The sequence below is a fragment of the Manacus candei genome, unplaced genomic scaffold (assembly GCF_025592945.1).
Source record: "Manacus candei isolate 608988 ecotype Guabito, Panama unplaced genomic scaffold, ASM2559294v1 h1tg000045l, whole genome shotgun sequence".
NCBI lineage: Eukaryota > Metazoa > Chordata > Aves > Passeriformes > Pipridae > Manacus > Manacus candei.
In genome coordinates, this window is record NW_026138093.1 from 4,995 (window position 1) to 143,580 (window position 138,586).

A 138,586-nucleotide genomic window follows, 5' to 3' on the forward strand; every position below is an offset into this window, starting at 1 on the left:
ACTGGGAGCACTGGGAGGGGTTACTGGGCTGTACTGGGAGCACTGGGAGGGGTTACTGGGCTGTACTGGGAAGGACTGGGCTGTACTGGGAGCATTGGGAGGGGTTACTGGGCTGTACTGGGAGCACTGGGAGGGGTTACTGGTTCAAACTGGGAGCCTGGGAGGGGTTACTGGGCTGTACTGGGAAGGACTGGGCCATACTGGGAGCACTGGGAGGGGTTACTGGGCTGTACTGGGAGCACTGGGAGGGGTTACTGGGCTGTACTGGGAAGGACTGGGCTGTACTGGGAGCACTGGGAGGGGTTACTGGGCTGTACTGGGAGCACTGGGAGGGGTTACTGGTTCAAACTGGGAGCCTGGGAGGGGTTACTGGGCTGTACTGGGAAGGACTGGGCCATACTGGGAGTGCTGGGAGGGGTTACTGGGCTGTACTGGGAGCACTGGGAGGGGTTACTGGTTCAAACTGGGAGCCTGGGAGGGGTTACTGGGCTGTACTGGGAAGGACTGGGCCATACTGGGAGTGCTGGGAGGGCTTACTGGGCTGTACTGGGAAGGACTGGGAGGGGTTACTGGGCTGTACTGGGAGCACTAGGAGGGGTTACTGGGCTGTACTGGGAGCACTGGGAGGGGTTACTGGTTCAAACTGGGAATGAATGGGGGGTGACTGGCCCATACTGGGAGCACTGGGAGGGGTTACTGGGCTGTACTGGGAGCACTGGGAGGGGTTACTGGGCTGTACTGGGAGCATTGGGAGGGGTTACTGGGCTGTACTGGGCCATACTGGGAGCACTGGGAGGGGTTACTGGGCTGTACTGGGAATGAATGGGGGGCAACTGGTCCATACTGGGAGCACTGGGAGGGGTTACTGGGCCAAACTGGGAGCACTGGGAGGGGTTACTGGGCTGTACTGGGAGCACTGGGAGGGGTTACTCGGCTGTACTGGGAGCATTGGGAGGGGTTACTGGGCTGTACTGGGAGCCTGGGAGGGGTTACTGGGCTGTACTGGGAAGGACTGGGCCATACTGGGAGCACTGGGAGGGGGTTACTGGTTCAAACTGGGAGCACTGGGAGGGGTTACTGGGCTGTACTGGTCCATACTGGGAGCACTGGGAGGGGTTACTGGGCTGTACTGGGAAGGACTGGGCTGTACTGGGAGCACCGGGAGGGGTTACTGGTTCAAACTGGGAGCCTGGGAGGGGTTACTGGGCTGTACTGGGAGGGACTGGGCCATACTGGGAGCACTGGGAGGGGCTACTGGTCCAAACTGGGAATGAATGGGGGGACTGGTCCATACTGGGAGCACTGGGAGGGGTTACTGGGCTGTACTGGGAAGGACTGGGCCATACTGGGAGGGGTTACTGGTCCCTACTGGTCCATACTGGTCCATACTGGTCCCTAACACCCCCTCTCTCCCCGCAGCCCCCATACTGGTCCATACTGGTCCATACTGGTCCATACTGGTCCCTACTGGTCCATACTGGTCCATATTGGTGTCTAACACCCCCTCTCTCCCCACAGCCCCCATACTGGTCCGTACTGGTCCATACTGGTCCATACTGGTCCATCCTGGTCTCTAACACCCCCTCTCTCTCCGCAGACCCCATACTGGTCCATACTGGTCCATACTGGTCCATACTGGTCCCTACTGGTCCCTACTGGTCTATACTGGTCCCTACTGGTCCCTACTGGTCCATACTGGTCCATACTGGTCTCTAACACCCCCTCTCTCTCCACAGCCCCCATACTGGTCTGTACTGGTCCATACTGGTCCCTACTGGTCCATACTGGTCCCTACTGGTCCCTGCTGGTCCCTACTGGTCCCTACTGGTCCATACTGGTCCATACTGGTCCATTATGGTCCCTACTGGTGCCTAACGCTCTCTTCCTCCCCACAGCCCCCATACTGGTCCCTACTGGTCCCTACTGGTCCATACTGGTCCCCAATACCCCCTCTCTCTCCGCAGCCCCCATACTGGTCCATACTGGTCCCTACTGGTTCATACTGGTCCATACTGGTCCATACTGGTCCGTACTGGTCCCTACTGGTTCATACTGGTCCCTACTGGTCCCTACCAGTCCCTACTGGTCCCTCCTGGTCCCTACAGGTCCATACTGGTCCCTACTGGTCCATACTGGTCTCTTACACCCCCTCTCTCCCCACAGCCCCCATACTGGTCCATACTGGTCCGTATTGTTCCCTACTGGTCCCTACTGGTCCCTACTGGTCTGTACTGTTCCCTACTGGTCCCTACTGGTCCCTACTGGTCCATACTGGTCCATACTGGTGTCTAACATGCTCACTTCCTCCCCACAGGCCCCATACTGGTCCCTACTTGTCCATACTGGTCCATACTGGTCCATACTGGTCCATACTGGTCCATACTGGTCTCTAACACCCCCTCTCTCCCCACAGCCCCCGTACTGGTCCCTACTGGTCCCTACTGGTCCCTACTGGTCCCTACTGGTTCCTACTGGTCCCTACTGGTCCATACTGGTCCATACTGGTCTCTAACACCCCCTCTCTCCCCACAGCCCCCATACTGGTCCATACTGGTCTCTAACACGCCCTCTTTCCCCACAGCCCCCATACTGGTCCCTACTGGTCCCTACTGGTCCATACTGGTCCATACTGGTGCCTAACGCTCTCTTCCTCCCCACAGGCCCCATACTGGTCCATACTGGTCCCTACTGGTTCCTACTGGTCCCTACTGGTCCATACTGGTCCATATTGGTGTCTAACACCCCCTCTCTCCCCACAGCCCTCATACTGGTCCATACTGGTCCATACTGGTCCATACTGGTCCCTACTGGTCCATACTGGTCCCTACTGGGCGATGCCGGACCCTCGCTCCGACCCGGGGCGCTTCGCCAGCGTCCGCCTGCAGGGGGCGCCCGGCTCCGCTTCCGGGGCCGCCCCCCCCGCTTCCGGCCACGCCCCCCGGCGGGGGGCGGGGCTTTGGCGCCGCCTGGTGGGCGGGGGGTGCGGCTGCTGCTGCCGCAGGAGGCGGAGCCCCGGCTGGGACCCGCCCCCCGGGGAGATCCCCGGCAGGAGACCCCCCCAGGCCCCCCGGCCAGGTGCGACTGGGGGGGATTTGGGGGGGATTTGGGGGGATTTGGGGGGGGTTGGGGGGGTCTGGGGGGCGTTTGGGGGGTTTGGGGGAGATTTGAGGGGGATTTGGGGGGATTTGGGGGGATTTTGGGGGGTTTGGGGGGATTTGGGGGGATTTTGGGGGGTTTGGGGGGATTTTGGGGGGTTTGGGGGGATTTTGGGGGGGTTTGAGTGGGATTTTGGGGGGGGTTGGGGGGATTTGGGGGGATTTTGGGGGGAATTTTGGGGGGATTTGGGGGGGTTTGGGGGGGATTTGGGGGAGGTTTGGGGGGGATTTGGGGATTTTGGGGGGGATTTTGGGGGGATTTTGGGGGGATTTGGGGGGATTTTGGGGGGGGTTGGGGGGTTTGGGGAGATTTTGGGGGGATTTGGGACCCGCCCCCCGGGGAGATCCCCGGCAGAAGACCCCCCCAGGACCCCCGGCCAGGTGGGATTGGGGGGGATTTGGGGGGGATTGGGGGGGTTTGGGGGGATTTTGGGGGGATTTGGGGGGGATTTGGGGGGGGGTTGGGGGGATTTTGGGGGGGATTTTGGGGGGATTTGGGGGGGTTTGGGGGGTTTGGGGGGATTTTTGGGGAATTTTTGGGGGGGATTTGAGGGGGATTTGGGGAAGGTTTGGGGGGATTGGGGAGTTTGGGGGGGGATTTGGGGGGATTTTGGGGGGATTTGGGGGATTTGGTGGGGACTTTGGGGGGATTTTGGGGGGATTTGGGGGGATTTTGGGGGGATTTGGGGGGATTTTTGGGGGGGATTTGTGGGATTTTGGGGGGATTTGGGAAGAATTTGGGGGGATTTGGGGTAGGATTTGGGGGGATTTTGGGGGATTTTGGGAGGGATTTGGGGGGAGTTTGGGGGGATTTGGGGGGATTTGGGGGGATTTGGGGGGAGTTTGGGGGGATTTTGGGGGGATTTGGGGGGAATTTGGGAAGAGTTTGGGGGGGTTGGGGGCGATTTGGGGGGATTTTGGGAGGATTTGGGGGGATTTGGGGAGGATTTGGGGGGGTTTGGGGGGATTTGGGGGGAATTTTGGGGGGATTTGGGGGGATTTTGGGGGGTTTGGGGGGGTTTGGGGGGATTTTGAGGGGGATTTGGGGGGATTTGGGGGATTTGGGGGGATTTTGGGGGATTTTGGGAGGGATTTTGGGGGGGATTGGGGGGATTTGGGGGGATTTTGGGGGGGTTTGGGGGGACTTGGGGGGGTTGGGGGGGAGTTTGGGGGGGTTTGGGGGGATTTTTGGGGGGGTTGGGGGGATTTTGGGGGGATTTGGGAAGAATTTGGGGGGATTTGGGGGGATTTAGGGGGATTTTGGGGAAGTTTGGGGGGATTTTGGGGGGATTTGGAAGAGTTTGGGGGGGTTTGGGGGGATTTGGGGGGATTTGGGGGGATTTTTGGGGGGATTTTGGGAGGTTTGGGGGATTTGGGAGGTTTTGGGGGGATTTGGGGGGGATTTGGGGGGAATTTTGGGGGGATTTGGGGGGATCTGGGGGGAATTTGGGAGGATTTGGGGGGATTTGGGGAGGATTTGGGGGGGTTTGGGGGGGCTTTGGGGGGAGTTGGGGGGATTGAGGGGGGATTTTGGGGGGAGTTTGGGGGAGATTTGGGGGGGTTTGGGGGGACTTGGGGGGATTTTGGGGGGGTTGGGGGGATTGGGGGGATTTTGGGGGGATTTTGGGGGGATTTGGGGGGGTTTGGGGGGATTTGGGACCCGCCCCCCGGGGAGATCCCCGGCAGAAGACCCCCCCAGGACCCCCGGCCAGGTGGGATTGGGGGGGATTTGGGGGGATTTGGGGGGGTTTGGGGGGAGTTTGGGGGGATTTTGGGGATTTGGGGGGAATTTGGGGGGGATTTGGGAAGAGTTTGGAGGGATTTGGGGGGGTTGGGGGGATTTTTGGGGGGCTTTGGAGAGATTTTGGGGGGTTTGGGGGGATTTTTGGGGATTTGGGGGGGATTTGGGGGGAACTTGGGGAGGTTTAGGGGGATTTGGGAAGAGTTTGGAGAGATTTGGGGAGAATTTGGGGATTTTGAGGGGATTTTGGGGGAATTTTTGGGGAGGATTTGGGCAGATTTTGGGGAGGTTTTGGGGGGAAATTGGGGGATTTTTGGGGGGTTTTGGGGGGATTTTGAGGAGAACTGGGGGATTTTTGGGGGAGAATTGGGGGGATTTTTGGTGGGATTTGGGGGGGTTGGGGGGATTTGGGAGGATTTTGGTGGGATTTGGGGAAGATTTGGGGGGATTTTTTGGGACTGGGAGGGATTTGGGGGCATTTGGGAAGAGTTTGGGCGGTTTTGGGGCGGATTTTGGGAGGATTTTGGGATTTTGGGGGGATTTTGGGGGGGATTTGGGCAGGATTTGCCGGGAATTTGGGGGGATTTTTGGGGAATTTTTTGGGAGGATTTGGGGAGATTTGGGAGGAATTTGGGGGGATTTGGGGTCAAAACCTGGATATTTTGGGGGTCAAAAAGTGGCATTTTGGGGTCCAAAAAGTGGCATTTTGGGGTCCAAAAAAAGTGACATTTTTCAGTCCTGACCTGGAACTTTTTGGGGGTCAAAAAGTGGCATTTTGGGTCCAAAAAAAGTGGGTTTTGGGCTCAAAAACCTCCTTTCTGAGACCAAAAAAAGTGAGATTTTTGGGGTCCAAAAAGTGTCATTTTTGGGCCAAAAAAAAGTTGCAATTTTGGGTCAAAACCTGGATATTTTGGGGGTCAAAAAGTGGCATTTTGGGGGTCCAAAAAGTGGCATTTTGGGGTCCAAAAAAAGTGACATTTTTCAGTCCCAACCCGGAACTTTTGGGGGGTCAAAAAGTGGCATTTTGGGCTCAAAAACTTCCTTTCTGGAACCAAAAAAAGTGAGATTTTTGGGGTCCAAAAAGTGTCATTTTTGGGCCAAAAAGAAGTGGCAATTTTGGGTCAAAACCTGGATATTTTGGGGGTCAAAAAGTGGCATTTTGGGTCCAAAAAGTGGCATTTTGGGTCCAAAAAGTGGCATTTTTGGGGTCCAAAATGTGGCATTTTGGGTAAAAAAAAATGACATTTTTGAGTCCCAACCCGGAACTTTTGGGGGGTCAAAAAGTGGCATTTTGGGGTCCAAAAAAAGGGGCATTTTTGGGGTCCAAAAAGTGGCATTTTGGGTCCAAAAAGTGGCATTTTGGGGGTCCAAAAGCGGAATTTTGGGGCCAAACGCCGGGATTTTGGGGTTGCGGGCCCAAGATGGCCACCCAAGATGGCCGCTCAAAATGACCACCTAAGATGGCTGCCCAAGATGGATGCTCAAAATGGCCGATCAAAATGGCCGCCTAAGCTGACTGCCTAAGATGGCCGCCCAAGATGGCCACCCAAGATGGCCACCTAAGATGGCCGCCCAAGATGGCCGCTCAAAATGACCACTCAAAATGGCTGCCCAAGATGGCCACCCAAGATGGCCACCCAAGATGGCTGCTCAAAATGGCCGCTCAAAATGGCTGCCCAAGATGGCTGCCCAAGATGGCCACCTAAGATGGCCGCTCAAGGTGGCCACCCAAGATGGCCGCTCAAAATGGCCGCCTAAACTGGCTCTCTAAGATGGCTGCCCAAGATGGCCGCTCAAAATGGCCGCCCAAGATGGCTGCCCAAGATGGCCGCCCAAGATGGCCGCCCAAGATGGCCGCCCAAGATGGCCGCCCAAGATGGCCGCCCAAGCCCCGCCCCCTCTGCTCTCCCCCAGGCCTGCTGGTTCCCGCGGCCCTATTGGTGGGCACGGCGGCCAATCGGGTGGCTCACCACACCCAGGAGTTCGCGCAGCGCCCCCTGGTGGTGCGGCGGGGGCAGCTCTTCCACGTGGGCGTGGTCCTGCCCCGCCCCTTCGACCCCGACGGCGACGCCCTCTGCCTCGAGCTCACCCTCGGTAATTAGCGGGGCCTTAATTAACGGGGGGGGGAGGGGCTTCATTGGGGCTTTGATTGGGACTTGGCGTTAATTTAATTAATTAAATGAATTCATTTCGTCCGTTTAATATAATTAATTTGATTTAATGGGTTTAATTTAATTAATCAGTCCAATTTAATTCATTATTTGTATCTTATTTATTAATGGGCTAATAATTTCTTTATTTAATTAATGGATTAATAGCTTATTTAATTAATTAAGGAGTTAATAACTTATTTAGTTAATTAATGAATTATTAATTTATTTCTTAATCAATGCATTGATAAGTTAATGAATCGATGATTAATAGCTTATTTAGTTTGTAATTGAGTTATTAACTTATTTAGTTAATTAATGGATAAATAACTTATTTAATTAGTTAATGGATTAATGACTTATTTAATTGATTCATGGATTAATAACTAAACTATTAATAGATAAGTTATTAACTTATTTAACTAATTAATGGGTTAATAATGTGTTGGGTTAATTCATGGATTAATAATTTATTTAGCTAATTAATGAATTATTAAGTAATGGGTTAATAGCTTATTTAATTAACTGGTTGATTAATAGCTTAATAATTTAATTAATTAATTAATTATTGATTCATTTGTAGGTCAATAACTTGATTGGTTAATAATTGATTTAATTGCTTTATGGATTAATAACTTAATTATTTAATTCATGAATTAATAACTTATTTGATTAATTAACGGATTAATCACCATTTTAGGACACAAATGGCCGTTTTGGGGCCAAAAATCCCCATTTTAGGACCTCAAAATGGTCATTTTGGGGCAAAAAATTACTATTTTAAGGCAAAAAAAATCACCCTTTTAGGTCGAAAAAGGTCATTTTGAGGTGAAAAAAAAATCACAACTTTGGGTCAAAAATGGTCATTTTGGGTCTAAAAAAAAGATCACGATTTTAAGTCAAAAATTACCATTTTAGGGTCAAAAATGTTCATTTTGAGGTGAAAAAAAAATCACAATTTTCGGTCAAAAATGGTCATTTTACAGCTAAAAAATCACCATTTTGGGCCTAAAAATGGCCATTTTGGGCCTAAAAACGACCATTTTGGGGTTAAAAAATACTACTTTAAGGTCAAAAGTCCGTATTTTAGGTCAAAAATCGTCATTTTGGGGCTAAAAACTTCTATTTTCAGGTCAAAAATCCCCATTTTAGGTCAAAAATGATCATTTTGGGGCTAAAAAAATCCGCATTTTAGGTCAAAAAGGGTCATTTTGGGGCCAAAAGTGGCCATTTTGGGGGGGAAAATTGGAATTTAAGGTTAAAAATCACCATTTTAGATAAAAAATGGCCCTATTGGGGCGAAAAATCCCCATTTTGGGCCTAAAAATGACCATTTTGGGTCTAAAAATCCCCATTTTGGGCCTAAAAATCCCCATTTTGGGGCTAAAAATCCCCATTTTAGGTCAAAAATGGCCATTTTGGGGTGAAAAATTGAAATTTAGGGTTAAAAATCACCATTTTGGGCCTAAAAATGACCATATTGGGGCTAAAAATCCCTATTTTGGGCGCAAAAATGGCCATTTTGGGCCTAAAAATCCTCATTTTGGGGCTAAAAATCCCCATTTTGGGGCTAAAAATCCCCAATTTGTTGTTAAAAATGCCCATTTTGTAGCTAAAAATCCCCATTTTAGGTCAAAAATGGCCATTTTGGGGTGAAAAATTGAAATTTAGGATTAAAAATCCCCATTTTGGGCCTAAAAATTACCATTTTGGGCCTAAAAATCCCCATTTTGGGTCTAAAAATCCCCATTTTGGGTCTAAAAATCCCCATTTTGTGGCCTAAAAATCCCCATTTTGGGCCTAAAAATCCCCATTTTGGGGCTAAAAATCCCCATTTTGGGCCTAAAAATCCCCATTTTGGGCCTAAAATCGGCCATTTTGAGGCTAAAAATCCCCATTTTGGGTGTAAAACTGGCCATTTTGGACCTAAAAATCACCACTTTAGGTCCAAAATGGCCATTTTGTGGCTGAAAATCCCCATTTTGGGCCTAAAATCGGCCATTTTGGGGCTAAAAATCCCCATTTTAGGTCAAAAATGGCCATTTTGGGGTGAAAAATTGAAATTTAGGGTTAAAAATCCCCATTTTGGGCCTAAAAATGACCATATTGGGGCTAAAAATCACCATTTGAGGTTAAAAATGGTGGTTTTGGGTCTAAAAATCACCATATTGGGGCTAAAAATCCCTATTTTGGGCGCAAAAATGGCCATTTTGGGCCTAAAAATCCCCATTTTGGGGCTAAAAATCCCCATTTTGGGCCTAAAAATCCCCATTTTGGGTCTAAAAATCCCCATTTTGGGGCTAAAAAGCCCCATTTTGGGCCTAAAAATGACCATTTTGGGTCTAAAAATCCCCATTTTGGGGCTAAAAATCCCCATTTTGGGCCTAAAAATGACCATTTTGGGGCTAAAAATGGCCATTTTGGGGCTAAAAGTGACCGTTTTGGGCCTAAAAATCCCCATTTGAGGTTAAAAATGGTGGTTTGGGGTCTAAAAATCCCCATTTTGGGCCTAAAAATGACCGTTTTGGGTCTAAAAATGACTGTTTTGGGGCTAAAAATGCCCATTTTGGGGCTAAAAGTGGCCGTTTTGGGGCTAAAAATCCCCATTTTGGGGCTCAAAATCCCCATTTTGGGCCTAAAAATGACCATTTTGGGTCTAAAAATCCCCATTTTGGGTCTAAAAATCCCCATTTTGTGGCTAAAAATCCCCATTTTAAGTCAAACATGGCCATTTTGGGGTGAAAAATCTAAATATAAGGTTCGTAATCACCATTTTGGGCCTAAAAATGACCATATTGGGGCTAAAAATCCCCATTTTGGGCCTAAAAATCCACATTTTGTGGCTAAAAAGCCCCATTTTGGGCCTAAAAATGGCCATTTTGGGTCTAAAAATCCCCATTTTGGGCTAAAAATCCCCATTTTGGGGCTAAAAATCCCCATTTTGGGTGTAAAACTGGCCATTTTGGACCTAAAAATCCCCACTTTAGGTCCAAAATGGCCATTTTGTGGCTAAAAATCCCCATTTTGGGCCTAAAAATCCCTATTTTGTGGCTAAAAATCCCCATTTTGGGGCTAAAAATCCCCATTTTGGGCCTAAAAATGACCATTTTGGGGCTAAAAATCCCCATTTTAGGTCAAAAATGGCCATTTTGGGGTGAAAAATCTAAATATAAGGTTCGTAATCACCATTTTGGGCCTAAAAATGACCATATTGGGGCTAAAAATCCCCATTTGAGGTTAAAAATGACCATATTGGGCTAAAAATCACCATTTTAGGTTAAAAATGGTGGGTTTGGGTCTAAAAATCCCCATTTTGGGCCTAAAAAGGGCCATTTTGGGGTAAAAAAAGTCGCTTTTTTTTCTGATTTTTTTCTCCTTTTTTTTCCCAATTTTCGTTTTTGGGTCTAAAACCGTGAAATTTGGGTGTTTTTTAGGCCCCACCCCCCAGGTGGCCAAGGGCACCCACGTCCTGGTGCCCCTGGGCGAGGCCTCGCCCACCGGTTGGACGGCGGAGGCGGAGGAGGAGGGGCCGGGGGCGGGGCCGGCGGGCGGCCACGCCCTGTGGGTGGGGCTAAAGGCCCCGCCCGACGCTCCCATTGGCCGGTACCGGCTGAGCGTGAAGACGAGGACGGCCCACGGCGAGTGGGCGGCGCCCTTTGATGACGTCAACGACGTCGTGGTGCTCTTTAATCCCTGGTGTCCCGGTGGGGTTTTGGGGGGAAAAAGGGGGATTTTGGGAAATTTGGGGGAAGGGGAAAAAGGGGAAATTTGGGGGGAAAAATGGGGGGGGAAAAAGGGAAATTTGGGGGGAAAAATGGGGAAATTTTGGGGGGGAAATTGGGGAAATTTTGGGGGAAAATGGGGGAAATTTGGGGGAAAATTTGGGGGAAAAAAGGGGAAATTTGGGGGGAAAAAAAGGGAAATTTGGGGGGAAAATGGGGAAATTTGGGGGAAAAAATAAGGAAATTTGGGGGAAATTTGGGGGAAAATTGGGGAAATTTGGGGGAAAAAAGGGGAAATTTGGGGGGAAAAATGGGGGAAATTTGGGGGGTAAATTTGGGGGGAAAAATGGGGGAGAAATGGGGAAATTTGGGGGAAAAATGGGGGGAAAATAGGCAATTTGGGGGGAAAAAATGGGGAAATTTTTGGGAAAAAAAGGGGGGGAAATGGGAAATTTTGGGGAAATTTGGGGGGAAAAAAGGGGAAATTTGGGGGGAATTTTGGGGGAAAAAGGGGAAATTTGGGGGGAAAAATGGGGGGAAAAAATAGGAAATTTGGGGGAAAAAATGGGGAAATTTTGGGGGAAAAAAGGGGAAATTTGGGGGGAATTTGAGAAAATTTGGGGGGAAATTTTTTGGGAAATTGGGGAAATTTGGGGAAAAAATTGGGGAAATTTGGGGGCAATTTTGGGGAAATTTGGGGGAAATTTGGGGGAATTTTGGGCAAAAAAAAAGGGAAATTTGGGGAAAAATTGGGGAAATTTTGGGGGGAAAAAAGGGGAAATTTTGGGGGAAAATGGGGAAAAAAAGGGGAAATTTGGGGGGAATGTGGGGGAAAAAATGGGAAATTTGGGAGGGAATTTTGGGGAAAAAAATGGGAAATTTGGGAGGGAAAATGGGGGGGGGAAGGGAAAATTTGGGGGAAATTTGGGGAAAAAATTGAGGAAATTTGGGGGAAAAATGGGGAAATTTGGGAGGAAAATGGGGAAATTTGGGGGAAATTTTGGGGGAAAAATGGGAAATTTGGGGGAAAAAATGGGGAAATTTTGGGTGAAAAAAGGGGAAATTTGGGGGAAAAATTTGGGACATTTTGGGGAAATTTGGGGGGAAAATTGGGGGAATTTTGGGGAAAAAAGGGGAAATTTTGGGGAAAAATGGGGGGGAAATGGGAAGATTTGGGGGGAAATTGGGGAATTTGGGGGAAAAAATGGGGAGAAAAGGGGGTGTTTTGGGGGAAAAAAATGGGGAAATTTGGGGAAAATTTGGGGGAAATTTGGGGGGAAAATGGGGAAATTTGGGGGAAATTTGGGGGAATTTGGGGCAAAAAAAGGGGAAATTTGGGGAAAAATTGGGGAAATTTGGGGGGGAAATTGGGGAAATTTGGGGGGGAAATTTGGGAAATTTGGGGGAAATTTGAGGGAAGTTTTGGGGAAATTTGGGGGGAAAATTGAGGAAATTTGGGGGAAAATGGGGAAATTTGGGGGAAATTTTGGGGGAAGTTTTGGGGGAAGTTTTGGGGAAAATTTGGGGGAAAATTGGGGAAATTTGGGGGGAATGTGGGGGAAAAATTGGAGAAATTTGGGGAGAGAATGGGGAAATTTGGGGGAAATTTTGTGGAAATTTGGGGGGAAAAATGGGGGAAGAATGGGTTTTTGGGGGGAAATTTGGGGGAATATTTGCAATTTTGGGGGCAAAATTTTTGCAATTTTGGGGGTAAAATTTTGCAGGTTTGGGGGTAAAATTTTTTGCGATGTTTGGGGTAAAATTTTGCAAGTTTAGGGGTTAAATTTTGGGATTTTGGGGGTAAAATTTTGGGATTTTGGGGTGAATTTTGTCAGTTTGGGGTTAAAATTTTGCAGGTTTTGGGGTAAAATTTTGCGACTTTTGTGAGTAAAATTTTACAATTTTAGGGTAAATATTTGCAATTTTGGGGTAAAATTTTGCAATTTTTGGGGTAAATGTTTGCGATTTTTGTGGTAAAATTTTGCAATTTTTGGGGTATAATTTCTGTGATTTTGGGGGTAAAATGTTGCAATTTGGGGGGTAAAATTTTGCGATTTTTGGGGTAAAATTTCGGGATTTTTGGGGTAAAATTTCTGTAATTTTTGGGGTAAAATTTCGGGATTTTTGGGGTAAAATTTCTGTGATTTTTGGGGTAAAATTTTTGTGATTTTGGGGGTAAAATTTCTGTGATTTTGGGGGCAAAATTTCTGTGATTTTGGGGGTAAAATTTCTGTAATTTTTTGCAGTAAAATTTTGCGATTTTGGCGTAAATTTTTGGGATTTTTGGGGTAAAATTTTCGTAATTTTTGGGGTAAAATTTCTGAATTTTTGGGGGTAAAATTTCTGTGATTTTTGTGGTAAAATTTCTGCGATTTTTGGGGCAAATTCTTGCAATTTGGGGGGGTAAAATTTTGAAATTTTTGTAGGTAAAATTTTGCGATTTTGGGGGTAAAATTTTTCAATTTTGGGGTAAAATTTTGCAATTTTTGGGGTAAAATTTTTCAGGTTTTCAGGCAAATTTTTGCAATTTGTGGGTAAAATTTTTGCAATTTTCGGAGGTAAAATTTTGCGATTTTTGGGGTAAATGTTTCCAATTTTGGGGGTAAAATTTTGCGATTTTTTGGGGTAAAATTTCTGTGATTTTTGGCAGTAAAATTTTTGCAATTTTGGGGGTAAATTTTTGCAACTTGGGGGGTAAAACATTGTGATTTTTTGGGGTAAAATTTCATGATTTTGGGGGTAAAATTTTGCGATTTTTGGGGTAAAATTTTGGGATTTTTGGGGTAAAATTTCTGTAATTTTTGGGGTAAAATTTTGCAGTTTTTGGGGTAAAATTTTGGGAATTTTGGGGTAAACTTTTCGTAATTTCTGAGGTAAAATTTCTGTGATTTTTGAGGTAAAATTTCTGTGACTTTTGGGGTAAAATTTTGGGATTTTTGGGGTAAAATTTTACGATTTTGGGGTAAAATTTTGCAATTTTTGGGCTAAAATTTTTGCAATTTTGGGGGGAAAATGTTGCAATTTGGGGGGTAAAATTTTGCGATTTTTGGGCTAAAATTTCTGCAATTTTGGGGGCAAATTCTTGCAATTTGGGGGGTAAAATTTTACAATTTTCGTAGGTAAAATTTTGCGATTTTGGGGGTAAAATTTTGCAGTTTTTGGGGTAAAATGTTGTGATTTTGGGGGGAATCCCGGGCTCTTTTCCCAGAGGACTCCGTGTACATGGAGAAGACGAGCGACCTCGCCGAGTACGTCCTCAACGAGACCGGGCGCATCTTCTACGGCACCGAGGACCAGATCGCCGAGCGCTCCTGGAACTACGGGCAGGTACAGCCCCCAAAAAAAATCAAATTCCGGGAAAAAATCCCCTGGGGAAAAAAAAAAATCCCCTCTGGAAAAAAAAACGCGGCGAAAAAACGACTTAAAACGGGATTTTTGGCCCCAAAACGGGGCTGGACCAACAGGGGGCGCCAAAGGGCGGGAACGCCCCAAAAATTCGCCCCGAATTTGCCCCAATTTTGCCCCAAATTCGGGTCAAAATCGCCCCAAATTCAGCTCAAAAGTTCCTAAAATTGGACTGAAAATTTGACAAAAAATGGCCCAATTTTTACCCCAATTTTGCCCCAAATTCCACTCGAAATTGGCCAAAATTTGGCTCAAAATCACCCCAAATTTGACTCAAAATCACCCAATTTTGGCCCCAATTTCAACCCAAATTCAGCTCAAAATTGCCCAAAATTTGGCTCAAAATTGCCCATTTTTTGCCCCAATTTTACCCCAAATTTGACTCAAAATTGCCCATTTTTTGCCCCAATTTTGCCTCAAATTTGACTTGAAATTACCCAAAACTTGACTCAAAATTGTTTAATTTTGGCCCCATTTTTGCCCCAAATTCAGCTCAAAACGGGCCAAAATTTCACTCAAAAATTGCCCCAAATTTGACTCAAAATTTGTCATTTTTGCCCCAATTTTGCCCCAAATTCAGCTCAAAATTGCCCCAAATTTGGCTCAAAAATCACTCATTTTTGCCCCAAATTTGGCTCGAAAATAGCTCCAAATTTGACTCAAAATTACTCATTTTTACCCCAATTTTCCCCAAAATTTGACTCAAAATTGGTCCAAAATTTGACTTAAAATCGCCCAATTTTGGCCCCACTTTCAACCCAAATTCAGCTCAAAATGGGCCAAAATTTCACTCAAAATCTCTCATTTTTACCCCAATTTTGCCCCAAATTTGACTCAAAAATCACCCAAATTTGACTCAAAAATCGCCCCAAATTTGACTCAAAATCGCCCATTTTTGCCCCAATTTTGCCCCCAATTTTCCTGAAAATTGGCCCAAAATTTGACTCAAAATTGCCCAATTTTTGCCCCAAATTTGACCCGAAATTGCCCAAAATTGGGCTCAAAAATTGCCCCAAATTTGACTCAAAATTTGTCCGTTTTGGGCAAAAATTTGCAATTTTGGGGGCAAATTTGTCACTTTGGGGTAAAATTTTGGGGATTTTCTGCAAAATTTTGTGATTTTGGGTAAAATTTGTCGGTTTTGGGTGAAATTTGTGATTTTTGGGGGAAAATTTTGAGTTTTGAGGGGAAAATTTTGCGATTTTGGAGTCAAATTTTTCAGTTTTTGGGAAATTCCCCCCCCCAAAATTCCACCTCCTAAAAAATCAAGGAATTCGGGGGGAATTTGGGGGTTTTTGGGACCTCTGGAAAAAATTTGGGAGCCCAAAATCGAGGGGAAAAAACCCCAAAATTCAGAAAAACGCCCCAAAAATTCCCCCAAAGTAACACAAAATTGCCCCAAAACTCCCAAAAAAACCTAAAAATGGGGGATTTTTTTGGAATTTGGGAATTTCAACGATCCCAAAAAATTTTCAGGGTTCCCAAAATTTTCAGGAGCCCAAATTTAGAGTAAAACCCTCAAAAAAGGGGCCTTAAAACCACCTTTTTTGGGGGCATTTTATGTGATTTTTGTCGAATTTTTACCATTTTTTGTCGGATTTTCTTTGGGATTTTTTTGGGATTTCGGGAATTTCGACGATCCCAAAAAATTTTTAGGTCTCCCAAAAATTTCGGGACCCCAAATTTAGAGTAAAATCCCCCAAAAAAGGGGCCTTAAACCCACCTTTTTTTGGTTTTTTTTTGATTTTTGTCAAATTTTTGCCATTTTTTGTCGGATTTTCTTTGGGATTTTTTTGGGAATTCGGGAATTCTGACGATCCCAAAAAATTTTTAGGTCTCCCAAAAATTTCGGGACCCCAAATTTAGAGTAAATTTCCCCAAAACGGGGCCGAGAGGAGCCGTTTTGGGGGCATTTTTTTGGATTTTACTCAAATTTTCATCATTTTTTGTCGGATTTTCTTTGGGATTTTTTTGGGAATTCGGGAATTCCGACGATCCCAAAAAATTTTTAGGTCTCCCAAAAATTTCGGGACCCCAAATTTAGAGTAAAATCCCCCAAAAAAGGGACCTTAAAACCACTTTTTTGGGGTGTTTTTTTTGATTTTTGTCGAATTTTCATAATTTTTTGTCGGATTTTCTTTGGGTTTTTTTTGGGAATTCGGGAATTCCGACACTCCCAAAAAATTTTTAGGTCTCCCAAAAATTCCAGGACCCCAAATTTAGGGTGAATTTCCCCAAAACGGGGCCGAGAGGAGCCGTTTTGGGGGCATTTTTTTGGATTTTACTCAAATTTTCATCATTTTTTGTCGGATTTTCTTTGGGATTTTTTTGGGAATTCGGGAATTCCGACGATCCCAAAAAATTTTTAGGTCTCCCAAAAATTTCGGGACCCCAAATTTAGAGTAAAATCCCCCAAAAAAGGGACCTTAAAACCACTTTTTTGGGGTGTTCTTTTTGATTTTTGTCGAATTTTCATAATTTTTTGTCGGATTTTCTTTGGGATTTTTTTGGGAATTCGGGAATTCTGACGATCCCAAAAAATTTTTTGGACCCCAAAAAATTCCAGGAGCCCAAATTTAGGGTAAATTTCCCCAAAACGTGGCCGAGAGGAGCCGTTTTTGGGCCGTTTTTGTCGGATTTTGGCCGTTTTTGGGCCGTTTCTCGCGGGGTTTTTTGGGGGGTTTTTGGGGAATTTCGGGAATTCCGACGATCCCAAATTTTTTTGGGGTGTTGCCAGTTCGAGGCGGGGGTGCTGGAGGCCTGCCTGTACATCCTGGACCGGCGGGGGATGCCCCACAGCGCCCGAGGGGACCCCGTCATGGTCTCCAGAGTCGTCTCCGCCATGGTGGGAGATTTTTGGGGGGAAAAAAGGGGATTTTGGGGGTTCGGGGGGGGTTGGGGGGGTTTGGGGGGATTTTTGGGGGGATTTGGGGGATTTTTGGGGGGATTTGGGAGAATTTTTGGGGAGAATTGAGGGATTTTGGGGGGGATTTTGAGGATTTTTGAGGGATTTTTTGGGGATTTTTTAGGGGATTTTTTAGGGAATTTTTGGGGATTGGGGGAAAATTTGGAGGGATTTGGGGGGATTTTGGGGGTTCTGGGGGGATTTGGGGGATTTTGGGGTGATTTTGGGGGGATTTTTGGGGGGATTTTTGGGGGATTTGGGGAGAGATTTGGGGGAGTTTGGGAGGATTTTGGGGGGATTTTGGGAGGAATTCGGCGGATTTTTGGGGAGATTTTGGGGGATTTTGGGGGGGATTTTGGGGGATTTGGGGGAGATTTGGGGGATTTTTGGGGGGATTTTGGGGGATTTTTGGGGATTTTTTAGGGATTTTGGGGAGATTTGGGGGGATTTTGGGGAGAACTGGGGAATTTTTGGGGGAGAATTGGGGAATTTTGGGGGAATTTTGGGGATTTTGGGGGATTTGGGGGAATTTTGGGAGGGATTTGGGGGGTTTTGGGGGCATTTGGGGGGATTTGGGGGGTTTTCGGGGGATTTTTGGGGAGATTATGGGGGGATTTTTGGGGGGATTTTGGGGAGATTTGGGGGATTTGAGGAATATTTTGGAGGGATTTTGGGGGGAGATTTGGGGGATTTTTGGGGGGATTTTGGGGAGATTTGGGGGATTTGAGGAATTTTTTGGAGGGATTTTGGGGGATTTGGGGGATTTTGGGGGGATTTTGGGGGATTTGGGGGATTTTTGGAGGATTTTGGGGGGAGAATTTGGGGGATTTTGGAGAATTTTTGGGGACTTGTGGGGGGAATTTGGGAGAATTTGGGAGGTTTTGGGGTGGATTTTTTGGGATTTGGGGGTTTTTGGGGGGGATTTGGGGGGATTTTTTGGGGGATTTTGGGGGGATTTTTGAGGGGATTTGAGGGATTTTGGGGGATTTTGGGGGAGATTTGGGGGATTTGGGGGATTTGGGGGAGATTTGGGGGATTTTTGGGGGATTTGCGGGGAGATTTGGGGGAGTTTGGGGGGATTTGGGGGATTTTTTAGGGAATTTTTGGGGATACGGGGAAAATTTGGAGGGATTTTGAGGGATTTTGGGGGATTTGAAGGATTTTTGGGGGAAATTTGGGGGAGATTTGAGGATTTTTGAGGGATTTTTTTGGGGATTTTTTAGGGGATTTTTTAGGGAATTTTTGGGGATTGGGGGAAAATTTGGAGGGATTTGGGGGGATTTTGGGGGATTTGGGGGATTTTTGGGGGGAAATTTGGGGGGATTTGGGGGATTTTTGGGGGATTTTGGGGAATTTTGGGGGGATTTGGGAGAATTTTTGGGGAGATTTGGGGGACTTTGGAGAATTTTTGGGGACTTGTGGGGGGAATTTGGGAGAATTTGGGAGGTTTTGGGGTGGATTTTTTGGGATTTGGGGGTTTTTGGGGGGGATTTGGGGGGATTTTTTGGGGGATTTTGGGGGGATTTTTGAGGGGATTTGAGGGATTTTGGGGGATTTTGGGGGAGATTTGGGGGATTTGGGGGATTTGGGGGGGATTTGGGGGGATTTTGGGGGGATTTTGGGGAGATTTGGGGGATTTTTTAGGGAATTTTTGGGGATTGGGGGAAAATTTGGAGGGATTTGGGGGAATTTTGGGGGATTTTGGGGGATTTGAGGGATTTTTGGGGAGATTTGGGGGGTTTTGGGGGATTTGGGGGGATTTTGGGGAGAACTGGGGAATTTTTGGGGCATTTTGGGGGGATTTTTGGGGGGATTTTGGGGAGAACTGGGGAATTTTTGGGGCATTTTGGGGGGATTTTTGGGGGGATTTTGGGGGGATTTGGGGGATTTTTGGGGGATTTTTGGGGGGATTTTGGGGAGATTTGGGGGATTTTGGAGGACTTTTGGGGAGTTGTGGGGGGAATTTGGGAGAATTTGGGAGGTTTTAGGGTGGATTTTTTGGGATTTGGGGGGTTTTGGGGGATTTTTAGGGAGAATTCGGGGGGATTTGAGGATTTTTGAGGGATTTTTGGGGGGATTTTGGGGGATTTGGGGGATTTTTGGGGAGAATTGGGGGATTTTGGGGGAGTTTGGGGAGGGATTTGAGGGATTTTTGGGGGGGGTTTTGGGGAGATTTGGGGAAGATTTTGGGGGGATTGGGGGATTTTTGGGGGGCTTTGGGGGGGAACTGGAGGGAATTTGGGAGGTTTTGGGGTGGATTTTTTGGGATTGGGGGGATTTTTGAGTGATTTTGGGGAGATTTGGGGAAGATTTTGGGGGATTTTGGGGGGATTTGGGGGTGTTTTGGAGGGATTTGGGGAGAATTTGGGGGATTTTTTAGGGAATTTTGGGGGATTTGGAGAAAATTTGGGGGGGATTTTGGAGGAATTTTTGGGTAATTTTTGAGGGATTTTGGGGGGAATTTGGGGTGGATTTTTTGGGATTCACAGGAATTGGGGGAGAATTTGGGTGGGAATTTGGGGGAAGATTTGAGGGATTTTTGGGGGGATTTGGAGGGATTTTTGGTGGATTTTTGCTGGATTTTGGTGGAGTTTTGGGGGATTTTTGGATGGAGTGTGGGGGGATTCTGGGGTGGATTTTTGGGGGGATTGGGAGGGAATTTGGGGAGAATTTTTAGGGAGATTTGAGGGATTTTTGGAGGGGGATTTTTGGGAGATTTGGGGAGAATTTTTGGGGTGGATTTTTGGGGGATTTTGAGGAATTTTGTGGGATTTTGGGGGGATTTGGGGGATTTTTGGTGGATTTTTTGGGGAATTTTGGCGGAATTTTTGGGTGGATTTTTGGGAATTTTTGGGGTGGATTTTTTAGGGATTTTGGGGGAATTTTTGGTGGATTTGGGGGTGGATTTTTTTGGGATCAGGAGGGAATTTGAAGGGAATTTTGGGGGAGATTTGAAGGATTTTTGGGGGGATTTTTGAAGGATTTTTGAGGGGAATTTTGAGGATTTTTGCGGTGGATTTTTGAGGGATTTTTGCAGGATTTTTGGGGGAATTTGGGGAATGTTTGGGGTGGATTGTTGAGGAATTTTTGCGGGATTTTTGGGTGGATTTTTGAGGAATTTTTGAGATATTTTTGCGGGATTTTTGAGGGAATTTGGGGGAATTTTTGGGGTGGATTTTTGAGGAATTTTTGAGGGATTTTTGAGGGAATTTTGGGAATTTTTGGGGTGGATTTTTGTGGAATTTTGGTGGAATTTTGGGGAGATTTTTGGATGGATTTTGGTGTGGATTTTTTTGGGCTTGGGGGGATTTTTGAAGGATTTTTGGGGGGATTTTGGAGGCATTTTTGAGGGATTTTTGGGGGGATTTTTGGGGAATTTTTGGTGTGGATTTTTGGGGGATTTTTTGGGGATTTTTGGGGGAATTTTTGGGGTATTTTGGGGTATTTTTGGATGGATTTTGGGTGGATTTTTAGGGGATTTTTGTGGGATATTTGGGGAATTTTTGAGGGATTTTTGTGGGATTTTTGGGGGAATTTTGGGTGGATTTTTGAGGAATTTTTGGGGGATTTTTGGGGGATTTTTGGGGGAATTTTGGGAATGCTTGGGGTGGATTTTGGGGCTCATTCCCACTTTCCCAGGTGAACTCCCTGGACGACAACGGGGTGCTGGTGGGGAACTGGACGGGGGATTATTCCCAAGGGGAATTTGGGGGATTTTGGGGTGGATTTTTGGGACGATTTCGGGGGATTTTTGGGGAATTTGGGGGAATTTTTGGTGTGGATTTTTGGGGGATTTTGTGGGGATTTTTGGGTGGATTTGGGGGAATTTTTGGTGTGGATTTTTGGGGGATTTGGGGGGAATTTTGGAGGATTTTGGGGGTATTTTTGAGGGATTTTTGGGGGGATTTGGGGGGAATTTATGGGCGGATTTGGGGGAATTTTTGGTGTGGATTTTTGGGGGATTTTGGGGGAATTTTGGAGGATTTTTGGGGATATTTTTGAGGGATTTTTGGGAGGATTTGGTGAAATTTTTGGGTGGATTTGGGGGAATTTTTGGTGTGGATTTTTGGTGGATTTTGAAGAATTTTTGGTGTGGATTTCGGGGGATTTTGGGGGAGATTTTGAGGGATTTTGGGTGAGGATTTTTGGGGGGATTTGGGGGGAATTTTGGGGGATTTTTTGATGGATTTTGGGGGAATTTTTGGGTGGATTTGGGGGATTTTGGGGGAATTTTTGATGTGGATTTTTGAGGAATTTTTGTGGGATTTTTAGGATTTTTGCTGTGGATTTTTGAGGAATTTTTGCGGGATTTTTGGGGGGATTTTGGGGATGTTCGGGGTGGATTTTTTTGGGATCATTCCCGGTTTTCCAGCCCCTCATTCCCAGTTTTTCCCCCCCCCCCCCAGGTGAACTCCCTGGACGACAACGGGGTGCTGGTGGGGAACTGGACGGGGGATTATTCCCAGGGCACCAACCCCTCGGCCTGGGCCGGCTCCGTGGAGATCCTGAGGGGCTTCCGCGCCTCCGGGGCCCCCGTCAGATACGGCCAGTGCTGGGTCTTCGCCGGGGTCATGACCACGGGTCTGTACTGGTTTATACTGGGTTATACTGGGTTATACTGGTTTGGACTGGGTTGGAGTGGTTTGGAGTGGTTTGGACTGGTTTGTACTGGGAGGGACTGGGTTGGGGTCACTCCGGGGCCCCCGTCAGATACGGCCAGTGCTGGGGCTTGGCGGGGTCATGACCACGGGTATGGACTGGGTTATACTGGTTTATACTGGGAGGGACTGGGAGGGACTGGTTTGGGGTCTGGGGGTCACTGGGAGGGACTGGGAGGGACTGGGAGGGACTGGGAGGGACTGGGAGGGGATTGGGAGGGGATTGGGAGGGGACTGGGTTATACTGGGAGGGGACTGGGAGGGACTGGGAGGGACTGGGAGGGGATTGGGAGGGGATTGGGGGAGAGTGGGAGGGGATTGGGAGGGACTGGGAGGGGACTGGGAGGGACTGGGAGGGACTGGGAGGGGATTGGGAGGGACTGGGAGGGACTGGGAGGGGATTTGAGGGTCACTGATTTATACTGGGAGGGGACTGGGAGTTACTGGGAGTTACTGGGAGGGACTTGGAGGGGTCACTGGGGTTACTGGGAATTACTGGGAGTTACTGGTTTTGGGCCTGGGGATCACTGGGAGTTACTGGGAGGGACTGGGAGGGGTCACTGGGGTTACTGGGAGGGACTGGGAGGGACTGGGAGGGGATTTGGGGGTCACTGGTTTATACTGGGAGGGACTGGGTTGGAGTCTGGGGATCACTGGGAGTTACTGGGAGTTACTGGGAGTTACTGGGAGGGACTGGGAGGGGTCACTGTGGTCACTGGGGGTTACTGGGAGTTACTGGTTTGGGGTCTGGTTCATACTGGTCTATACTGGTCTATACTGGTCTATACTGGTGGGGCCTTAGGCAGGGACTGGGCTGAACTGGGAGAGGTCTGGGGCAACCCTCTACTGGCCCATACCAGTCCCTACTGGTTTATACTGGTCCATACTGGTCCTTACTGGTCCATACCGGTCCATACTGCTCTGTACTGGTTTATACTGGTCCGTACTGGTCCTTACTGGTTTATACTGGTCTGTACTGGTCCTTACTGGTTTATACTGGTCCGTACTGGTCCTTACTGGTCCATACCGGTCCCTACTGCTCTATACTGGTTTATACTGGTCCGTACTGGTCCTTACTGGTTTATACTGATTTATACTGGTCCGTACTGGTCCTTACTGGTTTATACTGGTCCTTACTGGTTTATACTGGTCCGTACTGGTTTATACTGGTCCGTACTGGTCCGTACTGGTTTATACTGGTCCGTACTGGTTTATACTGGTCCTTACTGGTCCATACTGGTCCGTACTGGTCTATACTGGTCCGTACTGGTTTATACTTGTCTGTACTGGTCCTTACTGGTTTATACTGGTCCTTACTGGTCTGTACTGCTCTATACTGGTCTATACTGGTCCTTACTGGTCCTTACTGGTCCATACCAGTCCTTACTGGTCCATACCAGTCCATACTGCTCTGTACTGGTTTATACTGGTCCGTACTGGTCCTTACTGGTCCATACCGGTCCATACTGCTCTATACTGGTTTATACTGGTTTATACTGGTCCATACTGGTCCATACCAGTCCATACTGCTCTGTACTGGTTTATTCTGGTCCGTACTGGTCCTTACTGGTTTATACTGGTCCTTACTGGTTTATACTGGTCCGTACTGGTTTATACTGCTCTATACTGGTTTATACTGGTTTATACTGGTCCGTACTGGTTTATACTGGTCCTTACTGGTCCATACTGGTCCGTACTGGTCTATACTGGTCCGTACTGGTTTATACTGGTCCGTACTGGTTTATACTGGTCCGTACTGGTCCGTACTGGTTTATACTGGTCCTTACTGGTTTATACTGGTCCGTACTGGTTTATACTGGTCCGTACTGGTCCGTACTGGTTTATACTGGTCCGTACTGGTTTATACTGGTCCGTACTGGTCCGTACTGGTTTATACTGGTCCGTACTGGTTTATACTGGTCCTTACTGGTCCATACTGGTCCGTACTGGTCTATACTGGTCCGTACTGGTTTATACTGGTCCTTACTGGTCCTTACTGGTTTATACTGGTTTATACTGGTCCGTACTGGTCCGTACTGGTCCTTACTGGTCCATACTGGTCCGTACTGGTCAGTGCTGCGCTGCCTGGGCCTCCCCACCCGCACGGTGACCAACTACAACTCCGCCCACGACACCGACGTGTCCCTCACCACCGACATCTACTTCGACGAGAACATGAAGCCCCTGGAGCGCCTCAACACCGACTCCGTCTGGTGCGCACTGGTTTATACTGGTTTATACTGGTTTGGACTGGTTTGGACTGGTTTGGGGCTGGGAGGGGGCGGGGAGGGGGGGAATGGGGGCTGGGAGGGACTGGGAGGGACTGGGAGGGACTGGGAGGGACTGGGAGGCTCCAGAACAGAGAAGGAACCCATGCTTTTCTTGCTACTGGTTTATACTGGTTTATACTGGTTTGGGACTGGGAGGGGGTGGGGAGGGATAAATCGGGACTGGGAGGCACTGGGAGGGACTGGGAGGCACTGGGAGGGACTGGGAGGGACTGGGAGGGACTGGGAGGCTCCAGAACAGAGAAGGAACCCATCCTTTTCTTGCTACTGGTTTATACTGGTTTGTACTGGTTTGGGACTGGGAGGGGACAGAGGGGGATAAATTGGGACTGGGAGTTACTGGGAGGGACTGGGAGGCTCCAGAGTGGAGGAGGAACCCATTCTTTTCTTGCTACTGGTTTATACTGGTTTATACTGGTTTGGGACTGGGAGGGGGCGGGGAGGGACAAATCGGGACTGGGAGTTACTGGGAGGGACTGGGAGGCACTGGGAGGGACTGGGAGGGACTGGGAGGCTCCAGAGTGGGGGAGGAACCCATCCTTTTCTTGCTCCTGGTTTATACTGGTTTATACTGGTTTATACTGGTTTGGGACTGGGAGGGGGCAGAGGGGGATAAATCGGGACTGGGAGTTATTGGGAAGGACTGGGAGGGACTGGGAGGCTCCAGAGTGGGGGAGGAACTCATCCTTTTCTTGCTACTGGTTTATACTGGTTTATACTGGTTTATACTGGTTTATACTGGTTTGGGACTGGGAGGGGGCAGAGGGGGATAAATTGGGACTGGGAGGGACTGGGAGGGACTGGGAGGCTCCAGAACAGAGAAGGAACCCATCCTTTTCTTGCTACTGGTTTATACTGGTTTATACTGGTTTATACTGGTTTATACTGGTCTGTACTGGTTTCCCGCAGGAACTTCCACGTGTGGAACGACTGCTGGATGAAGCGGCCGGACCTGCCCGACGGCTACGACGGGTGGCAGGTGGTGGACGCCACCCCCCAGGAGACCAGCAGCGGTACTGGTTTATACTGGTTTAGACTGGTTTTGACTGGTTTAGGCTGGTTTGGACTGGTTTATGCTGGTTTAGACTGGTTTATGCTGGGACGGGCTGGTTCTGACCGGTTTAGGGGGTTTTAGGGCGGGTTTATACTGGTTTGTACTGGGGGGAGCCTCCACGGGGGTGTGGTGGCCCCATACTGGTTTGTACTGGTTTAGACTGGTTTAGACTGGTTTAGACTGGTCCATACTGGTTTATACTGGTTTATACTGGGAGGAGGCTATGGGGAGCAACCAGTGGGCAGTGATGGCCTCATACTGGTCCTTACTGGTCCGTACTGGTCCATACTGGTTTATACTGGTCTATACTGGTTTATACTGGTCCATACTAGTGTCTACTGGTTTATACTGGTCTATACTGGTTTATACTGGTGTAGAGTGGTTTATACTGGTCCATAGTAGTCCGTATTGGTTTATACTGGTCCATACTGGTCCATACTGGTTTATACTGGTCCATACTGGTCCATACTGGTTTATACTGGTCCCAACTGGTCCATACTGGTCCATACTGGTTTATACTGGTCTATACTGGTTTAGACTGGTTTAGACTGGTGTATACTGGCCCATACTGGTCCATACTGGTCCATACTGGTCCATACTGGTCCATACTGGTTTATACTGGTCCATACTGGTCCATACTGGTCCCTACTGGTCCACACTGGTCCATACTGGTCCATACTGGTCTATACTGGCCCATACTGGTCCATACTGGTTTATACTGGCCCATACTCGTCCCTACTGGTTTATACTAGTCCATACTGGTCCATACTGGTCCCTACTGGTCCATACTGTTCCATAGTGGTCCATACTGGTGCATACTGGCCCATACTGGTCCATACTGGTCCCTACTGGTCCCTACTGGTCCATACTGTTCCATACTGGTCCCTACTGGTCCATACTGGTTTATACTGGCCCATAGTGGTCCCTACTGTTCCATACTGGTCCATACTGTTCCATACTGGTCCACACTGGCCCATACTGGTCCCTACTGTTCCATACTGGTCCATACTGTTCCATACTGGTCCATACTGGCCCATACTGGTCCACACTGGTCCATACTGTTCCATACTGGTTTATACTGGCCGCTACTGGTCTATAATGGTTTATACTGGTCTATACTGGTCCGTACTGGCCCGCACTGGTCCCTCCCGCTCCCCCCAGGCCTGTTCTGCTGCGGGCCGTGCTCGGTGACGGCGGTGAAGAACGGCGAGGTCTTCCTCAAGTACGACACGCCCTTCGTCTTCGCCGAGGTGGGCGGGGCTCCCCGGCGGGCGGTGGGCGTGGCCCGTCCCATGCAAATGCATGCTAATGAGGGGGCGTGGCGGCAGGTGAACAGCGACAAGGTGTACTGGCAGCGGCAGCCGGGCGGCGCCTTCGCCGTGGTGCACGTGGAGGAGGGGGCCATCGGGCGCCGCATCAGCACCTTGGGCGCCGGCTCCGGCCAGCGCCTCGACGTCACCCACCAGTACAAGCACCCCGAGGGTGAGCGCGGGGCCCGCCCCTGACCCCTTGACCCCTTGAGATGACCCCTGACCCCTTGACCCAACTGTTGATCTCTTGACCCAACCCTTGACCCAACTCTTGACGTCTTGACCCAACCGTTGACTCAACTCTTGACTCAACTCTTGACCCAACCATTGACTTCTTGCCCAGATGTTGACTCAACCCTTGACCCCTTGACCCCTTGACCCAACCCTTGACCCCTTGACCCCTTGACCCCTTGACCCCTTGACCCCTTGACCCCTTGACCCCTTGACCCCTTGATCCCTTGACCCCTTGACCCAACCATTGACCCCTTGACCCATTCATTGACTTCTTGACCCAACCCTTGACCCCTTGACCCAACCCTTGACCCCTTGACCCAACCCTTGACCCCTTGACCCAACCCTTGATCCCTTGACCCAACCCTTGATCTCTTGACCCCTTGACCCCTTGACCCAACCCTTGACTCCTTCACCCAACCCTTGATCCCTTGACCCAACCCTTGACCCCTTGACCCAACCATTGATTCCTTGACTCAACCCTTGATCTCTTGACCCAACCCTTGACCCCTTGACCCAACCATTGTTCCTTTCACCCAACCCTTGACCTCTTGACCCAACCCTTGACCTCTTGATCCCTTGACCCAACCGTTGACTCAACTCTTGACCCAACCCTTGACCCCTTGACCCAACCCTTGACCCCTTCACCCAACCCTTGACCTCTTCACCCAACCCTTGACCTCTTGACCCAACCCTTGACCTCTTGACCCAACCCTTGATCCCTTGACCCAACCCTTGACCCCTTGAGCCAACCCTTGACCCCTTGACCCAACCATTGATTTCTTGACCCAACCCTTGACCCCTTGACCCCTTGACCCAACCCTTGACCCCTTGACCCAACCCTTGACCCCTTGACCCAACCCTTGATCTCTTGACCCCTTGACCCAACCCTTGACCCCTTGACCCAACCCTTGACTCCTTGACCCAACCCTTGACTCCTTGACCCAACCCTTGACTCCTTGACCCAACCCTTGACCCCTTGACCCAACCCTTGATCTCTTGACCCCTTGACCCAACCATTGATCTCTTGATCCCTTGACCCCTTCACCCAACCCTTGATCCCTTGACCCAACCCTTGACCCCTTGACCACCCCCTTGACCCCTTGACCCCCCGGGCAGGCTCGGAGGAGGAGCGCAAGGCCGTCTCCACGGCGACGTCCCACGGCTCCCGCCCCCGCAACCGCGGCGTCCCCTCCTCGGGGGAGGTGACCCTGACGGTGGGGGCGGGGCCGGCGGTGGCGGGGGCGGAGCTTGAGCTCCGGGCGGTGCTGCGGAACCAGGGGGTGGAGCCTCGGACGATCAAGCTCCGCCTCTCGCTCTGCGCCGTCCGTTACACCGGAGTGGCGGGATCGCCCTTCCGGCAGGAGCAGCACCGGAGAACCCTCCCCCCGGGAGAGGGTCAGACTGGGAGCAACTGGGAGGGACTGGGAGGGACTGGGAGGGGGTTGGGAGGGACTGGGAGGGACTGGGAGGGACTGGGAGGGACTGGGATGGACTGGGAAGGGCTGGGATAGACTGGGAGCAATGGGAGTCACTGGGAGTCACTGGGAGTCACTGGGACGAACTGGGAGGCACTGGGAGGCACTGGGAGTCATTGGGATGCACTGGGAACTCTGGGAGCCACTGGGAGTCACTGGGAGGGACTGGGAGGGACTTGGAGGGACTGGTAGAGACTGGGAGGGACTGGGAGGGACTGGGAAGGACTGGGATGAACTGGGAGGGACTGGAGGGATTCTCAGAGTGCCGTGACCCCCCCAGAGGAGACGGTGACGATGACGGTGACGTTCGACGTGTACCGGCCCCATGTGGGCAACTGGGAGGGACTGGGAGGGACTGGGATGAACTGGGAGGGACTGGGGTGAACTGGGAGGGACTGGGATGGACTGGGAGGGACTGGGAGAGACTGGGAGGGACTGGGATGAACTGGGAGGGACTGGGAGGGTTCTCAGAGTGCCATGACCCCCCTGAGAGGAGACGGTGACGTTCAACGAGTACCGACCCCACGTGGGCAACTGGGAGGGACTGGGAGGGACTGGGAGTCACTGGGAGGGACTGGGATGAACTGGGAAGGTCCCCAGTGTCCCGGTGTGTCCCCCCAGAGGAGACGGTGACGATGACGGTGACGTTCGACGAGTACCGGCCCCATGTGGGCGACTGGGAGGGACTGGGAGGGACTGGGAGGGACTGGGAGGGACTGGGAGGGACTGGGAAGGACTGGGATGAACTGGGGGGGACTGGAGGGATTCTCAGAGTGCCGTGACCCCCCCAGAGGAGACGGTGACGATGACGGTGACGTTCGACGAGTACCGGCCCCACGTGGGCGACCAGGACGCCCTGAAGCTGACGGCGGCCGGGGCCGTGCAGGAGACGGGGCAGGTGGTGGCCAAGGAGCTGCGGGTCCGGCTGCACACCCCGGAGCTCACGCTGACGGTGGGGGAAACGCCACACCCGCCCCCAGAATCCCGGGAGAGCCCCAAATCCCGGGAGAGCCCCCCCCTAAAAATCCTGGGATAGCCCCCCCAAAAACCGGGATGAGCCCATTGGGTTTAACGGGTAGACCTGATGTCCTATTTGCCCCATTGACTTTAATGGGTAGACCTGATGTCCCATTTGCCACTGACTATAACGGGTAGACCTGATGTCTCATTTTTCCCCATTGACTTTAATGGGTAGACCTGATGTCTCATTTTTCCCCATTGACTTTAACGGGTAGACCTGATGTCTCATTTATCCCCATTGACTTTAACGGGTAGACCTGATGTCCTATTTGCCCCTATGACTTTAATGGGTAGACCTGATGTCTCATTTTTCCCCATTGACTTTAATGGGTAGACCTGATGTCCTATTTGCCCCTATGATTTTAATGGGTAGACCTGATGTCTCATTTATCCCCATTGACTCCAATGGGTAGACCTGATGTCCTATTTACCCCTATGACTTTAATGGGTAGACCTGATGTCCCATTTCTCATTGACTTTAATGGATAGACCTGATGTCCAGTTTGCTCCATTGACTCCAATGGGTAGACCTGATGTCCCATTTGCCCCATTGACTTTAATGGGTAGACCTGGTGTCTCATTTCCCTGATTGACTTTAACGGGTAGACCTGATGTCTACTTGCCCCATTGACTTTAACGGGTAGACCTGATGTCCCATTTCCCTCATTGACTTTAATGGGTAGACCTGATGTCCCATTTACCCCATTGACTTTGATGGGTAGACCTGATGTCCCGTTTGCCTCGTTGACTTTAATGGGTAGACCTGATGTCCCATCTGACCCCATTGACTTTAACGGGTAGACCTGATGCCCCGAATATTTTGGGGCTAAAAACCTTCGTTTTGGGGCTAAAAATTATCATTTTTATACCTAAAACACCCATTCTATGCCTAAAGAAGCCCACCCGTGGGCTAAAAGTTACCATTTTTGAGGTAAAAAATGATCGTTTCGGAGACAAGGCCAACAGTTTTTGGGCCAAGCCCCGTAATTTAGTGATTGAAAAAATCACCGTTTTGAGCCTAAAAATTGTCATTTTGGGGCAAAAATGACCATTTTGGGGCTAAAAACGACCAGTTTTAGGCTGAAAAGTATTATTTTAGTGCTAAAAATGGCCATTTAGGGGGCTAAACCCGCCCTTTTTGGGGGTTAAAAATGACCCTTTTGGGCCTAAAAAGTGATGGTTTTGGGGGTAAAAATGACAAGTTTTGAGGGTAAAAATGACAATTTTGGGGCTAAACTGGAGGGGTTTGGGTCCGCAGCTCCTGGCTCCGGCCGTGGTGGGCCAGGAGACCCCGATCCAGGTGGTTTTCCAGAACCCCCTTCCCGAGGCTCTGACCGGGACCACCCTGAGGATGGAGGGGGCGGGGATCGCCTGCCCCAAACCGGTGTCGCTGGGGTGAGCCACTGGGAGGGACTGGGAGGGACTGGGAAGGGATTGGGAGGGACTGGGAGGGGATTGGGAGAGACCGGGAGGGACTGGGAGGGGATTGGGGGGGACTGGGAGGGGATTGGGAGGGGATTGGGATGAACTGGGAGGGACTGGGAGGGACTGGGAGGGGACTGGGAGGGGATTGGGGGGGACTGGGAGAGACTGGGAGGGACTGGGGGGGACTGGGAGGGACTGGGAGGGACTGGGAGGGGATTGGGAGGGGATTGGGAGGGACTGGGAGAGACTGGGAGGGACTGGGGGGGACTGGGAGGGACTGGGAGGGACTGGGAGGGGATTGGGAGGGGATTGGGAGGGTGTTTGAGGGTTACTGGGTTATACTGGGAGGGACTGGGAGGGACTGGGAGGGGATTGGGAGGGGCTGGGAGGGACTGGGAGCACTGGGAGTCACTGGGATGGACTGGAAGGCACTAGAATAGACTGGGAGCACTGGGAGTGACTGGGATGAACTGGGATGGACTGGGAGTCACTGGGATGGACTGGAATGGACTGGGAGTCACTGGGATGAACTGGGAGTCACTGGGATGGACTGGGAGTCACTGGGATGGACTGGGATGGACTGGGAGTCACTGGGACAGACTGGGAGCACTGGGAGGGACTGGGATGGACTGGGAGTCACTGGGAGTCACTGGGAGTCACTGGGATGAACTGGGAGTCACTGGGAGTCACTGGGACGAACCCGAACGCACTGGGCGGGGTCAGTGGGCGTGGCCTGATTTTCTCTCCCCCCCCCTTTGGCTCCGCCCCCCTCAGGTCGGTGGGGGCGGGGCAGACGGTGCGGCTCAGCCAATCAGTGACGCCGCTGCGGGCCGGACGGCGCCGCCTGGTGGCGGCTCTGGAGAGCTCCGGGCTCGGGCCCCTCCACGGGAGCCTCCAGTTCGACGCCGCCCCCGCCCCGACTGGGAGCACTGGGAGCGCTGGGAGCGCTGGGAGCGGCCCCGCCCAGCCCCGCCGGGGCAGGAGGAGGGCGGGCAGGAGGAGCGGCAGCACCGGGGGGTGACTGGGAGGGGACTGGGAGGGGACTGGGGGGGAGTGGGAGGGGACTGGGAGGGGATTGGGGGGGACTGGGAGGGACTGGGAGGGACTGGGGGGGACTGGGAGGGACTGGGAGGGGACTGGGGGGGAGTGGGAGGGCACTGGGAGGGGATTGGGAGGGACTGGGAGGGACTGGGAGGGGATTGGGAGGGGATTGGGAGGGACTGGGAGGGCACTGGGAGGGACTGGAATGGACTGGGAGGGCAGTGGGATGAACTGGAAGGGACTGGGCAGGCACTGGGAGGGACTGGGAAGGCAGTGGAATGGACTGGGAGGGACTGGGAGGGCACTGGGACGAACTGGGAGGGGTTACTGGGAGCACTGGTCAGGCACTGGGATGGATTGGGAAGGACTGGGAGGGACTGGGACGGCACTGGGACACACTGGGAGGGGTTACTGGGAGCACTGGTCAGGCACTGGGATGAAATGGGAGGGATTGGGATGGACTGGGAGGGACTGGGAGGGCACTGGGACGAACTGGGAAGGGTTACTCGTAGCACTGGTCAGGCACTGGGATGGACTGGGAGGGCACTGGGATGAACTGGGAGGGCAGTTGGATGAACTGGGAGGCCACTGGGATGAACTGGGAGGGGTTACTGGGAGCACTGGTCAGGCACTGGGATGAAATGGGAGGGACTGGGATGGACTGGGAGGGCAGTGGGATGAACTGGGAAGGACTGGGAGGGCACTGGGACGGACTGGGAGGGACTGGGAGGGATCACTGGGAACAGTTCCCGCCATACTTGGAGCACTGGGACCAGTTTGTCCCGCACTGGGAGCACTGGGAGGGGGCACTGGGAGCACTGGGAGCGGCCCCGCCCCTCCCGGCCCCGCCCCAGTGACGTCATCGCGTCACATTTCCCTCCACCAATAAAATGATGATTGGAAGCGCCACCGTGTGACGTCACTGAGGGGGCGGGGCCTCGGGTCTGGCTCGAACTGGGAGGGACTGGGAGGGACTGGGAGGGGACTGGGAGGGACTGGGAGGGCAATGGGGCCATACTGGTTTGTACTGGGAGGGAACTGGGAAGACACTGGGGGGTAACTGGTTTGTACTGGGAGGCACTGGGAGGCTCTGGGGGGTAACTGGTTTGTACTGGGATGGAACTGGGAGGGCACTGGGAGGCTCTGAGGGGTAACTGGTTTGTACTGGAAGGGAACTGGGAGGCTCTGGGGGGTAACTGGTTTGTACTGGGAGGGAACTGGGAGGTCACTGGACCATACTGGTTTGTACTGGGATGGAACTGGGAGGCTCTGGGGGGTAACTGGTTTGTACTGGGAGGGAACTGAGAGGCTCTGGGGGGTAACTGGTTTGTACTGGGAGGGCTCTGGGACATACTGGTTTGTACTGGGAGGCACTGGGAGGCTCTGGGCCATACTGGTTTGTACTGGGAAAGACTGGGAAGACACTGGGGGGTAACTGGTTTGTACTGGGAGGGAACTGGGAGGCTCTGAGGGGTAACTGGTTTGTACTGGGAGGGAACTGGGAAGACACTGGGGCCATACTGGTTTGTACTGGGAGGGAACTGGGAGGCTCTGGGCCATACTGGTTTGTACTGGGAGGGACTGGGAGGTTCTGGGACATACTGGTTTGTACTGGGAAAGACTGGGAAGACACTGGGGGGTAACTGGTTTGTACTGGGAGGCACTGGGAGGCTCTGGGGGGTAACTGGTTTGTACTGGGAGGGAACTGGGAGGCACTGGGAGGGTAATGGGGCCATACTGGTTTGTACTGGGAAAGACTGGGAAGACACTGGGGGGTAACTGGTTTGTACTGGGATGGAACTGGGAGGTCACTGGGAGGCTCTGGGCCATACTGGTTTGTACTGGGAGGGAACTGGGAGGCTCTGGGGGGTAACTGGTTTGTACTGGGAGGCACTGGGAGGGCAATGGGGCCATACTGGTTTGTACTGGGAGGGAACTGGGAGGCACTGGGAGGCTCTGGGGTCATACTGGTTTGTACTGGGAGGGAACTGGGAGGCACTGGGCCATACTGGTTTGTACTGGGAGGGAACTGGGAGGCACTGGGCCATACGGGTTTGTACTGGGAGGCACTGGGAGGTAACTGGATCATACTGGTTTGTACTGGGAAAGACTGAGAAGACACTGGGGGGTAACTGGTTTGTACTGGGAGGGAACTGGGAAGACACTGGGGGGTAACTGGTTTGTACTGGGATGGAACTGGGAGGCTCTGGGGGGTAACTGGTTTGTACTGGGAGGCACTGGGAGGCTCTGGGACATACTGGTTTGTACTGGGAGGGAACTGGGAGGTAACTGGATCATACTGGTTTGTACTGGGAAAGACTGAGAAGACACTGGGGCCATACTGGTTTGTACTGGGAGGGAACTGGGAGGTCACTGGGAGGCTCTGGGGTCATACTGGTTTGTACTGGGAGGTCACTGGGAGGCTCTGGGCCATACTGGTTTGGACTGGGAGGGAACTGGGAGGCACTGGGGCCATACTGGTTCGTACTGGGAGGTCACTGGGAGGCTCTGGGGGGTAACTGGTTTGTACTGGGAGGGAATTGGGAGGCTCTGGGGGTAACTGGTTTGTACTGGGAGGGAATTGGGAGGCTCTGGGCGTAACTGGTTTGGACTGGGATGGAACTGGGAGGCTCTGGGGCCATACTGGTTTGTACTGGGAGGCTCTGGGGGGTAACTGGTTTGTACTGGGAGGCACTGGGAGGCTCTGGGGGGTAACTGGTTTGTACTGGGAGGGAACTGGGAGGCTCTGGGGGGTAACTGGTTTATACTGGGATGGAACTGGGAGAGCCCCCCCCAAGCACTGACCCCGCCCACTGTGACATCACTTTATTAGACACGCCCCTCGAGGGGCAGGGCCAAGCCAGGAAAGGGGCGTGGCCCGCGGCAACATGCGGGTGGGCGTGGCCTCCGCCCAGCGGCCAATCAGGTCCAGGCGACGTCGACGAGGGGGAGGAGCTGGGCCAGCTGGGCGGGGCCGTCGGGGGCGGAGCTCAGGGGGGTCTCGGCCAATCCCAGGCGAGCCAGGCGGGGGCAGGCGGCCAATGGGGCGAGGGCGGGGGCGTGGCTGATGGCTGGGAAGGGGCGGGGTTTGAGGACACGCCCCCTCTCAGGAGGACACGCCCCCTCAGCCCCGCAGTGTTCAATCCTGGCCAAGCCACGCCCACAGACCCCCAAGCCACACCCACAACCCCAAGCCACACCCACAACACCCAAACCACACCCACAGAGCCCAAACCACGCCCACAGTCCCCAAACCACACCCACAGAGCCCAAACCACGCCCACAGTCCCCAAACCACGCCCACAGACCCCAAACCACGCCCACAGTCCCCAAACCACACCCACAGACCCCAAACCACGCCCACAGACCCCAAACCACACCCACAGACCCCAAACCACACCCACAGAGCCCAAGCCACACCCACAGAGCCCAAACCACGCCCACAACCCTCAAACCACACCCACACCCCCAAGCCCCGCCCACAACCCCCAAGCCCCGCCCTCCCCACCCCCACCCTCCCAAGCCCCGCCCCCTTTCCCTCACGGTTCCCATCCAGCCGCAGCCGCTCCAGGCGGGGGAGGGGCGGGAACGGCCCCAAATCCGACATCCGGTTCCGGGACAGGTCCAGCTCCTGTTGGGGGGGGGTGAGATCCCAGTATAAACCAGTACAAACCAGTATAAACCAGTACAAACCAGTATAAACCAGTATAAATCGGTTTAAACCAGTATAAACCAGTATAGACCAGTCAATGGCTCACTATTTGGCAGGAAGTGGATTTTGGGCTCACTATTTGGCAGGAAGTGGACTCTGGGGTCACTATTTGGCAGGAAGTGGATTTGGGGGTCACTATTTGGCAGGAAGTGGATTTTGGGTCCAGGGGTGGATTTTGGGGGTGTCACTGGCTCACTATTTGGCAGGAAGTGGACTCTGTCCTCACTATTTGGCAGGAAGTGGACTTTGGGCTCACTATTTGGCAGGGGGTGGACTTTGGGCTCACTATTTGGCAGGAAGTGGGTTTCGGGGCTCACTATTTGGCAGGGGTGGATTTTGGGCTCACTATTTGGCAGGAAGTGGGCTTTTGGGTCACTATTTGGCAGGAAGTGGCCTCTGGGCTCACTATTTGGCAGGAAGTGGATTTTTGGGCTCACTATTTGGCAGGAAGTGGACTCTGGGCTCACTATTTGGCAGGAAGTGGATTTTGGGGTCACTATTTGGCAGGAAGTGGGTTTTTGGCTCACTATTTGGCATGAAGTGGCTTTTTGGGCTCACTATTTGGCAGGAAGTGGGTTTTTGGCTCACTATTTGGCAGGAAGTGGACTCTGGGCTCACTATTTGGCAGGAAGTGGACTTTGGGCTCACTATTTGGCAGGAAGTGGGTTTTTGGGTCACTATTTGGCAGGAAGTGGATTTGGGGCTCACTATTTGGCAGGAAGTGGGTTTTCGGGGTCACTATTTGGCAGGAAGTGGATTTTGGGGTCCAGGGGTGGATTTTGGGGTGTCAGTGGCTCACTATTTGGCAGGAAGTGGATTTTGGGGTCACTATTTGGCAGGAAGTGGATTTTTTGGCTCACTATTTGGCAGGAAGTGGGTTTTTGGATCACTATTTGGCAGGAAGTGGATTTGGGGCTCACTATTTGGCAGGAAGTGGATTTGGGGCTCACTATTTGGCAGGAAGTCGATTTTAAACTCACTATTTGGCAGGAAGTCGATTTTAAACTCACTATTTGGCAGGAAGTGGATTTTGGGGTCCAGGGGTGGATTTTGGGGTGTCCCTGGCTCACTATTTGGCAGGAAGTGGGTTTTTGAGTCACTATTTGGCAGGAAGTGGATGTTGGGGTCACTATTTGGCAGGAAGTGGATTTTAGGCTCACTATTTGGCAGGAAGTGGATTTTGGGCTCACTATTTGGCAGGAAGTGGATTTTGGGGTCCAGGGGTGGATTTTGGGTTGTCAGTGGCTCACTATTTGGCAGGGGTGGATTTTGGGGCTCACTATTTGGCAGGAAGTGGATTTTGGGCTCACTATTTGGCAGGAAGTGGATTTTGGGCTCACTATTTGGCAGGAAGTGGGTTTTTGGCTCACTATTTGGCAGGAAGTGGATTTGGGGCTCACTATTTGGCAGGAAGTGGGTTTTTGGCTCACTATTTGGCAGGAAGTGGTTTTTTGGCTCACTATTTGGCAGGAAGTGGGTTTTTGGGGGGTTCCCTCACCCGGAGGCGCCGAAGGGCCCCCAAATTCCGGGGGAGGCTCCGCAGGAGGTTCCCGGCCAGGTCCAGGTGGGTCACCAGGGCCATTCGCTCCGCCAGAGGAAGTGACGTCAGAGCCTGGGGGCGGGGCCAGCGGGAAACCGGTGTGGGCCAGTATGGACCAGTATAAACCAGTATGGACCAGTAAAAACCAATATGAACCAGTATAAACCAGTAGGAACCAGTAGGAACCAGTAGAAACCAGCATAAACTAGCATAAACCAGTATGAACCAGTATAGACCAGTATAAACCAGTAGAAACCAGTAAAAACCAGTATGAACTAATATAAACGAGCATAAACCAGTATAAACCAGTATGGACCAGTATGCACCAATACAAACCACTATAAACCAGTATAAACCAGAATAAACCAGTATAAACCAGTATGAACCAGTATGGACCAGTATAAACCAGTATAAACCAGAATAAACCAGTATAAACCAGAATAAACCAGTATAAACCAGTAGGAACCAGAAGGAACCAGTATAAACCAGTATGAAACAGTAGAAACCAGTAAAAACCAGTATGAACCAGTAGGAACCAGTATAAACCAGTATAAACCAGCATAAATCAGTAGAAACCAGTATGAACCAGTATGGACCGGTATGAACCAGTAGAAACCAGTATAAACCAGTAAGCCCAAAATCACTCCCAGTGGGTCCTGCGGCCCCTCCCAGTATAAACCAGTAGAAACCAGTATAAACCAGTAAGCCCCAAAATCACTCCCAGTGACTCCTGCACCCCTCCCAGTAAAAACCAGTATAAACCAGTAACCCCAAAATCACTCCCAGTCGGTCCTGCAACCCCTCCCAGTATAAACCAGTATAAACCAGTATAAACCAGTAAGCCCCAAAATCACTCCCAGTGGGTCCTGCAACCCTCCCAGTATAAACCAGTAGAAACCAGTAAGCCTAAAAATCACTCCCAGTGAGTTCTGCAACCCCTCCCAGTATAAACCAGTATAAACCAGTAACCCCAAAATCACTCCCAGTCGGTCCTGCAACCCCTCCCAGTACAAACCAGTATAAACCAGTAAGCCCCAAAATCACTCCCAGTGAGTCCTGCGTCGCCTCCCAATACAAACCAGTAGAAACCAGTATAAACCAGTATAAACCAGTAACCCCAAAATCACTCCCAGCGTGTCCCGCACCCCTCCCAGTATAAACCAGTATAAACCAGTAACCCCAAAATCACTCCCAGTGGGTCCCGCACTCCCTCCCAGTCCAAACCAGTATAAACCAGTAGAAACCAGTAAGCCCAAAATCACTCCCAGTGGGTCGTGCAGCCCCTCCCAGTATAAACCAGTATAAACCAGTAACCCTAAAAATCACTCCCAGTGGGTCCCGCACTCCCTCCCAGTATAAACCAGTACAAACCAGTATAAACCAGTAAGCCCAAAATCACTCCCAGTGGGTCCTGCACCCCTCCCAGTATAAACCAGTAGAAACCAGTAAGCCTAAAAATCACTCCCAGTGAGTTCTGCAACCCCTCCCAGTATAAACCAGTATAAACCAGTAACCCCAAAATCACTCCCAGTCGGTCCTGCAACCCCTCCCAGTACAAACCAGTATAAACCAGTAAGCCCCAAAATCACTCCCAGTGAGTCCTGCGTCGCCTCCCAATACAAACCAGTATAAACCAGTATAAACCAGTAACCCCAAAATCACTCCCAGTGGGTCCTGCACCCCTCCCAGTCCAAACCAGTCCAAACCAGTATAAACCAGTATAAACCAGTAACCCCAAAATCACTCCCAGTGGGTCCCGCACCCCTCCCAGTCCAACCCAGTCCAACCCAGTCCAACCCATCCCTCCCCCAAGCCCCTCCCACTCCCCTCGGGAGGCCCCGCCCCCCCCCAAGCCCTTACCTTCCCGGGTAGGCGGAGCCACAGCGGCCCAGGCCCCGCCCCCAATCCCAGCAGCCCCAGCGCCGCCTCCAATCGCGAGGCCGCGTCGGCCACGAAGCCCAATCGCAGCGGGTCGGCCTCCTGGGGGGGCGTGGCCAGGTCAGGGAGGGGGTGTGGCCTCACCCAGACCACGCCCACCCGAAGCCACGCCCACCTTCAGGTGCTCCAGGTGCCGTCGAGCCTCGTGGGCGTGGCCAAGGGGGTCCAGCGCCGAGAGTAGCAGCGATAGGGTGAGCAGGCAGCCTGGCCACGCCCACGGGGGGGTCAGGCCACGCCCACCCGGCAGGTGGCGCGGCTGGGGTTATACTGGGAGGGACTGGGAGGGGACTGGGAGGGACTGGAGGGGACTGGGAGGGACTGGGTTATACTGGGAGGGGATTGGGAGGGGACTGGGAGGGACTGGGAGGGACTGGGAGGGACTGGGAGGGGATTGGGAGGGGACTGGGAGGGACTGGTTTATACTGGGAGGGACTGGGAGGGGACTGGGAGGGGATTGGGAGGGACTGGGAGGGACTGGGAGGGGACTGGGAGGGGACTGGGAGGGACTGGGAGGGGACTGGGAGGGGACTGGGAGGGACTGGGAGGGGACTGGGAGGAACTGGGTTATACTGGGAGGGACTGGGAGGGGATTGGGAGGGACTGGGACGGACTGGGAGGGATTGGGGGGGACTGGGAGGGACTGGGAGGGGACTGGGAGGGACTGGGAGGGGATTGGGGGGCACTGGGAGGGACTGGGAGGGACTGGGAGGGACTGGGAGGGGATTGGGGGGCACTGGGAGGGATTGGGAGGGACTGGGAGGAACTGGGAGGGGATTGGGAGGGACTGGGTTATACTGGGTTATACTGGAAGGGGACTGGGAGAGACTGGGAGGTACTGGGGGGGGCACTGGTGTGGACTGGGAGTGGATTGAACGGCACTGGAATGGACTGGGAGTGGACTGGTCTGTACTGGTGGTCACAGGGAGAGGAACTGGGAGTGGCCTTGGACAGGACTGGGAGGGACTGGGAGGGACTGGGAGTCACTGGGAGACTGGGAGGGACTGGGATGGACTGGGAGTCACTGGGAGCACTGGGATGAACTGGGAGCACTGGGATGGACTGGGAGGCACCGGGATGGACTGGGACAGACTGGGAGTCACTGGGAGGCACTGGGAGACACTGGGAGGCACTGGGATGAACTGGGATGGACTGGGACAGACTAGGATGGACTGGGAGGCACTGGGAGGCACTGGGATGGACTGGGAGGCACTGGGAGGGACTGGGAGTCACTGGGAGGCACTGGGAGGAACTGGGAGTTACTGGGATGGACTGGGAGCACTGGGATGGACTGGGATGGACTGGGACAGACTAGGATGGACTGGGAGTCACTGGGAGGCACTGGGAGTTACTGGGATGGACTGGGACAGACTGGGATGGACTGGGAGGAACTGGGAGTCACTGGGAGGGACTGGGATGAACTGGGAGGGACTGGGACGAACTGGTGTGAACTGGTGCCTGTGGCTCCGCCCCCGTGGGGCGGGGCTGGGGGGAGTGGGCGTGGCCTCACCTCGGCTCCGGGGCTCCAGTTCCAGCAGCTCCCGGCAGGTCTCCACCTGTTCCCGCAGCACCTGCGGGTCGGCCACGCCCACCTCGGGCCTGAGGGGGCGGGGTTTGGTCAGAAATGGGCGGGGTTTGGTCGGGAAGGGGCGTGGTTTGGTCGGGACAGGGCGTGGTTTAGCTAAAAGGGGCGTGGCTTGAGCCCCGTGTCGGGATAGAAGGAAAGGGGGGGATAAAGGAGGGTTGAGGTGGGCGGGGCTTAATCAAAGGGGCGTGGTTTAGCCGTGGGGGCATGGCTTAGCAGCGAAAGGGGCGTGGTTTAGTCAGAGAGGGGCGTGGCTTAGCAGCAAAGGGGCGTGGTTTAGTCAGAAAGGGGCGTGCCTTGCCCCTGCCAAGGGAGGGCTGAGGGAAGGTCTAGGTGGGCGGGGCTTCACCGAGGGGGCGTGGCTTTCTCTAAAAGGGGGTGTGGCTTGCTCCCAAGGGGGCGTGGCTTACCAAAACAGCTCCCGGGCCACGATTGGCTCCTGCCACCAGGCCTCGTCCTGGTCTAGGAGAGAAAGGGGCGTGGCCAGGATGAAAGGGGCGTGGCTCGGAGGGAGTGGGCGTGGTCTGGGCGTGGCTCTCACCTGGGAGCAGCGTCACCTGGCGGTGGGCGGAGTCAGGCGCCCAGGTGACGCCCAGCTGGAGGCGTGGCCTCTGCTCGGTGGGCGGGGCCTCGGCAGGGCGGGGCAGGTCCAGGAGCTTCGCTGCCTGTTAAGGGTGTGTGGGAGAGCCACGCCCACGCCCACGCCCAAGCCCCGCCCACCCCGGCCCCGCCCTCCTGCTTAGGGGAAGGATACCCAGGTGTGGCTGGGGCGTGGCCGCCCCTCCCCCGAGCGCCACGCCCCTTCCAGGGCGGAGCCATCCAGGGTCGCCATCAGGTCCGGGCAATCTGGGGTCACCTGGGATAGAAAAATGGTTGTTTTTTAACCCAAAATTGGGGCTCTCTGACCCCCAAAATCACTGTTTTTAGCCCCAAAATATCCAGGGCATCAGGTCTACCCATTAAAGTCAATGGGGCAAAAATGACATCAGGTCTACCCATTAAAGTCAATGGGGTAAAAAGGGTATCAGGTCTATCCATTGAAGTCAATGGGGCAAAAAAGGTATCAGGTCTACCCATTAAAGTCAATGAGGCAAATGGGACATCAGGTCTACCCGTTAAAGTCAATGGTGCAAATCGGACATCAGGTCTACCCGTTAAAGTCAATGGTGCGAATCGGACATCAGGTCTACCCAGTAAAGTAAACGGGGAGAAAATACGCTATCAGGTCTACCCATTACTTTCGATAGGGATCAATAAGTCATCAGGTCTACCCATTAAAGTCAATGGGACAAAGAGGGCATCAAGTCTACCCATTAGAGTCAATGGGGCAAACTGGGCATCAGGTCTACCCATTAAAGTCAATGGGACAAACGGGACATCAGGTCTACCCGTTAAAGTCAATGGTGCAAATCGGACATCAGGTCTACCCATTAAAGTCAATGGGACAAACGGGACATCAGGTCTACCTATTAAAGTTAATGGGGTCAGATGGGCCATCAGGTCTACCCGTTAAACTCAATAGGGATCAACAGGATATCATGTGTACCCATTAAAATCAATGGAACAAACTGGAGATTGGATCTACCCATTAAAGTCAAGAAAGATCAATAGGTCATCAGGTCTACCCATTAAAGTCAATGGGGACAAACTGGACATCAGGTTTACCCATTAAAAGCAATGAGGGCAAACTGGACATCAGGTCTACCCGTTAGAGTCAATGAGGCAAATGGGACATCAGGTCTACCCATTAAAGTCAATGGGGCAAATGGGACATCAGGTCTACCCGTTAAAGTCAATGGGGCAAAAGGGACATCAGGTCTATCCATTAGAGTCAATGGGGCAAATGGGATATCAGGTCTACCCATTAAAGTCAATGGGGCAAAGGAGCCAACAGGTCTACCCCTTGGAGTCAATGGGTCAAACTGGACACCAGGTCTACCCATTAAAGTCAATAGGGATGAACGGGCTATCAGGTCTACCCATAAAGTTAATGGGGTCCAGTGGTCTCACTGTTTTAAGGGTTAACCAGGGGTTTTTTTTTGGGGGGAGAGGGGGATCCAGGTGTCCAAGGGGTTCCCAGATGTACAGAGGGGAGGACCCACCCAGAAGCTTTCTGGTGGGGGGGGGTGAATCCCAAATGTCCTGACTCACCACGACGGGGCGGGAGAAGACGACGGCCAACGTGGCGTCCTCCCGGTTGACGTACACGCAGATGATCCTCGGCGGGGGCGTGGCTTTTGGGGGACACCCCGACAGTCAGGGGGGGTCCTCAGGTACCCAGGTGAAGCACCCAGGTGTGAAGGGACCCCCCCCCCCCTCCCCAAATTACCTCGGGAGAGGAGGCAGCGCAGGTAGACCCAGGCACTCTGGTCGGTGGGGTCGGTGAAGACGGCGTTCTGCACCAGCTCCAGCTCTGGGAGGGGCAAAGAGGGGACCCCAATATCTCAGGGGGGCACCCAGGGGGTCCTGGGGGGACACCTCAATATCTGAGGGGGGCCACCCAGGCATCTTGGAGAGGGTGTGTGGGAGCTCAGGTCTACCCAGTCAAGTCTATGGGGTTGGGGGGGACCCAAGGGTTTTGTGGGGGGACCCCAGGGGCATTTGAGGGGGCTCTGGTGAACCCCCACAATGTTTTGGGGGAGTGATGGGGGGAACCCCAAGATCAGAGTCATCAGGTCTACCCTTTAAAGCAAATGGGGACAAATAAGACATCAGGTCTACCCATGGAAGTCAATGGGGCAAATGGGATATCAGGTCTACCCATTGAAGTCAATGGGGACAAATAAGACATCAGGTCTACCCATTGAAGTCAATGGGGCAAACGAGCATCAGGTCTACCCATTAAAGTCAATGGAGTAAATAGGACATCAGGTCTACCCATTGGAGTCAACGGAGCAAACTGGATATCAGGTCTACCCATTAAAGTCAATGGGGATAAATGAGACATCAGGTCTACCCATTAAAGTCAATGGGGATAAATGAGACATCAGGTCTACCCATTGAAGTCAATGGGGCAAATACAACATCAGGTCTACCCGTTAAAGTCAATGGGGATAAATGAGATATCAGGTCTACCCATTAAAGTCAATGAAGCAAATGAGACATCAGGTCTACCCATTAAACTCAATGGGGCAAACAGAACATCAGGTCTACCCATTGAAGTCAATGGGGATAAATGAGACATCAGGTCTACCCATTAAAGTCAATGGGGACAAATGAGACACCAGGTCTACCCATTAGAGTCTATGGAGATGAGACATCAGGTCTACCCATTAAAGTCAATGGGTCAAACTGGACATCAGGTCTACCCATTAAACTCAACGGGGAACACCCGACAACAGGTCTACCCATTAAAAAAAAACCCGAACCGCGACAAGGAGTGAAAAAATTCCCAAATCCGGGAAAAATTTCGGGATCCATCCCCCCCTTGGGAACATTTTTCCCCCGGGAATCCACTCACCCGCCCTCAGCCTGTCGGGGGGCAGGTTCCCGGCGGGCAGCAGCAGCCGCAGCCGGTGGTGCCAGGCCGAGAAGTTGGAGAAGTCGCGGCTCAGGAGGTCGCCGGCGAAGGCCAGCTCGGAATCGGGGTCTTCCCGGGAAACCAGGGCCCGCCGGTGCTCCCAGGCGTGGACTGGGAGGGCACCAGTACAGACCAGTTCGGAACTGGGAGCCCCTGAGGCCCGCTCCCAGTATAAACCAGTATAAACCAGTATAAACCAGTATAAACCAGTATAACCCAGTACAGCCCAGTATATCCCAGTATAACCCAGTACAGCCCAGTACATCCCAGTATAACCCAGTATAACCCAGTACATCCCAGTACATCCCAGTATAACCCAGTACAGCCCAGTATCACCCAGTACATCCCAGTATCACCCAGTACAACCCAGTCTAACCCACCATCAACCAGTACATCCCAGTAACACCCAGTATAACCCAGTATATCCCAGTACAACCCAGTACAGCCCAGTATCACCCAGTATAACCCAGTAGAACCCAGTATATCCCAGTACATCCCAGTCTATCCCAGTATATCCCAGTATAACCCAGTATCAACCAGTACAACCCAGTACATCCCCAGTATAACCCAGTATATCCCAGTACATCCCAGTATAACCCAGTACATCCCAGTATACCCCAGTATACCCCAGTATAATCCAGTAAACCCAGTATATCCCAGTCTCTCCCAGTCCATCCCAGTATATCCCAGTCTCTCCCAGTCCCTCCCAATCCCCTCCCAGTCTCTCCCAGTCCCTCCCAGTCCCTCCCAATCCCCTCCCAGTCCCTCCCAGTCCCCTCCCAGTCCCTCCCAGTCTCCCCCAATCCCCTCCCAGTCTCTCCCAGTCCCTCCCAGTCCCTCCCAATCCCCTCCCAGTCCCTCCCAGTCCCCTCCCAGTCCCTCCCAGTCTCCCCCAATCCCCTCCCAGTCTCTCCCAGTCCCTCCCAGTCCCTCGCAATCCCCTCCCAGTCCCTCCCAGTCCCCTCCCAGTCCCTCCCAATCCCCTCCCAGTCCCTCCCAATCCCCTCCCAGTCCCTCCCAGTATATCCCACTCCCTCCCAGTCCCTCCCAGTCCCTCCCAGTGCCCCCCAGTCCCCCCCAGTGGCACTCACAGTTCCGGGGGTCAGAGGTCAGCAGCCGCTCGCACAGCGCTCGGTCCTCCCGGCCAGCGGGGGGCGCGCGGGCGTGGCCGAGCAGCCACGCCCGGTGGTGCCACGCCCCGTAGGACTTGGGGTTCACGCCCAGGCACGAGGCCACGAAGGCCAGCTCGCCCGGCACCCTGCACCAGTACGGACCAGTATGAACCAGTATGAACTGGTACGGACCGGTATAAACCAGTATGGACCAGTATGGACCAGTATGAACCAGTATGGACCAGTATAGACCAGTAAGGACTTGGGTGAACCCCCAGACACACCCTCACGAATGCCAGCTTGCCCAGCACTCTGCACCAGTATAAACCAGTATGAACCAGTATGAACTGGTACACACCAGTATAAACCAGTATGAACCAGTATGGACCAGTATGGACCAGTATAGACCAGTAAGGACTCAGGTGAACCCCCAGACATGTCCCCATGAATGCCAGCTTGCCCGGCACCCTGCACCAGTATAAACCAGTATAAACCAGTATGAACTGGTACAGACCGGTATAAACCAGTATAGACCGGTATGGACCAGTATGGACCAGTATGAAGCAGTATGGACCAGTATGAACCAGTTCATAGCAATCTCTCCCAGTCCCTTCCAGTTCAAACCACTCACCTCCCAGTCATTCCCAGTTCATCCCAGTGCCCTCCCAGTTCATCCCAGTGCCTTCCCAGTTCAAACCAGTCACTTTCCAGTTCAAACCAGTTCAAACCAGTCACCTTCCAGTTCAAACCAGTGTATCCCAGTGCCGTCCCAGTATAAACCAGTGCCCTCCCAGTTCATCCCATTCACCTCCCAGTTCATCCCAGTCCCTCCCAGTGCATCCCAGTGCCCTCCCAGTGCATCCCAGTGCCCTCCCAGTTCATCCCAGTGACCTCCCAGCTCATCCCACTCACTTCCCAGTTCAAACCAGTTCAAACCAGTGACCACCCAGTGCATCCCAGTGACCTCCCAGTGGCCTCCCAGTTCAAACCAGTCACCTCCCAATCCCCTCCCAGTCCGTCCCAGTCCCCTCCCAATCCCCTCCCAGTCCCTCCCAGTTCACACCCAGTCCCTCCCAATCCCCTCCCAGTCCCTCCCAGTCCCTCCCAGTCCCCTCCCAGTCCCTCCCAGTGCCCCCCAGTGCCCACCAGTCCCCCCCCAGTGCATCCAGGGCCCGTCTCCGCAGGTTCCAGCACGTTCCCACGTCAGGATTCGCCGCCAGGACGGAGCCGGTCAGGGACAGCACCTGGGCGGGGGGCGCCCCCTGCTGGGCAGGTGCGGGGACACGCCCAGTCACTCCCAGTCCATCCCAGTATGTCCCAGTCCATCCCAGTAACCCCCACTCCCCTCCCAGTCCATCCCAGTCCATCCCAGTATGGCCCAGTAACCCCCAATCCCCTCCCCGTCCACTCCAGTGCCCATGACCGCCCCTCCCAGTCCATCCCAGTATGGCCCAGTGTCTTCCCAGTCCATCCCAGTAACCCCCAATCCCCTCCCAGTTCCCTCCCAGTGCCCAGAACCCCCCTCCCAGTCCATCCCAGTCCATCCCAGTAACCCCCAGTCCCCCTCCCAGTCCATCCCAGTATGTCCAAGTCCATCCCAGTGCCCTCCCAGTCCATCCCAGTCCATCCCAGTTTCCTCCCAGTCCCAGGGCAGGGACAGCACCTGGGCGGGGAGCGCCCCCTGCTGGGCAGGTGAGGGGCCACGCCCAGTCACTCCCAGTACAGCCCAGTAACCCCCAGTGCCCTCCGAGTCCATCCCAGTATGGCCCAGTAACCCCCAATCCCCTCCCCGTCCATTCCAGTGCCCATGACCGCCCCTCCCAGTCCATCCCAGTATGGCCCAGTTTCCTCCCAGTCCATCCCAGTAACCCCCAGTCTATCTCAGTGCCCTCCCAGTATGGCCCAGTGTCCTCCCAGTCCATCCCAGTAACCCCCAATCCCCTCCCAGTTCCCTCCCAGTGCCCAGAACCCCCCTCCCAGTCCATCCCAGTCCATCCCAGTTTCCTCCCAGTCCCGGTCAGGGACAGCACCTGGGTGGGGGGCGCCCCCTGCTGGGCAGGTGAGGGGCCACGCCCAGTCACTCCCAGTATGGACCAGTAACCCCCAGTTTCCTCCCAGTAACCCCCAGTCCATCCCAGTGCCCTCCCAGTCCATTCCAGTAACCCCCAATCCCCTCCCAGTTTCCCCCCAGTCCATCCCAGTAACCCCCAGTTCATCCCACAACTCCCCTCCCAGTCCATCCCAGTATGGCCCAGCGTCCTCCCAGTCCATCCCAGTTCCCCCCAATCCCCTCCCAGTCCCTCCCAATCCCCTCGCAGTCCCTCCCAGTAACCCCCAGTCCATCCCAGTATGACCCACTGCCCTCCCAGTCCCTTCCAGTTCCCCTCCCAATCCCCTCCCAGTCCCTCCCAATCCCCTCCCAGTCCCTCCCAGTCCCTCCCAATCCCCCCCCAGTCCCCTCCCAGTCCCCCCCAATCCCTCCCAGTCTGACCAGTACCCCCAGTAAGGTGTCCATGGCCTCCCGGTACAGCCGCAGTTTCTCCTCCCGCTGCCGGCGCCGGGCGGCGTCCGGGGGGCGGAGCTTGAGCCGCCCGTGCTGGGGGGAACTGGTTTATACTGGGAGGCACTGGGAGGGACTGGGAGGCACTGGGAGGGACTGGGAGGGGATTGGGAGGGGATTGGGAGGGACTGGGAGGGACTGGGAGGGGATTGGGAGGGACTGGGAGGGGACTGGTGTGTACTGGGATGGACTGGGAGGGGATTTGAGGGTCACTGGTTTATACTGGGGGGGACTGGGAGGGGACTGGGAGGGATCAGGAGGGCACTGAAGGTTACTGGGATATACTGGGACAGCACTGGAACGTACTGGGGGTTACTGGGATATACTGGGAGGGGACTGGGGGTTACTGGCAGTGACTGGGAGGCACTGGGAGGGGACTGGGATGAAATGGGAGGGACTGGGAGGGACTGGGATGAACTGGGAGCGACTGGGGGACCACTGGGGATAATTGGGATGAACTGGGAAGTGCTGGGAGGGCACTGGGATGAACTGGGATGAACTGGGATGAACTGGGAGGGGGGTGCGGGGGAAGCAGCGGGAGGTTACTGGGATGAACTGGGAGAGACTGGGACGAACTGGGACGAACTGGGATGAACTGGGATGAACTGGGAGGGGGGTGGGGGGGGAGCAGTGGGAGGGCACTGGGATGAACTGGGATGAACTGGGAGGGACTGGGAGGGAACTGGGACGAACTGGGCGGGTCCTCGGGAGGTCCCTGGGAGGGGCCGAGGGGAACTGGGAGGGGACTGGGGCGGACTGGGACGTCCTGGGCGGGCTCACTGGGCGGTCACGGGGCCGAACTGGGCGGCTGAACTGGGCTAAACTGGGAGCACTGGGACGGCGAAGGGGCGGCTTTAGGACCCCGCGTCGCCCCGGGCGAGTCCATTCCCTCGGGAAAACGGGGGGGGGAAGAAGGAAAATGGTTTCTCCCCTCACCATCTCCTCGCTCCGCGCGGGGGGTTCCGAGACCTGCGGGCGACAGCGGCGGCTCGGGAGGGATCCCGGAGGAATCCCGGAATATCCCGGGATATTCCCGTTAATCCCGATCCCGCTGGGATCCCCCCCCCCCGTTCCCTAAAAATCCCGGGACCCACCGAAGCGGCTCCTTCTCAGGCGGCGGCGGCTGCGGCGGCGCGCGGGGGATGACGGGAAGGGGCGCGGCCATGTTGTCGCGCTGGCCGCGGCGCTTTACGGCAGAGCGGCGGAGAGAGGGGGTGTGTTTGCGACGGCGCTTTACGGCGGTGTGGCGGAAAAGCGCTTTTTTTGGGATAAAAAGGCTGGAAAAGGGCGGGAAAATAGGTGGGAATGATAGAGGGGGGGAGGTGGTTGTCGTGGCAACGGAGTGTAGGGACGGGGCGGGAAATTCATGGGAAATAAGGCGGGAAAATCCATGGAAAAAGGGTAAAAAATCCGTGGAAAACAGGTATCAAATTCTTGGGAAAAGGGGAAAAAAATCCGTGGAAAAGGGGGCAAAAATCCATGGAGAACCAGGCGATAAGTTCATGGAAAAAAGGGCAAAAAAATCTATGGAAATAAAGGTAAAAATCCAGGGAAAAAGGGCAAAAAAATCCATGGAAAAAGGGCAACAAGTCCATGGAAAAAGGCAAAAAATCCATGGGATAAAGGGCAAAAAATCTATGGAAAAAAAAGGCAAAAATCCATGGAAAAAAGGGTAAAAAATCCATGGAAAAAGGGGCAAAAAATCTATGGAAAAAAAAGGCAAAAATTCATGGAAAAAAGGGCAAAAATCTATGGAAAAAGGGGCAAAAATCCATGGGGAAAAAAGGCACCAAATCCATGAAAAAAAAGGGCAACAAATCCATGCAAAAAGGGGCCACAAATCTATGGGAAAAAGGGGAAAAAGTCCATGGAAAAAAAGGCACCAAATCCATGGAAAAAGGGGCAAAAAATCCATGGAAAAAGGGCAACAAATCCGTGGAAAAAGGGCAACAAATCCGTGGGAAAAAAGGCAACAAATCCATGGAAAAGGAGTAAAAAATTCATGGAAAAAGGGGTAACAAATCCATGAAAAAAAAGGGCGACAAATCCATGGAAAAAGGATAACAAATTTATGGAAAAAGGGCAGGAAAATCCATGGAAAAGGGGCAAAAAATCCAAGGAAAAAAGGGAAAAAATCCATGGAAAAGGGGTAAAAATCCATGGAAAAAGGGGGGAAAAATCCATGGGAAAAAGAGACAAAAATCTATGGAAAAAGAGGAAAAAATACATGGAAAATGGGACAAAAATCCATGGAAAAAGGGGCAAAAATCCATGGGAAAGTGGCAAAAAATCCATGGGAAAAAGGGCAACAAATCCATGGAAAAAGGGCAAAAAAAATCCATGGAAAACAGGTACCAAATTCGTGGGAAAAGGGGCAAAAAATCCATGGGAAAAAAGGGACCAAATCCATGGAAAAAAGGGCAAAAAATCTATGAAAAAAAAGGCAAAAATTCATGGAAAAAAGGGCAAAAATCTATGGAAAAGGGGGCAACAAATCCATGGGAAAAAAGGCACCAAATTCATGGAAAATGAGAGTAAAAAAATCCATGGAAAAAGGGCAACAAATCCGTGGGAAAAAAGGCAACAAATCCATGGAAAAGGAGCAAAAAATTCATGGAAAAAGGGGCAAAAACTCATGAAAAAAGGGAAACAAATCCATGGAAAAAAGGGTAAAAAATCCATGGAAAAAGGGCAACGAATCCACGGGGAAAAGGGCAAGAAATCCCTTCCCTGGATCCCAAATCCCAGTTCCCTCCCAGTGCTCCCAGTTCTCCCAGTTCCATCCCAGTTCCTTCCCAGTTCCCTCCCAGTGCTCCCAGTTCTCCCAGTTCCATCCCAGTTCCTTCCCAGTTCCCTCCCAGTGCTCCCAATTCCATCCCAGTGTCACTCCCAGTGCTCCCAGTTCATTCCCAGTTCAATCCCAGTGCTCCCAGTTCCATCCCAGTTCCCTCCCAGTACTCCAAATTCCCTCCCAGTGCTCCCAGTTCACTCCCACTTTACTCCCAGTGCTCCCAGTTCCCTCCCAGTACATCCCAATTCACTCCAAGTCCCTCTCCAGTGCTCCCAGTTCACTCCCAGTTCAATCCCAGTGTTCCCAGTTCACTCCCAGTTCAATCCCAGTGCTCCCAGTTCCCCCCCAGTGCTCCCACTTCCCCCCCAGTGCTCCCAGTTCACTCCCAGTTACTCCCAGTGGTCCCAGTTCCCTCCCAGTCCCCCCCAGTTTTCCTCCCAGTGCTTCCAGTTCACTCCCAGTTCCATCCCAGTTCATTCCCAGTGCTCCCAGTTCATTCCCAGTGCTCCCAATATCACTCCCAGTTCTCTCCCAGTGCTCCCAGTCCCCTCCCAGTCCCCCCCAGTCCCCTCCCCCCCAAGCCCCGCCCCCTTTGCCCAAATCCCCCAAATCCGACCCCAAAACCCCCCGATTTATTTTTATTTGTGAATAAAAACCCCCGATTTCTTTTCCGGTGGGCGTGGCCAGGGCCGGGGTGGGCGGAGCTTCCCCAGGGCCTCCCGGGCTAGCTCCGCCCCCCGGCGGACACGCCCCCAGTGCTCCCAGTATATCCCAGTTTAATCCCAGTTCACTCCCAGTGCTCCCAGTTCCATCCCAGTTCCCCCCCAATGCTTCCAGTTCACTCCCAGTTCCCTCCCAGTTCACTTCCAGTTCCTCCCCAGTGCTCCCAGTTCATTCCCAGTTCCCTCCCAATCCCTCCCAGTTCCCTCCCAGCACTCCCAGTTTACTCCCAGTGCTCCCAGTTCACTCCCAGTTCCCCCCAGTGGTCCCAGTTCCCTCCCAGTGCTCCCAGTTACCCCACAATTCCCTCCCAGTTCCCTCCCAGTTCCCTCCCAGTTCCTTCCCAGTTCATTCCCAGTCCCCTCCCAGTCCCCCCCAATCCCCTCCCAGTCCCCTCCCCCCCCAGCCCCGCCCCCATTCCCCAAATCCCACAAATCCGACCCCAAAAAAACCCCATTTATTTTTCGGTGGGCGTGGCCAGGGCCGGGGTGGGCGGAGCTTCCCCAGGGCCTCCCGCGCTCGCTCCGCCCCCCCGGCGGACACGCCCCCAGTGCTCCCAGTATATCCCAGTTCCCTCCCAGTCCCTCCCAGTGCTCCCAGTATATCCCAGTCCCCTCCCAGTCCCTCCCAGTGCCTCCCAGTCCCTCCCAATCCCCTCCCAGTCCCCTCCCAGTTCCCTCCCAGTGCTCCCAGTTCCATCTCAGTTCACTCCCAGTTCCATCCCAGTTCCCTCCCAGTTCATTCCCAGTGCTCCCAGTTCCATCCCAGTTCCATTCCAGTGCTCCCAGTTCATTCCCAGTTCCCTCCCAGTGCTCCCAGTTCATTCCCAGTTCCATCCCAGTGATCCCAGTGATCGCAGTTCACTCCCAGTATATCCCAGTTCCATCCCAGTTCCCTCCCAGTGCTCCCAGTTCCTTCCCAGCGCTCCCAGTTCCCTTTCAGTTCCTCCAGTGCTCCCAGTTCCCTCCCAGTTCCTTCCCAGTTTACTCCCAGTGCTCCCAGTTCCCTCCCAGTTCCTTCCCAGTTTACTCCCAGTGCTCCCAGTTCACTCCCTGTTCCTTCCCAGCTCCCTCCCAGTGCTCCCAGTTCCCCCCCAGTTCCCTCCCAGTGCTCCCAGTTCATTCCCAGTTCCCCCCCAGTGCTCCCAGTTCACTCCCAGTTCCATCCCAGTACTCCCAATTCTGTCCCAGTTCCCTCCCAGTGCTCCCAGTTCCCCCCCAGTGCTCCCAGTTCCCTCCCAGTTCCATCCCAGTTCACTCCCAGTTCCCTCCCAGTTCATTCCCAGTGCTCCCAGTTCCCTCCCAGTGCTCCCAGTTCCATCCCAGTTCATTCCCAGTGCTCCCAGTTCCCTCCCAGTTCCATTCCAGTGCTCCCAGTGCTCCCAGTTCCCTCCCATTTCTCCCAGTTCGCCCCCAGTGCTCCCAGTTACTCTCAGTTCCATCCCAGTTCCCTCCTAGTTCCCTCCCAGTGCTCCCAGTTCACTCCCAGTTCCATTCCAGTGCTCCCAGTTCATTCCCAGTTCCATCCCAGTTCCCTCCCAGTTCATTCCCAGTGCTCCCAGTTCCATCCCAGTTCCCTCCCAGTGCTCCCAGTTCACTCCTAGTTCCTCCCAGTTCACTCCCAGTGCTCCCAGTTCCATCTCAGTTCACTCCCAGTTCCATCCCAGTGCTCCCAGTTCATTCCTAGTCCCCCCCCAGTGCTCCCAGTTCACTCCCAGTTCCTTCCCAGTGCTCCCAGTTCCCTCCCAGTGCTCCCAGATCAATCCCAGTTCTCCCAGTTCCCTCCCAGTTCCTTCCCAGTGCTTCCAGTTCACTCCCAGTTCCCTCCCAGTTCACTTCCAGTTCCCTCCCAGTGTTCCCAGTTCCATCCCAGTCCCCTCCCTGTGCTCCCAGTTCATTCCCAGTGCTCCCAGTTCCCCCCCAAGCCCCGCCCCCTTTGCCCAAATCCCTCAAATCCGACCCCAAAACCCCCCGGATTTATTTTTATTTGTGAATAAAACCCCCGATTTCTTTTCCGGTGGGCGTGGTCAGGGCCGGGGTGGGCGGAGCTTCCCCAGGGCCTCCCGGGCTAGCTCCGCCCTCCGTCGGACACGCCCCAGCTCCTCGGCCAATGGCAGCAGCTCCGGGCCCAGCGCCCGGCGGGCAGCAAGCTCCGCCCCCAGCGACTCCGCCTCCGACTCCGCCCCCTGGATGGACTGGGAGAGACACGCCCTGGAGGGGGCGGGGTTATGCTAATGAGATGGGGATTTATGGGTAAATCGGTGTTGGGTTTATGGGAATTTTAGGTTATTTTAATGTTAATTTTTATGTTATTTTTATGTGAATTCTATGTTATTTTTATGTTGATTTTATGTTATTTTCATGTTAATTTTTATGTTATTTTTATGTGAATTTTATGTAAATTTTATGTTGATTTTATGTTCTTTTAATGTTAATTTTATGTTATTTTTATGTGAATTTTATGTTATTTTTATGTTGATTTTATGTTATTTTAATGTTAATTTTTATGTTATTTTTATGTAAATTTTATGTAAATTTTATGTTGATTTTATGTTCTTTTAATGTTAATTTTATGTTATTTTTATGTGAATTTTATGTTATTTTAATGTTGATTTTATGTTATTTTAATGTTAATTTTTATGTTATTTTAATGTGAATTTTATGTTAATTTTGTTATTTTTATGTTAATTTTAGGTTAATTTTATGTTATTTTAATGTTAATTTTATGCTAATTTTATGTTAATTTAATGTTAATTTTATGTTATTTTTATGTGAATTTTATGTTATTTTTATGTTGATTTTATGTTATTTTAATGATAATTTTTATGTTATTTTTATGTTGATTTTATGTTATTTTACAGTTAATTTTTATGGTATTTTTATGTTAATTTTATGTTATTTTTATGTGAATTTTATGTAAATTTTATGTTGATTTTATGTTATTTTTATGTTGATTGTATGTTATTTTAATGTTAATTTTTATGTTAATTTTTATGTTAATTTTATGTTATTTTTATGTAAATTTTATGTTAATTTTATGCTAATTTTATGTTAATTTTATGGTATTTTTATGTGAATTCTATGTTATTTTTATGTTGATTTTATGTTATTTTAATGTTAATTTTTATGTTATTTTTATGTTAATTTTATGTTCTTTTAATGTTGATTTTATGTTATTTTAATGTTAATTTTTATGTTATTTTTATGTTAACTTTATGTTATTTTTATGTGAATTTTATGTAAATGTTATGTTGATTTTATGTTATTTTAATTTTAATTTTTATGTTATTTTAATGTTAATTTTATGTTATTTTTATGTTGATTTTATGTTATTTTAATGTTAATTTTATGTGAATTTTATGTTAGTTTTGTGTTAATTTTTATGTGATTTTTATGTGAATTTTATGTTATTTTTATGTGAATTTTATGTTATTTTTTTTGTTAGTTTTGTGTTAATATTTGTTAATTTTATGTTATTTTATTATTAATTTTATGTGAATTTTATGTAATTTTAATATTAATTTTATGTGAATTTTATGTAATTTTAATATTAATTTTATGTGAATTTTATGTAATTTTAATATTAATTTTATGCTCTTTTTATGTTAATTTTATGTTAATTTTATGTTATTTTTTATCTTAACATTTATGGTAATTTTATATTATTTTTATGTTATGTTTTGTTAGTTTTATGTTAATTTTCATGCTATTTTTTAAGCAAATTTTGTGTTAATTTAATGTTAATTTCAATGTTATTTTAATGTTAATTTTTATGCTATTTTTATGTAAACTTAGTGTTAATTTTATGGTATTTTTATGTTAGTTTTATGTTAATTTTTGTTAGTTTTATGTTAAAATTTATGTTAATTTTATGCTATTTTTATATTAATTTTATGTGAATTTTATGTTATTTTAATGTTAATTTTATGTTATTTTAATGTTAATTTTTTCCTTATATTTCATGTTAATTTTATGTTAATTTTACATTAATTTTATATTAATTTTATGCCAATTTTATGTCATTTTTCACGTTAATTTTATGCTAATTTAATGTTAATTACATCAATAAGCTGTAATCCCATTGTTGTAATGAGGGGGCGTGGTCAGGTGGGTAAGGGGCGGGGTTATGGTAATGACGTGTTGAGAGTGGGTGGGGCTATGGTAATGAACTGGTGGGATGGGCGGGGATTAAGGTGGAAATGGGCGGGGCTATGGTAATGAAGAGCTGGGAGGGGCAGGGTTATGGTAATGAAGTGTTGGGAGGGGCGGGGTTACGGTACAAAGGGGTGGGGTTATGGTAATGAAGTGTTGGTGAGAGGGGCGGGGTTATGGCAGGAAGGGGTGGGGTTATAGAAATGAAGTGGTGGGAGGGGGCGGGGTTATGGTAATGAAGTGTTGGGAGGGGCGGGGTTACGTTGGGAAGGGGCGGGGTTATGGTAATGAAGTGTTGGAAGGGGCGGGGTTATGGTAATGAAGTGGTGTTGGAAGGGGCGGGGTTATGGTAATGAAGTGGTGTTGGAAGGGGCGGGGTTATGGTAATGAAGTGTTGGTGAGAGCGGCGGGGTTATGGTAATGAAGAGTTGGTGGAAGGGGCGTGGTTATGACAGGAAGGGGCGGGGTTATGGTTATGAGGTGTTGGGGGGGCGGGGTTATGGTAATGAAGTGTTGGTGGGAGGGGGCGGGGTTATGACAGCAAGGGGCGGGGTTATCACAATGAAGTGGTGGGAAGGGGCGGAGTTATGACATGAAGGGGCGGGGTTATGGTAATGAAGTGTTGCTGGGAAGGGGTGGGGTTACGGCAGGAAGGGGCAGGGTTATGGTAATGAAGTGTTGAGAGTGGGTGGGGCTATGGTAATGAACTGGTGGGATGGGCGGGGATTAAGGTGGAAATGGGCGGGGCTATGGTAATGAAGAGCTGGGAGGGGCAGGGTTATGGTAATGAAGTGTTGGGAGGGGTGGGGTTACGTTGGGAAGGGGCGGGGTTATGGTAATGAAGTGGTGTTGGAAGGGGCGGGGTTACAGTGGGAAGGGGCGGGGTTATGGTAATGAAGAGCTGGGAGGGGCGGGGTTATGGTAATAAAGTGATGGTGGGAGGGGGTGGAGTTACAGTAAGAAAGGGTGGGGTTATGCTAATGAAGTGTTGGGGAAGGGGCTGGATTATGGAAATGAAGATTTGGGAGGGGCGGGGTTAAGGTGGGAAGGGGCGGGTCTATGGTAATGAAGAGCTGTGAAGGGGCGGGGTTATGGTAATGAAGTGTTGGGAGGGGGCGGGGTTACGGTACTGAAGGGAGGGGGCAGGGTTATGGTAATGAGTGTTAGGAGTGGGCGGGGTTATGGTAATGAAGCGTTGGTGGGAGGGGCGGGGTTATATCAGGAAGGGGCGGGGCTATGGTAAGGAAGTGTTGGTGGGAAGGGGCGTGGTTATGACAGGAAGGGGTGGGGTTATGGTAATGAAGTGTTGATGGGAAGGGGCGGGGTTATGGCAGGAAGGGGCGGGGTTATGGTAATGAAGCGTTGATGGGAAGGGGCGTGGTTACAACAGGAAGGGGTGGGGTTATGCTAATGAGCCAGAAAGGGCTGTGTGATGAGTAGGCTCACCTTAATGAGGGGCGGGGTTATGCTAATGAGGTTATGCTAATGAGGGGGTGAGTTATGACAGGGAGGGGTCAGGGTTATGCAAATGAGGTGGGCGGGGCTCGGGGGGTCCTGCCCTCACCTGATTCGCCGATGGGCCTCCAGGGTGGGGGCGGGGTAAGTGTCCAATAGGAGCTGCAGCTCCTCCAGCCTGATGAATATTAATGAGATGCTAATTAGGGGGGCACTGGGAGGGACTGGGGGTTACTGGTTTGGGGTCTGGAGTTACTGGGAGTTACTGGTTTGGGGTCTGGGGTTACTGGGAGTCACTGGGACTTACTGGGGGTTACTGGGAGTTACTGGTTTATACTGGGAGTTACTGGTTTGGGGTCTGGGGGTCACTGGGAGTTACTAGGAGTTACTGGGAGTTACTGGTTTGGGGTCTGGGGGTTACTGGGAGTCACTGGGAGTTACTGGTTCATACTGGGAGTTACTGGTTTGGTCCCTGGGTGCCCCTGGGAGTCTCTGGGGGTTATGCAAATGAGATGCTAATGAGCCCCGCCCCTCACCGGGCCCTGAGCAGCAGCAGCCGGGCCTTGGCCTCTAGGTGCTGGGAGTTACTGGGAGTCACTGGGAGTTACTGGGAGGGACTGGGAGTTACTGGTTTGGGGTCTGTGGTCAGTGGGAGTCACTGAGAGTTACTGGTTCATACTGGGAGTTACTGGTTTGGGGTCTGGGGGTCACTGGGAGTTACTGGTTTGGGCTCTGGGAGTCACTGGGAGTTACTGGGAGTTACTGGTTTGAGGTCTGGGGGTTACTGGGAGTTACTGGGAGTTACTGGTTTGGGGTCTGGGGCTTACTGGGAGTTACTGGGAGTTACTGGTTTGGGGTCTGGGGGTCGCTGGGAGTCACTGGGAGTTACTGGGAGTTACTGGTTTGGGGTCTGGGGGTTACTGGGAGTAACTGGGAGCTACTGGGAGTTACTGGGAGTTACTGGGAGTTACTGGTTCATACTGGGAGTTACTGGTTTGGGGTCTGGGAGTTACTGGGAGTTACTGGGAGTTACTGGTTTATACTGGGAGTCACTGGGAGTTACTGGTTTGGGGTCTGGGGGTCCCTGGGGGTTACTGGGAGTTACTGGTTTGGGGTCTGGGGGTTACTGGGAGTTACTGGTTCATACTGGGAGTTACTGGTTTGGTCCCTGGGTGCCCCTGGGAGTCTCTGGGGGTTATGCAAATGAGCTGCTAATGAGCCCCGCCCCTCACCGGGCCCTGAGCAGCAGCAGGCGGGTTTTGCCCTCCAGGTGCTGCCCCAGGGCCCCGTCCAGGGGCTCCTGAGCCGCCCGCAGCGAGTCCAGCTGGGCCAGCTGGGAGTGGAGCTGGGCCAGGACCTGGGGGGGGAGAGAAAATGGGTCAGGGGGGCCCCAAATCAGCCCCCAAAGGTCCCAGAATTTGATTTATTCGGTTTTAGACCCCAAAATCCAATTTATTCCCCCCAAAATGCCATTTAAACCCCTCAAAAATCCCATTTAATCCCCCCAAAATCCCATTAAACCCCTCAAAAATCCCATTTAATCCTCCCAAAAATCCCATTTTTTTTCCTTTTAATCCTCCCCAAAAATCCCATTTAATCCCCCCAAAAATCCCATTTATTCCCATTTAATCCCCCCAAAATCCCATTTATTCCCCCCAAAATCCCATCTAAACCCCCCAAAATCCCATTTATTCCCCTTTTATCCCCCCAAAAATCCCATTTATTCCCCCCCAAATCCCATTTATTCCCACCCAAATCCCATTTATTCCCACCCAAATCCCATTTATTCCCCTTTAACCCCCCCCAAAATCTCCTTTAAACCCCCAAAATCCAATTTAATCCTCCCCAAAATCCCATTTATTCCACTTTAACCCCCCCAAAATCCAATTTAATCCCCCCCAAAATCCCATTTATTCTCATTTAAACCCCCAAAATCCCATCTAATCCCCCCAAAATCCCATTTTTTTCCCATTTAATCCTCCCCAAAAAATCCCATTTAATCCCCCCCAAAAATCCAATTTATTCCACTTTAATGCCCCCAAAATCCCATTTAATCCCCCCAAATATTCAATTTAATCTCCTTTAAACCCCCCCAAAATCCAATTTAATCCCCCCAAAAATCCCATTTTTTTCCTTTCAATTCCCCCAAAAATCCCATTTATTCCCTCAAAATCCCATTTAATCCCCCCAAAGATCCCATTTATTCCCCCCAAAATCCAATTTAATCCCCCCAAAATCTCATTTAATCCTCCCCAAAAATCCCATTTTTTTCCCTTTAAATCCCCCCAAAAATCCCATTTAATCCCCCCAAAATCCCATTTAATCCCCCCAAAATCCCATTTATTCCCCTTTAATTTTGGGTGAATTTTGGGTCCAATTTGGGTGAATTTTGGTCCAATTTGGGTGAATTTTGAGTCCAATTTGGGTGAATTTTTGATCCATTTTTTTCCCAATTTGGATGAATTTTGTGTGAATTTTTTGCCCAATTTGTGTGAATTTTTGATCCATTTTTGCCCATTTTGGGTGAATTCTGGGTGAATTTTGTGTCAAATTTGTGTGAATTTTTGGTCCAATTTGGCTGAATTTTGTGCCCATTTTGGGTGAATTTTGTGCCCATTTTGGGTGAATTTTGGGTGAATTTTGGGTCCATTTTGGGTGAATTTTTGGGTCCAATTTGAGTCAAATTTGAGTGAATTTTTGGCCCAATTTGTGTGAATTTTTGATCCATTTTTTGCCCATTTTGGGTGAATTTTGGGTGAATTTTGAGTCCAATTTGAGTGAATTTTTGGTCCAATTTGGGTCAAATTTGAATGAATTTTTTGCCCAATTTGTGTGAACTTTTGATCCATTTTTTGCCCATTTTGGGTGAATTTTGTGCCCAATTTGTGTGAATTTTTGGTGCAATTTTTGTGAATTGGGTCCAATTTGAGTGAATTTTGGATAAATTTTGTGTCAAAATTGGATGAATTTGGGTGAATTTTGAGTCAAATTTGTGTGAATTTTTTGCCCAATTTAGGTGAATCTTGAGTCCATTTTGGGTGAATTTTGGGTCCAATTTGGATGAATTTTGTGTGAATTTTTGGTCCAATTTAGGTGAATTTTGAGTCAAATTTGAGTGAATTTTTTGCCCATTTTGTGTGAATTTTGAGTGAATTTTTTGCCCATTTTGTGTGAATTTTGGGTCCAATTTGAGTCAAATTTGAATGAATTTTTTGCCCAATTTGGGTGAATTTTGTGTGAATTTTTTGCCCATTTTGGATAAATTTTGTGTGAATTTTGTGTGAATTTTTTGCCCAATTTGGGTGAACTTTTGATCCATTTTTTGCCCATTTTGGGTGAATTTTGGGTGAATTTTGTGTCAAATTTGAGTGAATTTTTGATCCATTTTTTGCCCATTTTGGGTGAATTTTGGGCCCATTTTGGGTGAATTTTGGGTGAATTTTTGGTCCAATTTGGGTGAATTTTGGGTCCCATTTGTGTGAATTTTGAGTCCTATTTGGGTGAATTTTGTGTCAAATTTGTGTGAATTTTTTGCCCAATCCGGGTGAATTTTGTGTCAAATTTGGGTAAATTTTGGGTCCAATTTGTGTGAATTTTGGGTCAAATTTTTGTGAATTTTGGGTCAAATTTTTGTGAATTTTCGGTCCAATTTGAGTGAATTTTGGGTGAATTTTGAATGAATTTTTTGCCCAATTTGGGTGAATTTTGTGTGAATTTTTTGCCCATTTTGGATAAATTTTGTGTGAATTTTGTGTGAATTTTTTGCCCAATTTGGGTGAACTTTTGATCCATTTTTTGCCCATTTTGGGTGAATTTTGGGTGAATTTTGTGTCAAATTTGAGTGAATTTTTGATCCATTTTTTGCCCAATTTGGCTGAATTTTGTGCCCATTTTGGGTGAATTTTGTGTCCATTTTGGCTGAATTTTGGGCCCATTTTGTGTGAATTTTGGGTCCATTTTGGGTGAATTTTTGGGTCCAATTTGAGTCAAATTTGAGTGAATTTTTGGCCCAATTTGTGTGAATTTTTGATCCATTTTTTGCCCATTTTGGGTGAATTTTGGGTGAATTTTGAGTCCAATTTGAGTGAATTTTTGGTCCAATTTGGGTCAAATTTGAATGAATTTTTTGCCCAATTTGTGTGAACTTTTGATCCATTTTTTGCCCATTTTGGGTGAATTTTGTGCCCAATTTGTGTGAATTTTTGGTGCAATTTTTGTGAATTTTGGGTCCAATTTGAGTGAATTTTGGATAAATTTTGTGTCAAATTTGGATGAATTTGGGTGAATTTTGAGTCAAATTTGTGTGAATTTTTTGCCCAATTTAGGTGAATCTTGAGTCCATTTTGGGTGAATTTTGGGTCCAATTTGGATGAATTTTGTGTGAATTTTTGGTCCAATTTAGGTGAATTTTGAGTCAAATTTGAGTGAATTTTTTGCCCATTTTGTGTGAATTTTGAGTGAATTTTTTGCCCATTTTGTGTGAATTTTGGGTCCAATTTGAGTCAAATTTGAATGAATTTTTTGCCCAATTTGGGTGAATTTTGTGTGAATTTTTTGCCCATTTTGGATAAATTTTGTGTGAATTTTGTGTGAATTTTTTGCCCAATTTGGGCGAACTTTTGATCCATTTTTTGCTCAATTTGGGTGAATTTTTGATCCATTTTTTGCCCATTTTGGGTGAATTTTGGGTGAATTTTGTGTCAAATTTGAGTGAATTTTTGATCCATTTTTTGCCCATTTTGGGTGAATTTTGGGCCCATTTTGGGTGAATTTTGGGTGAATTTTTGGTCCAATTTGGGTGAATTTTGGGTCCCATTTGTGTGAATTTTGAGTCCTATTTGGGTGAATTTTGTGTCAAATTTGTGTGAATTTTTTGCCCAATCCGGGTGAATTTTGTGTCAAATTTGGGTAAATTTTGGGTCCAATTTGTGTGAATTTTGGGTCAAATTTTTGTGAATTTTGGGTCAAATTTTTGTGAATTTTCGGTCCAATTTGAGTGAATTTTGGGTGAATTTTGAATGAATTTTGTGTCAAATTTGTGTGAATTTTGGGTGAATTTTGGTCCAATTTGAGTGAATTTTTGATCCATTTTTTGCCCATTTTGGGTGAATTTTGGGCCCATTTTGGGTGAATTTTGTGTCCATTTTGGCTGAATTTTGGGCCCATTTTGTGTGAATTTTGGGTCCATTTTGTGTGAATTTTGGGTCCAATTTGGGTCAAATTTGAGTGAATTTTTTGCCCAATTTGTGTGAATTTTTGATCCATTTTTTGCCCAATTTCTGTGAATTTTGGGTGAATTTTGTGTCTAATTTGGGTGAATTTTTGATCCATTTTTTGCTCATTTTGGGTGAATTTTGTGCCCATTTTTTGTCAAATTTGTGTGAATTTTTTGCCCAATTTGTGTGAATTTTTGATCCATTTTTTGCCCAATTTGGGTGATTTTTGGGTGAATTTTGAGTCAAATTTGATCCATTTTTTGCCCAATTTGTGTGAATTTTTGATCCATTTTTTGCCCATTTGGTGTGAATTTTGTGTCAAATTTGGGTGAATTTTGGGTCCAATTTGAGTCAAATTTGAGTGAATTTTTGGTCCAATTTGGGTTCAATTTGGGTGAATTTTGAGTCAAATTTGAGTGAATTTTTTGCCCAATTTGGATGAATTTTGTGTGAATTTTTGGTCCAATTTGAGTCAAATTTGAGTGAATTTTTGGTCCAATTTGGATCAATTTTGGGTCCAATTTGAGTCGAATTTGTGTGAATTTTTTGCCCAATTTGGGTGAATTTTGGGTCCAATTTGGGTGAATTTTGGGTCCAATTTGGGTGAATTTTGGGTCTAATTCAGGCAAATTTTGGGTCCAATTTGGGTGAATTTTGGTTCAATTTGGGTGAATTTTGTTTCCAATTTGAGTCCAATTTCTGTGAATTTTTTGCCCAATTTGGGTGAATTTTTGATCCATTTTTTGTCCATTTTTTGCCCAATTTTTTGCCCATTTTGGGTGATTTCTGTGCCCAATCTGTGTGAATTTTTTACCCAATTTTGTGCCCATTTTTTACCCATTTTTTGCCCAATTTTTTACCCATTTTTACCCATTTTTTACCCATTTTTTACCCATTTTGTGCCCATTTTGTGCCCATTTTTTACCCATTTTTTACCCATTTTGTGCCCATTTTTTGCCCATTTTTTGCCCATTTTTCCCCCATTTTTTGCCCATTTTTTACCCATTTTTCCCCCATTTTGTGCCCATTTTTCCCCCATTTTTTACCCATTTTTTGCCCATTTTTTACCCATTTTTTACCCATTTTTTGCCCATTTTTTACCCATTTTTCCCCCATTTTTTACCCATTTTTTGCCCATTTTTTGCCCATTTTTTACCCATTTTTTACCCATTTTTTACCCAATTTTTACCCATTTTTTGCCCAATTTTTACCCATTTTTTCCCCATTTTTTCCCCATTTTTTACCCAATTTTTACCCATTTTTCCCCCATTTTTTCCCCATTTTTTACCCATTTTTACCCATTTTTTACCCATTTTTTACCCATTTTGTGCCCATTTTGTGCCCATTTTTTACCCATTTTTTACCCATTTTGTGCCCATTTTTTGCCCATTTTTTGCCCATTTTTCCCCCATTTTTTGCCCATTTTTTACCCATTTTTCCCCCATTTTGTGCCCATTTTTCCCCCATTTTTTACCCATTTTTTGCCCATTTTTTACCCATTTTTTACCCATTTTGTGCCCATTTTTCCCCCATTTTTTACCCATTTTTTACCCATTTTTTGCCCATTTTTTACCCATTTTTTACCCATTTTTTGCCCATTTTTTACCCATTTTTCCCCCATTTTTTACCCATTTTTTGCCCATTTTTTGCCCATTTTTTGCCCATTTTTTACCCATTTTTTGTCCATTTTTTACCCATTTTGTGCCCAATTTTTGTCCATTTTTTACCCATTTTTTGCCCAATTTTTACCCATTTTTCACCCATTTTTTCCCCATTTTTTGCCCAATTTTTACCCATTTTTTCCCCATTTTTTCCCCATTTTTTCCCCATTTTTTGCCCATTTTTTGCCCATTTTTTACCCATTTTTTGCCCATTTTTTGCCCATTTTGTGCCCAATTTTTTCCCACCTCTCCGTGTTCCCGCCGGGCCTTTTCCAGCCGTTCCCGGTTTTCCCTCTCCCGCCGTTTCTCCCGGCTCAGCCGCAGCTTTTGCCCTTCCAGGAGCCCCTCCGGAATTCCGGGAATTCCCTCCGGAATTCCGGGAATTCCAGGGGGGTTTTTGGGAATTCCGGGGGGGTTTTTGGGAATTCCGGGGGGGTTTTTGGGGATTCCGGGGGGGTTTTTGGGAATTCCGGGGGGATTTTTGGGAATTCCCGGGGGATTTTTGGGAATTCCCAGCAGGAAATCCTGGAGCTGATCCCGGTTTTCCCGCAGGCGCCGCTCCAGCTCCGGCAGGAGGAGGGAGGGGAGGGAAGGGGAGCGCTGGAAAAATGGGAAAAATGGGGAATTTTGGGGATTTGGGGGGGAAATTGGGGGGGTTTGGGAAATTTTTGGGGGATTTTGAGGGGGAAAATTGGGAATTTGGGGGGAAATTGGGGGGGAAAAAGGAGGAATTTTTGGGGAATTTGGGGGGGAAATTGGGAAAAATTGGGGATTTGGGGGGAAAATTGGGGGGAAATTTGGGGGGAAAAATTGGGAATTTGGGGGAAAATTGGGGGGATTTGGGAAATTTTTGGGGGATTTGGGGGGAAAAATGGGAATTTGGGGAATTTTGGGGGGAAAATGGGGAATTTGGGGGGAAAATTGGGAATTTGGGGGGGGAATTGGGAATTTTCGGGGGAAATTGGGAATTTGGGGGAAATTTGGGGGGAAAAGGAGGAATTTTGGGGGAATTTGGGGGGGGAATTGGGGATTTGGGGGAAATTGGGAATTTGGGGGGAAATTTGGGGGGAAAAATTGGGAATTTGGGGGTGGGAAATGGGGAAAATGGGAAAAATTGGGGATTTTGGTGGAGGAAAATTGGGAATTTGGGGGGAATTGGGGGGATTTGGGGGAAATTGGGGGGATTTGGGAAATTTTTGGGGGATTTTAGGGGGGAAAAATGGGAATTTGGGGGGGAAAATTGGGAATTTGGGGGGAAATTTGAGGGGAAAAATTGGGAATTTGGGGGGAATTAGAGGGAAAAGGAGAAATTTTGGGGGGAAATTTGGGGGAAAATTGGGAATTTGGGGGGGGAAAAATGGGAATTTGGGGGGAAAAAAGGAGGAATTTTTGGGGAATTTGGGGGGAAAATTGGGAAAAATTGGGAATTTGGGGGGAAATTGGAGATTTTGGGGGGAAATTGGGGGAATTTGGGAAATTTTTGGGGGATTTGGGGGGGAATTTGGGGGTGGGAAATGGGGAAAATGGGAAAAATTGGGAATTTTGGGAGAGGAAAATTGGGAATTTGGGGGAAATTTGGGGAGAAAATTGGGAATTTGGAGGGGGAAATTGGGGATTTGGAGGAAAATTAGGAAAAATTGGGAATTTGGGGGGAAAAATGGGGGGAAAAATTGGGAATTTGGGGGGAAATTTGGGAATTTGGGGGGAAATTGGGATTTGGGGGGAAATTGGGGGAAAAGGAGGAATTTTGGGGGAATTTGGAGGGAAAATTGGGGATTTGGGGGAAAATTTGGGGATTTGGGGGGAAATTGGGAATTTTGGGGGGAAATTGGGGATTTGGGGAAAATTGGGATTTGGGGGGAAATTGGGGGGATTTGGGAAATTTTTTGGGGATTTTGGGGGGGAAAAATGGGAATTTGGGGGGAAATTGGGGGGAAAAAAGGAGGAATTTTGGGGAAATTTGTGGGGAAAATTGGGAATTTGGGGGGGAAATTGGGGATTGGGGGGAAAAATGGGGTTAAATTGGATCCCAGTTCCCTCCCAGTGCTCCCAGTTCCATCCCAGTTCCCTCCCAGTTCTCTCCCAGTTCCTTCCCAGTTCCTTCCCAGTTCCCTCCCAGTTCTCTCCCAGTGTTCCCAGTTCCATCCCAGTTCCCTCCCAGTTCCCCCCCAGTGCTCCCAATTCATTCCCAGTTCCCTCCCAGTTTCCCCCCCGTGCTCCCAGTTCCCTCCCAGTTCCTTCCCAGTGCTCCCAGTTCCCTCCCAGTTCCTTCCCAGTGCTCCCAGTTCCATCCCAGTTCCCTCCCAGTTCCCCCCCAGTGCTCCCAGTTCACTCCCAGTTCCCTCCCAGTTCCTTCCCAGTTCCCCCCAATGCTCCCATTTCCCTCCCAGTGCTCCCAGTTCCCTCCCAGTATATACCAGTTCCCTCCCAGTTCTCTCCCAGTTCTCTCCCAGTGTTCCCAGTTCCATCCCAGTTCTCTCCCAGTTCCATCCTAGTATCACTCCCACTTTCCTCCCAGTTCCCTCCCAGTGCTCCCAGTTCACTCCCAGGATATCCCAGTTCTATCCCAGTTCACTCCCAGTTCTATCCCAGTTCACTCCTAGTGCTCCCAGTGCTCCCAGTTCCCTCTCTGTATCACTCCCAGTTCCCCCAGCACTTCCAGTCCCCCCCAGTGCTCCCAGTTCACTCCCAGTTCCACCCCAGTAACACCCCAGTTCCCTCCCAGTGCTCCCAGTTCACTCCCAGTTCCCTCCCAGTGCTCCCAGTTCACTCCCAGCACTCCCAGTTCCATTCCAGTTCCCCCCCAGTGCTCCCAATTCTGTCCCAGTTCCCCCCCAGTGCTCCCAGTTCCCTCCCAGTTCCCCCCAGTGCTCCCAGTTCCATCCCAGTTCACTCCCAGTTCCCTCCCAGTGCTCCCAGTTCCATCCCAGTTCACTCCCAGTTCTCTCCCAGTGCTCCCAGTTCCCTCCCAGTTCCTACCCAGTGCTCCCAGTTCCCTCCCAGTTCCCCCCCAGTGCTCCCAGTTCCTTCCCAGTGCTCCCAGTTCCCTCCCAGTATATCCCAGTTCCCTCCCAGTGCTCCCAGTTCCCTCCCAGTTCCCCCCAGTGCTCCCAGTTCCATCCCAGTTCACTCCCAGTTCTCTCCCAGTGCTCCCAGTTCCCTCCCAGTTCTCTCCCAGTGCTCCCAGTTCCCTCCCAGTTCCCCCCCAGTGCTCCCAGTTCCATTCCAGTGCTCCCAGTTTACTCCCAGTATATCCCAGTTCCCTCCCAGTGCTCCCAGTTCCCTCCCAGTTCCCTCCCAGTGCTCCCAGTTCCCTCCCAGTTCCCTCCCAGTGCTCCCAGTTCCCAGGAGTTGGGGGTTCCTGGGGTGGTTTTGGAAAGTTTTGGGGTCGTTTTTGGGGTTCCTGGGGTTGTCGGGGTGGTTTTTGGGGTTCCTGGGGTGGGATTTGGGGCTCCTGGGGTGATTTTGGGGGGTCCTGGGGTGGTTTGGGAGGGTTTTGGGGGGTCTTGGGGTGATTTTGGGGGTCCCGGGGTGGTTTTTGGGGTTCCTGGGGTGATTCTGGGGGGGTTTTGGGGTGATTTTGGGGTTCCTGGGGTGATTTGGGGGATCCTGGGGTGGGTTTGGGGAGTTTTGGGGTCATTTTTGGGGTTTCTGGGGTTGTTTGGGAGGGTTTTGAGGGGTCTTGGGGTGATTTTGGGGGGTCCTGGGGTGGTTTGGGAGAATTTTGGGGGGTTCTTGGAGTGATTTTGGGGGGTCCTGGGGTGGTTTTGGGGTTCCTGGGGTGATTCTGGGGGGTTTGGGGGTGATTTTGGGTTGATTTTGGGGTTCCTGGGGTGGTTTTAGGGGGTCTTGGGGTGGTTTTGGGGGTCATTTTTGGAGTTCCTGGGATTGCCTGGGAGGGTTTTGGAGGGTCCTGGGGTGATTTTGGGGGGTCCTGGGGTGGGTTTTGTGGGTCTTGGGGTTGTCTGGGAGGGTTTTGGGGGGTCTTGAGATGATTTTGGGGGTCCTGGAGTGGTTTAGGGGGTCCCGGGGTGATTTTGGGGGTTCCTGGGGTGGTTTTGGGGGATCCTGGGGTGGGTTTGGAAAGTTTTGGGGTCGTTTTTGGGGTTTCTGGGGTTGTTTGGGAGGGTTTTGGGGGGTCTTGGGGTGCTTTTGGGGTTCCTGGGGTGGTTGTTGGGGTTCCTGGGGTGGTTTGGGAGAATTTTGGGGGGTCTTGGGGTGATTTGGAGGGTCTTGGGGTGGTTTTTGGGGTTCCTGGGTTAATTCTGGGGGGGTTTTGGGGTGATTTTGGGGTTCCTGGGGTGGTTTTTGGGGTCATTTTTGGAGTTCCTGGGATTGCCTGGGAGGGTTTTGGAGGATCCTGGGGTGGGTTTGGGGTTCCTGGGGGGATTTGGGGTGATTTTGGGGGTTCCTGTGGTGATTTGGGGGATCCTGGGGTGGGTTTGGGGAGTTTTGGGGTCATTTTTGGGGTTTCTGGGGTTGTTTGGGAGGGTTTTGAGGGGTCTTGGGGTGATTTTGGGGGGTCCTGGGGTGGTTTGGGAGAATTTTGGGGGGTTCTTGGAGTGATTTTGGGGGGTCCTGGGGTGGTTTTGGGGTTCCTGGGGTGATTCTGGGGGGTTTGGGGGTGATTTTGGGTTGATTTTGGGGTTCCTGGGGTGGTTTTAGGGGGTCTTGGGGTGGTTTTGGGGGTCATTTTTGGAGTTCCTGGGATTGCCTGGGAGGGTTTTGGAGGGTCCTGGGGTGATTTTGGGGGGTCCTGGGGTGGGTTTTGTGGGTCTTGGGGTTGTCTGGGAGGGTTTTGGGGGGTCTTGAGATGATTTTGGGGGTCCTGGAGTGGTTTAGGGGGTCCCGGGGTGATTTTGGGGGTTCCTGGGGTGGTTTTGGGGGATCCTGGGGTGGGTTTGGAAAGTTTTGGGGTCGTTTTTGGGGTTCCCAGGGTGGTTTTTGGGGGTTTTGGGGTTCCCAGGGTGGTTTTTGGGGATTTTGGGGGTTCCCAGGGTGGTATTTGAGGTTCTCAGGATGGTTTTTGGGGGTTTTGGGGGTTCCCAGGGTGGTTTCTGGGGGATTTTGGGGTGGTTTTGTGAGGGTTTTGGGGGTTCCCAGGGAGGTTTTGAGGTTCTTGGGGTGGTTTTGGGGGGTTTTGGGGGTTCCCAGGGTGGTTTTTGGGGGATTTTTGGGTGGTTTTGAGGGGTTTTGGGGTTCCCAGGGTGGTTTTTGGGGGTTTTGGGGTTCCCAGGGTGGTTTTTGGGGATTTTGGGGATTCCCGGGGTGGTTTTTGGGGGTTCCCAGGGTGGTTTTTGGGTGGTTTTGGGGGTTCCCAGAGTGGTTTTGGGGTATTTTTGGGTGGTTTTTGGGGGTTCCCAGGGTGGTTTTGGGGGATTTTTGGGTGTTTTTTGAGGGTTTTGGGGGTTCCCAGGGTGGTTTTGGGGATTTTTGGGGGTTTTGGAGGTTCCCAGGGTGGTTTTTGGGGATTTTGGGGGTTCCTAGGGTGGTTTTGGGTATTTTTGGGTGGTTTTTCGGGGTTCTCAGGGTGGTTTTTGGGGATTTTTGGGTGGTTTTGGGGGTTCCTAGGGTGGTTTTTGGGGGATTTTGGGGTTCCCAGCGTGGTTTTTGAGGGTTTTGGGGGGGGGTTTTGGGGATTTTTGGGTTTTTTGGTGATTTTTGGGTGGTTTTGGGGGTTCCCAGGGTGGTTTTTGGGGGTTTTGGGGTGGTTTTTCGGGGTTCTCAGGGTGGTTTTTGGGGATTTTTGGGTGGTTTTGGGGGTTCCCAGGGTGGTTTTTGGGGGTTTTGGGGGTTCCCAGGGTGGTTTCTGGGGGTTCCCAGGGTGGTTTTTGGGGGTTTTGGGGGTTCCCAGGGTGGTTTTTGGGGGTTCCCAGGGTGGTTTTGGGGGATTTTTGAGGTTCTTGGGGTAATTTTGGGGGATTTTTGGGATTCCCAGGGTGGTTTTTGGGGATTTTTGGGTAGTTTTTTGGGGTTTTGGGGGTTCCCAGGGTGGTTTTTGGGGGTTCCCAGGGTGGTTTTGGGGAATTTTGGGGTTCCCAGGGTGGTTTTTGAGGGTTTTGGGGGTTCCCAGGGTGGTTTTTGGGGATTTTTGGGGTTCCCAGGGTGGTTTTTGGGGATTTTTGGGGGTTCCCAGGGTGGTTTTTGGGGGTTTTTGGGATTCCCAGGGTGGTTTATGGGGATTTTTGGGTGGTTTTTTGGGGTTTTGGGGGTTCCCAGGGTGGTTTCTGGGGGTTCCAGGGTGTTTTTTTTGGGATTTTTGGGTGGTTTTGGGTGATTTTGGGGGATTTTTGGGTGGTTTTTTGGGGTTTTGGGGGTTCCCAGGGTGGTTTCTGGGGGTCCCAGGGTGTTTTTTTGGGATTTTTGGGTGGTTTTGGGTGATTTTGGGGGATTTTTGGGGAGTTTTTTGGGGTTTTGGGGGTTCCCAGGGTGGTTTTTGAGGGTTCCCAGGGTGTTTTTTGGGGATTTTTTGGGGATTTTTGGGTGATTTGGGATTTTGGGCTCTTCCCAAGCAGGAATTGGGGGTTTTTTTTTTGGGGTCTCACCTTGGGGGGAGGCACCAGGGGGGCGATTTCGGGGTGGCCCCTCCTCACCTGGGCCCAGGTGAGCTCCTCCTGCAGCTCCTGCAGCACCTGGAAAAAAGGGAATTTTGGGGGGATTTGGGGATTTTTGGGATCCCCCCGAATTTGGGGGAGTTTTGGGGGGATTTTGGGGGTTTTTTGGGGTTTTTTTGGGGGGGTTTTGAACTCACAGAAGGCTCCAAATCCCGGGGGTCCCTCAGGATCTCCCCCAAAAGCCTCCAGAGGGTTTCCCAGCGGAACCAAATCTCCTGGGAACGGGCCAGGGAGGCCTCGGCCTGGGGGGAGCCCAAAAACCACTCAGAGAGCCCAAAAATCCATTTAAAGATCCCAAAATCCCCTCAGAGACCCCAAAAATGCACTCAGAGACCCTAAAAATCCATGAAATGACCCCAAAAATCAACAAAAAGACCCAAAAAATCCACTGAAAAACCCCCAAAATCCACAAAATGACCCCAAAAGTCCAATAAAAGACCCCAAAAATCCACTCAGAGACCCCAAAAATCCATTAAAAAACCTAAAAAATCCACTCAGAGACCCCAAAAATCCACTTAAAGGTCCCAAAAATCCACAAAATGAGCCCAAAAATCCACTAAAAAACCCCAAAAATCCATTAAAATACCCCCAAAATCCCTCAAAGATCCCAAAAACCCACTTAAAGACCCTAAAAATCCCCTCTGAGACCCCAAAAATCCACTCAGAGACCCCAAAAATCCACTAAAAGATCCAAAAAAAACGACTCAAAGACCCCAAAAATCCATTTAAAGACCCCAAAACTCCACTCAGAGACCCCAAAAATCCACAAAATTACCCCAAAAATCCACTAAAAGACCCCCAAAAAACCACTCAGAGACCCCCAAAATCCACAAATTAACCCAAAAATCCATTAAAATACCCCCCAAATCCCTCAAAGATCCCAAAAATCCACTCGGAGACCCCAAAAATTCATTTAAATGACCCCAAAAATCCACTTAAAGGTCCCAAAAATCAACTCAAGGACCCCAAAAATCCACTAAAAATCCCCAAAACCCACTCAGAGATCCCAAAAATCCACTAAAAAACCCCAAAAATCCATTTAAAGACCCCAAAAATCAGCTCAGAGACCCCAAAAATCCATTTAAAGACCCCAAAAATCCACAAAATGGCGCCCAAACCCCACAAAATGGCGCCAAAAATCCCCTCAGAGGCCCCAAAAATCCCCTAAAAAACCCCAAAAATCCCCTCAGAGACCCCAAAAATCCACTAAAACCCCCCAAAAATCCACTCAGAGACCCCAAAAATCCACTCAGAGACCCCAAAAATCCACTAAAAAACCCCAAAAATCCCCTCAGAGACCCCAAAAATCCACTAAAACCCCCCAAAAATCCACTCAGAGACCCCAAAAATCCACTCAGAGACCCCAAAAATCCACTAAAAACCCCCAAAAATCCCCTCAGAGACCCCAAAAATCCCCTAAAAACCCCCCAAAAATCCCCTAAAAACCCCCCAAAAATCCCCTAAAAACCCTAAAAATCCCCTAAACCCCCCCCAAAATCCCCTCAAAGACCCCAAAATCCCCCCCAAATCCCCCCAGATTTTTTTGGGGACCCCAAAAATTGGTTTTTTGGGGTCCCCCCAAACCTGGTGCAGCTCCTTCCTGACTTGGGGTCTCAGCCCCTCGTCCCCCAAAAACTGCAGCAGCCGAGTCAGGACCGGGGGGGCTTCACCTGATTTTTGGGGGGGGAGACACAAAAAGAGACCCCCCCAAAAAAATTTAGGGGGTTTTGGGGGGATTTTGGGATTTTTTGGGGGATTTTGGGGGGTTTTGGGGGGGAAAAAACTCACCTGGAAGCGGCGGAGAGTCCTCGAGGGACATTTTTTGGGGGGGCTGGAGGGGGGGAAAAAGGGGGTTGGGGGGGTTAAAACGGGGAAGGGACCCCAAAAATCAGTCAGGGACCCCAAAAAGATGCTCAGGGAACCCTAAAAGATGCTCAGGGACCCCCAAAATCCATCCAGGACCCTCAAAAGGCCCTCAGGGACCCCAAAAAGACATTTAGGGACCCCAAAAACCTTCCCAGGACCCCCCAAAAGACACTCAAAGACCCAAAAAATCACTCAGGGACCCCCAAAACACTCCCAGGACCCACAAAAATCACTCAGGGACCCCAAAAACACCTGCAGGGACCCCCAAAAGATGCTCAGGGACCCCAAAAGACACTCAGGGACCCCAAAAACCTTCCCAGGACCCCCCAGAAGATACTCAAAGACCCCAAAAATCACTCAGGGACCCCCAAAATACACTCAGGGACCCCAAAAGAAACTCAGAGACCCCCAAAATCCATCCAGGATCCCCCAAAAGACACTCAGGGATGCCCAAAACACCCCCAGGAGACCCCAAAAGATACTCAGGGACCCCCAAAATACACTCAGGGACCCCCAAAAGACATTCAGGGACCCTCAAAACACCCCCAAGATACCCCCGAAAACACTCAGGGACCCCAAAAACATTCTCAGGGACCCCAAAAACACCCCAGGACCCCAAAAAGACACTCAGGGACCCCCAAAAGATGCTCAGGGACCCCTAAAAATCACTCAGGGACCCCCAAAACATCCCCAAGATCCCCCAAAAGACACTCAGGGACCCCCAAAAGATGCTCAGGGACCCCAAAAATGGCTCAGGGACCCCCAAAAGACACTCAGGGACCCCTAAAAGATGCTCAGGGACCCCCAAAACATCCCCAGGAGACCCCAAAAGATACTCAGGGACCCCAAGAATCACTCAGGGACCCCCAAAACCCCCCCAGGACCACCCAAAATACACTCAGGGACCCCAAAAAGATGCTCAGGGACCCCCAAAACCTCACAGGAGACCCCAAAAGACACTCAAAGACCCCAAAAATCACTCAGGGACCCCCAAAAATCACTCAGGGACCTCAAAAGACACTCAGGGACCCCCAAACCCCCCCCCAGGACCCCCCAAAAGACACTCAGGGACCCCCAAAAGACACTCAGGGACCCCAAAAGACCCCCAGGACCCCCAAAAGGCCCTCAGGGACCCCCAAAAGATGCTCAGGGACCCCCAAAAGACACTCAAAGACCCCAAAAATCACTCAGGGACCCCCAAAAGACACTCAGGGACCCCCAAAACCCACCCAGGACCCCCCAAATCCCTCCAGGACCCCCAAAAGACACTCAGGGACCCCCAAAACCCCCCCAGGACCCCCAAAGTCCCTCAGGGACCCCCCAAACCTCCCTCCCCCCCCCCCCCAAAGGCCCTCACGGAGCCCCAAACCCGCCGTTTTACCCCCTCAAACCCACTTTTCCCCTCCCAGACCCCCTTATACCCCCCCGGGCTCCCTTTAACCCCCCTCTCCCGCCCCTTCCCCGCCGCTCCCGCCCCTTTTCGACCCCATTTTCCCCCGATTTTACCCCAAATTCTTCCTCCCCCCCCCCTTCCCCCTCACGGTTTTCCCGCCGCGCCGTGCGGCCACGCCCCCTGCGCGCCAGCCAATGGGAGAGAGGGGTGATGTAAGAGCCGGCCAATGGGAAGCGAGCAGGGGCGGGACAGCGGCGGGAGCTGTCACGGTTTTACAACGGACCAATGGGAGCGCGGGGCGCGGGATGAAATGACCAATAGGGATCGGGGGGCGGGACTAAGCGCCGCCGATTCGGCCCGGTTCGTCCCAGTCTCCCCCAACCTCCTCCCAGTCCCTCCCAGTTTATTCCAGTCCCCTCCCAGTGCTCTCCTAGTGCCCCCCAGTACAGTCTCCGGGGTTCGGAAGGGGTATTAAGATCCCCTTTCACCGGGGTCGGTCCGCCGGGCCGGAAGAGGCGCTGCGGCAGGAAAGAAAATGGCGGATCGCGCGGGGCATCATGGGAGTCGTAGTCACCACACGAGCTCTCAAAAGCTGCGCCTGCGCAAAGTAGCGGAGCGCTGTGCGCGTGCGCTGAAGTCACGCGACCAAGCGCAGCCAATCAGAGCGCGGTCACGGCCTTTGGCCCGCCTCTGCGCGAGGCATCACGGGAGTTGTAGTCCTTGAGGGGGGTCATGGCTGCCCAGTGCCATCCCAGTAGCTCTCCCAGTGCCCTCAGTTCCCCCCTCCGGTGCTCCCAGTTCCAGCCCAGTTCACTCCCAGTGCCCTCCCAGTTCACTCCTAGTTCTCTCTCAGTCCCCCCCAGTGCTCCCAGTTCCCTTCCAGTGCTCCCAGTTAACTCCCAGTGCTCCTAGTATATCCCAGTTCACTCCCAGTTCCCCCGCAGTGCTCCCAGTTTCATCCCAGTTCACTCCTAGCTCCCCCCCAGTGCTGCCAGTTCCCCCCCAGTTCTCCCAGTTCACTCCCAGTGCTTCCATTCCCCCTCCCAGTGCTCCCACTTCCCTCCCAGCTCACTCTCAGTTCCCCCCCCAGTGCTCCCAGTTCCCTTCCAGTGCTCCCAGTTCATTCCCAGTGCTCCCAGTATATTCCAGTTCACTTCCAGTTCCCCCCAGTGCTTCCAGTTCCATCCCAGTTCCCTCCCAGTTCCCGCCCGGTGCTCCCAGTTCCATCCCAGTATCACTCCTCGTTCCCCCCCCAGTGCTCCCAGTTCCATCCCAGTGCTCCTATTTCCTTCCCAGTTCACTCCCAGTTCCCTCCCAGTGCTCCCAGTTCCATCCCAGTGAACCCAGTTCCTTCCCAGTGCTCCCAGTTCCCTTTAGTGCCTCCCAGTACCTCCCAGTTTATCCCAGTGCTTCCAGTTACCTCCCAGTGCCTCCTTGTGCCTTCCAGTTTATCCCAGTGCCTTCAAGTACAGCCCAGTGTCTCCCAGTTTAGCCCAGTGCCCTCCCAGTGCTCCCAGTTCCATCTCAGTTCACTCCCAGTTACCCCCAGTGCCTCCCAGTTCCTCCCAGTGCCTCCCAGTACAGCCTCTGGGGTTCCAAGGGGTATTAAGATCCCCTTTCCCTGGGGTCGGTCCGCCGGGCCGGCAGGGGGCGCTGCGGCGGGAAGGAAAATGGCGGATCGCGCGAGGCCTCATGGGAGTTGCAGTTCCCTGCGGAGGACTCCCGGCGCGCCTGCGCAGTGCAGCCGGGGCGGTGGGAAAGCCGCGCCTGCGCTTTCCCCGCGCGCGGCATGACGGGAATTGTAGTCCCGGCAAAGGAAAGTGGCGGCTCTTTGCTTCCCTCCGGCCCTGGAGCCCAAATCCCAGTGCTCCCAGTTCCCCCAGCAGTGCTGCCAGTTCACTCCCAGTTCCCTCCCAGTTCCCCCTGGCAGTGCTGCCAGTTCACTCCCAGTTCCATCCCAGTTCCCTCCCAGTGCTCCCAGTTCCATCCCAGTTCTCTCCCAGTGCTCCCAGTTCCCTCCCAGTACTCCCAGTTCCATCCCAGTGCTCCCAGTTCCCTCCCAGTTCCCTCCCAGTTCCCCCTGGCAGTGCTGCCAGTTCCCTCTCAGTTCGATCCCAGTTCTTTCCCAGTTCCCTCCCAGTGCTCCCAGTTCCATCCCAGTATCTCTCCCAGTGCCCTCAGTTCACTCCCAGTTTACTCCCTGTTCCCCCCAAGTGCTACCAGTTCCCTCCCAGTGCTCCCAGTTCCATCCCAGTGCTCCCAGTTCACTCCCAGTGCTCCCAGTTCATTCCCAGTGCTCCTACTATATCCCAGTTCACTCCCAGTTCCCCCCCAGTGCTCCCAGTTTCATCCCAGTTCCCTCCCAGTTTCCCCCCACAGTGCTCCCAGTTCTCTCCCAGTGCCTCCCAGTTCCCCCCCAGTGCTCCCAATTCCCTCCCAGTTCCCTCCCAGTTCCCCCCCACGTGCTCCCAGTCCCCTCCCAGTGCTCCCACTTCATTCCCAGTGCTCCCAGTACACCCCAGCTCACTCCCGCTTCCCCCCCCAGCGCTCCCAGTTCATTCCCAGCGCTCCCAGTACGTGAGGGGGGCACTTTTGAATCAGCTGATCACTGGAGCCCAGAGGGGTGAGAACGGAAGCAACTGAGAGAACAAACCTTTTAAAATATCCTTTTAGTGTTCCCTTTAATTCCCCTTTTATGTTCATGGTGTTTTTTCCTTTAGTTTCCCTTCTTTTAGTAATCAATCTCGTGTTAATTGTCATCATAATACTGTGTTAAGATCCTTTTTTGGCATCCCCTTTTCACTAGTTAATTCTGTATTAAATGTTCTTCGTAGTGTTTGTTTTAATGCCACCCGATAAGGTAGTTATTTTGTATCCTTTTTTTTAATTTTTAATTCCTCTTGCTAAGTTTATTACTATTATTATTATTATTATTATCGCTGTAATAAAAGACATTTTGTGATATTTTGAGCGTTTTTTGGCACTTGGCTTTATTCTGGACATGTATCCGAACGTGCTGCTGCACCTGAATGGCAAGGTCAAGTATAAAACAGGGATAAATGGCACATAGTTATAAACCAGCATTTTCCTTGCACAGTTCCTGTTAAAGCACCTGGAATTTCTGGGCCTGAATTTCTCCTCCCCACCACCACCTGGCTCTGCTCCTCCAAACTCACCTGCCAAACAGCACAAGTGGCCACTGAACAGAAAAACTGTGAGTTTCCCAGGGGAAAAAGGTTTTCCTGGAGTATTGAATCAAAGTGGGGAGTGAAGAGTGATAAGAACTTTCTGGGGGCACAGAGCAAAAAAAGATATTGTCCCTAAAAATCTCAGCTCCTCTTACGAATGCTAATTGTGGGGACGTGGCCGGGTGAGTGTGGGTGGTTGTTTATTCAGGTAAAATGCCGTGCTTAGAGAAGAAACATCCATTATTATGTGCTAGCTCTGCTTTCTGGAGCCCAAAAGCTCTCACATACGAGGTGCTGAGGGTTTCCTTCAGCGCCCGTGGGAGCGAAAACCCCTCAGATTTCCCAAAAGTGGATTTCTGTTAGCGTTGGTTTTGCACACACGCAGCAGTCCCAGAAAAAGCAGGTGCTGGGTGAAAAAGGCACCAGGTCCCCCCGTGAGTCAAGCTATGTGACCTGTGAGCCCTGCCTGGGGATTGCCACAGCAGGCCAGCTGGGCAAGGCTCAGGTCGGGGTCCTTTGCCCAAAGCACACACGGCTGCGCAGGTTTTCCAGGGATGTATCTTGATTAAACCCCCTGGAGGAAGCCTTCTTACCTCTTCCAGGGCTGTGATCTCCTCCTGCCCGATTTCGCTGTCGTGCTACTGCCTCAGGAAGCTGCAAAGAACCGCTGCAATGCTTCTTAAAAGAAGTCTAAAAAAAAAACAATTATGAGCTTTGAGGGAACCATTTGAAGGGGCAAGCATCGGTCCAAAAGGCATCTTTTACGGGTTTAGGAGCTGGGCGCCGCAAACAGGGCACCAACCTTTGGCACTGAGCTCCAAAAGGAGTTTTGAACCTGGGCAACTGGAGGGACCCTGAGCACACGTGGATTTTTGGAGGATGGAAGATGCTCCAAAGCCTCCGTTCTTTGCCAGGAGAAGCACTTCAGTGCCACTGAGGAGGGTGCAAATCAGTCCCAGCAATAAGAAACCTACCCGAGTTTTTCTCCTGCAGAACGAGCCACTCACTGCTGCCTCCCATCAAAGGGCTCCAAAAATGTTTTTTACTTAATTCAAACTGTCTCAATGTGTATTTCTCTAACAGGCCATCCACCAGCACTTGGGAAATGTATTCTGAGCTCACAACCATTGCCACAGTCAAGCAAAGGCACAATTTGACACGTGAATTGCAATGCAGTTCTCAGTGGGACCAGTAAAAATTATTATAAGGGAATATTATGACATCTTATAGTACATTCACCCTTCTTAAATTGTTTCATGACCCTTGCTTTGATCTCCAGGGTACCCCTGATTTGGGAGAGCACGGAGCTGGAAACCTCTGGCCAGTGAACCATGCATTTCTCACTTAGGAGTTGCTTTCTTCTGCCAAAAAGTGGTGGCAAACCACAGCCATGAGTGAAAATCCCAATGCTGTTTTTTCCGGGGTGATTAATATAGAAGCCAGCTCAATCTGGGCTTAGTTTACGCCGTTGGCTCTAATTAACCTTTTATTTTTTGGAAGTTAACAGGTGTAAACTTCTTCCTTCCTGAAATGGAAAGGCAAGGGGTATTTCAGAGGTTTTATGCCTTGCTTTAAAGCTGGAAGGAGAGAGACCAGGTATGTGGCCTTTTCAGCTTTTGCAGGATGCACAGAGAAGGGGCAAGAGATTTCCCTCCCTTCCACCCCTGGGTGATGAGTATTTTCAATAGTGGCTTTGGTTAAAAAGCGTTGGGTCTCACAATAAACATTTTTTCAGCCCCCTGCTGTGATCATTAGCAGAATTGATCATTAGCCTTCAAATGTTCAACTTCCTAAAAGCTACCCCTCCTTTTTCCTCAGTGCTCTCTCCTCCCTTGCCCCTAATGACACATTCCTGCTAAAAGCCATCCGGTCCCACCCTGAAATACAAGTGGTGCTGGTTCCACTCAGCCAACCCCCCCTGCACCTGGAGTGTGAGTGGACAGGGTCCCTGCCTTAACACATGGGATGTTTCACACTCCAGTAAATCCAGTTTAAACACTTGGCTTTCCAAAAATCTCGGCTCCAAAGGGCTTAGATAAAAAAAAAAAATCCTAAAGGAGATTTAATGCTTGATATGCAAATGTTAAGATGCTAGAGCAATTCCAAATGTATATTTAATATATGAATAATTAAGCACCTCAAACCAGCAGCAAATATGAGGAATGAAGGATGTGAATATGATGACTGAAATGAGTTTCCTTCAATTCCCAGACACAGGACTGAGAAAAATGGGGGAGTCATCCCCAACCATCCTTAAACTCTCAACATTTTGATCTGAAAGCAACAACTGTAATAACAGAGACATTTTTTTGTAAGAAATGAACCTCCCCACATAGAGCATGATCTGAAAACATCCTTATGTTATCCACAGTGTTGGATAAATTGCCACCACCCTCCCCACACCCGAGAGTGCCCATGGGACGGGAAGCTGAGGAGCATCCCGCATCCAGCAGGGCTGAGACAGGGTTTTGCTGCCACTCTCAAGAGCTCCAGCCAACCCCCTTTGAATGCAGGTCCAGTGGCAGACTGGCCAGAAGGAAAATGGAATTTTAATTTCACTTTTTTTTTTTTTCCTGTGTCATCTTTCACAGCAGAGCAGGGCCTTGGGGGGGAAGGTGCTGTCCCCAGAAGCAAACTTCCTCCTAACCCTGTTGTGAAATGCTCAGCAGAGGAACAGCTGAACACTTAAAAACTTCAAGACTTTAGAGACTTGAAATAAGGATCTAAATTGTTAGATTTTCACCAGTTTGGGGAGGGGGGGAGAGGAGAGGGAACTGGAGAGGAGCGGGCTCCGGGGGAGGCCTCGGTGGCTGACGGGGCCTGTGGGAAAGGCAGGGAGGGATTTCTTCACAGAGTGAGAGGAAAAAGGGAATGATTTTAAACCAGGAGAGGGAAGATTTAGATCAGATGTCAGGAAGAGCCGTGAGGGGTGTCGAGACGCTGGGACGGGCTGCCCAGAGGAGCTGTGGATGCCCCATCCCTGGAAGGCACTATTCCAGGCCCTGAGCACCCTGGTCTGGTGGATGGTGTCCCTGTCCACGGCAAGGGGAGTTTAGAACCAGGTGATCTTTCAGGTCCCTTCCAGGCCGAAGCATTCCGGGCCTCCCCGAGGGGGCAAAGAGGACACCGGCTGCCGGCACACGGAATGTCACCCCACGGTTGCCAGAAGGCGGTTTGCTGATAATTTTCAAGATAAAAATTCTCAACTAACTGTACAGGTGAGCGTAGACGATCTTTGAAAATGTTCCTGATGCTGGTGGGGCTGTTTCTGGGCTTCAGGTCCAGCTGCAGGAGTCTGGGACTCAAGTACCAGACTCATAGATTTCCCCTCCAGCTTTGGGCAGAAGCTGGTGACTCGTGAAAGGGAATCTTAGAGTTATGTGTGGGTATTTTGAGAGAACAGGCATTCCAGATGGGTGATCTCCTCTCTTCTTTTCTGATAGGTTTGGAAGAACATCGTTCTCTGATTCCTAGAAATCAGGACTTTGTGGACTGCTCTGCCTAAGGAATCTAAGGGATGGATTGCTGTAACTTCCCTGAAATTCCTTTTTTGGTGTTTGTCCCACCGGCTTTTCCAGTGGTTTTAGATCACAAAACACCACGAGCACAGTAAGTACTTTACTGCTCAATGCAAATCTGATTTCTGAAACGTATTTTCTGGGGTACTCCTAGAAAGGATTTCAAGAGCTTTTAGCAAATGCACGGGAAGACAAGCCTGTTAAAAACTTTATGTAACTTCATGTTCTGGGGTACTGAAGGTTTGGAATCTCTCGGGGTGCTAGCAACAGCTCAGAAATCCTTACAACCTGATAGAATTGTGAACTAGTCTTCTTGTTTGCAAGCCACTGGACCTCGAGGAAAGTCGTGTGCTTTCTTTTGACCTTGGTGAGAGCAGAAACTGCTTCCAGAGGTTTGGCACACAGCTGGACATTTGCTTCTGCCAGTTCCTAGGCCCTTTTTTACTGGGGAGGAAGGGAAACGTGGGATTTTTGGAAGTGCCCAGTAGGGCATCTCTAAGCAACAAAGCCTTCTCACAACCATTTGGGTTTGTTACTGAGCCGTGATACATTTTCCACAAAAATGAGAGAGATTTGAAAGAGAATGAGGGAGAATTTCCACTAAAATGAGGGGAGATGAGCTGTGTATCAAAGGTCCTGAAGTGCTGCTCAGACATCTGAATGAACTCTGATGAGCTGGCAGGTGCCACAGCTGCCACTACAGAGGGTGGCAAACTAAGTGTGAGATCTCTGAAGCTGGAAGAAGAGAAGGAGAAGCTAGCTGTGCCCCATCTCTGAACACATTAACACACTTCCAAGTGTCCCTTTGTGGTGAAAAAGTAATTTAAAAGAGCCTGTTGCTCCAGAACTTGGGCACAGCATTTACCAGTCACTGGTAATGTAACAGAAGGAGATGCAATTTAAAAAGTGAAGTTATTCCAGAGACACTCATCATACAGGCCAGGGATTTAAAGAAAAAAGAAAAGGAGAGGACAGGAAGACTTTGACTTCTCAAATACGAAGTGTTTAACTGCAACATCCATTTAAGGTACTCCTGGTCACTGAGGTGTTCATCTAATATGAAGTGTTTATGGCTATCACTGCTGAATTTGGCTGTTTAGGGCAGAAAGAGGGAGAGAAACTCGTCCAGCCTAAATCCAATTAGGGAACTGAAAGAGGGGAGCAGGGAGGAGGGGCTGCAGATGGTTCCTAAACTGCCTTTGTTTGTGCCTCATTCCATCAGTGGGAGCAGAACCAGGAGCACCCACTTGTTTCCAGTGCAGCAGAAAATTCAGTTGTGCTACTGACAAGTGATGATGAGGAGGAACCAAGAGATAATGATGGGTATGTGACAGACAAAGTAACTTTCTAAAGCCTAATTTCCGACACAGGGTAGAAATAGGGTTTTTGCCAAGGCTTTGAGTTCTGCTTGGTTCTGTGTGAAAAATTCAGACCCGGAATAAAGTGGCCTGTCTGTTTTTAAAAGCCTATCCAAAAAAACCCAGTAAAATCCAGAAGAAAGCTTTTTTTGTCTCATTAAGGAATGAAGGAATGGATCTTACACTGTGGCTTGAGACACACTGAAATGCTTGAAGTACATAAAAGCTCTTGAAATGGTTGTGTTGCTGGGCTGGGATGTTGCTAGATCAGAATAAGGGATGTTTTAATTTCCGACACTCTATGTGTTGGTAACCCTCAAAGCACAGTGAAATTAATGGCTGTGTTTTTTTTTTCTGATTCTTTTCTTCTAGCACACGGCCAGCAGGTACTGATTGCAGATCCTCCAAGTCCTATCAGCCTGGTGCCAGTGCAGCATCAAACTTGAATTCTTTGCTCCAACCCCCTCCTGTGGTTTCCTTTCTTCAGCAGCCGTTCATCTAACATGGATTGTTTGTGGCTATCGCTGCTGAATTTGTCTCTTTGGGGAGAGAAAGAGGGAAAGTTACAGCTCTGGGTCAAATCCAGTTAGAGATCTGAAACAGAGGAGGTGGCAGGAGGGTGTTCAGATGTTATTAAGCTGTCTCTGATTTTACCCCGTTCCATCAGTGGGAGCAGAACTAGCAGCTTGTTTTCAGGGCAGCAGCTAACTGGCTATCACTTTGAATGTTGTTAGCCAAAATAAGAAGTCTGTAGCCCACCATTCTTTGCCTGCTTCACTGAGCTGGTGTTGGTATGGAACACCAGGCATGCACACCAGATTCTAATTGTATTTTCTTTTCTCTCCCTCCCCATGTGCATTGGTGAAGCTTCTTGAAGGTGAGTTGACTTGTTTCCAGCTGCTAATGGGATTGTCCTAAATGTAATCATTGTTTTTTTGTTTGTCTTTTCCAACAGTCTCTGGTACCAGGGATTGAAACTGCATTTAGCAGAAGGCAAAGGACAGTGCTAAAGCCTCTGGCCAATGTCTTAGAGAATGGATCCCATCCGTGTCTTCTAGCTGCTATCAGACACAGCAGAATATCCCTGCAACAGAAGTTGTTGTAGCTGAATACTCTTGCAGGAAAGAACTTTAATTTGGTGACATTTTTTGGTAATTTTAATTGATTAATGCTGGATTATTGTTACGTGGACACTGGAGTTGCAGAGATCACTGTTGCATGCGGTTTCTGAGAATTAAAAAGTGAACAGCAGGTCTTGATCCTTCAGATGTTACAGGCTAGGCCACTAAAAATTGATCTCCTTTGAATTTGGGTGATAAAACTCCATTTTCAAGTTACCTTAACCGAGGAGGGAGACGATGGCAATTTCTAGGGAGACACTGCTTCAAGTGTTTTTATAATTTCCAAGGGCTGTTCTTAATAAGGACTCGTTTGATAGAAAGTGCCTTTGAGTGGGGAGGTTTCATTTAACACAGACAAAAAGAGGGCAAGAGTTTAGCATCCTACAGCAACGAGGAAGCACAGCAGCTCCAGAATGGACAGTTTTAGGTTTAAGCATTTATTCCATCCCTCCTGAAACTTTCTGAACAAAGCACTCCTGTGTTTTTCCAAGCCTTTTTTCTTGTGTGTGTGCTGCACCACCATGCTCCTTGGAAACTTGACTGCAGTCCTCTCTCCCCTGTCACACAGCAATTGTTGCCATTCCTTACCACAGGATCACAGCAGACCTTTTAGTAAGAACAGTGTGAGAGACCTTCCCTTTATAGGGCAGATTTATTCACAGGTAGTGTGTCTCAGTGGACACTGAGAATCTCCCAGGTCACGTTTTAACTGTTTGTAGGGTGATTATAGCAAATGTTTTTGTTTCCACAGCAGAACAGTCTCAATGTGTGGAAGGGTTCAGCCTTAATATTTAGGAAACCACTTTGTTTGAGGTTGCTTGTCACCCAGCTGAGCAGTGTCCATTTCAAACAGGACCCATTTACAGTAATGCATTTGAAGGATAGTTCCAGGGGAAAAAAAGAGAGAGTAAATGATAGATCTGACTCACCAAAATTAACTTACAGGGTACGAACAACAAAGGAGGAACCTTACCCCAAGGAGCCAGCAACTGTTGGACAGCCCTGTACTGAGCAGTTGTGATGAATATGAGACAGCAGATGATGGGACTGACCTACCAAAGAGTGATTTTTTGCTTCTTTGGAGCCTTCACTTTGCTCGTTTCCCCCTCTTTCAATGAGGATTGCATCCTGTGCTGCATGATGATGAGATGATGATGTTTGCACTTGGGGAGAAAAAGGCAGCCCGAGGCAGGTGGGCAACTTTGCCCACACAACCTTAAAGACGAGTTTGGGGGTGTGGCAAGAAAGGGTGATGAGCCACAGGCCCTTGCTCATGATATGTTGCATTTCCTTTTCGTGTTAGGCTCTGGTAGTGATCTTGGCTGTGGAAATATTTTCATTAGTGTGGATGGTTTGGCCTCACAAGACTGGCAGGCAGCAGCCAGGCAAATTCTGTGCCAGTGTTAATAAAGCTGGTATGCTTTGAGCCTTTTGGATTACTGAAAGGCAACATCAGAGAGAACTTAAAATAAAAAAAAAGAGAATATTTTTTTTCTTTGGTGTCAAGTTTCTCTGTTACAGAGCCTGCCTTCCTGCTCTCAGTAGGTAAGGCTGGAAGAGCTCAGAGCTGCAGAACATTGACCAGAGGGCTCTTCCTGAGGCTGGAGCTTGCCAGAGCCATCTGCAGTGTCACTCTGTAGTGTCAGACCTTGTTCCATCCTAGAATGAATACTTTCCAGAGGACAGCTGGATGCTCTGGTTGCAGAGCTGTTATTGATGACCCGCTGGAGATAAATGCTGCCATATATAGACTTCCCAGTGCTAGAGACTTCTATTACTTCAAATCCTAGAGCAGGGTGGCTGACTTCATCTTTCTCCCAGTGAAAACCAAGACACTGTTTCTTTTTCTTCATGTACATAGTTCTTGTTGTGTGCAGTTCCATTTTTTCCTGAGTTTAATTATAAATAAACTATTGATTTATTTAAATATAGTCGAGTCTGTCTGCTTATCTCTGTTGGGCTCTGCTGGTAGACAGAGACTTCTTTTAACAGGTGGAAATAAAATTCTTGGTTTGATCAGTCAGAAGCACTCGTTCTTTTCATCACCCTGTAGTTTTTGATTTTGGGGGGAAAAAATGCTAAAGGCATGAGCTTTGTAGTTCTTGGGGCAGTGTGTGTTGTATGGTAAAAGGAAACGTGCAGTGCTTGGGGTGGGAGGGCTCCTGTTTCTCAGGAAAGGCTCAGCTGAATGTATTGGTGAAATACCAGAATGCCAAATTCCTTGCTGCTTGGAGAGGAAATAAAAAATAAAGACGGTTGCATTGTTACACTGACATTTCGGGTCTATTTGGATTAAAAGTTTGCTGCAAGTTGTCATATCTGAAAAGCACTGCTTTCCTTCTGTAAAGGAACTTTTTAAATAGGTATTTTAGGATAGGAATTCTTTGGATTTTATGGATTTTATGGATTTTATAGGTTGCATATTTGGCAAGACGTACTTTTCCCCAGGAAAAAGCCCCCCAAAGCCCCACCAAGAATCAGTGGGTTGGAGTCAAGACACCAAACTGCCTTAAGAAAGGAGAGCAAAAGCTGAGAGTATTATGGTTTAGGTTGGCATGTTATTGTCAGTACAAATAGTTGTAACCCAGCTCATTTCACATGTGTTACGAGGCAGCTGTGATAAAATGGATGGATGCAACATTTTTGTCAAGCCCAGTTGTTTTGGGGAAGATTATCTGCGTGGCAGCAGATTTATAAATGTGGTGTGGGACCTACGTTCTCCCCTCAGCACCTTTTTTGTCTCCAGGCTCGTTTTAGCAGGGAAAGCAGTTCCAGATTTCCAGCTAAACCAGCCCAGGATTATCTCCTGCCCCAGTAGCCTTTTTACGCACATGAAGTGACTGGGGTTAATTTTCTTAGTTCTGTGTCGGATATTTTGTGTAGTTTCATAGTACTGCTTAACACAACAGACACAAGAAAAATTAACATGATTGAGAGCCCAGACCTGGCAGCCTGTCAGAAGCTTGGGGTCATCATTTTTAGATGCTGACAGGGACGTGTTTTTCCCATGTGAGTGCACAGAGACTGTCAGAGACCACTTCTATTGCTGCCTCGAGAGAGAGGGAGGATTTGCTCCAGAAGTTTTCAGTATTTCTCTGGCACTTTTGCTACGAAGTGCTGGAAATTGCAGGTCAGCAATTTCTGGTAAGGCAGCAGCTGGCAAATAGTTTCTGATAAGCCACAAACACCATGCAGTGGTGAACAATCAAAAAAAAAAAAAAATTAAAGGGGAGAAGTTAACATTATCCCAATATTAGCCTCTAAAAAGATGACCAGCAGTTACAACTTCCCTTGGTTTCCTGTGCACCCCAAGGACGCAGCAAACCCCGCTGACTTTTTCAGCGTCAGGATTTCTCCTCCTCGTACTTTGGGTTTAATTTAAGACCCGTGTGTAGAGATAGAAAGCTGAGCGTGCGGGCAAAGCATCCCACCTGACCCAGTCCTGCTCTGTCAAAACAGACTGTTGTCAGCAAAGCCACGAGGAGAAAGGCAGGGCTGTGTTCTCCAGATGCTGTAACCTGCTGCCCTGGAGCCGTAGGTTGGAGGGCTTAGACCCCTTGCACAAACAGGGCAAATCGATGCCGGTGGGGTTTTTGGGAAATGGTTATTAATGTTCATGCTGTTTTTCCCCTCTTAGAGGACACAGAAGTGTTTTTAGAAAATTAAGGACTTTCACCTGCCTTGCATTGGGACTCGTGCCCTGCTGAAGTAGAATTAAACCCTCTCTTCTTCTGGAGGTGGGGACGTTTACAGTTTATAGTTTTTGTGAAGCTGTAAAAAGCTAGCAGAGGCTTCAGTATGCCACTCCAGGTAACTAATATCAAGTTCCCCAGCCTTTAGAGAAAAATTCTCCTCTTCGGGGCCGTTTCTGCCACCACTTTCCTCCCCTTGGTAAGAGTCACCTGGTCATTGATAGGCTCAGACTTTTTAACGGTGGGGTCTCCTAACAAACCCCTTCTCTGAATGTGTGTGGAGATTTCTCCCTCGGGTGGGAACGCCCCTCAAGGTTAGTCCTCGAGACTGAGCAAAAGAGATTTGCCCCTGGTCATTGCTATGAGTGAGTAAAACACCAACCTCTACTTAGTCATTGTTTTGCTAGCTTTAATATAATTACTTCAATGGTTTTATCACAATTACTTCAATATTGCTTGAAAAATAGTGCACTATGCTAATAGTTAAAGCTATCCATCCATATTGGGTGGTAAGTAATTCTGACAAAACTCCTTTTTTTTTCTATCATTATCATTATTGTAACCCATTTCAATAAACCATTCCTTTTATTTGCATAAATATATTTGGGTTGCCGTCCTTAATCCTGCAGGACGAAGTTGTATAAAGGTAAATAATAAACCACTGAAAAGTCTAGGGCTAAGACTAGATCCAGGTGCACGTAGGCTCCTCTCCGAGGAGGAGTTTAGAAAGCAGTGGGGTTCTTTCCCTACCTCGTAACTCAATGGGAGGGCTTCTCTAATAATGTACTTTCTCTAATTTACTGGAAGGGGAGGTCCCCTTTAAATTTACAGAAAAGAGCAATTATAGAAATCTAACAAAAGCATGTCATGACTGTCTGGCAGGGACCAGGGAATGCTGCTACAAGAAGTTTGTCTTGGTCAGGTCATAATCCCACACCCTTGACGAGGAGCATCTCTTCTTGCTGCCAAAACTGCAGAGATGCAGCGAGAAAAGCAAAAGCTCAACTGGAATTGGAATGGAACAGAAATGTCAAAAACTGCAAGAGAGGGTTCTACAGGTACATGAACAACAGGAAGAGACAGAAGAAAAATACTGGCCCACTTTTAAAAAGGAGAGGTGGATTAGTCACCAGCAATGCTGAAAAGACAGAGGTTCTCAACAGCTCCATCTTTACCAGAGCTGCTGGGCTCCAGGCCTCAGGAACAACAATCCAGGTTGATGCAGACACAGACACACCAGTGCCAGTGGAGGAAGAGTTGTCGTGTGCCCTATTAAGGAGCTTGACCCCTCCAGATTGATATTCACCTGAGGGTGTGTAGCAGTACGTTTGGATACATGTCTGGAATAAAGACAAGTGCCAAAAAACACTCAAACACACAAAATATCTTTTATTACAGTGAGAATAATAATAACAGTAATAAACTTAGCAAGAGGAATCAAAAACTAAAAAAGGATACAAAGTAACTATTTTATTGGGTGGCATTAAAACAATTACTATGAACAGCCTTTAATACAGTATTAACTAGTGAAAAGGGATACCAAAAAAGGATCTTAACACAATATTATGGATAACACGGTATTGGTTAGTAAAGAGGGAAACTAAAGGAAAAATACCATAAACATAAAAGGGGAATTAAAGGAACACTAAAAGGATATTAAAAAGTTTGTTCTCTCAGTTGCTTCCTGTCAATAAACTGTGCTTACCCACACAGACAGGCCAGGGCTGCCAGGATCTGCAGCAGCTGGTCGGTGCCCGTGCTTAGCGGGCGTCCCCATGGAACAACACAGTCTCCATGGCAGGATGAGGATCGCTCACCCCAGCAGTCCTGACACCCCATTTTATCAGCTCTGCATTACACCACGTAGGGCCAGTACCCAGTATAAGGTGATGCCTGAGTGGCAGCCAAACCCCGCCTGTTCATCACCTGATAGCAACAGTCTGTGCATGCCCTGCTGTAGGGCAAGGGGCCAGCGACCCCTGCCCACAGAATCTTCCTCCCATCATCATCTTTCTCACCCCTATGTATGACCTCTAGCATTGTGTTTCAAGGGTAGATGTATCTATCTTGCAATATGTAGCAAAACCAAGGAAGAACTCAGCTCTGATAATAGGGGATATCAGGCTGACTTGCTAAAAAGCACAATGGACCTTACAATTAGCTTGTGCCATGAAGTTCCATTGTACCATACTCTGGCTGGTTTCACATCCTAATATGATTCCTTTCTCATGCCTCTATGCTCCATTGATCATCTAATTCAAAAGTACCCCCCTTACATTTGTTTAAATATAAAATGAACCAAGGACAATTTTTGAGAGCTTTGCGTTTAGATTTCATTAGTCTGAAGTAGTAGAATAAATGGTCTTGTGTGTATTTGTCTGTATAGAATCATGGACTGGTTTGGGTTGGAAGGGACCTTAAAGGTCTTCTCATTCCACCCCCTGCCATGGGCAGGGACACCTTCCGCTAGAGCAGGTTGATCCAAGCTGTCCTTGGACACTTGCAGGGATCCAGGGGCAGCCACAGCTTCTCTGGGAATTCCATCCCTGCCCGTCCCCACCCTCCCAGGGAAGGATTTCTTCCCAGTCTCCCATCTAACCCTGCCCTCTTTCAGTTGAAAAACCATTGCCCCTTGTCCTGTCCCTCCAGGCCCATATCAAAAGTCCCTCTCCCTCCTTTTTAGAAGCCCCCTTCCCTGGTGGGGTGTCTTCAGCTCCTCCCAGGACCTGTGTGTGTCTGTATCTATCTTGTATCTGTCCATATTTATAGACAGTATATATTTTATTAACATTTCTATCCATATATTTATACATAGATATTTATACACTGTAAATATTAACATACACATATCTATACAATGATGTTAACTTTGTGTCCAGACCTACCCCTTCCCCTCTGTAACTTTTTGGGGGGTTTATTCCTTGGGATTTCCAGGGTCTCACTTTCAGTGGAGCGGATCTTTCCCACCTGGATCTTTGCTGCATCAACTTCAAGGTGGCCAATCTGAGCCGCTGCAACCTGGCCCGTGCCAACCTGTGCTGTGCCAGCCTGGAGAGGGCTGACCTGTCAGGCTCTGTGCTGGATGGAAGAGCTGCTGCAGCTTGGGAGGGCTGGGTTTGTTTTAACAGAGAGGAGCTGGAACAAACAGAGCAGTGTAAAACATCGAGTTCTTAAATATATTCTAGAGTTGTTCTGGTTCCCAAAGCTTTTACACTTCCTCCCAGTAATGATTTAATGGGATTCACTCCCAAAGCAGAAATTAAAAGTGTCTTCTTGATGGTCTTTGGTGTTGTTCCTCTGGCTCTCAGTGACTCCTGTCTGTGCCAGTGTGCCAACCTGCCAGGGGTGAAGATGCTGCGCTCCAACGCAGAGGGAGCGTCCCTGAAAGGCTGCAACTCTGAGGACCCATCAGGCCTTCAAGCTCATCTGGAAGGTGAGAAGCTTTTGCCTTGTGAATCTGTGCCAACTGAAGCCTGTGTTTGTCCATTTCTATGGCCCAGAAAAGGTCCAGCTGTGGTTTGTCCAACCCTGAGAAGGGCCCACAAGGGCTGCACTGAGTCTGTGACCGTCTCAGCCCCAAATCCCCTTGTCCTCCTCCAATTCACACAGCTCTGAGGCAGCACCAGTGTGCAGCTGCTGTGTTTCTGACTGGTTTTCCTCACAGAACCCCTTTCTGTGTGTGTTCCAGGTGCCAACCTGAAAGGAGTGGCCATGGAGGGCAGTCAGATGACAGGAATGAACCTCCGAGTTGCAACGCTGAGAAACGCCAAACTAAAGAACTGTAACCTCAGGGGAGCAACGTTGGCAGGAACTGATTTGGAAGTGAGTTGGGATTCATTTTCCATCCTATTCCTTTCTATCCTATGGTCAGCTGGTAATTGGGGGGATTGGTGGCTTTTGGCTGACCTCTCCAGCTTCAGAGTACAATGGAGTTCAGGTAAATGGACTGCAAGTAAAGCTTTGAACAGAGTTCTGGGTGCATTCCATTGACACTTCTTTTCCCTTCCCCTTCAGAATTGTGACCTATCAGGTTGTGACCTCCAGGGAGCCAATTTGAGGGGCTCTGATGTGAAAGGAGCCATCTTTGAAGAGATGCTGACCCCCCTGCACATGTCCCAGAGCGTCAGACAGGGAAGAGAAGACGTCAAAGAGGAAGGAATCCAAACATTTGTCGTGACTTTCTTCACCTCCTCCCCTTCCTGAGTTAGAAGGAATGGTTATTAGACAACTTCCATTTGCAGTAGTGCCTAAGCAGACTCTTTCTGATCACTTTTGGGGAGGGAATTTTTGTTTCAGAGGTGGAAAGAGAGAGTTTCTCCCTTTGTGAAGAGGGTGAGGAAGTGGGTTGGTTCTGAAAGCAGAAAGTGGGGCTGGTTTGAGGGGGAGGGTTCGAGACTTTCGTTGTTTAGCATTGCCTGACTTTGGAATGCATTTTAATTTCTAAAGCACAATATATGCAATTCTATTTGTTAAGTCTGTAGCTGCAATATGAATAGAAAATGTTATTGCTGTATAGTAGCAAACAAAGTTGAGGTTTCCAGGTAGACAAGTGTATTTACAGTCAGTGTCTTCATTCCAGCAGGGTGTTAATGCCAGGGGTGGTCACACAGTGCCCACGGGATGTGTTCAGGTCTCTGCTGGGGTGGAAACAGTGGGGAACTGTCCTCAGAGGTCCTAAATTGCTGTGGAGTAGTTGGAGTGCAGGGTTAGAGCAGCTTTATCCCCTCAAATGTGCAGAGGAAGCTGCTGCCCCTGCAGGGACCTGCCCAGAGCCCGGATTGAGTTCCCCCTGGAAGATCCCTGGGCAGAAATGGGATGTCTCAGTCAATGCTCTCCAAAGGAGTGTGAAATTGGACTCTCAATCCCAGCTGGGAAGAAAAATTCCCCTGCTTCCACATGTCCTGGCCACTCCAGACTGGAGTTCCTGTAGCTTTTTGGATTCTTTGTTGGGAATTCAGTGGACAGAGGAAAACACAGAACTGTCCTCAAAGCAGAGAGAAGGTCTGGGGCCAGAGCACCTGCTCCCCCCTCTTCTCATCCCTTCAACAGATGAAGAAATGACCCTCAATGTTTCCCCTCAGTGTACTCTGCAAATCCTCCTTGAAAGCATGGGCATAATCCCATTTGCCAGTCAGATCCACTTTGTGTTGCTTAAAGTGGCTGTAAAAGCATCTTGCCTGGGGCCAAGTGCCCCTTCCACACTTGCTTTACGTGTGGAAAAAAACAGGGAAAGCTGTTTTTTGTGTGAGCACCCTTCACATCTCAGTGTTTGTGATCTTGGGAATCCTCATGAACCTGGAACAATGCCAGATTATCTGTTGTCTTAAGATATGTACCTGGAGATTGTTTTGATTTGTTTTTAAATCTTCCTTGCAAATACAACTGATAGAAAACAATGTAAAAAAAAAAAGAAAAAGGGAAAAAAAGAAAAAAAAAAGAAGAAGAAAAAAGAGGAAAAGGAGGAAAAAGAGGAAAAAAGAACAGGAAAGAAATTTTAAAAAAGGAAGAAAAATAGAAAAAAGGGAAAGAAAAAGGGGGGAATAGAAAGAAGAAAGAATAAAGAAAGAAAAAAGAGAAAAAAAAAAGAAAAACCAAAAAGTCCATGCAAATGGCCGCTGACGCCCTCGAGAACTGCAAGTCCCAGAGTGCACCGCGCAGGGCGGTGGGCGTGGCAGAAGGCGGGCGGACGGGGCAGTGGCCGCGCGCTGATTGGCTGCAGCGGGGTCTGTGCAGGCGGTGCGCGCGCAGAGCGCCGCGTTGGCTGCCGGGAAGTCACGATGGCGCTGGGGCCTTCCTTTGTCTGTGAGACCGGGCGGGAGCGGGCGAGAGCGGGCTCTGGGGATCCCCTCGGGGGCTGCGGGGAGCGCGGCTGTGGGTGGAAAGGCTGGAGGGCTCGGGAGGGTTTAGCGCGGGGGTTCGGGGGTTCCCGAGAGGCAGAGCGCGGGATTGCAACCCTGTCGGGGGCCGCGGGGCCCGGGAGGCCTCCCAAGAACCCGGATGTTGGATTCGGGTCCTGAGAAATTCCTTCGGAAAAAAAATTCAAAACCACCCGACCAAAAAAAGAACCCTAAAAAAAGGAAAAGGGAGAAAAAGATGAAGGAAAAACTGCAAGGGCCAGGATGATTTTATTGCTTTGGTTCGGTTTTTCCTTGGTCTCCTCCTTCTCAGATTATCTGCTCCCTTCCTTTACAGAAAGCTCTTCTGCTGTTCTGTGGTTTTGTGGTCCCTTAGGGGCTTTTCGGGGTCCCTGAGGCGGTTTTAAGGTATCTCGGGGGGGGGTTGATGTCGTGAGGGGACTTAGGGAGGAGGTTGAAGGTCCCTGAAGGGGTTTGGGAGTCCGTGAGAGAGTTTTGGAGTCTCTGAGGGAACTGAGAAGTCCTGGAGGGCTTTGGGGGGGGTGTCTTTGAAGCAGTTTAGGGGGTTTCTCGGGGGATTTTGGGAGTCCCAGAGGGTTTTGAGGGTCACAAAGAGTGTCTTGGGTACACTAGGGGGGTCTCAGGACTCACCTGCTCGTAATGCTGCTACTCCTCTTTCCCCCCAGACATCATTAACCCCCTAAAATGTGCCCTAGCCCCCCTTTTCCCTTTAATCCCCTCCCCACACAGATCCCTTTGACCCCCCCCAAGACCCCTTTTAACTCCCCCAAATACACCCAAAGCACCCCAAAATCCTCCAAATCCCAATCAACCCCCCCCCCCACCCAGATCCCCCCACATCTCCCCCAGCTCCCCCTCAAATCCCTTCCACCCCCCCCCCCAAAGAGGGATCACCCAGCACCCTGGGACAGGAGCACAGTGGGCTGTACTGGGGGCACTGGGCTGTACTGGGAGGGCACTGGGAGGGGCTCAGGTGTCCCAGGACAATGTGGCCCAGCTCCAGGAGAGATCTGGGGAGCAGTGAGGAGGTACTGGTCTGTACTGGTCTGTCCTGGTCTGTACTGGTCTGACCTGGTTTGTACCCCTAATCCCCAAAACCCCTCCCCAGCTCCCCCAGGAACCTCCCGCACCCCAAAGCCCCCCAGGCCCTCCCAGGCCCCTGACTTGGTCCTGCTGCCCCTTGAGCATCTGCAGCTGCTGCAGAACCAGGCATTTCATCAGCAAATGTGCAGGTGACCCCAAGCTGGGGGTGTGTTGATGTGCTGGAAGGCAGGAGGGCTCTGCAGAGGGACCTGGCCCAGCTGGATCCATGGGCTGATTGCAAGGGGATGAGGTTCCAGCAGGCCAAGGGCCGGGTCCTGCCCTTTGGCCACAAGAAGCCCTGTCAGCCCCCCGGGCTGGGGCCAGAGTGTCTGGAGAGCAGGCAGGCAGAAAGGGAGCTGGGAGTGGGGATGGACAGGAAGCTGAAGAGGAGGCAGAGTGTGGCCAGTGTAATGTTAGAAAAGCAGAAGAGGTTCTGGGATGGTTCTAGAAAGAGAAAGAAGCCCAGAGGCCAGTGCAAGCAGGCAGCCCTGAACTTGCACCTGATGTCCCCTCCCTGCAGGTTCCTGTCCTTGAGCCCAGGCCCTGAGGTGAGGCTGAGAATAAGTGCAAGGCAGAGGTGCTGCTGAGCAAGGAGAGCCCCGTGGTGGAGAAGACACAAAGCTGTGAGTGCCCATCCCCGAGCAGGTGCTGTGTCCATCCCCTGTGTGCCAGGTGAGCTGGGGCTTTGCTGCAGAGCTGCGGGCGCTGATTTGAGCGTCTCCAAGTGCTGAGATGGTGGGCACCCAGGAACACAAACTGTGCCTGGCCACGGAGCCTGCAAGGAGGAGCAGAGACAGCCGTGTCAGTGTGGGGGTCCAGGTTGTCCCTGTGCCTTCCCCTGCAGGCCCTGGCTGTCCCTGCTGGGCCCCTGTCCATCCCCATCAGGTCCCTGCCCGTCCCCCCGGGCTGAGCTCCCCCCAGGAAGTGCCGTGGAGCTGAAGCTGCTGCCATCCCCCCCTGCAGCCGCTGCCCCAGCCAAGGGAGCAGCAAAGGCAGGGCCAGGAGCAGAGGCAGCAGCAGGGGAGCCCTGGGGGGCCGGGAAGCTCTTGTGTGGGTCAGGAAAGAGGCGCTGGACACGAGGCCGGGGCTGTGCTGAGCAGGCCCAGCCCTCACATCCCCCCAGCCAACGCCTGTGGAGCTGTTTGGTTTCCTTGGGCACAGCCGGCCCTTGTGGAGGGCGGAGCGGGGCGATGGTGGAGCTGGGGGACCCTCGGGAGCCTGGAGGGGGGAGCACGGAGAGGGAGGAGCCCCGGGACCCCCTGGAACCTGAAAGGGGGGACAGAGTAGGGGAAGCCTGGACTGCAGGGACCCCTGGGATCACTGGGACAATGAAGTGGAGAACCTGGAGAGGGGGAATGTTTAGGAACGTGGTACCCTGAAGGTGAGAGTCAGAGGAGAAGGAACCCTTAGGACCCCCAACACTCTCAGCATTCCTAAGTGGGACCCAGCATCCCAGACACAGGAGACCCTCCAAACCCCACAGAGGAGAGACCAGAGAGGGGGAATTCCTGCGAGAGTTTTTTGGGCTGAATGTTCATAGTTTGGAGTATTTTTTGGCTGAACCTTAACATTTTGCTTTTTGGATGGAGTTCATCTTGCTATTTCTGAGCGTTTTTTTTCCTGAATCTGTGTGGTTTGGGTTTTTCTGGGCTGGATCTTGGTGGTTTGGAGGTTTTTATGGACACAGGATGCCTGGTGAGTTGTAGAGATGGACTTGGGCAGGAGGAACCCCCAAGCCAACGTGCTCAGCCCTTGTTTTCCCCCCATCAGGATTTGTCCTTCCCAAAGCTTGGGCGGATGGAGGAGGAGGCTGTGAGGAAGAGGAAGATGCCTTGGGCCCCCCAGGCAGGTGAGGAGGAAGTCAGTGTCCCTTTGGGCGGGTGTTGTGCTGGCTCTGTCAGCCCAGCATGGCCCCGGCTGCAGGACAACCCCGCTGGCGCCGCCGTCCTGCCGGGGCCGGAGTTGGGGGGATGTCCTTGGCCTTCCCTGTGGGCCGGAGGCAAATCCCCTGCCTGTCCTTCTTGCTTCCTGCCCCAGGCCCCGAGCTGAGGAGGGAGAGCCCGGAGGACAAATCCCCCCGTGAGACCCTGGTGGGAGAGGCCGTTTTGAAGGGCTCCCCGGCGCAGGAAGGCAGCGGGGAGGAAAAGGGCCGGAGATCCCCCCGCAGGAGGGGCTCCAAAGCCAGCCCAGGGTGCTCTGAGGAGGAAAGAGCCAGCCTGTGCTGGGAAGGGGACCGGAGCTTGAGGGGGAGCTCTGACCTGGTGGTCCCTGATCAGCCTCCCATCAGGGAGAAACCCTTCCAGTGCTTGGAATGTGGGAAGAACTTCAGCCACAGCACCAGCCTGCTCAGACACCAGCACATCCACAGTGGGGAACGGCCCTACACGTGTGGAGAATGCGGGAAGAGCTTCAGGCAGAGCTCCAACCTCCACATCCACCAGCATATCCACACTGGGGAACGGCCCTACGTGTGTAGGGAATGTGGGAAGAACTTCAGTGACAGCTCCACCCTGCACATTCACCAGCGCATCCATACCGGGGAACGGCCCTACAAGTGTGGGGAATGTGGGAAGAGCTTCACTGACAACTCCACCCTCCACTCCCACTGTCGCATCCACACTGGGGAACGGCCCTACAAGTGCTTGGAATGTGGGAAGAGCTTCAGGAAGAGCTCCCACCTCCTCAGCCACCAGCATATCCACACTGGGGAACGTCCATACATATGTGAGGATTGTGGAAAGTGCTTCAGACAGAGCTCCCACCTGATCGGACACCAGCGCATCCACACCAGGGAACAGCCCAGGAAGGGGATGGGACAGGTGGGCTAAGGGGATGCGGGACAGCAGGAGTGGGGTTGCCGTGGGGGTCCCTCTGTGTCCCCATGCCTTGATCCCTGGAGAGTGGGGAAGGCTGGAGAGAGGGGGGAGCTGCAAGAGCCCCGAGAGCCTGGAGAGGGGGGAGCTCGGGCCCCCTGTGCGGAGCCAGCGGTCGGGGCCGTGCTGTTGGTGCCAAATTGCCCCTGGTCAGGCTGAACCCAGAGCCTGCCCACGTGTCAGGGGGCCCGATCCACTCCCTGCTCTCGTTGCCCTGGGGCAGCCTCTGGTGTCCCCCACCTGTGGGGCTGTTTGGTTTCCTTGGGCACAGCCGGCCCTTGTGCAGGGCTGTGCCCTTGGGGGCTCTTGGGGGTGGGCAGGAGGTGTTTTTTGGGGGTGCCGGGCTGGGTTGGGGGCAGAGCCCCGGCGGTGGGTGGGGGATGCGGGTCCCCCCACGGTGGGGGTTGGTGTTGCTGGGTCAGGCCCCGCCGGCTCCATTGTCAGCCCGGTGCCGGCGGGGGGGACACAGCGGGTTTGGGGCCCCCCGGGAGTGCCGGGGGTGGGTGTGGAGCCCGGGAGCTGCCGAGTGTGGAGGGCGGAGCAGGGAGATGGTGGAGCTGGGGGACCCCCGGGAGCCTGGAGGGGGGAGCACGGAGAGGGAGGAGCCCTGGGACCCCCGGGAGCCTGAAACGTGGGGCATGGGGAAGGGGAAGCCTGGACAGTGGGGACCCCTGGGATCCCTGGGACAATGAAATGGAGAACCTGGAGAGGGGGAATGTCTGGGAACGCGGCACCCCGAAGGTGAGAGTCAGAGGAGAAGGAACCCTTAGGACCCCCAACACTCTCAGTATTCCTAAGTGGGACCCCCAGCATCCCAGACACAGGAGACCCTCCAAACCCCACAGAGGAGAGACCAGAGAGGGGGAATTACTGCAAGAGTTTTTTTGGGCTGAATGTTCATAGTTTGGAGTATTTTTTGGCTGAACCTTAACATTTTGCTTTTTGGATGGAGTTCATCTTGCTATTTCTGAGGGATTTTTTGCCTGAATCTGTGTGGTTTGGTTTTTCTGGGCTGAATCTTGGTGTTTGGGAGGTTTTTATGGACACAGGATGCCCGGTGAGTTCTAGAGATGGACTTGGGCAGGAGGAACCCCCAAGCCAACGTGCTCAGCCCTTGTTTTCCCCCCATCAGGATTTGTCCTTCCCAAAGCTTGGGCGGATGGAGGAGGAGGCTGCGAGGAAGAGGAAGATGCCTTGGGCCCCCCAGGCAGGTGAGGAGGAAGTCAGTGTCCCTTTGGGCGGGTGTTGTGCTGGCTCTGTCAGCCCAGCATGGCCCCGGCTGCAGGACAACCCCGCTGGCGCCGCCGTCCTGCCGGGGCCGGAGTTGGGGGGATGTCCTTGGCCTTCCCTGTGGGCCGGAGGCAAATCCCCTGCCTGTCCTTCTTGCTTCCTGCCCCAGGCCCCGAGCTGAGGAGGGAGAGCCCGGAGGACAAATCCCCCCGTGAGACCCTGGTGGGAGAGGCCGTTTTGAAGGGCTCCCCGGCGCAGGAAGGCAGCGGGGAGGAAAAGGGCCGGAGATCCCCCCGCAGGAGGGGCTCCAAAGCCAGCCCAGGGTGCTCTGAGGAGGAAAGAACCAGCCTGTGCTGGGAAGGTGGCCAGAGCTTGAGCCAGAGCAATGACCTGGTGGTCCCTGAGCAGCCTCCGAGCAGGGAGAAGCCCTTCAGGTGCCCGGAATGTGGGAAGAGCTTCAGAAAGAGCTCCAACCTCCTCACCCACCAGCACATCCACAGTGGGGAACGGCCCTACACATGTAGGGTATGTGGGAAGAGCTTCAGTAACAGCTCCAGCCTGATCCGACACCAGCGAATCCACACTGGGGAACGACCCTACATGTGTGCGGAATGTGGGAATAGTTTCAGGGACAGCTCTGACCTGATCCGACACCAGCGCATCCACTCTGGGGAACAGCCCTACATGTGCTTGGAATGTGGAAAGAGGTTTCAGACCAGCTCCAATCTCCTTGTGCACCAGCGGACACACACGGATGAGAGGCCCTTCCGCTGCACCGACTGCGGGAAGGGCTTCAACCGGAACTCCCACCTTGTCACCCACCGGCGCATCCACACCGGGGAGAGGCCCTACAAGTGTGGGGAGTGTGGGAAGAGCTTCTCCCACAGCTCAACCTTGAACAGACACCAACAGGCCCACCAGTAAGGGAAGCCCTACCAGTGCCCCGACTGTGGGAAGAGCTTCAGCCGCTGCTTCCACCCTGAAATGAACCCCCTGATGGGGAGGCAACCCCTGGAGTCCAGTGACTGTCAGTCCATCCCTTTCAACCCCTTTCACAGGGGCAGGTTCTTCCAACAGAACCCTTCTTGGGGGTGTGTGGAGTTTCCTGCCTTGGCTGGGGCCCCACCAAGGTCACTGCTGGAGGGGGAGTTACATCCATCTCAAATTAAGAACTATTGCTTTTAAGCCAAATTTAGTAGAATTTCTTCAACAATTTCTTTAGGGTAGAACACTGTCTTATCTTATCCTGTACTCCTGGTAGTTTTAGTGTTTGTATTGTGCAGTAAATAATTCTGATGAAGATCCTTTGTTTGATCATTTGGAACCCTAAATAAATTCCTTTTTATCAATAGATCTGATTTGCCATCGTTAAAAGCTGGGGGACAAAAGTGGTTCAGTCACACCTCTGTAATTCCTCTAAACTGAAACTGTTGGCATAATCCAACTCTGAGATTGGATTCAGCAGCCCCCAGCACCTCACAGTAAGTTGGGAGCTCAGGGGGGGCACCCCCTCTTTTCCAACCCCTCCTGTGCCCAAAGACCCCCATGGGGCCATCAGACCTACCAGACAATCCCCCCTTTTCTACCCTTCTCCCTGTTCCTCCCACTTTCCCATTGTTCCCTCAACCCCCAGTTCCCCCCCCCAAGAAAGTTTTGGGGTCCCAAACACTACTTTTTGCCTCCTCTCTTGTGGATGCTGAGGGAGAAAATGAGGCTGCACACACAGAGTTCCATTGCGGGACTTGTCCGCCGACATTTTTCCGTGTCCCCTTTTATTCCTCTTCTCTCATGAGCAGCACCCCGTGTTTGTCTTTTAGTCCACCAGAATTCCCAGCATGGTCCCAAAGCAGTGCCCTGATCCCACACATTCCCCTCCCCTCATGTGCTGGCTGTGTTCAGCCACCAGAGAAAAACACAGGCTGGTCATGCAGGCTGGTTAAAGAGCATTTCCACTTGGAGAAACAACCTTCTCTCTCTCCAAGCACTCAGCCAAGGTCCATCCTCCCTTTGCATTCCCATGAACTCAGGGCAGGTGCAGAGTGACTCCGCTTGGTCCCACCTCTGCCCCTGTTTTGTTTGGACACGCAGAGTTCACGGCCAAGAGGGCCAGGACCCGGGCTCCTTGTCTTGGGGCTTGTCCCATGCACTCCCAGAGGACTTGGAATATTGAAACCAGGCAGATTCTGAACCCCTGCTCCTGATGCTGCCACAGTGCCCACACACTGGCCCTGCAGGCATGGCCTGCACTGAATGGCCAGTGCAGCAGGAGCCGTGGCTGCGGCAGCTGCCGGGATTGCTGCAGAGATGATCCAAGCAATCAGCCACCCACTGAGGATTTCTGCATTTCACAGTTTCCTTCATTCACTGTATCCTGCATCATCCTCCCAGCTTCTGCTTCCCTGGGAGCCCCAGTTTGGCTCTTCTGCCCATGGGAATTATTAATGATCAATGGAGGGTAGATACGTTTTGATCTGTGCTACAACTAAAATAACAAGGATCACTTACAGGGATGTTAAAGGTATTGTCGGTCACACGAATCACAACGTCAGGTGGGGCCAAGAAGGCATCTGAGTGACAGGGACACACCATGGCTGAGTCATTAAGCTAGTCAGAAAGAGTTAGTAGAGACAGTGAATTCCCCCTAGAACAGTGTCTTCCCGATGGGACATCCGGGCAGGGCTTGCTCTGCTCAGCATTCCCTGCCTGCTCCCGGGATTCTTGAGGGACAGCCTGGTAAGTCCTTTCCGAAGGAGACCTGCCATCACCCCAAGTCCTGGCAAGGCTGCTGCCCGTCTCCTGCCCCAAAGAGCTGTGCCCTTGGGGGACTTCTCTGCCAAAGGGCAGCCAAAGCCAAGGGGCACTGAGGTCTGCCCTCTTGCAGGCGGCTGTTGTGAGTAGCAGCTGGAGCAATTGGTGGCAAGACTTGGCATCTGTCAGAAGGCAGAAGCTGTTGCTCCTTCCTGGCATGATTTTGGGGTGGAAGTGATTAGCAGCAGCACAAAACCCCCATCAGCTCCATCCCTGAAGATCCACCACACGAGGCCCTGTATTGCTTCAGCTTCTGCTTCTTCCTTTGTTGTCCTCAAGTGCTGGACGTAGAGTTTAGAAGCCCATGCCCGTGTTTTGAAGGTGCCTGCGTGGAGGAGAGGTTGAGCAGCTGCAGCCCGAGGCTGGTGTCCCAGCAGAGTCTCTGAGGATGGCACCAGTGGCACTGGCTGGGGACACCTGAGTGTGGAAGGCGTGTCCAGCCTCAAGCAGGGCCATTGAAGTCAGTCAGGATGTCAGGCTGCAGCTGAAGCTGCCAAGGGTTGCTGTGAGGCTGAGGAGTCACTGGAAAGCTGTGGTGGCCACTTGCCCTGAAGCCTTTTGCCAAAGCGGGTGCAACTGTGCCCACAGTCTGCCCATTTTTGGCGTCCTGGCGGGTGTGGGTGCCTGGGTGAGGAGGCCCAGGCGTTGTGGGTGCTGCTGCTCCTGGGCAGCCTCTGGTGCTGTTGTCTGTGTGGCGGAGCCGCTTGGGCAGCAGCGAGTGCACAGGCCTGCCCGAGGAGCCCAGCGCCCTGCCCGTGGTGGCAGCAGCTCTGTGGGCCCAGAGCTCTGGCTCGGGGGGGTGTTGGCCACAGCCCCGTGGCCTGGGCAGCCGTGGGGGCTCGGGCTGGCCGCCAGCCCTGCCTGTGCCACTGCCCCTCGCCGGCAGCACCCGGCAGACATGCCCTGGCAGGGCCCCCTTGCCCTCCTTGTCCCCAGCCAGGCCAGCCTGGCCCCCTTCGGGGTGTGCCCACCCTGCTGCTGAGGCCTGGCCTCCAGGGCTTCTGCCACAGGGCTGGGAGAGGCCTTGGGAAAGCACCAGAGCAGCCGGCTGGCAGGGGAGGAGGTGGCTGCCTGGGGGCTGCTTATGGCCTCTACCCCCCAAGTCCTGGGGGCTTTTCCCTCCACCCTGCCCCTTGGGGCCTGCTCCCAGTATGTCCCATCACAGCCTTCTGCCACCCACCCCCTCACAGATTCCCCTCAAGGCTTCCTGCTCCCTTGTCCCATCAGGGCCTCACAGCACCTCACCCCTTCCTGGCCTCCCAGCGCCCCCTCCCCTGCTGGTCTTTTGCTGGCACGCTGCACAGCGGGGCAAGTGTTGCTGAGCACGGGGAGCCCTTTTCTCCTCTTCCCCAAGGCCCTGTGCACACTGGGCACCAAAAAAACCTCCTGGGCTTCTGTGTGTGATAACATGGATGTAATATTCCCATGCTGGGCTCAAAGGAGGTGCTTGCAGGGAAGAGGCATCTTCCCCACAGGCTCAGGTGGCCCCAGGAGATGGAGCTTCCTGCATCAGTTCCCCACAGAGCTGCAGCAGCACAGGCAGACACTGCCCTGTGGAAAAGGCCGGGTCTTCCATGCCCTGCACAGCCAGTCTTGGAGCTACTGGAATCTGCAGTAGGGAGCCATCTGTACAGCTCTCAGCACGTAGCAATGTTGAATTGCCAGGCCTGCCATGGCGAGTCTGATGTCTTCTGTCACACCTTTACGGGCTGGAAGAGGCAGCAACGGAGACTACCAGAATGGGAAGAATGAAGTTCTCCGTACAGCTCTGATGATGTGGAGCGTTTGAAGGGCCAGGTCTGAGACGGCAGGGTTGTCATCAGTGATGCCTTGAAGGGCTGAAAGAGAAAGGAAGAGAGTCAAGGTGAGAGGCCAGGGGTGTGGGGACGCGAGGAGCCCCTCCTGCCAGGGCCATCCCAGCCAGCTCTTGCCATGGCCAGGAGGGAGCAGGGCCCAAGGGGATCAGCTGGAAGGTGCCCTCGCTCACCCTGGCAGATGAGCTGCAGCTCTGGCTGCTCCTGCTTCATGGACCTGGCGGCGATCCCTGGGAACACAGAGCCTGTCAGGCCCCAGAGGCACAGGTCCCCCGCAGCGGCACTGCCATCCCGGCCACACGGCCTCCTGCCCTGGCAGGGCTGAGCCCGGGGCCTTCCCGCATGGGGACGCCCCAGGGCTGGGCTGGCACAGGGCGGCAGCAGGCACCAGGCCACTCGGGGCTCCACATGCCCTGGGCCGCATCCTGCTGCCGCTGCAGCAGCCGGGGCTGGGGCCGAGCTGCAGCGGGGCGGGGAGGGACCCCGGCCTTGTGGCTCACCCAGAAACTTGATGGCCAGCTTTCGCAGGGGCTCCTCTGGGCTCTCCAGGAACGGCAGGGCCTGGCGCACGTACTGGCCCACTCGGCTCCTGTCCTTTTCCAGCTGCAAAGAGCGCCAGGGCACGGAGGGAAGGCTCGGCTCAGGCTCTGCCCCTTGGCCGGGCGCTCCCTGCCCCCAGCTCGGGGCTCCCCTGCCCGCAGAGCCCTGAGGCCTGGCCAGCAGCTGCTGGGGCCGGGTTTGGGGGGAACAGAGGGCTGGGTGCTCCTGGGGAGCCGGGGCTGGGGCTTTGGGGCCATCCTTACCAGGCACTCGGGAAACCTCCATGGCTGCTCCATGGTCACCAAGTGCTCAAGATCCCTCCACTTCAGGAACCTGGCTGCACCAAACAGTGCTCTCCGAGAGGCCTGCACAGCAACAGAGAGCGGGCCATGGCACCGCAGCCCAGGGCACAGCACCTGCATCCCTGCCCCAAGGCCAGGAGGAGGCTACAGGCGACCATGGGCCAGGGCAGGAGGCACAGCAGCCTCCTGCCATGGGGACACCAGAGCCCACGAGTCCTCACCTCTGCCACACGCTGGTTCTCATCATGCCAGTTGAAGTAGAATGGCACCAGACTCAGGTACACGTGTGGCTTTAGGCTCTTGCTCCTCTCTGTCGCCTCCATCAGCTCCCGGAAGAGGAGCATGGAGAGCTGCTGCAGCTGGCTGTGCTCCTGGTGCAAAGGAAGAGGAAAAGACCTCAGCACTGGCTTCTCCAGGCCCACGGGGGCACAGGCCTGAAAAGACACTGGGCCCAAAGTTTCCTGGCAGCACTCAGTGCCCACGATGAGGGGCACAGAGCCTTACATTGTCAAAGAGTGGCCGCAGCACCTCAAGCAACTTCAGGACTATTGGGCTGGATATTTCGATGACTTTCAAGCCCAGCACATTGATGAACACAGAGAGAGTCATCTGAACTGTGTCTGTGTCTGCATCCTGCAGTAGCTCCAGGAGGCTTTCATTCAGGCTCCGGATGCTCTTAGCCTGTGTGGAACACAATGCTGTGCTGCAGCCCCACGCTGCTGCCGCGGGGCCCAGAGGCCAAAGGTGCATCCCAAAGGAGTCGGGCAGCTGAACGGGGAGGAGGAGAGCTGGGAGCAGCTGCCACAGCTGCCAGAGTCCAGCCAAGGCCAAGCTACTGCCTTGCACAGCCTCACGCTGCTGGCCCGGCTTCAGCCCCTGCCCCCTGCTCACCATTGCGGGAGCCTTGCTGAGCACCAGCAGGCCTCGGAGCGCCAGGCGACGCCTCTCGGGGCACTGCCTGCGCAGGTGCCTGGAAATGATCTGCAGGACGCTGGGCCCACATTGTCTGGGGTTCAGGCAGTGCAGGACCTGAAAGGCAGGGAGCAGTGACGGGGTGCCCGGCCGGCAGGAGCCCAGACCCGCCCGGGGCTGGGCCCAGGCAGCAGCACAGGGTGCAGGCACCGTCCCGAACGGCTGCGGCTGTGAGAGGGCAGAGAGGGGGAGGCAGCTGGGCCAGGCAGCGCTCGCCATCAGGCTCACCTCCACCAGGAACGCCAGGGCAGGCAGTTCCCACAGGGGCTCTCCCCTGCTGAGCCGCGGGAGCAGGCTGACGGCGATGCTGCGGCAGAAGGAGCGGGAGAAACGGCACAGCTCCCTGCAAGGGGGAATAAAGGTGCCAGAGACCCTGAGCCAGGTGGGCAAAGCTCTCCTGGGACTGACTCACACAGGCCTGGTCTTTGGCCACCAGCCCAGGAGAGGACGTGGGCACTTTGGGAGGTGGCTCCTCCTGTGCAGCCGCCCCTCTCCGCCTTTTCCACTCTGCTCAGCCATCCCTGGCTGCCAAGGCCCTCTGGCCCAGCACACGAGCACTGTGTGGGGTGGCTTGTGCACAGAGCAGAAATGACAGGGGCAGTGGGGAGAAAGGGCTCTCACCTGGCCAGCAGACCCACTGCATAGTGGTGGGTGTCAGCCTTGAGGAGCATGTCCCAGCCACACTTGCGACCGATCGCCATCAGCACGTCCTCATCCAGCAGCTGGCGCAGCAGGGCTTTAACGGTCTGCACTGCAAACCTGTGTGCAGAGCACAGCCCAGGTCAGGCACAGAGCCCTGGCCCCAGCCCCGAGGGCGTGGCAGGGAGAGGGGACTGGGATGGAGCACCTGTTGGGGTTGGGGGGAAGGCTGCGCTGCTCCCGGCATCGCCTCCAGAAGGTCTCGACCTCCTCTGACATCTCCTCTGTGCTGATGAAAACTTGGAAGAGCAGAGTCAGAAGGAGGCGGGGGGAATTGTTCTTCACTCCCCCTGGGCACCAGGAGTGGGACAGCTGGAGGATCTCCCAGAGTGCCACAGTTGCCTGCCAAAGACAAAGCATCCAGAGACAGCTCTCAGGGCCCAGATGTCCATGTGGCAGGGCCCAAGCATGGCAGGGACAGGGCAGGGGAGACACAGGGGGATCGCCCGGCCTGCTGCCCCTGAACTTGCCCCTAAGGCAGGCCTGCAGCCCAGTGCCTGGGGCAGGGAGAAGCAGTGGTGAGGGAGGATGGAAAGGTGTCCCAGAGGCAACCTGGGGGCGAGCAGAGGCCAGCTCAAGAAACTCACAGCCAGGGCAAAGACATCCCTCTCATCCCCATCAGAGGTGCGTCTCCTGTGCGCTGGCCAGTATTCCAGCACATGGAAGAGGATCTGCAGCACCGGCTCCTTAGTCCGTCTGGAGGAGATGAGCGTCTTCCACATGGTGCGAGCAGCTCTGTGGAGTCACAACTCTGGCTCAGGGGGGTCTGGGACACAGCGCTGTGGTCTGGGCAGCTGCGGGGCCCAGGTGACAGAACCACAGTGCCTTGTGGGGCAGGGAGGCAGGCTGGCCTCAGGATTTGGGGCTGACATGCCAAAGCTGGCAAAGAGAGGAGCTGGAGTGTCCGGGAAGTCTCCATGTCTCTGGCACACCATTTGGGACAGGCTGTCCAGGGGGATGGGGTCTAAAGGCAGGTGGGCCCTCAAGGCAGGTGGGCCCCATACCTGTCACAGGCTGGGGCAGAGTGCAGCAGGGTCACTGCAACATCCGTGGGGTGTGCCTCGGTCAGCAGGACAAGAGTCTTGTCCAGCCTGTGCTCAGCAGACACATTGGACGTGAGCCACTGGTGGACGCACCTGACTATGGCCGGCACCTGGAGGGGACACAGGGGACAGTTGGAGAGCTGCCAGAGCCAGCAACTTGCTCAGCTTCCCCCAAGAAGTGCTCCCCTTGCCACCACACTCTGCTGGTCTCAAAGGCTGAGGGGACCCAGAGCAGCCGACGTGAGGGGCCACAGCATCCCTGGGGGACTGGAGCCCTGGCCACAGGCTGCTTACTTGCTTCGCTTTGTAGACACCGTTCTGCACAAGCAAATCCAGCAGGGCAGCGCTGGTCTGGGCATTGAAGAGGTCCAAGTTTGCCGTGTCCCCAGTGGCCATGAAAGTGGTCTCTTCATGCCAAATGCCCCTGATGAATCTGCAAACCAGCTACAGGAGAAAGGCAAGGAAGAGAGAGGGATGTCCCCTGGGGGGCCACGACAGCGGTGCTGGGCTGAGCAGTGAGAGCAGGCCCAGCCCAGGCGGGGATGGCTGCAGGTACCTGTGCTGCCCTGCGGAAGCGGCCACGGGCACGGAGCTGCTCTTCTGTCCGCTCCTGGCCTGCATCTGGCAAAGAGTGAGCGCGCTCAGAGCTGAGGGTGTGCGGGAGAGGCCGGAGAACACAGCCCAGGCCTGGGCTCCAGGAGCAGGCAGGGCCAGCCCCGGGATGCCCAGTGGATGGAGCACGGCTGCCAGGAGTTCAGCCCCGGCCCCTCTGCCCCCCTCCCTTTCCCTGGGCATGTCCAGAGGGGATGGGACAGGATGAGGCCAAGGGGGCTGCAGCCACCAGCCCTGTGGCCCAGCTCCAGCACTCACCCTCCTGCGGGGGCTGCACCTGCTGCACCTCTTCAGGCTGCTGTGTTGGAGCAGCCCCAGGGCTTTCCTCCTCCTCCTTCACCCAGGCCAGCTTGGGCACCGTGGGGGGGCTCTGCTGCATGTCTCTGTCTGGCGTTATGGACACCTGCAGCAGAGATGCCATGGAAAAGCTTTGGTTCCTCAAGTCCTGCAGTCGTGCCTTGAAGGCAGCTGCAAGAGAGAAGCCTGGGAAATGCCTCGCCTCATCCAGTCCCACTGTCTGGCCTCGAGGGCAGCTGCCCCAGGGACTGGAGATGCCTTGAGCAGCCCCAGGTCCCCAGGTCCCACAGTCTGGCCTGGAGGATGCACAGGGGAGAGGTGGAGAGCTGCCAGAGTTAGATACTTGCCCAGCTTCCCCTGAGAAATGCTTCCCTTCCCAGCACACTGTGCCAGCCTCAAAGGCTGAGGGGGCCCAGCGCACCCAGCTTGGGGGGCCACAGGCTGCTTACTTCAGCAGAGACAGCTCTCTCCTCAAGAAAGTCCAGGCTGGGGGTATCGGCCAGGCGCTGAACAGGCGCGGCCTCAGTGCTCGCCACGCCCTCCGTCGTTGTGGCGTCGGCCTCCTCCGTGAGACCAGGCAGCACAGAGTCACAGTGTGACACATCATCGATTGACGTGGTGTCCCAGTGGGTTGTGTGATCACTGGTTGTGGTGTCACACTGTGCTGGGACAGCAGTCGACGCGGTGCTGACATCAGGCTTTGCCAGCTGGGTCGGGATGGTGTCAGGCTGGGCCTGGACATCAGCTGGTGTGACCCTGGACTTTCTACGCCGACTGCCCATGAATTTCATAAATGTCTGCAGGAGAAAGAAGGGCAGGGAAGAGAGGGATGTCCCCTGGAGGGCTGGGACAGCGGTGCTGGGCTGAGCAGTGAGAGCAGGCCCAGCCCAGGCGGGGATGGCTGCAGGTACCTGTGCTGCCCTGCGGAAGCGGCCACGGGCACGGAGCTGCTCTTCTGTCCGCTCCTGGCCTGCATCTGGCAAAGAGCGAGCGCGCTCAGAGCTGAGGGTGTGCGGGAGAGGCCGGAGAACACAGCCCAGGCCTGGGCTCCAGGAGCAGGCAGGGCCAGCCCCGGGATGCCCAGTGGATGGAGCACGGCTGCCAGGAGATCAGCCCCGGCCCTTCCGCCCCCCTCCCTTTCCCTGTGCATGTCCAGATGGGATGGGACAGGATGAGGCCAAGGGGACTGCAGCCACCAGCCCTGTGGCCCAGCTCCAGCACTCACCCTCCTGCGGGGGCTGCACCTGCTGCACCTCTTCAGGCTGCTGTGTTGGAGCAGCTCCAGGGCTTTCCTCCTCCTTCTTCCTCCGGAACAGCCTGAGCAGGCTGAAGCGTCTCCCTGCCATGCCACAGTCTGGTGTCCAGGGCACCTGCAAGAGAGAAAGAGAACCTCGGAGAAACTCCGGGCCCTAAGTTGCAGAATGGCCTTGAGGCCACCTGCCGCAGGGATTGGAGACCCCTCGGAGAAGCTCCGGGTCTCCAAGTCCTGCAAAAGGGTCCCAAGGGCACCTGCCACAGGGATTAGAGACACCTCGGAGAAACTCCGGGTCTCCAAGTCCTGTGGAAATGCCTCGAGGTCACCTGGAAATGAGAAAATCCTTCAAAACGCTCCGGGTCAGCAAGGCACGAGTTGGCTGCGCGGGTGCTCCGCACAGCACCGCTCTGTCCCGTCCTGTCCCGTCGCCTGCTCCGAGGAGCACTGTTGACACTGTGGCCGTGTCACCAGCAGCACCTCTGTCACCACGGGTCATAAAGGGCCCTTGGACACCCTGCCCCCTTCCATCCCACCGGCCGTGCCCAGCGTGTCACAAAGGGCCCTGGGACACAGTGCCACGTGGCCTGGGGCCTCCCCCAGCCCCGCCAACCTGCCCCACCTTGGAGGGAATCCTCTCTCTGAAGTATCTAATCTGGCTGGACCTGAACTGTAGAAACAGCTCAAGAAATGAGCAAACACTCCCCTCCTGTGCCTGCTCACGGCAGCACAAGGAGCCCCTTCGGCCGCCGACTCAGTCGCAGCAGGAAGGGCACGGGGCCTTCCACACAAGCTGGCACGGCCTCCTTGGGAGAAGTGCTGGCTGGTGGCCATCCTAAACAGGGGGGCTGACACCGAGAAGGAAGGTGTGGGCAAGGGCATCAATGCTGCTGGCAGCCCTTTGGCCAGGGCTGCACCCAAATCAGCAGCTCTGGCAAGTCCTGGCCCAAGGAGACCTGCCACCACCCCGAGTCCTGGTAAGGGTGCTGCTCGTCTCCTGCCCCAAAGAGCTGTGCCCCTGTGTGTTAGTTCATTTGAATACATGCCCGGAATAAAGACAAGTACAACAGACATTCAAACACTACAAAACATCTTTTATTGCAGTGAGAATAAAAAACTAGCAAAGAGAGTCAAAAGCTAAAAAAGAATACAAAATAACTGCTTTATCAGTTGGCATTCATACAATACTATGAACGGCTTTTATTATAGTATTAACTAGTAATAAGGGAATTAAAGGAACATTTAAAGGATATTAAAACAATACTACGAGTGGCTTTTAATACAGTATTAACTAGTAAAAAGGGAATTACAAGGATATTAAAAAAGGATATAAAACATTTGCTTTCTCAGTTGCTTCCTGTCAATAAACTGTGCTTACCCACACAGACAGGCCAGGGCTGCCAGGATCTGCAGCAGCTGGTCGGTGCCCGTGCTTAGCGGGCGTCCCCATGGAGCAACACAGTCTCCATGGCAGGATGAGGATCGCTCACCCCAGCAGTCCTGACACCCCATTCTATCAGTTCCACATTACACCACGTAGGGCCAGTACCCAGTATAAGGTGATGCCTGAGTGGCAGCCAAACCCCGCCTGTTCATCACCTGATAGCAACAGTCTGTGCATGCCCTGCTGTAGGGCAAGGGGCCAGCGACCCCTGCCCACAGAATCTTCCTCCCATCATCATCTTTCTCACCCCTATATATGACCTCTATCACTGTGTTTCAAGGGTAGATGTATCTATCTTGCAATATGTAGCAAAACCAAGGAAGAACTCAGCTCTGATAATAGGGGATATCAGGCTGACTTGCTAAAAAGCACAATGGACCTTACAATTCGCTTGTGCCATGAAGTTACATTGTACCATACTCTGGCTGGTTTCACATCCTAATATGATTCCTTTCCCACGCCTCTATGCTCCATTGATCATCTAATTCAAAAGTACCCCCCTTACAGACATGAAACAGTTTAAAGTCCTGTAGATGTAGAGATGAAAAAGTCATATCTAAAATGTAGTGCTAGCTTGTTCCTCAGCATTTCCAAAATTCCTTCCCAGCAAGTGCCAGGATGGGTGGGCAGGAGGTGACTTGCTTTATTCAGACCATTCTTGTACGTGTGACTGCTGCTCTTTCACCCCTTCCCCCTAATTCTGGGTTGGTTTCTAGAGCTGTTTTTGAAATAAACACTTTTTTCAATCTCACATTTGAATATTTTCAAAGAAATACAAGATGTGAAAATCTAGTAAAACCAAGATTTAACAAAATGGTGAAATCACACTCCTTTATGTACTCTGAGCACTCTGCTACTGACAGTTTGTGTAGTTCTCCATATACTGGAAATGTAACTAAGGATCAAGAAATTTTCTGTGTATTCTTTATTTCCTTTTAAAGTTTTTTTCTGTCGTCAAATTGGCTGCAGGATTTGGTCCTGTCTTTGTGGAGGATGAATGCCACTGTCTTTTTATGTTTGATATTTTATTGCTTAGGGGGACTGTCAGTGGGAGAAGTGGTGGGAAGGATCCTCCACTCAGGGGCTGGAGCTTCAGCTTCTAAAGAAGGCTGTACTTAATCAAAGAGCTGCAACTCAGGATTTCTCCCTGCATTCCAGAACTTTTCATTTAGCCAGCTGAGAGTGCCCAGGGCACAGCCAGGTTAATGTTTAACTCTTCCAACACTGTGCTCATCCCGAGGATATCCTGTCATCCTGAGAAGAAGGAAGGGAGATGCTGTGCCTATTCCCTAGGGCTGGGCAGGGAGCAAAATCTTCAGAGCTGTGGCCCTTCTGAGGGAGTTGATCTTGTGTTATTCCTCAGTAGTCAGCACTGAAAATTCTGTATCCAAGACACTGAATGAAAAGGAGAGTTGCCAAGAGGCTTGTTTGGGGGAGAGTGTTTTTTTGGTTTGTTTTTGTGGGGGTATTTTAGTGCCAAATGAAGGTTGGATCATGAAAATCAGTCTTGTTACTGACAAAATTAGTAAAGGCATTTAAACGCTTTCAGATACTGTAACCATTTTCCTTTCTTTCACTTTCTCACCCCTTGCAAATCAGAGACAGTTCCTAGAGGTCAGGAGAATAAAATAAACAAAAAAAGAAATTGTTTTTCTACTCTTGAGGCCTGTGTCAGGTCTGTTTTTAATGCATTTGAATCCTGCTGCTTCCAGGTTCTTTTTAAAGTAGCACCAGATAAATACCTGTGAACTGCTGAGATGAGAGGGATCATTCTTACTTCACAAAAGGTTTCTCTTTTTTTTCCTATCCTGTGTCCCTTTTGTGTTCTGTGCTATGGAGTGACTATATTTTTGTTCTAAGCTAATTCACTGCTGCTGTTTTGGGTACAACTAATGTCAAGCAGCAAACCTGTAACATGCCAGAAACAGGCTACAGTGGGTTGAAGACACAGCTTATGTTTGATTGGGTGTAAATACAGAGAGTTAGTTGGGTTTATCTGATAGCCTGGCAGAAGGAGAGAGGAGCAGGACAAACTGTTTTCAGTAACTGTGCTGTTCAGACACCTGATAAGATGGAGACTGCTTTGGAACTACTGATATGCTTTGAATAAGAAAAGAATAATCACATCCATTGGCACTGGCTTATCAGAAAGGAAGTGAAATGCCAGCACTTTTACATGAGCAAAAGGAAATGTTTTAGACACTTTGGGCCATTTTTCCACTGAAATTAAATAGCAGGAGGCTTTTGAGTGTACTGTAATAAGTGGAAGGATTTATTACCTTGACAGAATGACAGGTGAATGTGTTTAGAGAATAGTCCTCAGAAACAATAACAGCTCTTTTGAGAAGTGGCCCCATCTATTCATGCTTTTTTCGGTAGAGATTAAGTATTTATTTATTTATCTACTCTCCCCCACAGATGATGATAGTCTGGCTTTGGAATCAGCAACACACTTCAGCCACTAATACAAGGCAATATGTGAGCTGCTGCCGCTTCCAAAATGCAGTATCCTGGCATTTCAGTCAACTTTATAATCTGGCAAAAACCCACTTGGCAATATTAAAATCTAGTTCTGAAGCACTTTTATTTCTGAAAGCTTTTGATGTCTTTTTATATCTCTTTAGCATATATTAAATTTCTTGGGAGCAGTGGCCAGGATGTACACTTGATGGATCACTGGGGTGGGGACTCTCTCCCCATCCCCTGCTTTTTTTTCCTCCCCTTTAAATTTAAAACGAGGTGTGATAATTGTGCATTAGGTAATGCTGGAACATGAATCCTGCAGATGCAGCTGTTTGACAACATTAACTTGGGGGGTTTGTACCATTGTTAGGTAAGTTAGCAGAGATTTTCCAAGCTAAGAAGGACAGCTTGCTGCCAAGCTCTGGCATCTCTCTTAAGAAACCTTTTGCTTCAAGGATGCCCTGAGGAAAATGATGACTGGATGCTTTTCTGAAGGCACAAAGGGCCTGTTTTCTCTTCCATAGCATTCAGAATGAGACTCCTTGTCCCAGCCTGCCTGCTCAGGGTTTTGTGGTGCTGGGTCAGGGTTTTCATGTGGTTTTTCTCCTGGGATAAAGTTGTGTACAGTGAATATTGATTATTCATCCCATGTCTGGGTCACTGTCTACATCTTCAATTTGACCCAGAATCTGTGTAAACGAGGAATGCATTGAAACAAAGTCAAGGATCCTTCAGTGACTTGTTTCTCTGAGTTCAATCTTCTGAGACCTCTGATGAGTCTGGCAGGGCAGTGCCTGTGTGCAGAGGGGCAGGGAAACAGAGTCCCAGCCCAGCAGCAGTGCCAGGGAGCAGCAGCATTTGGCCTGTTGAGAGCTGCTCTTTTTCTCCTGCCCCCCTCCCCTTCTGGGCCTCGGTGAGGCCTCAGTGCTCTGGGCCTTGGTCCCTGGGCTGGGCTGGGTCAGTCCTGTGGCCATGGCACTGCTGGCATGAGCTGGGCTCCACTGCACTCTTTCCACCACACAAGGGGCTCCATTTGCTCCGGGCACAGCCTGAAGCCTCAGCTCTTCTTCTCCAGGGCTCTCAAGAACAAGGCCAAGGAGCAGACTCTCCAGAGGGTCCTTGCCTTGCTGGTTTCTCCCTGGAGTCCGTGTGCTGCCCCCAGGGTCCCACTGTGGGGGCTGAGGGGCTGAGGCTGCTCCAGCTGGTGCTGGTGGTGGCCAGTGCCCCTGGAGATGGCAAATGGGGCCTGAGGAGCCCGGGGCCGATTCTCTGCTGCTGTGCTGGGGAGCGGGGCTGGCCCTGGGGCTGCAGGAGCTGCCTGAGCTGATGATGTGCTGAGCATTGCAGCCCCAGAGGGCCTGTCCCTGAGCTCCATGGCCTCCATGTCCTGCTGCAGGGCCAGACCTGAGTGTGCTGCTCTGCTGGGCTGGGGCAGGGGCAGGGAGATGGGGGGACCAGGGAGGGGCTGGACTGGGCAGTGCCAGGGAGGGGAAAACCCCAATGTTGAGCTGAAGGGTGTGAGTGGGCAGGGTGGGGGCTCTGCCGCTGCTTGGGCACCTCTGGAGTCAGCGTTTCCTTTGGCAGCACAACTTATCTCAGAGGAGATCGTTTTGCAGAGTTGGCTTTTCCCCCTCTTTCTCAAGGTTTTCTCTTTTGTTTTCTCATCCCCTGAGGGGAAAAGGGGGAAGGGAAGCACATGTCGATCCCTGCTTTTATCTGTATACAAAAGGGAGCTGGGGTGGGGAGGTAGGGGGGAAACAAAGCGATTTCTCCCTCGATTCTCTCTGTTTTATCCCATTCCCATCTCCCTCGCCACACCCCGGGCGACTGTTTCCCCGCCGCCCCTCCTCGCTCGTCCCGCGGGGCAGCTCTTTCAGCTCCGGGGCGGCGGAGACTCCCCCGGCGCGGCCCTTTGGTTTCCCTCGGTTTATTCTCCGGAGCTGATTCTGTTCCCAGCTCGCCCCCCTCTCTGGCGACCCCCGCCAGGGCCCGTCCCGGGGCGGCTCCTTCAGTGCCCCGGGCGGCGGGGACCCCTCGGGGCGGCTCCCCCAGGGCCCCGCCCGCCGCCGCCGCTCCCCGGGGCCCTCCCCGCTTCCTGCCGGGATCGGACACCGCCGGCGGCCCCGGCCCTGCCGGGCTCCATCAGCCTGAGCAATTGCTGCCAAGGAGGGGCCGGGGGCTTCCTCTTGGCCTTCGTCTCCCTGGCGCTGGGGCTCGGCTTCTACCTGCGCCAGAAGGTGAGGGGGGTCCCAGGGGGTCGTGTGTCCCCCCAGAGCGTCTGTGCCCCCCCGGGGACCCCCCACCCCGCTGTCACCCCCTTTTCTCTCCCCACAGAGCTCCTGAGCCGGCGGCGGCCGCAGCCCCTCCCCGGGGCCTCGGGCCCAGCCTGGACCCCTCCTGTCCCTGTGAGGATTTTGGGGGGTCGTGTGTCCCCCCCTCCCCTGCTGCCACTCCTGATCCCAGGAAAGCTTCCCAGTTCTCCCCAGTGCCGGTTATTGGGGGGCAGTGGGGAAGGGGCTTGGGGGAATCCCAAGGGGTGGAGCCGAGTTTGGGGGGGCAGAACAGGCCCCGGGATGGATCGGGAATGGGGACCCCCCTGTGTTCCCCCCGTCAGCCCGCTCTGGGGGGCTCTGGGAGGGAACTAACCCCTCAATAAGGCACCCAGGAAACTTTGAAAGGTGCTGGGAACCCCCTAAACCTCCACACAGGCTCTGCAGGACTGCCTAAACATACTCAGAGCCCACCCAGGATCCCACCCAACCCCTTCTCTGGGGGGACTTCTCTGGGCACTGGTGGTGCTGGGAGCCCCCCCGGCTGCGGGCGAGGAGCTCTCGGGTGAGTGGGGGGTGGGAAGGGGGCGGTCGGTGGGAAAAGGGGGGTCAGAGGGGACAGAAGGGGTGGTGGGACCCCAAACTGAGTGGGAGGGGATTCAGACCCCCCAAAAGTGGAGGGAGGAGGGGCAGTGAGGATGCCCTCTGGAGCCCTGTCAGAGCCCTGACACTTCTGGGGTGACTCCAGGAACAGCCTTCACTGGCCCAGGGACATTCATCTCCCCAGCCTTGCACACATCCCCTGCAAAGGGCCCTGTCTCCTCCCTCACCCTCCTCTGCCTTTCTGCCCTGGCCCTTTCATTCCACACCAGCAAAGCAGCCTGGGCACCATCTCACCTGGGCACTCAGAGGGCTTCTGTGAGCAGGAGGGGCAGATTTCTCTGGAAGGTGCATTTGTCCCCTGTCCCATGGCACAGGGCACAGCTCAGGGTGTGAAAACACTCCCAGGCACACACATCCTGGAGAGCTTTTTCAAGACAAAAATAGGGAGAGGAAAAACCAAAGAGAGATGAAAGGTGCCCCAAAAATCAGGAGCTTCCTCTGAGCCAGGTTTCCATAACTGAATCACTGGTGGGATATTTACTTTGATAAGTAGCTACACAAAACTATTCATGTACACAATGAAAGAATCAGCTTAATAGAATATATAGAAGGTGTTGTCAATGAAAACAAGTGGAGAAAAATTGTTGAAATTAAAAAAAAAGTAAGAAAATAAAGGTCTGGCAATGCTGGCCAGGAAGCCTTCAGCAATTATCAAGAGTTCTGTTCTGCAGAGGTTTCAAGTGTCTCCTAAATTCCACACTCGTGGCTTCAGGCCATGACTTGCCAGAGCAGTCCCAGAGCTGGCCACTGCCCAGAGATGCCCTGGGGCAGCTCCAGTGCCCAAGTGGGACAAGTGGCCCGGGGTGTGTGGGAGCCGTTTGGAGCAGGAGCTGGTGGGCAGGAAGGGCCCATCTGGGGAGGGTCAGGGAATCCCCCCCGCAGCCCTGCTGCCCAGGCTGAGGAGGGTCCTCTCCAGCCCCAGCACACCGGGTGCCCTCGGGGGCTGCGCTGCCGGGGCTGTTCCCGGGCACTGACTGGGGAATCTCCCGGGGTGCCCCGCGCGAGGCGGGGGCGGGGCGGAGGGCGGGCAGGGGGCGTGGCCGCGCGCTGATTGGCTGCGGCGGGGGTGTCTCCGCCCGAAGCGCGCGAAGGGCGCCATCTTTGGCGCGTGGAGGATTCGGGGGCGGCGGCCCCGGGAAAAGCTGCGCTGGGTGTGTGAGCTGGGGGGGTCTGCGGGGGGAGCGGGGTCTGGGGATCCCCTCGGGGGCTGCGGGGGGAAAGGCTGGAGGGCTCGGGAGGGCTTAGCAGAGGAGTTCGGGGGTTCCCGAGGAGATTTTGAGGGGTCCCTGAGGGGGTTCGGTGTCCTGAGGGGACTCAAGGCGGGGGAGGTTGAAGGTCCCTGAAGGGGTTTGGGAGTCCCTGAGGGCTTTTTGGTTTCTGAGGAGATTGGGGGGTCCCAAGTGGGCTTGGGGGATCTCTGAGGGGGTTTGGGGGTCCTGGGTGGGTTTTGCGGGGACGTTTGCAGCAGTTTTTGTGGTCTCTGGGGGGTTTATCGGGTTCCAGGCGGCTTTGAGTCTCCCTTAGAGGGACTGGGGGGATACCTGAATGGGCTTGAGGGGTCCCAGGTGTGTTTTGCGGGTCACTGAGAGGGTTTAGGGGGCCCGGGGTGGATGAGGTCTCTTAGGAGAGTTCTTGAGGAGGTTTCGATGGGTCCTGGGGTGGATTTATGAGGGGATTTCAGGGGTTTTGAGGGGATTTTGTGGAGTCCCCTAAAGCCCAGCAGTGGGTTTGGGGGGTCCCCCAGCCCCCAGGGGAGGGGTCCTAGGGATGCTCCCCAAAATCAGAGGGGGGAGATATACTACATCCGGGTAAAGGGATCCCAGTGCCCCCAGTATATCCCAATAACCTCCCAGTGACCCTCAGTATGGCCCAGTAACCTCCCAGTGTCCCCCTCATGTGTCCTGGTATTCCCCAGTAAGTCCCCAGTTCTCTGCCAGTGCCCCCCAGTGTGCCCAGTTCCCCCCCAGTCCCTCCCAGTGCCCTCTCAGTGTCTTTCAGTAACCCCCCAGTCCTCCCAGGTCCCCCTGGTTCCCCCCAGTGTGTCCCAGTATTCCCCAGTAATCACCCAGTGCCCCCCAAACCCCCCAGTCTGTCCCCAGATGCCCTTGGCCTTTCTATGAGTGTGGCAGGGAGGGGGGGGGGGGGATGTTTTTGGTGTCAGAGGGTCCAGGGGGGGCTCCTGGGGTGAGATGGAGGGTTGGGGACATCAGGGATGGGGTTTGGAGGCAGTGGGGAGGGGTATGGGGGCAGTGGAATTAGGAGGAATTATGGCCATGGGGAGGCCCTGGGGACATTGGAGACAGCAGGGGGGTCTCAGGGTGTTAAGGGGGGAATTAGGGACACCAAGAACATCTTGGGAACCCCAGGGGGGTCTCAGGACTCAGCTGCTCTTGGTGCTGCCCCTCCTCTTTCCCCCTAGACATCATTAACCCCCCCCAAATGTCTCCCAACCCCCATTTTCCTTTTAATCCTTTCCCCCTACAGATCCATTTGACCTCCCAAGACCCCTTTTAACTCCCCTAAATGCACCCAAAGCACCCCAAAACCCCCCAAATTCTAATCCAACCCCCCCCAGATCCCCCCAAATCTCCCCCCCCCCCTTCAAATCCTTTCAAACCCCCCCAAGAGGGATCACTCGGCACCCTAGGACTGGAACACAGTGGGCTGTACTGGGGGCACTGGGCTCTACTGGGAGGGCACCGGAGGGGGCTCAGGTGTCCCAGGACAAGGTGACCCAGCTCCAGGAGAGATCTGGGGAGCAGTGAGGAGGTACTGGTCTGTACTGGTTTGTCCTGATTTGTACCCCCAATCCCCAAAGCCCCTCCCCAGCTCCCCCAGGACCCTCCCACACCCCAAAGCCCCCCAGGTCCCCCCAGGCCCCTGACTTGGTCCTGCTGCCCCTTGAGCATCTGCAGCTGCTGCAGAACCAGGCATTTCATCAGCAAATGTGCAGGTGACCCCAAGCTGGGGGTGTGTTGATGTGCTGGAAGGCAGGAGGGCTCTGCAGAGGGACCTGGCCCAGCTGGATCCATGGGCTGATTGCAAGGGGATGAGGTTCCAGCAGGCCAAGGGCCGGGTCCTGCCCTTTGGCCACAAGAAGCCCCGTCAGCCCCCCGGGCTGGGGCCAGAGTGTCTGGAGAGCAGGCAGGCAGGAAGGGAGCTGGGAGTGGGGATGGACAGGGAGCTGAAGAGGAGGCAGAGTGTGGCCAGGTGGCCAAGAGGGCCAATGGCTGGTGTCCTGTGTGAGGAAGAGTGTGTCAGCAGGAGCAGGGAAGTGATTGTTGGGCTGGAGTGAGCGCTGGTGAGGCCACCCCTGGAGTGCTGTGTCCAGCTCTGGGCCCTGAGTTGAGGAAGGCCCTGGAGGGGCTGGAGCAGGTGCAGAGAAGAGCAGCGAGGCTGGGGAAGGGAGTGGAGCACAAGTGGTGTGAGGAGAGGCTGAGGGAGCTGGGGGTGTTGAGGCTGGAGAAGAGGAGGCTCAGGGGAGACCTCCTGACTGTCTGCAAGTCCCTACCAGGAGGTTGGAGCCAGGTGGGGGTGGGGCTGTTCTGCCAGGAAGCAGCAGTAGGACAAGAGGGCTGGGTCTGGAGCTGTGCCAGGAGAGGTTTAGGTTGGATATTGGGAAGCAATTTTTTGCTGAGAGAGTAATCAGGCCTTGGAATGGGCTGGGCAGGGAGGGGGTGGAGTCAGTGTCCCTGGAGGTGTTGAAGGTGAGAGTGGATGTGGCCTCAGTGCCATGGTCTGGGAAGCACAGCGGGGTTGGATCAGGGGTTGGACTTGATGATCTCGGAGGTCTTTTCCAACGTGGCTGATTCTGTGATTGCCATTCCTATGGCAGCACATGCTTGAGGCTCTATCCTCAGGGTGATAGAGATGTCTGTCCATATCTATCTCCAAGGTTAGTGTGTAAATGTGTGGTGTTAGGAAAGCAGGCTGAGTTCTGGTATGGTTGTAGAAGGAGAAGGAAGCCCAGAGGCCAGTGCAAGCAGGCAGCCCTCAGCTTGCCCATGATGTCCCCTCCCTGCAGGTTCCTGTCCTTGAGCCCAGGCCCTGAGGTGAGGCTGAGAAGTGGCACGGAGGTGAGCCCAGAGCTGTCCCTGAGGTGAGGCTGAGAATAAGTGCAAGGCAGAGGTGCTGCTGAGGAAGGAGAGCCCCGTGGTGGGGAGGAGACAGAAGCTCTGCATGCCCGTCCCCGAGAAGGTGCTGTGTCCATCCCCTGTGTGCCAGGTGAGCTGGGGCTTTGCTGCAGAGCTGCGGGCGCTGATTTGAGGGTCTCCAAGTGCTGAGATGGTGGGCACCCAGGAACACAAACTGTGCCTGGCCACGGAGCCTGCAAGGAGGAGCAGAGACAGCCCTGGCAGTGTGGGGGGCCAGGTTGTCCCTGTGCCTTCCCCTGCAGGCCCTGGCTGTCCCTGCTGGGCCCCTGTCCATCCCCATCAGGTCCCTGCCCGTCCCCCCGGGCTGAGCTCCCCCCAGGAAGTGCCGTGGAGCTGAAGCTGCTGCCATCCCCCCCTGCAGCCGCTGCCCCAGCCAAGGGAGCAGCAAAGGCAGGGCCAGGAGCAGAGGCAGCAGCAGGGGAGCCCTGGGGGGCCGGGAAGCTCTTGTGTGGGTCAGGAAAGAGGGGCTGGGCACGAGGCCGGGGCTGTGCTGAGCAGGCCCAGCCCTCACATCCCCCCAGCCAACGCCGGCTGCCCGGGGGGCTTGGGAGGGACCCCCAGCCCGTGTGCCCCACACTGAGCTGGCAGAGAGAGAGCCAAGGGACAGGGCCACGGGCAGGGCCACGGGTGAGGGACAGGCAGGGCCATTGCAGGGCCACGGTGAGGGCACAGCCTGTGGCAGCAGAGCTGCCCAGGGCCGGGGGCAGCCGGGGGTGTTGGGACCAGCCAGTGCTGGGGCCGAGCAGAGCACGAGGCCTCTTGCAGACCCCTGGAGCAGCCTCCCACTTGCCAGCCCCGCCCTGGTGGGGTGACACTGTCCCCTCCCTACAGGACTCTCCCTTTTTATGTATATTCCTGGTTGCTGGTTGCTTCTGGGGACCTGAGGGAGCCTCTGCAACCCCATCCATGGGGCACAATCTCCTCTGCAGAGCTTGACTCACTGCAGACTTTGCAGGGAAATCTGTGCTGGCAGCCCGAGTATGTCTCGACCTCCCACACTCCCCCCAGGATATTTGGGATGAGTTCCCCCTTCCTGGACACCCGCGGGATTGGGGGACGATTGTTCTTGTGCTGTTGCTGTTGCTGCTCTGCCCCTGTCCCTGCCCTTCCTGCCACTGTTGGGTGAGCAGAGCGGCCACGATGGGAAAGGGGTGAGAGAAGCGAAAATAGTAGGTGGGACCCCCAAAGAGAGTGTGAGGAGCGGAGGGTCACCCCCAAAGGGAGCTGGGGGGAGCTGGGGTTTGGGAGGCCAGTGGGAATGGGTGGGAGAGGGGGGAGAGCAGTAGCAGAGTTGCTTTGGGGTTACCTTGGTGTCCCCATGCCTTGATCCCTGGAGAGCGGGGGAGGCTGGAGAGGGGGGAGCTGTGAGAGCCCCGAGAGCCTGGAGAAGGGGGTGTGGAGAAGGGAAAACCTGGAAAGTGGGGACCTCTGAGATTCCCGGGACAACGAAGTGGAGAACCTGGAGAGGGGGAATGTCTGGGAACGCAGCACCCCAAAGGTGAGAGTCATAAGAGAAGTGATCCTTGGGACCCCCAACACTCTCAGCATCCCTAAGTGGAACTCCCAGCATCCCAGACAGGGGAGAACCTCCGAATCCCAGAGGGGAGAGACCAGACAGGGGGAACTTCTGGGAGAATTTTTTGGTCTAATCTTCATATTTTGGAGTATTTTTAGCTGAATTTCAACTTTTTGCAGTTTGAGGGACTAAGGGTCTTCTTGCTATTTCTGAAAATTTTTTACCTGAATGTCAGTGGTTTGGATTTTTCTGAGCTGAATCTTTGTGTTTTGGAGGTTTTTATGATCACAGGATGCCCGGTGAGTTCTAGAGATGGATTTGGGCAGGAGGAACCCCCAAGCCAACGCGCTCAGCCCTTGTTTTCCCCCCATCAGGATTTGTCCTTCCCAAAGCTTGGGCGGATGGAGGAGGAGGCTGCGAGGAAGAGGAAGATGCCTTGGGCCCCCCAGGCAGGTGAGGAGGAAGTCAGTGTCCCTTTGGGCGGGTGTTGTGCTGGCTCTGTCAGCCCAGCATGGCCCCGGCTGCAGGACAACCCCGCTGGCGCCGCCGTCCTGCCGGGGCCGGAGTTGGGGGGATGTCCTTGGCCTTCCCTGTGGGCCGGAGGCAAATCCCCTGCCTGTCCTTCTTGCTTCCTGCCCCAGGCCCCGAGCTGAGGAGGGAGAGCCCGGAGGACAAATCCCCCCGTGAGACCCTGGTGGGAGAGGCCGTTTTGAAGGGCTCCCCGGCGCAGGAAGGCAGCGGGGAGGAAAAGGGCCGGAGATCCCCCCGCAGGAGGGGCTCCAAAGCCAGCCCAGGGTGCTCTGAGGAGGAAAGAGCCAGCCTGTGCCGGGAAGGCAGCCGGAGCTTGAACCGGAGCTCTGACCTGGTGGTCCTTCATCAGCCTTCCAGCAGAGAAAAGCCCTTCAGGTGCTTGGAATGTGGGAAGAGCTTCAGGCAGAGCTGTGACCTCCTCAAGCACCAGCATATCCACACTGGGGAACGTCCCTACACGTGTAGGGAATGTGGGAAGAGTTTCAGTGACAACTCCAACCTGATCCGACACCAGCACATCCACACTGGGGAAAGGCCCTACTCGTGTGGGGAGTGTGGGAAGAGTTTCAGGTACAGCTTCCACCTCCGCACCCACGAGAACATCCACACTGGGGAAAGGCCCTACAGGTGTGGAGAATGTGGGAAGAGCTTCAGGGACAGCTCCCACCTCCGCACCCACCAGCTCATCCACACTGGGGAGCGGCCCTACAAGTGTGGGGAATGTGGGAAGAGTTTCACAAAGAGCTCCCACCTCCGCACCCACAAGCTCATCCACACTGGGGAACGGCCCTACAAGTGCTTGGAATGTGGGAAAAGGTTTCAGACCAGTGGGAATCTCCTTGTGCACCATCGGAAGCACACGGATGAGAGGCCCTTCCGCTGCACCGACTGCGGGAAGGGCTTCAACCAGAACTCCACCCTCGTCACCCACCGGCGCATCCACACCGGGGAGAGGCCCTACAAGTGTGGGGAGTGTGGAAAGAGCTTCACCCACAGCTCTGCCTTGACCTCACACCAACGGACCCACCAGTAAGAGAAGCCCCACCAGTGCCTCGACTGCAGGAAGAGCTTCGGCTGCTGCTTCCACCCCGAATGAAGCCCCTGATGGGGAGGCAACCCCTGGAGTCCACTGACTGTCAGTCCATCCCTTTTACCACAGAGGGCCAGTCCCCTTTCCCAGGGGCAGCTTCTTCTCACAGAACCCTTCTTGGGAGGTGTGTGGAGATTCCTGCCTTGGCTGGGGACCCCCCAAGGTCCCTGCTGGAGGTTGAGAGCAGAGATCTCTCTCCATGAATGTTGGTCTGGGGGAGTTCCATCCAACTGTAATTAGGAATTACAGGTTTTGTGCCAGCTTGGGTAGAATTGCTTCAACAATTGCTTTAGTGTAGAGCACTGTCCTATCTTATGCTGTTCTCCTGGTAGTTTTAGTGTTTCTGTTGTGCAGTAAATAATTCTGATGAAGATCTTTTGTCTGATCATTTGGAACCCTAAATAATTCATTTCTATCAATAGATCTAATTTGCTATCCTTAAAACCTGGGGGACCAAAGTGATTCAGTCACACCTCTGTAATTCCTCTAAACTTAAAAGTGTTGGCATGATTGAAGGCTGAGATTGGATCCAACAGCCCCCAGCACCCCACAGGAAGTTGGGAGCTCAGGGGGGCCACCCCCCTTTCCAAGTCCCGTGTACCCAAAGACCCCCATGGGACAATCAGACTTCCCAGACCACCATCCCTTTTCTACCCTTCTCCCTCTTCCTCCCACTTTCCTACTCTCCCCTCAATCCCCAATTTCCTACCAAACAGTTTTGTGCTCCCAACCCCCACTTTTTGCCCCCTTTCCTGTGGGCACTGAAGGAGAAAAAGAGACTGCATGCACAGAGTTCCATTTCTGGACTTTTCCACCAACACTTTTCCATGTCCCCTTTTATTCTTCTTCTCTTGGGATCAGCACCTGATGTTTGTCTTTTAGTCCACCGGAATTCCCAGTATGGCCCCAAAGCAGTGCCCTGATCCCACACATTCCCCTCCCCTCATGTGCTGGCTGTGTTCAGCCACCAGAGAAAAACACAGGCTGCCATGCAGAGCGTTCCAAGTGGTTTCCCCTTTGGCAAACAGCACTCTCTGGATGGAAAACACCAGTCAGGGCCAAAACACTCCTTGTTGATCCTGATTAACTGAATGCAGCTGTTGCTGCCTTAACTTGTTGCCACATAAATTCTCAGGGTTCCTTTGCTTCCAGGAGGCCCCACATGTCCCAATGACCCCTTGATTCCATGAACTTCCACAGTCTCCAAAGCTTCCTTTACTTCCATGAGGCCCTGCAGTCCCAAAATGCCCTTTGGATTCTCAGATATTTCCCATTGTCCCAGGGTCCCTTGTGCTTCAGAAGGAGCTGCAGTGGGACAGTGGCCCCTTGGTTCCGTGAGCTCTGCAGTGTTCCAGGAATCCTTGGGTTCCAGGAGAGCCTGCAGTTTCACAAGGACCACTGGAATGCAGGAGGTTCTGCAGGGTCCCAATGGCCCCTGGATTCTGGGAGGTTCAGAAATATCTCCGGGCTCCCTTGGTTCCAGGAGGACACACATGTCAGCAGGAACCCTTGGTTCCAGGAGGTTCAACAGTGTCCCAGAATTCCTTTGATTTCATGAGGCCCTGGATTGTCCCAATGGCCTCCTGATTCCATCAGCCCCCTCAATGTCCCAATGGTCCCTTGGTTCCAAGAGTTTCTGCAGCGTCCCAGGGTTCCTTTTGTTCCGTGGGAACCTGCAGTGTCACAATGGGCCCTGAATTCCAGGAGTTTTCCCAGGATGACACTGCTGCCTTTATTCCATAAGATTCCACAGTGTGCCAGGGCTCCTTTGGCTCCAGAAGGCCCTGCAGGGTCACAATGGTCCTTAGTTCCATGAGTTTCCACCATGTCCTTGCTGGTACATCCATGGTTGTAATGCTGCCCCATCTGTAGATCTGCCTCCAGCTCTTGGATCTGGACAGGCTGGATCAATAAGGCCAAGTGTCAGGGCCTGCCCTTGGCTCCCAACAACCCCCTGGAACGCTCCAGGCTGGGGGCAGAGGGGCTGGAGAGCTGCTCAGCAGGAACGGACTTGGGGGTGCTGCTTGACAGGGGCTGGATATGAGGCAGAGTGTGCCCAGGGGGGCAAGAAGGCCAAGGGCATCGTGGCCTTTGTGGAGAAGAGTGTGGCCAGCAGGAGCAGAGAACTGATTGCTCCTCTGTGCTGGGCACTGGGGAGGCCCCACCTGGAGTGCTGTGTCCAGTTCTGGCCCCTCAGTGCCAAAAGGCCCTTGAGGGGCTGGAGCGTGTCCAGAGAAGGGAACGGAGCTGGGGAAGGCTCTGGAAAACATGTCTGCTGAGGGACGGCTGAGGGAACTGGGCTGGTTGAGTCTGGAGAAGGGGAGGCTCAGGGGGGACCTCATTGCTCCCTACAATGACCTGAAAGGAGTGGAGTTGCTGTTGGTCTCTTCTGCCAAGCCTCTAGTGAAAGGTTGTGAGGGAATGGCCTTAAACTGCGTTGGGCAAGGTTCAGATTAGATATTAAAGAAACCTTTTTCCACTGAGAGAGTGTTCAGGCATTGGAACAAGTAGCCCAGGGAGGTGGTGCAGTCTCTGGAAGTGTTCAGGTGTGTGGTGGGTTGACCTTGGCTGGACACCAGGTGCCCTCCCAGCCGCTCTATCACTCCCCTTCCCAGCAGGACAGTGGAGAGAGTAAGGTGGGAAAAAGAAAATAGTGGGTTGGGATAAGGCAGTTTTATTAAAGCAAAAAGCAAAACGAAGCATGTGCACACAGAAGCAGGAGGTAGCAGGGTTTGTTCTCTGCTTCCCATGAGCAGCCATGGTCGGCCACTCCCCAGGAGCAGGGCTTGGGTCCGCGGGACGGTTCCTCAGCAGGCAGCCATCAGACAATGAATGCCCCCCTCCTGCTCCGGGCCTCAGCTTTTAGAGCTGAGCTGACCTCCCATGGGCTGCAATGTCCCTTGGGTCAGTTGGGCTCAGCTGGCCTACTTGGGTCCCCTGCCAGACTCTTGCCCTCAGCTAAGGAAGGAATGTCCCAGTGTTGGTGCTGTGCTCAGCAGTGGCCAAAACACTGGGGTGTTCTCAACACCCTTCCAGCTGCCAATGCCAAGCCCAGCCCTGGGAGGGCTGCTGTGGGGAACTGAACTGCAGCTCAACCAGACCCAACCCAAATATCTATGACACATTCTACAGAATACATCCTCAGGTGTTGAATATATATATATATATATACAGATATATAACTTTCAATTCAGTGCTTGCCTTTCTAGCCTGGCCTAGAGACTGTATAAATTGGGAATTGTACTCACTGTCTGCTTAAATACCAAATAAAGAACTCTGCATTGGCTTGTTTGCCTGACATCTTTCCTCTCTGACTTCTCTGCAGCTACAGGGTCGGTGCCTCTGTGCAGAGCTGGGCCAGAAAAGAGTCCCAGCAGAGCAGCACTGCCAGGGAGCAGCAGCCCTTCTCCTGCCTGGCCTCCTCTCCCTTCCCTTCCACACTGTCCTGCAGAGCCCTGTGTTGTTGGAGGCCTCAGTGCTCTGGCAGTCGGTGCCAGTCCTGCTGCAGGACTGTCCAGGGACTGCAGGCAGGGACAGCCACGGGCACTGCTGGCACAGAGCTGACCTCTGCAGCAGCACTGCCATCCTGCAGGGGCATCTCCTCAGGCCAGGGCCTCAAAGCTTCCATCTGCTTTCCACTTTGCTCTCCAGGATGTGCCCAACACAACGCCCTGCAGAGGAAAACAGCAGTGACCAGCACGAGGGGGGGAGTGCTCAGGGTGGGGGCACCCAGCAGTGCCCTGGCACAGCCAGCGCCGCTCCCAGTACTGGCCTCTCACCCCAGGCCATTGGGCTTGTTCTTCCCTCCAAGGAGGGACAGCAAATGACCAGCTCAGGAGTCCATGTTTGCACTGCATGGACAAGACATGCCCATGTGTCACGGCTTGGGGCTGGGGGGTGGAAGGCTTAGACAAAGTTGATGGCAGAAGCCGTCTTGTTGAGCTACGAGGGGCAGAAAGGACCCCCTTGCTTTCTAAATTCCTTCTCAGAGAGGAGCCTGGGGGGGGCTGGATCCAATCTCAGGCTCCAATTTTGGTTTAAACCAAAGAAATTCTATAGGTGTGATTCAATCATTTTGTCCTGCAGGTTTTACTGATGGCAAATCAGAAATATATCTATAAAATTAATTATTTATTATGACAAATGAATAGACAATTGATCAGACAAGTGAACAGAAAAAAGACTTTAAAGAGAATTATTTACTGGACAGTATAAAAGCCAAAAACCCCTAGCAGTATAGTGTAAGATAGGGCAGTGCAGTCTATCAAAGTCATTCTATTAAAGCAATTGGATCAAAGCCAGCAAAAAGAAACAATCCTGAAACAGAGATTGAGGTAACTCATCACACAATGACAGGGGTTAATTCTTTGTCTTCCACCCAACCCCTGGGCAGTGACCATGAAGAGCTGTCCCTGCTTCATGGCAGAAACTCCACACACTTCAAGGAAGTCTGTAGAAGAATCTGACACGTGAAAGTTGGACGGGGTTTTTATAGGTATCATGGGTTTGACTGCCAGACATATTTGCAGGCCAGGAAGCAGCTTATCTGTCAAATCCTGCTTCAGAAAGCAGGATGTGTGTTTGAAGTTTTTTGAAGCATTTTGGGTTTAGCATAATTCAACATTAAAAACAGCACCTTGGCACCAGCAGTAACTCATCACAGAGAGTGTGCATTGTTTGCAATCTCTGACCATTTTTTAGGTATTACCAAAGCAGAGCATCCTGCCAGAAACAGCCCCTTTATTCCATCAGGTTTCAAAAACTCTCAGGGTTCCTTTGGTTCCATGGGGCCCTGCAGTGTCACAATGGCCCCTTGATTCCAGGATGTTCCAAAACATCCCAGGGTTCCCTTGGCTCCAAGAGGCTCCCCAGTGTCCCAGCGGCCCCTGGATTCCAGCAGGCCCTGCAGTGTCCCAATGGCCACTGGGTTCCAGGAGCCACAGCGGCTGCCGCCGGCGTCTGTGCCCGGAGCCGCCGCTCCCACGGGGCTGCCGCACTCACCGCCGGGGTTGCCGCTCGCGCAGCCGCCGCTCTGCCCCGGCTGCACCGGGACCCGGCACCGCCTCGGGCCTGCGCTGCCGCCTCAGCGGCCACAGGGACACAGCCATGGGGGACCTTTGCTCTGACACTGATGGGGCCTGGCTTTGTTCTGCTTGGGGCTGGGCTTTGGGAAAACTGCTGTTCATGTTCATGCTCCACTGGAACACCTCCTGAATTCCAAAGGTTTCCTAATCCAGGGGAGGGGTTTCTATGGGGTCGGAGGTGCTGCCCCTCGGGACACATTGTCAATGAACCATCCAGCTGACTGGGATGGGTGTAAGAGCTGGGGAACACAGCATAATGAGTCACCCCATGAAAACCTTGGAACATTCCCTGACTGAATCGTAACCCAAATGGAACAGTTTGGATACAATTCCCAAATATTTTGGAAACTCCAGTCATTCCTGACACCAGGATGGAAATTCAGCAGATAACTAAAGCCAGTCACCTTGTGAGCCCACAATCAGCAGGGCTGCGGGATGCCCTGGCAGCTCCCCAGCACCTCCCTCTCAGTGGGACACCTCTGGCAGCCTCTCCCAGCTCGGGAACCCTCCAGTTTGCAACACTCCAAAGACCCTCGCTGGTGCCCAGGACAATTCTGATCCCCCTCAACAAACACTCCTCCAGCTGGGACCCTTGTCTGTTGGCAAACACAAAGGCATTTGGGGGAGTGTTTCCCTGACAACAAGGAGAATTTGGGAGAGGGACCTTTCCACAGCCAGCTATTGATGTGTCCACACATCTCTGCCTGGGTGTGGGTGTGAATTGACTGTGGTGGTTCACGAAGCCTAGACATGATGATGATAAATGTTGTTATTGTGAATCTGTAATTCAGTCACTGTTAAAATTGTAGCAAATGCTATTGAACCAGTTGATAATTGTTCAATTGGTCAGTGATTAAGTGCTACTAATCTCTTTTGCCCCTTATCTTTGGATCCAAATCCTTTGTGCCCTGACCCTCTTGCATTCCCAAGGCTCTGTGTAAATCATTTTCTTTCACCCAAAAATATATATTTTTCATGACTTCCACTTTAAAATCTTCCTCCTTAGCTAAACTGCAAAACAACTCTAATTTGTTGTTGACGTCTTGAAGACAATTAAAGAAAGAAAAATAATTTGTTTTTCAGTGTTTTAATGGGTCCCACAGTGTGTTTGGAGCTGCATCAGCTGTCAGTCCAAGATGGGCCATGTCAGAACTGGTGAGGCTGGGGGGTGAGGAGCAAGGTTGATTATCCAGGGTCAGTGTGGATCCCCTGAGGAGACACTCAGCATCAAGATCACTTGGAGAACATCTCTATCACCTCTTCTCTTAACTTAAAAATAGCCATCATTGAATTAAAACAAAAAAAGTACAAATTTTGAAGACTTGTTTTGAAATTGCCTTGAAGGCAATTAAATGAAGACAAAGAGATCCTGAGGGATTTCTGGACTTTAATGAGCCCCACAGTGTGTTTGCAGCCCAGCCCATGATCCTGAGGAACTGAGAGAAGATTGAAGCAGCTGCTGAAGAAGTCAGAAGCCAAAGTGCAAGTGCCTTGAAGCATTGCTGGGCCCCACTGAGGGCAGGCACTGCCAAAGCCTCCCCAGGGACTCCTTGGAGCAGCTCCTTGGAGGCCAGGAGTGCAGGCAGACAAAGGCTCTGGGCAGGCCCCTGCAATGCTGAGCAAAGCCTGCCTTGGTTTTGTGGAGCACAAAGGCCAAGGCCTGAGCCCCAGGCCCTGGCCCAGCAGATCCTGTCCCTCCCGGCTGGCTCAGGGCTGTTTGGGGGGCACTGGGATGGGAGGGGGAGGAACAACAAAGGCCCAAAACTGGGCAACCCCTGCCAGGCTCCTGAGGGAGGGGCGAGGCAGAACCCAAGTGCAGAACCTGCCAGGCAAGTGTCTTGTGGTGGCCTGAGTGGCAGAGGCAGCTGCCAGAGGCAAGGGGACAAAGGCCTGGGTGCCTTTGGGCCTTGCAGCCCTGCCAGAGCCCTTGGCCATCTCTCCTGCAGGCTGTCCTGCCCTGGCCCTGCTGCTGCTCTGGCCTTGCAGGCTGCACACACCCCTCCTGCTTTCCCACCACCTCCCAGCAGCATTTCTAGACCCTCCCTGATGTCTCTGCACCAGCTCTGGCTGTTCCCTGGAACACAAAGCCATGGGCTGATCCTGACTCCCTCTGGGTGACCTCTTGCACCACAAGGGTCCCCACTGAATGACATTTCTTTTTCCTCACCTTCAGTCTGAACCTTCAGTGCTACTCTTTGTGGAGATTTCATTCTATTTCCAATATGGAGATCCTGTCAGATCTCCTCTAGACCCTCTCCAGTTCTTCCTCATTCCTCCAGAATGGGGAACCTCACAGACAGACAGACCAGTCCAGATGTGGTGACCCCAGGGCTGAGTCCAGGGGGGTGACAACTCCCTTGTCTGGGTGCCCACACTCCCCCCAAGGCAGCCCCATGTGCAGTTGGCCTTAAATCAAGGGGCCATTCTGATTCTTTGTAATGTCACGGAATCAAGTGGAACTGTGACACTGCAGGGCCTCATGGAACCAAAGGAATGCAGGGACACTGTGGACTCTCATGGAACCCAGGGGCCCTAGTGACAGTGAAGAGTCTCATGGCACCCACTGTGCCTCCCCAGAACTCCATGTTATCAAGCAGAGCCGCTGCCTCCCCCCCGCCGCCGCACGGACCGGAGTCGCCGGCTCTGCCCCGCTTGGACACCTCTGGAGTCAGCGTGTTCTTGGGCAGCGCAGCTTAGATCAGAGAGTTTCCCACATTTTGCTTTGCCCCCTCTTTTCCCCTGGTTTTCTTTTTTGTTCTTTTTTCATTCAGGAGGAAAAGGGGGAAGGGAGGCAGGTGTTTTTATCTGTTTACAAAAGCGAATTAGGGCAGGTGGAGAGAGGAGAGGCTGTTGCTTTGAACTGTTCTGTTGGTATTGCTGGTTTTGCTGCTATATTTCTTGCCAGTAAATTCTTATTTTTTTACTTATACCTTCTTGTATTTTGTCTCCCTGTAGTGGTGGGGAATAAAAGAAGAGTGAATTCATTTTATTGGAGTTCCCATCCCAATATGTATCTTTAAACCAGGACAGGTTGCTCAAGGGCTCCCTGAAATTTGACATCATTCACAACGGACTTGAAAATACATTTTGTCCCAATGTACAGAGTGATAATAAAGATGTTCTACAGTGGTGTTCAAGGGCTGGTCACTGAGGGTTTTCATCAGGAAGTTGCTGCCAAGAGGACTTTGTACCATGGATTTGATTTGTCACTCTTCATTCAGCAACTTCCCACCCACCACATCTTCCACTTCTTCAGTCCAGCTCTCACCACTCTGGCCATAAGGAGACCACAGGACACCATGTCAAGGGCCTTGATAAAGTCTGGGCACACAACATCCTCTATTCCCTCCCACAGGGGTTCTGCAATCCCTGCCTTGTCCTTCCCATGCCTGGCAATGGCTGCAGGAGGACTTGCCATATTCCCCTTCCCTGCTGAGCCTGAGCAGTCTGGAACTCTGCCAACCCTCCTTGCTGCCCTGTTTGCAGACTGCTTCCATGTCTGCCTTTGCCAAGGCCCCAGGAAGCTCTGGGATGGCTCTGGCCTTTCCAAGGGTTTGGGACAGGTCTCCCAGTGACACTGCCCAGCCTTCTCAATATCCCTGACACCAAAACCTTTTCCATAGCCCACACTTCCAGAGGAGTGCCCAGGACACAACACAGGCTGACCTGGTGGTTCTGGAGAACGGGAAGGGATTTCTTCCTCGAGGCCAACCCCTCCAATTGGATTTGAGTGCAGCTGAAAGGTTTCCTCAGCATTTTCCCCAGTGCCTCCCTGCCCTGAAGGTTTCTGGCCATCAGGCTGGAGCTGAGGGGGTTGGGCAGGTGCCTGAGGAGGGGGTAGAACAAGGGCTGTGTCCAACTGTGCCAGGAGGGCTGTGCTGGGCAAGGAGGAGGAATCTGCAGAAAACAGTGGCACTGGGGAGGTGAGAGGAGCAGGTGGAGAGACCTTGTGCCTGCCCACGCTGGGCAGGAGCTGCCCCAGGATGGCAGCTCTGAAGCACTCCCAGGATGTCCCTGTGAACAGGAGGGGAAGACTGGATCTAAAAATGGAACCTGGAAAGCAGAGAGCAGGAGTGTCATGGGGACACTGCAGGAGAGTTCCAGCCCTGGAGCAAGGTGACAGAAGAAGTGACCCAGTACATGCAGTGGCCTCAGAAGATCCCAAAGCATCCTGGAGATGCTGTAAGGGAGCCCAGCTCTGCTTCACAAGTTCCCAGGGCCTGTCCCTGCCTGTGCTCCAAGGGCTTCCAACCCACAGGACTGTGCTCAGAGAGCACTCAGGCCTTACAGTGAGAAAGGGGCTCAGGAGGACAGTGTGGAAGTGGCAAGAGAGCAGCTCTGGGAAGACCAAGCACTGCTGCTCCCTGGCAGTGCTGCTGGGCTGGGATTATTGCCCCCTTCCTGTTTGCAAATACACCCTGTCCTGCAGTGTGCTCTCCTTTAGGAACATCTTAGAAGAAGGGTCTTGGACAAAGAAGGCACTGCAGGGTCCTTTATTTTGTTTAAATGCTCAGAGAGCACAATTCATCATTTTTACATCTCTGGGTCAAATTCAATGGGTAGACACTAAATTAGAAGGCAGATGCATAATAATATTTCATTGCACAGAAAATTATTACAAGAAGAATGCAATGACCTGCAAGAAAAACCTGAGCAGGAAGGCTGGGCCATTAAGGAATCCCATTCTGAATGCTACACACCAGAAAACAGGCACTTTATTGCTCCTGAAAAGCATCCAGTCAGCATTTTTCTCAGGGCATCCTTGAGCTCCTGGTTCCTCAGGCTGTAGATGAAGGGGTTCAGTGCTGGAGGAACCACTGAGTACAGAACTGACACCACCAGATCCAGGGATGAGGAGGAGATGGAGGGGGGTTTCAGGTAGGCAAATGTGCCAGTGCTGACAAACAGGGAGACCACAGCCAGGTGAGGGAGGCACATGGAAAAGGCTTTGTGCCGTCCCTGCTGAGAGGGGATCCTCAGCACAGCCCTGAAGATCTGCACATAGGAGAAAACAATGAAAACAAAACAAGCAAATACTAAAGAGATGGAAAACATGAGAAGCCAGAGTTCCCTGATGTAACAGTGTGAGCAGGAGAGCTTGAGGATGTGTGGGATTTCACAGAAGAACTGGTCCAGGGCATTGCCCTGGCACAGGGGCAGGGAAAATGTACTGGCTGTGTGCAGCAGAGAATAGAGAAAGCCAGTGGCCCAGGCAGCTGCTGCCATGTGGGCACAAGCTCTGCTGCCCAGGAGGGTCCCGTAGTGCAGGGGTTTGCAGATGGCAACGTAGCGGTCGTAGCACATGATGGTGAGGAGGGAAAACTCTGCTGACATGAAGAAATAAAAGAAAAAGGCCTGTGCAGCACATCCCATGTAGGAGATGGTTGTGTTGTTCTGGAGGGAATTGTGCATGGCTTTGGGGACAGTGGTGCAGATGCAGCCCAGGTCTGTGAGGGAGAGGTTGAGCAGGAAGAAGCCCATGGGGGTGTGCAGGTGGTGGTCACAGGCTACGGCGCTGAGGATGAGGCCGTTGGCCAGGAGGGCAGCCAGGGAGATGGCCAGGAAGAGCCAGAAGTGCAGGAGCTGCAGCTCCCGCCTGTCTGCGAATGCCAGGAGGAGGAACTGGGCCATGGAGCTGCTGTTGGACATTTGCTGCTTCTTAGCACAGGGTCTGTTCAAAAAAGGAAAGGACAGGGAACGGTTCAGACAGACCTCTGTGAAAAAGCAACTCCATTTCTAAAAGAAATCAATGTGTCAAATGTCACCAAATTCACTGCCAAGGAGTCAGTTTTGCTCTGTTCCAGGAGGAAATGGAATTTTTTGGTAAAGCTCTCACACACACAAGGAATGTCAGATGTAAGAGACCTTGAATACAAAAGTTCCATCTCTACACCCATGACTCAGAAGAGCTGGGGCTGCAGAGCAGAAGCTTAGTCTGTAGTTAGAATAATTGTACCTGTGTTTTCTATTTTTACCATCACACCTGGGGAAGGTTCTTTTCCACTGCAGGAATCCTCATTTCTATGGCCCAGCACACAGTGCCCAGCAGAGCTGCAGGGAAGGGCCCCCAGAGCTGCCTGAACACCCCCTCCCCCAGGCCTTGGGGGCACTTGCCCCCCACTCCCTGCCCAGGGCTCTGCTGCCTGGAGCTGTCCCTGCCAGCAGCTGCTTCCCTGGGCCCAGGGCTGGGCCCTGCCAGTGCTGCCAGAGCCCATCCCAGCCCTGGGGGCTAAGCTCTGCCCTGCAGAGCCCTCCCAGCAGCACAGGGCACTGCCCAGGGGCATCTCTGGCTGGGCAGGCTCTGATGGCAATGTTAGAGCAACACTGAAAAGGCTGGAAAAGTGACACTGGTGCTTTCTATATGACAGTTTTGATGTCTGACACTCTTGGGTTCAATCCTCTCTAATCTAACAGAGTTCAAGTTCAAGTGATTCCTCCTATGCTCAGAGATTGATTTCTCTGTTGCAGTCAGCACCCAGACAACCCAGAGTATAACACTGAAAGAACTGGTTCATTCTCTTTAGGGTATCCCCTGTCTGTCTGTGCATCTTGCAAACACCTTCTGGGAAATTTCCTGCTTTGATCTGGAGCTGTGACCAGCCCCCATCCCTGCAGCCCACTTTGGAGATCAGAAGGACTCTGCCCTGCTCAGCCCTCCCAGCAGTTGTTCCTTCCCCACAGCCCTTCTCCCCCAGCCCCGTGGCAGCTCCTTGGCCGGGCTGAGAGCTGACCCTGGCAGGCAGCAGAGTCCCTGCCCAGCACACAGAGCCCTGGGGGCAGGACCCTGCTCTGCCCCACAGCCCTGGGCACCCCTGGCTGCACCCCCACCTTCCCACCCCACAGCCAGCCCTGGCACAGGGAACCTTCTGGCCCTGGGCCTCTGATGGGGCAGCAGCAAGTCCTGCTCTGCAGCAGCTTCTCCTGCTGCACCCCAGCAAATCCAGCAGAGCCATCCTGACAGCTCCTGCCACTGCTGCCATTTGGCAGCTGGCAGAGGCACTTGCAGGAACTCACCTGCACTGCTCTGCAGCCAGAGCCTGAGCGTGGCAAAGGGCTGGCAAGGTTCCTGCCCTGAGCAGCTCTGCCCTGTCCTCCCAGCCCAGGATCCCTTGAACCTCCTGCTCCCTTCTCCTCTCTGCCCTTGCTGCCTGCAGCTCCTGCCCTGCTCTGCCATATGGCCACTTCCCCTGCACTGCAGCAACTGGGAGAGTCCTGCTGAAAGATCCTAGAAGCTGTGGGATGTGCCAGCTTTAGGAGATGCCTCCAGGAAGGCAAGTTGAACTTTCCTACAGGCAGAGAATTCTTCCTTCAAATCCTGGGAAGGTTTCTCCTGTAGTGAGAGCTCAGTCACCTCCCAGCCCAGGCTGCCTCTCATCTCTCTGCCTTCTCTCCTGTGCCCTGGGTGCTGCAGGCAGTGCCCTCAGCCCTGCTGGGCTGTGCAGAGGAGCTGCTCACCAGCAGAGCTGTTTCTTTGAAGCTCTTGGTTGCCAGGAGCTCCCTGTGTGCCAGGAGCCTGGCCCAGCTCAGCAGCACAGCAACAGCCCCAGGCAGCCCTTTCTCTGCCCCTCTGGGCTCCCTCCAGCTCTCCCTGGGGCTCCAGGGGAACCTGCTGGCACACAGCTGAAGGAAATAATGATGGGCCTTCTCTCAGCTGGGCACAGACACTTCTTTCAGCACTGTCATTTCTCCAAACAGACACAGAGTTAAGTCCAAGAGTCCCCTTTCCATGTCCCATCATTAGACAGGAAACCCAGACAGTGCCCAGGAGGGATCTCCTTCACCTGCACTGAGGGAAGGGACTCAGCTGAGTCAACAGAGGTGTCTCCTTGTGGCTCTGCAGACCTGGGGCCAGAAGGACACTCAGCTCCCTCCACAACCCCCATGGGCTGGGATTCCTCCTGCCCCACTTCAGTGGGCCCAAAACAGGCCCCTGCAGGTGACTCCTTGTCCCAGCTCCCATGGGAATGAATGGAGACCAAAGCCAGGAGTGACCTGCTGGGACACAAAGCCCTGGTTCCTCCTGAGGGGCCAGAGATGACCGAGATTCCTGCTGGGAACTGCAGGCTGCAATGGAGCAGTTCCTAGGGACAGGGCAGCAGCTGTGGGATCTTCTTGGAGGCTGCTGGGACATTGCTTTGGCCAACTTCAGTGGCAGAAGGGGCCCACATGTAAGACACTGTCACTGTTCCTTCTGTCCAGGGCAGCCCCTAGAGGTGTTCAGGTGACCAAGTGGAGTCAGGTGGCACAGGGAGGGAGGTCTCTCTCCTGTTCTTTATCAAGGTATTTTCTACATGTCCTCAGAGTACAATGGCAGTTGTCTCCTGGACATCCCTTCACTGCTGAACCTAATTGAGGGCAGCAGAGCCTGGATTGAACAGCCAAAGAGGGGCCTGTAGTGCCAGGGGAGGTGCCAGGGCTCTGCAGCACAAGTGCAGCAGCTGCCATGGACAGCACAGGGCCTGTGCAGGAACCCCCTCCCCATTCCCAGCAGTTGTGGGACAGGCACCACCCAGGGTTTCTCAGACACATTGGGGGCCTTTGGGGCAGGGAGTGAATCCCAGCCCTGCAGGAACACAAAGGCTGTCCCTTCTCTGCCCAGCCAAGGCCGGGCCAGGCACGAGTCCAAAGCACATCAGCCCAGGCTGTCCACACTTGTTTTCTCCCTCTGCTGGCTCTGCTCTCCCCCAGCATTTCAGCAGCATGTGCTGATCTCCTCAGGGATCAGGCCTGGGATTTTCCCCCTGGGCCTGAGTCCCAGCACATCCACCCCCAAGGCCATTGTCAGCAAAGCCTCTGCCCACCCCAGCTCTCGGGGCTTTCAGAGCAGCTTTCCCCACTGCAGGTCTGTTCTTACCCCGGTGCCCCACTGAGGGGCTGCAGCCAGACAGGCCCCAATGCCCTGCGTGTGGGGCACAGGCAGGAGGAGCTGCAGCCCCAAGTCTCTCTTCATTCCACTTGCAGGCAAAAACAGCCCAGGCCTGCTGAGACAGTTCCCAGGTTGCAGGGCTGTGATGGGCTGGGAGAGAAGGCCAAGGAGACACAGGAGAGAAAGAGCAGGAGAGAGGTGTCCTCAGCAGGAAGGAGCTTCTTGGACCTTTGCAGCTGCTCTAGGGGATGAACAACTTGGGTGAACTTTGGTGGGTGAGGGTCAGAGGAGAGAGTGGTTTGGTTGACCTTGTGGAGTGAGACAAAGATCCCATTCAAGTTGGCTTTGATAACCCTGTAATTGACTGGAAAGGCCCCATGACAGGATGCAAAGAGTCCCAGAGGTTTGTGCAGAGTCTTGGTGAAGACACCCCTTGGGCCACAGGCCTTTAGAGCACAGCTGGCAGGTTGGTGGACAACAGGGAGGCTCATTTGCATCTGCTTCTCATCAAGAGGAACCAAGAGGTTACCATAGTAACTGACTGTAGCTATGGAAATGTATGCTGGTTGCCATGGTAACTGACTATAGCAATAAGAATGCATTATGGTTGCCATGGTAACCGACCATAGGAACAGGAATGTATGCTGGTTACCATGATAACTGCCCATAGCAATGGAAATGTCTGATGGTTGCCATGGTAACTGACTGTATAAATGGAAATGTATGCTGGTTTCCATGGTAACCGACCATAGCAATGGGAATGTGTGATGGTTGCCATGGTACCTGACCATGGGAACAGCAATGTATGATGGCTGCCACAGTATTTGACTGTACCAGTGAGAGGTATGATGGTTCCCATGGTAACTGATAGTTGCAATGAGAATGTATGATGGTTGCCATGGTAACCGACAGTACCAGTGGGAAGTATGATGGCTCCTGTGGTAAATGACCATAGCAACGGGAATGTATGCCAGTTTCCATGGTAACTGACTGTAGCAATGGGAATGTATGCTGGTTGCCATGGCAACCGACCATAGCAGTAAGAATGCATGAAGGTTACCATGGTAACTGACTGTAGCAACTGAAATGTGTGATGGTTGCCATGGTAACTGACTGTAGAACAAAAAAAAGTATGCTCGTTACCATGGTAACTGACCATAGCAATAAGACTGTATGACGATTGCCATGGAAACTAGGTGTAGCAATGGGAATGTATGATGGTTGCCATGGTAACCAACTGTACCAGTGGGAAGTATGATGGTTCCTCTGGTAAGTGACCGTAGCAATGGAAATGTATGCTGGTTGCCATGGTAACCAACCATAGCAATAAGAATGTATGATGGTTGCCACGGTAAGTGACCCTAGCAACTGGAATGTCTGATGGTTGCCATGGTAACAGACCAAAGCAATGGAAATGTTTGATGGTTATCATGGTAACTGACTGTAGCAAGGGGAATGTGTGATAGTTGCCATGGTAACCAACCATGACCTAAAGAATGTATGATGGTTGCCATGGTAACTGACCCTAGCAAGTGGAATGTATGATGGTTGCCATGGTAACTGAGCATAGCAATGGGAATGTATGCTGGTTGCCATGGTAACTGACCGTAACAATGGAAATGTGTCATGGTTGCCATGATAAACTGACTGTAGCAACTGGAAGTATGATGGTTGCCATGGTAACTGACTGTAGCAATGGGAATGTGTGTTAGTTGCCATGGTAAATGACTATAGTAACGTGACTGTATGATGGTTGCCATGGTAACCTACTGTAGCAATGGGAATGTATGGTAGTTGCCATGGTAACTGACCGTAGGAATGAGGATGTATGCTGGTTGCCATAGTAACTGATGATAGCAATGGGAGTGTATGATGGTTACCACGGTAACCAAGCATACCAGTGGGAATGTATGATCATTGCCACGGTAACTGACTGTAACAATGGGAATGTATGATGGTTACCATGGTAACTGATTGTAGCAGTGGACCGTATTATGGTTGCAATGGTAACTCACCACAGCAATGGGGATGTGTGATGGTTGCCATAGTAACCGACCATAGCAATGGGAATGTGTGATGGTTGCCATGGTAACTGACGGTAGCAAAAGGAATGTATGATGGTTGCCGTGGTAACTGACTGTACCAATGGCATTGTATGATGGTTGCCGTGGTAACTGACCATGGCAATGAGAATGTATGCTGGTTGCCATGGTAACCAAGCATACCAGTGGGAATGTATGATTGTTGCCATGGTAACTGACTGTAGCAATGGGAATGTGTGATGGTTGCCATGGTAACTGACCTTAGCAATGGGAATGTATGGCAGTTGCTGTGGTAACTGACCGTGGCAATGAGAACATATGCTGTTTGCCATGGTGACTGACCATAACAGTGGGAATGTATTATGGTTGCCATGGTCACTGACCGTATCAATGCGACTGTATGATGGTTGCCATGGTAACTCACAGTAGCAATGGGAATGTGTGATGGTTGCCATGGTAACTGAGCATAGCAATTGGAATGTACGCTGGTTGCCACAGTCAATGACTGTAGCAATGGGAATGTATTATGGTTGCCATGGTAACTGACTGTGGCAATGGGAATGTATTCTATTTGCCATGGTAACTGACCATAGCAATGGGAATGCATGCTGGTTGTCATGGCAACTGTGATTTCCTTAGACTATGAGCATGATATTTTCATCTCCACAAACATCTGTGAGAGCCCAGAGATCTCCCAAGATGGGGTTTAAACGTCTCAAGCACATGAGCACTAGAGAGGGGCTAAGGAGCTGCGGCCTCAATGGTGTGGAG

The 138,586-nt window shown here is 52.2% G+C and overlaps 4 protein-coding genes, 4 long non-coding RNA genes and 1 pseudogene across 11 annotated transcripts; 5 read left to right on the top strand and 4 right to left on the bottom strand.

Moving 5' to 3' along the window:
• The first annotated feature begins 2,834 nt into the window (after positions 1-2,834).
• Positions 2,835-31,563, top strand: TGM1 (transglutaminase 1). The gene is made up of 14 exons (XM_051796314.1): positions 2,835-3,075; positions 6,811-6,990; positions 10,481-10,750; positions 13,977-14,095; positions 16,911-17,018; positions 21,485-21,659; positions 23,811-23,949; positions 24,934-25,037; positions 26,240-26,328; positions 26,407-26,560; positions 27,739-28,017; positions 28,889-29,049; positions 30,376-30,512; positions 31,317-31,563. The coding sequence occupies exons 1-14, from the start codon at positions 2,835-2,837 to the stop codon at positions 31,561-31,563; spliced, it is 2,403 nt and encodes an 800-aa protein (XP_051652274.1).
• Positions 31,564-34,394: 2,831 nt separating this feature from the next.
• Positions 34,395-48,867, bottom strand: RABGGTA (Rab geranylgeranyltransferase subunit alpha). Of its 2 annotated transcripts, none has more exons than XM_051796299.1 (17): positions 48,642-48,867; positions 48,484-48,516; positions 47,485-47,583; positions 46,134-46,249; positions 44,967-45,133; positions 43,816-43,986; positions 42,685-42,768; positions 42,507-42,589; positions 41,110-41,211; positions 40,897-41,011; positions 40,766-40,817; positions 40,281-40,369; positions 38,889-38,977; positions 38,696-38,815; positions 36,794-36,907; positions 35,127-35,214; positions 34,395-34,654 (listed from the first exon to the last, which is right to left on the bottom strand). In XM_051796299.1, the coding sequence occupies exons 2-17, from the start codon at positions 48,484-48,486 to the stop codon at positions 34,506-34,508; spliced, it is 1,641 nt and encodes a 546-aa protein (XP_051652259.1). In that variant the 5' UTR covers positions 48,487-48,516; positions 48,642-48,867; the 3' UTR covers positions 34,395-34,505. The 2 variants fall into 2 exon arrangements, with proteins under 2 accessions (XP_051652259.1, XP_051652257.1); XM_051796297.1 differs by having other exon boundaries at positions 46,134-46,252.
• Positions 37,434-38,296, bottom strand: LOC127474996 (uncharacterized). Its single transcript, XR_007906068.1, has 3 exons — positions 38,014-38,296; positions 37,709-37,741; positions 37,434-37,573 (listed from the first exon to the last, which is right to left on the bottom strand). It is a non-coding gene; the product is annotated as an uncharacterized LOC127474996 (long non-coding RNA).
• On the top strand, positions 42,953-43,640 carry LOC127474997 (uncharacterized). The gene is made up of 3 exons (XR_007906069.1): positions 42,953-43,463; positions 43,543-43,582; positions 43,619-43,640. It is a non-coding gene; the product is annotated as an uncharacterized LOC127474997 (long non-coding RNA).
• A 4,192-nt stretch (positions 48,868-53,059) lies between the features above and the next one.
• Positions 53,060-71,985, bottom strand: LOC127474871 (uncharacterized). The gene is made up of 8 exons (XM_051796188.1): positions 71,944-71,985; positions 71,740-71,825; positions 70,293-70,397; positions 70,087-70,173; positions 63,788-64,141; positions 57,897-58,021; positions 56,774-56,842; positions 53,060-53,268 (listed from the first exon to the last, which is right to left on the bottom strand). The coding sequence occupies exons 1-8, from the start codon at positions 71,972-71,974 to the stop codon at positions 53,085-53,087; spliced, it is 1,041 nt and encodes a 346-aa protein (XP_051652148.1). The 5' UTR covers positions 71,975-71,985; the 3' UTR covers positions 53,060-53,084.
• LOC127474971 (uncharacterized) lies at positions 70,574-71,510 on the top strand. Its single transcript, XR_007906026.1, has 2 exons — positions 70,574-70,676; positions 71,243-71,510. It is a non-coding gene; the product is annotated as an uncharacterized LOC127474971 (long non-coding RNA).
• Positions 71,986-72,035: 50 nt separating the features above from the next.
• Positions 72,036-73,259, bottom strand: LOC127474966 (uncharacterized). Of its 3 annotated transcripts, none has more exons than XR_007906019.1 (3): positions 73,155-73,258; positions 72,782-73,030; positions 72,036-72,118 (listed from the first exon to the last, which is right to left on the bottom strand). It is a non-coding gene; the product is annotated as an uncharacterized LOC127474966 (long non-coding RNA). The 3 variants fall into 3 exon arrangements; XR_007906020.1 differs by lacking the exon at positions 72,036-72,118 and adding an exon at positions 72,188-72,377 and having other exon boundaries at positions 72,647-72,980; positions 73,125-73,259; XR_007906018.1 differs by lacking the exon at positions 72,036-72,118 and adding an exon at positions 72,188-72,377 and having other exon boundaries at positions 72,647-73,030.
• Positions 73,260-89,597: 16,338 nt separating this feature from the next.
• On the top strand, positions 89,598-90,514 carry LOC127474933 (BTB/POZ domain-containing protein KCTD9-like). The gene is made up of 3 exons (XM_051796265.1): positions 89,598-89,724; positions 89,980-90,113; positions 90,306-90,514. Exons 1-3 carry the CDS (start codon positions 89,643-89,645, stop codon positions 90,492-90,494), a joined length of 405 nt encoding a protein of 134 aa, XP_051652225.1. The 5' UTR covers positions 89,598-89,642; the 3' UTR covers positions 90,495-90,514.
• Positions 90,515-94,915: 4,401 nt separating this feature from the next.
• LOC127474808 (uncharacterized) overlaps positions 94,916-138,586 on the top strand; it is a 1,366,245-nt pseudogene continuing 1,322,574 nt past the window's right edge.

Coding starts and splice junctions, on each gene's coding strand:
- LOC127474933 (XM_051796265.1), top strand. CDS start 89,643: ATGCTGCGCTCCAACGCAGAGGGAGCGTCCCTGAAAGGCTGCAACTCT. Junction 89,725..89,979: donor CCTTCAAGCTCATCTGGAAG/GTGAGAAGCTTT, acceptor TGTGTGTTCCAG/GTGCCAACCTGAAAGGAGTG. Junction 90,114..90,305: donor TGGCAGGAACTGATTTGGAA/GTGAGTTGGGAT, acceptor CTTCCCCTTCAG/AATTGTGACCTATCAGGTTG.
- RABGGTA (XM_051796297.1), bottom strand. Junction 43,987..44,966: donor GACCTCTGACCCCCGGAACT/GTGAGTGCCACT, acceptor GTGCCCTCCCAG/TCCACGCCTGGGAGCACCGG. Junction 40,370..40,765: donor GTGGCCCGGGAGCTGTTTTG/GTAAGCCACGCC, acceptor CCGCCCCCTCAG/GCCCGAGGTGGGCGTGGCCG.
- TGM1 (XM_051796314.1), top strand. CDS start 2,835: ATGCCGGACCCTCGCTCCGACCCGGGGCGCTTCGCCAGCGTCCGCCTG. Junction 26,329..26,406: donor CGCCCTTCGTCTTCGCCGAG/GTGGGCGGGGCT, acceptor GCGTGGCGGCAG/GTGAACAGCGACAAGGTGTA. Junction 26,561..27,738: donor CCAGTACAAGCACCCCGAGG/GTGAGCGCGGGG, acceptor CCCCCCGGGCAG/GCTCGGAGGAGGAGCGCAAG.
- LOC127474871 (XM_051796188.1), bottom strand. CDS start 71,974: ATGTCCCTCGAGGACTCTCCGCCGCTTCCAG. Junction 70,398..71,739: donor TCAGGAAGGAGCTGCACCAG/GTTTGGGGGGAC, acceptor GGCTCCCCCCAG/GCCGAGGCCTCCCTGGCCCG. Junction 64,142..70,086: donor CCCTGGTGCCTCCCCCCAAG/GTGAGACCCCAA, acceptor CCATTTTTCCAG/CGCTCCCCTTCCCTCCCCTC.